The following is a 144,179-nucleotide window of genomic DNA, read 5'->3' on the forward strand; positions in this document are numbered from 1 at the left end:
AGCCATCTGAATGAGGGCCCCTACACCCTGGCTGGACCTGAGTGCTCTGGTTCTGTTTCTTTCTTTAGGCAGTCTCTTGACTCTCCAGGTTCCCCCACAATGTCTAGTATTGAACAGATGTCTTAGGGAGCTCTGGGTTTCAGACCTAAAAGTCATCCTAGGTCCCCCATGTGAGGTTCTGGTTAAGCAAAAGGTCTTGACAGGCAGATTGATTCTGCTGATCCACATGATATAATTGATAATTATTTGTTTTTAAGCCACTAAGTTTGGGGTGATTGCATGGCATTAGATAAATACTAAAAGACTCCTGCTCATTCTCCTATATTCTCAAAATTCTTTAAGATATTTTGAGTTTGGATTGAAAGCAGAATTTTCAAGTAGAATTTTTCCAAAGGAAGCTACAAAAAGATCGTGGAGAGCATTAGAAGAAGTAGGATTGGGGGTGGGGGGTTATGAACCGAACTAAAGAAAGCACAGAGAACCCAAAACTAAACCTTGGAGAACATCTATGGATAGAGTGCTGGATGATGAAGGAAAATTACAACAATGATGGAGGAAAATGTCCTGTCAAACTATATGAAGAAATAATTCACACAAACCAAAAAGGAGATCTTTAAGTCACAATGATTTAGGAAATCTCAAATGAATCACATATAATATGAAAATAATGACATATAAAATACAATTGAATATAACAAATTTTTTTTCTAAATACTTTGAAAATCATATCAAGAGTAACAGCTATGATACATGACGTTAAAGGAATGTGGTTATACTGGTAGAGAATGTGGGGCAAGGAATTGTAGGTTTCAGCTATAAAGGAATTTTCCAATCTAAGATAAATCAAATGTAAAACTGGAAGGATTTTTATGTGGGGTTCTGAACAGTGAATACAAATTCATGTTTAAAAGTACAGAGGGGAGACTCGTACTTTTGAGCAATGTTACATGTCAGAGCATCTGCAGAGGACTTTTTAACAAACTTAGAATGTAGTACATTTATAATTCCCCTTTCTACAGAACTCGGCAGAGAATATGGTTTTTCATATTTTTACAGCTAACAAAGCTGAAGTCCTTGGAAACCAAATAGCTTATCCAATTTAGCACAGCTCTTGAGTGGCAAATTGAAATCTCTACACTTTCAAAGCCATTTGTGTCTTCCTTCTGTTACACCACTATGAAGACTCCATTGAGAAAAATCAAAAGGAGCTGTCACTCTAAAACACAATTAGTGTCCAACAATTTTGTTGAGTGAATGAATGAAAAAAGCAACCTAGCAAGTTCAGTAGAAATCAGCAAGGGAGGAGATTGAGAACTACACTGCCCATAGAGTAGCCACTTCCCACAATGAGGCCAAGGAGAATTTAAAATGTAATTAGTTCCAACTTAAATGTGCGATCAGTGTAAAAATGCACACTGGATCTTGAGTTCTTAATACAAAAAAAGAACATAAAATATTTCATTATTTTTAATATTTATTATCTTTTAATTTATTTTATTACTTGTTTGTTTTTTTTTTTCAACATTTATTTATTTTTGGGACAGAGAGAGACAGAGCATGAACAGGGGAGGGGCAGAGAGAGAGGGAGACACAGAATCGGAAACAGGCTCCAGGTTCTGAGCCATCAGCCCAGAGCCCGACGCAGGGCTCGAACTCCCGGACCGTGAGATCGTGACCTGGCTGAAGTCGGACGCTTAACCGACTGCGCCACCCAGGCGCCCCAACTTGTTTGTTTATTTTACAGAGATGGATAGAGGGAACGCACAAGTGGGAGAGAGCGGCTGAGGGAGAGAGAGTCTTAAGTAGGCTCCATGCGTGGGGCTTGATTCCACTACCTCGGCATTATGACCTAAGCCGAAATCAAGAGTCAGACACTCAACTGTCTGAGCCACCCAGGAGCCCTATATTGATTATATCTTTAAAGATATTTTAGGGGCGCCTGGGTGGCTCAGTCGGTTAAGCCTCCGACTTCGGCTCAGGTCATGATCTTGCAGTTGATGAGTTTGAGCCCCCGCATTGGGCTCTGTGCTGACAGCTCAGACCCTGGAGCTGCTTTGGATTCTGTGTTTCCCTCTCTCTCTCTGCCCCTCCCCCAATCATGCTCTGTCTCTCTCTATCTCAAAAATAAATAAACGTTAAAAAAATTTAAAGATATTTTAGATATATTGAGATAAAAGTAATTTCACTAGTTTTTTTCCAATGTAATCACCGGAAAATTTAGTTACATATATGGCTTGTGTATGTGACTCATATCATATTTCTATTGTACAGCTTTTATATAGACTATACAGGTAAAACAGTGATATGGGACCATGGAAGAAACCTCCTTTTGCACATGGAAAAATTGACAAGACACCAAGAAGATAAAAGATGTGAAAGCATAGGGGTGCCTGAGTGTTTCAGTCGGTTAGACATCTGACTTCCGCCCAGGTCATGATCTTTCAGTTTGTAGATTCAAGCCCCAAGCAAGCTGGCAGCTTGGAGCCTGGAGCCTGTCTGTCTCCCTCTCTCTGCCCCTCCCCCGCTCACATTCTGTCTGTCTCTCTCTCAAAATAATAAGTAAACATCAAAAGAAAAATAAAAGGTGTGAAAGCATAGAACCGCCCATCTAGATATCTAGGCTTAATAGTAGCAGGAACATATTTAGCCAGTATTGCTTCCATCTCACATCAACTTGATATTTCTTTTCTCAGATTTACTGAGATATGTTTGAAAAATAATAGTGTACAAGCGAAGGTATAAAATGTGATGATTTGATACACGTATATATTGTGAAGTGATTAGGTTAGACCTCTATCCATCTATAGTTACTGTTCGTCTTTTTTTTTTTTTTGGTGGTGAGACCATTCAGTATCTACTACTGTTTTAGCAACTTGCAAGTATATAATACAGTATTGTTAACTGTAGTCATCAGTTAACTGTACACTGGAACCCAGAATTTATTCATCTTATAACTGGAAGTTTGTACATTTTGACAAACATCTCCCATTTCTCCCACCTCCTAGCCCCTGACAACCACGATTCTGTTTCTATTAGTTTGGATTTTTTAGATTCTACATACAAGTGAGATGATACAGTATTTGTCTTTCTCTGTCTGACTTATCTCACTTAGCACAATGCCCTCAAGATCCATCCATGTTGTTGCAAATGTCCAGATTTCCTTCTTTCTCATGGCTGAACAATATTGCATTGTATATATACATGTGTATATATACACATTGTACACATACATGTGTGTATATATATATATATATATACATTGTATATACACACACACATATATATATATATATATATATATGTATATATACAATGTGTATATATGGCATGATCAGCCCTCTGTGGTTTCCTATTGCTCTTTAGAGAACACCTAGCTTCTTTCTCGCGGTCCTCAAGTCCTCCCAGTCTAGCCTCAAGCCACTTCCAGTTGCTTTTCTTATTCCAGATTTGCTGTAATTTTCAGGTTCTTGTGTACTTCCTCAACTCTGGCATTGAATGTGCCTTTCCGCTCTCCTTGCCACTTTCTCTTGTGCAGCCACAACATTGGGCTCACTTCTTTTCATCTTTCAGGCCTCTTTTTGTCCCAGAGACTATCTTTGTCCCCATTCTATCTCCTACTCAGATAGGAACCCCATGATTCACCAACTTCCTTCTCCAGTTTCTCAGTCCCTAGCTTTCCTGCTTCTGCTACATGTTAGTGTTCAATGCCTTCACTCCCTGCTATGGTGTAAGAATCACACAGGATCCTCAGCCCCCAGCAAAGGTCTGACACACACACACACACACACACACACACACACACACACACAGTCTTTATCCATCTTCTTTATCCTTTTATTCATAGATAAATACATAAGTTGTTTCTATATCTTAGCTATTGTGAATAATGTTGCAATGAACATGGGAGTGCAGATACCTCTTTGAGATCCTATTTTTATTCACTTTGGATATAGACCCAGAAGTGGAATTGCTGGGTCATATGGTAGTTCTACTTTTAATTTCTTGGGGAACCTCTACATTGTTTTTCATGGTACCTATACCAATTTCCATATCCATTAGCAGTGCACAGGGCTCTCTTTTCCCCTTGCCAGGACTTGTTGTCACTTGCCTTTTTAATACTAGCCACTTCAAAGGGTGTAAGGTGGTAGATTTCTCATTGTGGTTTTTCTTTGAATTTCCCTGAAGATGAATGATGTTGAGCAAGTTTTCATGTATCTGTTGGCCATTCGCATGTCTTCTTTGAGAGACGATCTATTCAATGCTTCTGCCCATTTTTAAATCAAGTTGTTTTTTGAAATTGAGCTGCATAATTTCTTAAATATTTTGCATATTAACCCCTGATATAGATGGTTTGCAAACATTTTCTCTCATTCTATAAATTGTCTCTTCATTTTATTGATCTCCACTAGAGTCTTCTGTATTGTTGAAAAATTTTTTTCCAGTTATAAATATTGAGAAAAAAAAAAACAAAACTCCTGACCCCATTTTGGTCTCTAGCTACCAGTTCTTTTCCTTTGTTCAATTTATTTCCAAACTCTTTAAAATAATTTTCTATATTTTCTCTTAAATTTCCATCTTCTCATTCTCTCTTGAACCAGGTTTTTGCCTCTTCCACTCTCCTGTGATTGCTCTAGCAATGGTTTTCAAAGACTTCCACGTGCTCAATCATTTGGATATTACTTTGTCTTTATTTTAGTTGGCTTTTTAGAGATAGTTGATTCATGCTTTAAGAGGCATTTTAAGACACTATATTACCTAGTTGTCCCCTAAATATGTTTGGGAACTTGGTAGAATATTGATAAAGGGTTGACATGTTTTTATCCCCAACTTTTATCATTACAGAGACTATTTGTGCTGTCTAGTAATTACATTGTGGATGAAATAACAGATTTTATGCATTTTCCCACCCCATTCAGGACTAAGTACAAAAATGCCCAGTTAAGGTTTTATAAGTCTAGATTCTAGCCAAAGTTCACGTTGTATTGGAACGCAGTTAAATAGTATTAGTATTACATAGTATTCAATGAATATGCCTTTGTGAATGAGCAGAACTTGGAGAGAAGAAAGGAATGGCCAATGAGTATCACTGTAGTCTACTGTGGCTTAAGCACTCATTTTGTGCTTAGGTTTTCTGTTCCTCAATGTCAATAACATGATGGTGACGTTTAGACAATTGATAAGTCTATGGGTATTAATTTTCATGAATCAGATTTCTACTAAGGTCATGGTTAAGTTGGTAAATGTTCAATTGTATAAGTTTAGGTGACTCGTGACAGATCAAAAGTGGTTGTATAAAACTTGTATCCATATGTTAGAAAATTAACACCAGATATATCTCTATCATAAACCTCTAGCTTAGAGAAAATAAGAAAGGTCCTACCTCATTCCACGGAATATGTAATTAACATCTAGAGAGGAAGATATCAATATTGGCTTATGTGTTTATTTATTACAGAAATTCTAATTATATTCCTATACCTCTCTGCACTGGTGTATGAACTTCTTTGGTCACAGGTACATCTTCAAGATTAGTCTTCTTCAAACAACCTCTCAATGCAGCAAATTTTACTTGGTGAGAGACATATATCAATTTGCTTTTCATATTTAAAGCAGCGTCTGCTACAGTAACCAAAATTTTGTGAGCACCGATTAGGATCCACCAAGGTACATGTGGCTATAGTAAAAGAAGAGTAACTGAAATTACTGATCTCTTATTTAAGAACATATTATTCCTGATTACAAAGAGGTACTACGTGTACATTGCAACAAACTTAGAAAAATGTCAAAAAATAAGAAAACACTAAAATATTATACATTCCCATATATATATAATACTTAAATATGTTTTAAATTAATCTATATTACATTTTTATGTTATATATTATTCTCTTCCACAAGATTTAAAATTTTTAGAACAACATAATATTCCCTGGAAATATATGACAATTCATCCAATTTTTTTCAATTAGGTCATATTTAAATTTTTAATATTTTAGGATTATGATAAGAAGCAAAATTTTAGTACATATTTTAATATTCAAATGACACATATTTAAGATAATTGTGGAAGAGTTAGATCCACACAACAATATATGTAAATTTTCCCCCCAAATAAAATGGTATCCACTGCAATTTTAGTTTTTATGCTACTGGTATTTGTTTTGAACACTTTTAATTTTTAATTGTTCATATACTTTTCTTGTTATGTTGTTATATAATTTTTTAAAAAGAATTCATATGAGTTCTTTTTAAAAAAAAATTTAAAGACTTTATTTTTTAGAGCAGTTTTAGATTTATAACAAAATTGAGAGGAAGGTACAGAGATTTCCTATGTACTCCCTGCCCCCATATATGCATAATCTTCCCCATTATCAACATCGTTCACCAGAAGGGTACATGTTTTTAGCAAGGATGAACCTACACTGGAAAGTTGGAAACTTTCAAGTTGGAAAGAACTGATGTCTTGAAAATGTTGAGTCTTCCTATCCATAAACATGATTTTTTTCCTCTATTCGTCTAATTCTTTGATTCCATTTATTATCGTTTTATAATTTTCCTCATATAGATCATTACATATTTTTTTTAATTTTTTTTCAACGTTTTTATTTATTTTTGGGACAGAGAGAGACAGAGCATGAACGGGGGAGGGGCAGAGAGAGAGGGAGACACAGAATCGGAAACAGGCTCCAGGCTCTGAGCCATCAGCCCAGAGCCTGACGCGGGGCTCAAACTCCTGGACCGCGAGATCGTGACCTGGCTGAAGTCAGACGCTTAACCGACTGCGCCACCCAGGCACCCCAGATCATTACATATTTTATTAGACTTATACCTAAGTATTTCATTTTGGGGGGTGTTAATAAATGGTATTGTTTTTAACTTCAAATTCCACTTGCTCATTGTTGTGTATAGGAAAGCAATTGACTTTATATGTTAACCTTGTATCCTATGATCTTACTATAATCACTTATTAGTTCTATCAATTTTTGCTTCATAACTTTATTCTCTGTTATTAGTCACACACTCATTAAGAATTGTTTTGTCTTTTTGAAGAATTACCAAGAGCTCTTCATATTTTAAGGGTAATAATTTTTACCCATTATTTGCAAAACAATTTTTTTCTATAGTTGTTTTTATTTTGTTAATTGTGTTTTTAGATAACAACAGTTTTATTATAAGACAATGCATGCTCATTTTTTAAAATGTAAGACTCTTATAATTAAACATACAGAAATATACAGAGCAGTTAATGTAGTATTCCACCTTCACTATAAGATATTCTTGCATGAAATCTTTTCATTTTTCTATTTTATTTATTATAGTATTTTCTCTTTAAATCAATAATAATTATCAGAAATGTAGTTAACTTCATTTCTCCTAAATCATTAATAATTATCCCCTAATGTTTTTTGAAATATTCTCTTCATGCCTTGAGATGATTTCATGATATTCTTAGTGCTGCTGTACTCTAAATTCTCACAAACTCTAGGCCTATTTTGAACTATTTATTCTATTTGGTAAGCAGATGTGGATACTTGGAACAAAAACAAATAGCTAATCAAGATATATATAGAAAAAATGTGATTTATTATATTTTATTTCTTTATATATAAGTTAAGAAAAAAGTAAAATAAAACTTGCAGAACAGTGCCCAAACACAAATACTCAATGAAGAGTGTTATTGAAAATTAAGCCCTTATGTAAACATCATCCAGATCAGAAAGTAGAACATTGGTGTCATCACTTTGTGCTCCCTGTCAATCATATTCCATTCTACTCTTTCATTTTCAAAATAAACCATTATCTTGACATAATATGTTGTCTAAGTTTGATGATTTTAAAACTTTATGTGAATGCAATGGCACAGTATATACATCTTCATGTCTGATTTCCTTTGCTGAAGATTTGTTTTTGAGATTCATCTATGTTTTATGTAATTAGCTGTTTCAAATTTATTATAATGTAGTGGTTTTGTATATTATTTTGTATAATTATCTGTATTTATTGACCTGATCATATATTTTCTCCTGTAATCTGTTCATGTGGTGACATTGATTTTAGAATTCTGTACTAATCTTGCAATCCATGAATTTCAAGCAACTTTTCTGATATTGCTGGGTTTTGATTCTAGTTATTTTTTAAACGATTTCTGCATCCATATTCATGAGTGAAGTTGGCCTTTAATTTTCTTTCTCAGGATGTCCTTATCAGTTTTACACCAGGTAATGTGCATCTCACAAAATGAGTTAGAAGAATCCCTTCATTTTATATTCTCTGAAATAGTTCGTGTATAATCAGTTACATTTCTTTTTTAAAGTTTGGTAGAATTCAACAGTGAAGCCATCTGTATCAAATATTTTCTTTGTAGGAAGTTTAATTATTATGGGCTCTATTCCATTAATGAGTTTAGAAGTATGTATATTTTCTTTTTCTTTTTTTGGTCAGATTAATTTCGTTGTATTCTTCAGAAATTAGCCATTACAAATAAATTTTTGAATGCATTATCATAGAGTTGTCCATATATCATTACAATATAATTTTGCTACCTGTAGCAATGCATTAATATCTCTGATAAAGTTCATTTTTGCCTCCTCTCTTTTTTTCAGTTTTGGTAAAGCTTTAATGATTTCTTTTTAAGAGAATTTTTAAGTTCTACTCTCTTAGCAACTTTCTTTTTTTTCTTAGCAACTTTCAAATATACAATACTATAATTAACTATGGTCACCTTGCTGTAAAGTCCTATGACTTATTCATTTTTAAAGCTTTATTAATTTTACTAGTCTTTCCGAAAACAAAAGTTAGCTTTTATGATTTTGTCTAGTGTCTGCTGATGTCTTATTATATCCTTATAACTTTGGATTTAATTTGATTTTCTATTTCTAACTTCTTGAATTAAATTTCATTTACATTTTTAAAATTAATTCCTTTTAGATATATGAATATAATGGTATAAATTTCCTGTAAACACTACTGTTGCTTTATTCCATGAGCTTGTGTTATCTCATTTTTATTACCATTAGATAAAATATCTCTAGTACTCATTGATATTTATTATTTGAATTAGGTCAAGTTTTGTTAGTCTTCATGTTTATATCTTCTTTATTCTTACATTTATATTGTTGCTTTTCTCTTAAAAAATTTTTTTTAATGTCCATTCATTTTTTGAAGACATAGAGAGACAGAGCATGAGCAGGGGAGGGGGAGAGAGGGAGGGAGACACAGAGTCCCAAGCAGGCTCCAAGCTCTGAGCTGTCAGCACAGAGCCTGATGTGGGGCTGGAACCCACGAACCATGAGATCATGACCTGAGCTGAAGCTGGACACTTAACAGACTGAGCCACCCAGGCGACCCCGTTTTTCCCTTTGTTCCATGTAACTGAGGAAAGTGTGTTATTATCGCCCATTGTTCTAATGTTCTCTGTTTTTTTATATTTCTATCTTTTTTCTTACATATTTCAAGCCAAAGTCATTTGTTGCATTAAATTTATGGTTGCAATATTATCCTGTTGAATTGAATCTTTTATTACCATGAATGTCTCTAGGAATGCATTTTTTTCTTACTGTCTACTTCATATAATATTAATATAGCTACTTCACCATGCTTTTGTTGGGTTTTTGCATCTTTTCCTATCCTTTAGATTTTATAATTTTAAGTTTATTTATTTTTTTTTTGGAGACAGAGACAGTGTGAGCAGGGGAGGGTCAAAGAGAAAGGGAGAGAAAGAGAATCCCAAGCAGGTTCTGCACTGCCAGCACAGAGCTCGACACAGGGCTCGAGCTCACAAAACTGTGAAATCATGACCTGAACCAAAATGGAGAGTCGGACCTTAGTCACTGAGCCACCCAGGTGCCCCTAGATTTTTATAATTTCTATTTTTTCATATATTAGATATTTCTCATGTAAACTATTCACTATATTCAAAACTATATTCACTATATTCAAAAGATTCACTTTTGTTTTTTAACTGCACATTAATATTTATAATAGCAATATAATGGGTAAAATATATTCTGCTATGTTTTCTGTCTTCTTTTGTATTTATTGGTTACTTTTTATAATTCCATCTTCTCATTTACTATGTGTAGTTATATTATCTTTTATTATTATTTTACTGTTTGTGCTAGAAGTTTCAAATTATCAAAGTCTTATAAAAAAAAATGCTTTTCTGTGTTTCTAAGTTCCACATAGAAAATCATTCTTTCTGGCCAAATAGTGCTTTTAAGAATTCCCTTAATATAGGAGTTCTGATTTTGAAATCTGTTTTTATTGGACTGAAAATAACCTTATGTTACCTTCACTCCTGAACAGTATTTTCATTTGATACAGAATTCTAGATTGCAGTTATTTTCTTTCAGGACTCTGAAGATTTCACTGCATTGTCTTTTGACTTCTTTCCCTGTTGTCTTTTTTGAGAAGTCAGCTTCCAATTTAACATATGATTCTTTGAAAGTGATCTGTTGTTTTCTTCAAATTTTGCTTTACTTTATTGTTTTAGGGTTTTGTTTTTGTTTTTGCAGTTAACTATGCTTTTTCTTTCTTCCTTCCAACCTTCCTTCTTTATTTTCTCCCTGCCTTCTTTCCTACTTTCCTTCATCTTTCCCTCCCTCCCTCACTTTTTTCCCCCCTATTTTCTTTTTTTTCAACGTTTATTTATTTTTGGGACAGAGAAAGACAGAGCATGAACGGGGGAGGGGCAGAGAGAGAGGGAGACACAGAACCGGAAACAGGCTCCAGGCTCTGAGCCATCAGCCCAGAGCCTGACGCGGGGCTCGAACTCACGGACCGCGAGATCGTGACCTGGCTGAAGTCGGACGCTTAACCGACTGCGCCACCCAGGCGCCCCCCCCCCCCTATTTTCAACCTCTTGTTTCATTCAGGATATTTTCTTCTGGTTCATCTTTCATCATCATTAAATATCTCACCAATTATGCATAAACTACTATTCAACACATTCATTACATATTTCATTTTGCTTTATATATTTCTCAGTTCGGGAATTTTATTTTTATTCTTTGTTATAGTGTTCACTTCTATGCCAAGTTTTTACTTTGTTTTTATTTATTTAAACAAAAACACAGTTATTTTAAAGTCTGGGTCTGGTAACTTCATCATCTGGATCCCTTGTTCATCTGTTCTCTTGTGCTGATGAAGCATCAGAACTGATTTTTGATAGGATAGTCCTGTTTTCACTTGTTCCTGATTACTTTTGTCACATACATTGTTTTTAAGTTTATCTATTTTGAGAGAGAGAGAGAGAGAGCAAGCAGTGAGGTCAGAGAGAGAGGGAGAGAGAGAATCCCAAGCAGGCTCTGCCCTGTCAGCATAGAGTCGGACATGGAGATTGAACCCACGAACTGTGAAATCATGACCCGAGCCAAAATCAAGAGCTGGCTGTTTAACCAACTGAGCCACCCAGGCAACCCTGTCACATACATTTTTAATGAATAATCAAGAAAATAGCTTGAGGTCTAGAATGATATTATCTTTCTCCAGAAATGACTTATTATTGTTCCATTTAGTATTGTTCCAGGGCTACCAGCCAACCTTCCTGGATAATCTGAAACCATTTATGGAACTTAAGATAATGTAAAACTGGGCATTCGTTCCTGGGATGACTGGACAGTTGGACTAACGTCCTGTTAACTTAGACCTAGCTTGTAGTTTTTTGGGTTCCTCAGCCAAAACATACCAGTATTTCCATAGTTCTCCCTCCTTCACAGACTGAATTATAATTTTTGCCCCAAAGGTAGCACAAGGCTATCAGATTTCTGCTCTTCAACTTCTTTCTTGACTTTTTAAGAGTAGATAGATGCTTCTAGGGAGAAGAGCTGTTTCAGAGGTTGATCTCAACACAATCTCTTCACTGTAACTTTTAATTGACCAGTGTACTCTGTAATGCCTTTAACCAATTGTTTTATGGTATTTTTTCTTTTTGTCCATCTATCCCCCTCAGTACATAGGAGAGGTTATATGAAAAAATTGTTATAATTTTATAGTGTGCTTTAACATCAAGTTGCTATGTGAAACAGACTATGATTTTATAGTGTGTTGTAACAACAGGTAGAGCAAACAAACCACTATTCTTGTTTTTCAAAATCTTTGTATGGTGCATATGATAGTTCTTTCTAACTGCGGAGTGAAGATGAGTTGGTTGCCATGGACTTTAAGCTTGAATTTGAATGCTGGTATTTGTTAGTTGTGTAACTTTGGGTAAGCTCTAAGAGCCTTAGTTGCATCATCTCTAAAATGGAGACAATGGTACCTCATTCACAGAGTCTTTGTGAAACACGATGAGTTAACATGTAAACAAGTTTACAACAGTGCTTGGAACATAATAGTTTCTCACAGATTAAGAACTGTTATTAATTAATGGTGAACAAAAGACTATAGTTGAAGCTAAATCATTGTTAACTACAACTTTTAGACCAGGCAGTGTGCTCTTTCTGGAGGTAAAGCAAAACACTGAGGCAAAGAGATAAATACACAGGCATGAAAAAAAAAAAAAAAAAAAAGAGAGAGAGAGAGAGAGAGAGAGAGGGAGAGAGAGAGAGAGAGGTTAATTAAGTACCATAATAGAGACATATATTGGGTCCAATGTGTGAACAGGTTAAGTGTTTGCTTTTGTCATGGTTGTTGTATCATAAAAAAGTGATATGAAAATGTAGACCCTAAAAAGTTAGTAAGGGTTATTCAAATGAACAGAAGCAGTATAAAAAGGACATGAAACAGGCAGACAAAGTAGTATGATTCTCATCCTAGAGTTGAAAGAGGATATGATATGTTTAGGTTCAAAAACTAATAATAACACAAATAGTTTTCATTCATTGAAACCTACTATGTGTCAGGTACTTTTTTAAATATGTTTTACATGTGATCTCATTTAATTACTCTAAAACTTTGAGGTAGATGCTGTTCAGATACGAAACCTGAGGCTTTTGGGTCACCTGCATGTCTCAGTTGGTTGAGCGTCCAACTCTTGATTTAGGCTCAAGTCATGATGCCAGGGCCATGAGATCGAGACCCTGTCTGGCTCCAGAACATGCCCCTCTTACCCTGCTCTCTCTCTCTCAAATAAAAAACAAACAAACAAACAACCTCAGGCTTTCAGTAACCAAATAAATTGCCCACGTTTGCTGCAAAACTAATACATGCTTAACCCAGCTTTCAACATTTTAAATATTTAATCTATGGCCTCTACAAAAAAAGTTGGAAACTGGGGCTCCTGGGTGGCTCAGTCAGTTGAATGTCTGACTTTGGCTCAGGTCATGATCTTGCTATCTGTGAGTTCTAGCCCTGCATCGGGCTCTGTGCTGACAGCTCAGAGCCTGGAGCCTGCTTCTGATTCTGTGTCTCCCTCTCTCTGCCCCTCCCCAACTCATGCTCTGTCTCTCTCTCTCTGTCAAAAATAAATAAACATTAAAAAAAAAAGTTGGAAACTGACATACCGGATATTGTCTCAAACTAGATACTCATAGTAGACTTGGCTGCCTCTAAGACCCTTAATTATTTTATGATTATAGAGGAACCTGAAGATGTGAAAATTGGAGGTTGACTACAGAATGACAAAATGGAATCCTATTAAGATGAATATGTGTACACATACAAAGAATCATTAGTAATAAATACTTGTTAATATACTGTACATATGTTTAACAAATGGGTTTCCAGACTTCACCTGAATGCAGGAAAAATTTTACCTTAGACAAATTTAAATAAAATAATTTTAGCCTCTTTATGTTGAATTATTTGTCAATTCCCTGGACTTTGATGTCTTAACTCAAAGTTAGGTAAGTGGGTATTTTATATCACTTTCTGTTCCCCATCTCTTACCCACCTGTATTCAGGTCTTAGAATTAAATCCTTGTTTTCTTTTGTATTCCTCAAATATTGTTAGTTTGGCAAGAGTTACTTAAATCTTTTCTTATGGTTAGTGCCTGGATCTCTACTATTGAAGAGACTTCATATCAGTTAATAGTACTCTCATATGAAAGTCATAAATGTTCTAATGTATTAATATTTGTGTTTGATTTGTTCCTTGGTTTATTCAAGAAAGTATAATTCTTTAAGTCAGGTGGGTAAAAATATAGAAAGGAATTATGACTAATTTGCAAATTACCTTAACTAATGTAAATTAATTAATTAAACTAATCATTGCCACAAAGGAAGCATTAACATGGGATTTGTCATATGTCATCTTTCTGGATTAGTGGGGAAGATATTTAGTTATCTGTGAAATCCTAGCCAATTGAAGAAGGTTATTTATTTTAACGAGCTCCACTTTTCTTCCAACATTTTATCATAATTCTCAAGTAACCAAATCAACTTGATTTTAAATTTAATAAACTCTAGGGGCAACTGGGTGGCTCAGTTGGTTAAGCATCTGACTTCAGCTCAGGTCACAATCTTGCAGTTTCATGTGAGTTTGAGCCCCAAGTCAGGCTCTGTGCTGTCGGCTCAGAGCCTGGAGCCTGCTTCAGATTCTGTGTCTCCCCCTGTCTCTCCCCCTCCCTTGCTTACATTCTGTCTCTCTGTCTCTCTTTCAAAAATAAATAATCGTTAACATTTTAAAAATAAAAAAAATAATAATAATTGTAATAAACTCTAGAGCACTGGGACCGATACTGTCTTCTCATAAACATTTCAACACAGGTGAATGTCTCTCCTCCACTATTTTAGACTCAGCTTTCCATTCACCATGCAATATATCATAAAGTTTCCAAGGCCACCATGTTTCTGCCATTCAAGATCCATTTTGACACATCTTAACAACTGGCTCTACAGGGAAACCATCTTGTATTTCTTCTCCTCAACTATTTCCTCTCCCCCTTTTTTGTTTTTTACTTCTTTTTTTCCCATTTCTCGAAATACTGCAATATGATATTCAAAGTGGTAAATATTTTTCTTACATTATCTCTGAATCTTTGCAAAACCTTATAAAATTAATTATCTTACCATCCATTGTACAGTTAAAAGAATTAAAGCTTCTCCACAATCACAAAGGAGCCTCAGGTCCTTAATATAAACTCTGATCTATTTGATGGCAAACTCACTCTATAAATCACTGTAGTACGCTGTTTTCACTATCTCTGTGGATTATATTACTCTTGTACTAAAACACTGCTTAAAATACTGTTCATTCTGTTTTAACCATCGTCAGCATTGTTCTCTATCAATTTTCTGTAATTCACTTTCCAGCATGGTATCACTCTGCTTGGATCAAACATTCATCTTACATCTTCACAAAGTATCCACTTAGATTGAACAGTTTTTATAGCTTCTTTAGAGACTTGAAGGTTTTGCTAATAGCCAAACCACACCATTGTGCAATTGGAACTATTACTCTACGAACTCTTTCAAAGCCACTCGCTCTGATACCTTGTATTACTTTTCCTATTTTTTAGTCTAGCAAGGGCCAAATATATAGCATTCTGTCCATTTCAGTAGACGTTATAATTTAGTATCTGTTTGAATGATCAAAAAGTAAAGGAAAGTTTGTGGTCATATTCCTAGACCAAGAGTCTTCATTGCATTATTTAAAGCTTTCTGCAAAGCTCAGCAAATGTTGAGTTTGATGGTATAGATCCTGTACATCCGAACCCTTTACATCTGAAGTCCAGCTATCTTCCCATGTGACCTCACTGCTTTTCACCAAATAATCTATTCAGCTTTTACATTAACCTCAGTGCCTTCTATAGAAAACCTGATGAAATATAAGGAACAAATATGCTAGGATCTTGCACTCCAGTATTTATATTCTACTTATCACATATAGTATAATAAGTGTGACCTTGAAAACCTCTGATGTAATTTTCCTCTTCTTAAAAAGAGGCAATAAGAGGTATCTGATAATGTTATCTATCTGGAAGGTCAGATTAGATATCTACATGAGAAGTTATGAAATGGGGTTTGGCACATTCTAGACACTTGTATTTAATTATCTGCCCTTTCTTTCTCTCATCTTCCAGAGTCTAAATACAAGAGTCTTATCCCTAATTTTAAAGCTCTTCATCAGAGAATTCAGGACATTTTCCCAAACCTCTACAATTGCTGGGCCATAATCCCACCATTCTTGCTATTTAAAGCATACTTATATAAATCTTCTAAATCAAGCAATTTATTGACTTATCTGAGTTTAATCAACTATATTTTTAAGTATGCCTAGAGAATTACTGAGTCTTTCTTTTATTTCTGTTTCCTTAGTGTCCAGCATTGTGCTCAGATTACTAGCCACTCATTGTTACGTGGTTATTGCTTGACACGCTAGCCCCATGCACCTCAACATCCTCCCTAATCATATTTGAGGTCCTTACTTCCTCAGTCCCCTTTCATTACTAATAATAAGTATAATAGTAACAACCATAATAATTATAATAGTACCCCAACTGATAGACTAATTTTCAGTTTGTAGGACTAGTTACTGGTACATTATTGCACTAAATCCTAACTGCAGTCTTTTGAGGTACATACAATTAACAAGTACATTTTACAGCGGACATTTTATTCTTAAAAAATTGTGGTTGTTATTGATTCTGCTTACATTTTCTGTTTTATTGTTAAAAACTTTGGTAAATCACTTAAATTCTCTGAGTGGCAAGGTTCACAAGTTATTAAGTAGGAAGCTAGTAATAAAATCTAAATCTTCTAAGTTTGGGGTGCCGGGATGGCTCAGTCAGTTAAGCATCTGACTCTTGATTTGGGCTCAGGTCATGATCCCTTGGTTGGTGGGTTCAAGCCCCTCACTGGGCTCTGTGCTGACAGTGTGGAGCCTGCTTGGGATTCTTTCTCCCCCTCTCCTGTCTCTGCCCTTCCCAGCTCTCTCTCTCTCTCTCAAAATAAATAAATAAACTTTCAAATAAAATAAATCTAAATTTGAATTAAATTCTCTTTCTGTTACGTGTTGTACCTTTTGAAGTTCCAACTTTCTAGGTCCAAATACGAATACTTCTGCATATCAATTTACATCTTCGTTGTTAGAGAGCCTGGATTACCTCAGAGGATACACCTCTCAAGAAAATCATATAATCACCATGAAGCACTTTACTGCACTATGTATTTTGATTATTTTTAATTGATCCATAAAGTCAATGCTGGAGTGCCTGGGTAGCTCAGTCAGTTAAGCAGCTGACTCTTGTTTTCAGTTCAGGTCAGGATCTCATGGTTGGTGAGTTAAAGTCCTGCATCAGGCTCTGCACTGACAGTGCAAAGGTGCTTGGGATATTATCTATCTCCTTCTCTTTCGGTCCCTTTCCCACTCATGCTTGCTCTCTCTCTCTCTCTCTCTCTCTCCCTCAAAATAAATAAATAAACATTTAAAAAAATAAAGCCATTGCTTAATTTCTTTACTAATGCATTAACTTGAAACTCAACAAGGATTTTTTTGCAGTACTATGCCTTTATTTGACATTTTATTCCTGCTGTGCTTCATTGCCCAGAGTATTCTGAGACTGTAGCCTGGATCAATTTGTAGATTCTGTTATTAATATCACAGGAGATATATTCTGTTATTCTCAATCATTCATCTTCCCTGGGTCCAATTTATTATGAAGCCTTCACTTCTGAAGTTTGCAAATACATTTTTAAAATTATATTTAAAAAAATAATGTAAATATCTAAAAGAAATCAAGGCCAAAGGATCTACCTGAATCATTTCATTTTATCTACATATTAATTTTCAAATTGAGTTGAGTACATTAGTATAACACTATTCTATATGAGTAAACTGAAATTCAACATAATCAAGAGACTTCTTGAATTGACAAGATTGTTAAGAAACTGCATTTTCTACTTCATAATCTGGTGTTTCTATTTTTAGCTGTAAGCTCTATGTTACATATAAACAAACATCTATTTTACCTGGTAGAATGAAGGTCACATAACACAGAAAATGGAGGAAATAGTAAAAGATCTTCATTCTGCAGAAAGAAGTTGCTGAAAGATTTGGTAACAAAATCTAGAGACTAGCTTTCCAAAAAGCCAAAAGACATTTACTATTTATAGTTTTCTAACGGAAGAAAGACTCTTTATCCGGAAATTGTTTTAATTTGGTGTACTTGTCTTTGCACCATTGACTAGGGCTGTGGGTAGAATTACCCAAATTGAGAATACTTGAGATTATTGATCTTTAGAGAGGAATCTCTATGTGGAAGCAGCCTGTACACATGACATCCTTGTATTGATGGTGATCAGTTAAACATCAACATAAAGGGCATGCATGGAGTGGGTTTAAGAGAAATACCTACCATTTTAGATGTAAAACAACTGAACATTACCATGTTGGTTAAACTCCTGATTACTTTTCAAAATACTTTCTAGTCTCTAATTCAGTATACAATATCATCAATATGTCCATATATCCCAAATTCTGACTTATATTCAGTTATCCCATTGATTTCCCTAAACTATTAATTTACCAAATAACAGACAGGACTTTTGTCTTTATTATTGTCTTTATTATTTTATAATATTTATAAATATTTATAAATATTTATAAATATTTATATAAATATATATATATCATAATATATATATTTATATAAATATAAATAATATTTATAATGACTTTTGTCATTAATTTTCACTATATTCTTTTCAGATGCAACTTGAATATTTAGGGAGCTCTGCTTTTTCCTAGAAAAGCCCAATTAGTCTCCATTCATTTTAAGTTTTTTTATCATAGTAACATAGGTACACAATAAGGATTGAAAAAAAAGATCTTGTAATGAATAGAAATAATTTCCTATTCAATCTCCTTATTTTAGATCTTCTTATTAACATAAGAATTAGGACCCAGCTTAATACTTTGTCCTTGCCTACCAACTACAGAATGTATCTTTTGGTTTCCCCCAAGAAAAATGTGGATTCAGATCACTTACACTCCTGTGCTGTTCTGTTCCTCAAATATTTGAAAGTTATATTAATTTTTGAAAGTTCTTTAGTTTATCTTCAAATATTTAAACACTTTTTTCCCACCAACGTTAGCCACAACATTCAACTTTCTCTATTTAAAAAAAGGATATTAGTTCCCTTGCCATTTCCTCCAACCTTCCTCCCTACTTTGCACATCTCATTCACCTGTTGTTATACATTGCCTTTTACCTTTGTCTGGGATAATGTTTGCATTCTGAATGGAGACACTTAAGCTTTATATTGAAATACTGTGTTACAATAAGCAGTATAGATTTTATTGCCTTTTTAATGCACCTAATGTGGCAACACTGTGCTAACCAAAGACAAATGTTGTTGGTTTCAAAGTTAAGTGAATTATTACCATTATTTTACTATTTATCTTCTTGTTTTCTTTTATTATTATCTCTCTCATTTTTTTTCTCAAATGTTTTCAAGTATTATAGTTTTCATTGTTTAACTTTTGGTTCTGACACTTTGGAAATTTTTTTTCCTGTAGTTTTCTTTTAGATGTGAATAAAAAATATAAATAATGGTCAGTCCTCATCCTCAAGTTTATCCCAGTATGAAAGGCTCTTCCTGTGCCTTCTTTGTTCTAAGAGTTTCTGAACCTGTTTAACTGCACTGAATCTACTGTTATTTGTATCTCCTGTATTCTTCTTTTGTTTTTTCTCTCCATCCAGGAATGTTCTTTAAAAAAAAAAAAGATGAAACGCAGGAATTTCCATGCAAGGAAATATTTCTATTCTGCCCTCATATCTGATTATTTGGATGTAAAATCTATGTTCAAAATCATGTGAAGTCATTAGCCACTTCTATTATTCAGTCTTCCTGATGAGAAATCCAAAATTAGGTTAGCTCCTTTTAAATTGTTTGATTTTTTGTTCTTTCATGACACTTTTTAGGACATTCCTTTATAATTTGTAACCCAAATTTTATAGTCACACATTTCCTGGTGTGAACTTCTTTTTTTTATGAGTTAGATCTAGAACCAGTGAGCCTGTATCTTCAAATCTAGGAATTGTTCTCTTCTATTTTTATATTTTTTTTCCTCTGATGAACACTTTCTCTCCTTATTTGTATATTTATTTTCTCGCTTTAGGGGATTTCTTTTGGTCAAATGCTGAAATATCCCTCTCTAGTTTTGTCTTTACTGTCTTATTTTTATATCTACTTATGTTGCCATTTTATGATTTAAATATCTTTCACTTTTTGGTGTTACTATTTTTTTTTAGCAATCATATTTAAGATGTAAGTGCCCTTATCTGTTTCTCTGTTCTTTTGCCATAGAAGCTGTGTTTTTGTTTTGTTGATGTAAGGTCTTTTTGAATCCCTCTCCAAATATATTTAAAAGAGTTTTTTATTTGTGCTATTCTTTTTTCCTTGAACTATTTTCTCAGTATCTAGAGGTCTGTTTGGTGTTGTTATCTTAGTTACTCATGCCATAGCTTTTATATATTGTTGTAAAACCAGTTCTAGGATGAAGAAATGCGATACCTTGTGGATGTAGATTGGAAAGGTTCCTTTAAAGTGAGCAGAAGGGGTTAGAACTCTCAATGTCTTGGGGGGAAAAAAGTTCCTTTTTACTGGGACACAAATTCCTATACTAAAAATCTTAGATTTCTCCACATGATTTCTTATATTGGTCGTGGTTTTATTTAAACAAAACTAAAAACTCCATTAGGGAAGAACTGTATTTCTCTTGTTTGACACTGAATCTCCAATATGTAGGAATCTTTTTATTAGAGTAGATATAATCCAGATGAATTTCTTTGGCATCTTTGTAAAAAATCAGTTGATTACATATATTGAGTTTGTTTCAACATTTTACATTCTGATTCATTCTGATTCATTCTCTCCTCTATGTCAATACCAAATTCTCTTTTTGAATCTTTATAGTAAAACTTGAAATCAAGTAGTGTCATCTCTACAACTTAGTTCTCAATCTTCAATTCCTGGTTATTTTTGGTCTGGTAAATTTTCACACAAATTTTTAAGTAAGATTGTCAATACCTATTTTAAAAGCCAGCTGGTATTTTGGTTGGGATTTTATTGAATCTGTAGTCCCATATGATGAGCTTTGGCATTTTAACATTTCCAATGCTTGATCAATATATATCTCTTCATTATTTACTTCTCTCTTTTTTCTTAAGTTTTCATTTAAACATTTAACTAGTTAGTTAACTAGTATAATATCAGTTTCAGGAGTAGAATTTAGTGATTCATCACTTACATATAACACCCAGGGCTCATCATAACAAATTCCCTCATTAATACCCATCACCCATTTAGCCCATCCCCCCACCAACCTCCCTTCAGCAATCCTCAGTTTGTTCTCTATAGTCAAGAGTCACTTATGGTTTGCCTCCCTCTCTTCTTCTTTTCCCAAACCCTAAGGTTCATCTGTACTGTTTCTTAAATTCCACATATGAGTAAAATCATATGGTATTTGTCTACTCTGACTGACCTATTTCATTTAGCATAATACGCTCTAGCTCCATTCAAATCATTGCAAATGACAAGATTTCATTCTTTCTGATGACTGGGTAATATTCCGTTCCAATATTCCATTCCACACATATATACATATATACACACATATATACACACACATGCACATTCCACATCTTTATCCATTCAACAGTTGATGGACAGATTGGCTATTGTTGATAATGTGGTTATAAACATCAGGGTGCATGTATCCTTTAGAATCTATATTTTTGTATGCTTTGGTTAAATACCTAGTAGTATAATTGCTGGGTTGTAGGGTAGTTCTACTTGTAACTTTTTGAAGAAACTCCATACTGTTTTTCAGAGTGGCTGCACCAGTTTGCATTCCCACCTTTCATTGTTTACTTCTTCAATTCCTCTCAGCAATGTATTTGTCAGTGTATAGGGAAGTAATGCATGTATTCTCTTTGTTTTGAATACTTTCATATGTAGTATTTTTGAATCCTTTCTTTTTTTTTTCTTAAAATATTTGGGTTAGTTTTTTTTTATTATTCAAATCCAAGTTAGTTAATATATAGTGTAATAATGGTTTCAGGAGAAGAATTTTGTATTAATCACTTGCATATGATACCCAGTGTTCATCCCAACAAGTGCCCTCTTTAATGACCATCACTCATGTAGCCTATCTCCCACCCACATCCTTCCAGCAAACCTCAGTTTGTTCTCTATAGTTAATAGTCACTTATGGTTTGCTTTTCTCTATGTTTTTATCTTAATTTTCCTTCTCTTCCCCTATGTTCATCCATTATGTTTCTTAAATTCCACCTGAGTGAAATCATATAGTTGTCTTTCTCCAACAGACTTAGATCACTTAGCATAATACATTCTAGTTCCATCCACATTGTTGCAAATGGCAAGATTCCATTCTTTTTGATTGCCTAGTAATATTCCATTATATGTATCTCACATCTTCTTTATCCATTCATCAGTTAATGGACATTTGGCCTCTTTCCATATTTTGGCTACTGTTGATGGTGCTGCTGTAAACATTGGGGTGCAAGGTTCCCCTTCAAATCAGCATTTTTGTAATCTTTGGATAAATACCTAGTAGTATAATTGCTGGGTCATAGATTAGCTCTATTGTTTATTTTCTGAGTAACCTCCGTACTGTTTTCCAGAGTGGCCGTACCAGTTTGAATTCCCACCAAAAGTGCAAAAATGTTCATCTTTTTCTTCATCCTTGCCAATATCTGTTCTTTTCTGAGTTGTTATTTTTAGCCATTCTGACAAGTGTGAGGTGGTAGTTCATTAAGGTTTTGATTTGTATTTCCCTGATGATGAGTGATATTGAGCATCTTTTCATGTGTCTGTTAGCCATCTGGATGTCTTCTTTGTAAATGTGTCTATGCATGTCTTTTGCCCATTTCTTCACTAGATCATTTATTTCTTGGGTGTTGAGTTTGATAAGTTCTTTATAGATTTTTGATACTAACCCTTTATCTGATATGTAAGTTGGAAATATCTTCTCCCATTCCGTCAGTTGCCTTTTAGTTTTGTTGATTGTTTCCTTTACAGTGCAGAAGGTTTTTTATCTTGATAAGGTCCCAATAGTTCATTTTTGCTTTTATGTCCCTTGGCTCAAGAGACATGTCTAGTAGGAAGTTGCTGTGGCCAAGATCAAAGAGGTTGTTGCCTGTTTTCTCTTCTAGGATTTTGATGGTTTCTTTTCTTACATTTAGGTCTTTCATCCATTTTGAGTTTATTTTTGTATATGGTGTAAGAAAGTAGCCCAGGTTCGTTCTTCTGTGTGTTGCTGTCCAGTTTTCCTAACACCATTTGCTGAAAAAGACTGTCTTTTTCCATTGGATATTCTTTCCTGCTTTGTCAAAGATTAGTTGGCCATACATTTGTAAGTCCATTTCTGGGTTCTCTATTCTGTTCCATTGGTCTATGTGTCTGTTTTTGTGCCAATACCACACCGTCTTAATGATTATGGCTTTGTAATGCAGGTTAAAGTCTGAGATTGTGATGCCTCTAGCTGTGGTTTTCTTTTTCAACCTTCCTTTGGCTATTCAGGGTCTTTTGTGGTTCCATACAAATGTTGGAATTGTTTGTTTGGCTATGTGAAGAATGCTGGTGTTATTTTGATAGGAATTACACTGAATGTGCAGATTGCTTTGGGCAGTATCAACATTTTAACAATATTTATTCTTTCAATTTGTGAGCACGGAATGTTTTTCCATTTCTTTGTATCTTCTTCAATTTCATTCATAAGCTTTCTATAGTTTTCAGCATACAGATATTTTACCTCTATGGTTAGGAATTTAGGAGGCAAGCTGTCAGTTTTCCCCATTGAGGGTGATATTAGCTGTTGAGTCTTTTGTATATGACCTTTATGATGTTGAGGTATACTCCTTCTATCCTTACTTTCTTGAGTGTTTTTATCAAGAAAGGATGCTGTATTTTGTCAAATGCTTTTCCTGCTTCTATTGAGAGGGTCATGTGGTTCTTACCCTTTCTTTTATTAATGTGATGTATCACATTGATTGATTTGTGGATATTGAACCACCCCTGCAGCCCAGGAATACATCCCATTTGATAGTGGTGAATAATTCATTTAATGTATTTTTGGATTCAATTTGCTATTATCTTGTTGATGATTTTTGCATCCATGTTCATCAGGGAAACTGGTCTGTTATTCTCCTTTTTAGTGGGTTCTTTGTCTGGTAATGCTGGCCTCATAGAATGAGTATGGAAGTTTTCCTTCCATTTCTATTTTTTTGGAACAGCTTAAAAAGAATGGATATTAACTCTTCCATGTTTGGTAGAATTCCCCTGGGAAGCCAGCTAGCCCTAGACTCTTGTTGGCTGGGAGAATTTTGATTACTGATTCCATTTCTTTACTGGTTATGGATCTGTTCAAATTTTCTATTTCTTCTTGTTTCAGTTTTGGTAGTTTATGTGTTTCTAGGAATTTGTCCATTTCTTCCAGGTTGCCCAATTTTTTGGCATATAATTGTTCATAATATTCTCTTATTATTGTTTTGTATTTCTGTGGTGTTGGTTGTGATTTCTACTCTTTTCTTCATGATTTTATTCATTTGGGTCCTTTCCTTTCTCTTTTTGATTATTCTGGTTAGGGGCTATCAGTTTTGTTAATTCTTTCAAAGACCCTGCTCCTTGTCCTTGTTTCATTGATCCATTCTTTTTTTTCTCTTTTTTGCTATCATTGATTTCTGCTCTAATGTTTATTATTTCCCTTTTTTAGTTGTTTTGGGGCTTTATTTTTTGTTCAATTTCCAGCTCCTTTAGATGTAAGCCTAGCTTGTGTATTTGAGACCTTTCTTCCTTCTTTAGGAAGGCTTGGATTGCTATATACTTCCCTCTTATGATCACTTTGCTGCATCCCAAAGATTTTGGACTGTCGTGTTTTCATTTTCATTGGTTTCCATGTACTTTTTAATTTCCTTTTTAAAATCTTGGTTAACCCATTCATTCTTTTTTTTTTAATATGAAATTTATTGTCAAATTTGTTTCCATACAACACCCAGTGCTCATCCCAACAGATGCCCTCCTCAATACCCATCACCCACTCACCCCTCCTTCCCAGCCCCCCCCCCCCCATCAACCCTCAGTTTATTCTCAGTTTTCAAGAGTCTCTTATGGTTTGGCTCTCTCCCTCTCTAACTTTTTTTTTTCCTTCCCCTCCCCCATGGTCTTCTATTAAGTTTCTCAGGATCTACATAAGAGTGAAAACATGTGGTATCTGTCTTTCTCTGTAAGATTTATTTCACCTAGCATAACACGCTCCAGTACCATCCAGGTTACTACAAAAGGCCATATTTCATTCTTTCTCATTGCCAAGTAGTATTCCATTGTGTATATAAACCACAATTTCTTTATCCATTCATCAGTTGATGGACATTTGGCTCTTCCCAATTTGGCTATTGTTGAAAGTGCTGCTATAAATGTTGGGGTACAAGTGCCCCTATGCATAAGCACTCCTGTATCCCTTGGGTAAATTCCTAGCAGTGCTATTACTGGGTCATAGGGTAGATCTATTTTTCAGTTTTTGAGGAACTTCCACACTGTTTTCCAGAGTTCTGTGCCAGTTTGCATTCCCACCAACAGTGCAAGAGGGTTCCCATTTCTCCACATGCTCTCTAGCAACTATAGTCTCCTGATTTGTTCATTTTAGCCACTCTGACTGGTGTGAGGTGGTATTTCAGTGTGGTTTTGATTTGTATTTCCCTGATGAAGAGTGACGTTGAGAATCTTTTCATGTGACTGTTGGCTGGCCATCTATCTGGATGTCTTCTTTAGAGAAGTGTCTATTCATGTTTTCTGCCCATTTCTTCACTAGATTATTTGTTTTTCAGGTGTGGAGTTTGGTGAGTTCTTTATAGATTTTGGATACTAGCCCTTCGATATGTCATTTGCAAATATCTTTTCCCATTCCATCGGTTGCCTTTTAGTTTTGTTGATTGTTTCCTTTGCAGTGCAGAAGCTTTTTATCTTCATGAGGTCCCAGTAGTTCATTTTTGCTTTTAATTCCCTTGCCTTTGGAGATGTGTCAAGTAAGAAATTGTTGCGGGTGAGGTCAGAGAGGTTTTTTCCTGCTTTCTCCTCTAGGGTTTTAATGGTTTCCTGTCTCACATTCAGGTCCTTTATCCATTTTGATATTATTTTTGTGAGTGGTGTATGAAAGTGGTCTAGTTTCATTCTTCTGCATGTTGCTGCCCAGTTCTCCCAGCACCATTTGTTAAAGAGACTGTCTTGGGGCACCTGGGTGGCGCAGTCGGTTAAGCGTCCGACTTCGGCCAGGTCACGATCTCGCGGTCCGTGAGTTCGAGCCCTGCGTCAGGCTCTGGGCTGATGGCTCAGAGCCTGGAGCCTGTTTCCGATTCTGTGTCTCCCTCTCTCTCTGCCCCTCCCCTGTTCATGCTCTGTCTCTCTCTGTCCCAAAAATAAATAAACGTTGAAAAAAAATTTTTTTTTAAAAAAGAGACTGTCTTTTTTCCATTGGGTGTTCTTCCCTGCTTTGTCAAAGATTAGTTGGACATACTTTTGTGGATCCAATTCTAGAGTCTCTATTCTATTCTATTCTATTGGTCTCTGTGTCTGTTTTTGTGCCAATACCGTGTTGTCTTGATGATTACAGCTTTGTAGAAGAGGCTAAAGTCTGTATTGCCTTCCGCTTTGGTTTTCTTTTTCAACATTACTTTGGCTATTTGGGGTCTTTTGTGATTCCATACAAATTTTAGGATTGCTTGTTCTAGCTTCGAGAAAAATGCTAGTGCAATTTTGATTGGGATTGCATTGAATGTGTAGGTAGCTTTGGGTAGTATTGACATTTTGACAATATTTATTCTTCCAATCCATGAGCATGGAATGTTTTTCCATTTCTTTATATCTTCTTCAATTTCCTTCATAAGCTTTCTATAGTTTTCAGCATACAGATCTTTTACATCTTTGGTTAGGTTTATTCCTAGGTATTTTATGATTCTTGGTGCAGTTGTGAATGGGATCAGTTTCTTTATTTGTCTTTCTGTTGCTTCATTATTAGTATATAAAAATGCAACTAATTTCTGTACATTAATTTTGTATCCTGCGACTTTGCTGAATTCATGTATCAGTTCTAGCAGACTTTTGGTGGAGTCTATCAGGTTTTCTATGTATAATATGTCATTTGCAAAAAGTGAAAGCTTGACTTCATCTTTGCCAATTTTGATGCCTTTGATTTCCTTTTTTTGTCTGATTGCTGATGCTAGAACTTCCAACACTATGTTAAACAATAGCAGTGAGAGTGGACATCCCTGTGGTGTTCCTGATCTCAGGGGGAAAGCTCTCAGTTTTTCCCCATTGAGGATGATATTAGCTGTGAGCTTTTCATAAATGGCTTTTATGATGTTTAAGTGTATTCCTTCTATCCCGACTTTCTCGAGGGTTTTTATTAAGAAAGAATGCTGAATTTTGCCAATGCTTTTTCTGCATCAATTGACAGGATCATATGGTTCTTTTCTTTTCTTTTCTTAGTGTGATGTGTCACATTGATTGATTTGCAAATGTTGAACCAGCCCTGTAGCCCAGGAATGAATCCCACTTGATCATGGTGAATAATTCTTTTTATATGGTGTTGAATTCGACCTGCTAGTATCTTGTAGAGAATTTTTGCATCCATATTCATCAGGGACATTGGCCTGTAGTTCTCTTTTTTTTTTTTTTTTTTTTTTTTTTTTTTTTGCTGGATCTCTCTCAGATTTGGGAATCAAAGTAATGCTGGCTTCATAGAATGAGTCTGGAAGTTTTCCTTCCCTTCTATTTTTTGGAACAGCTTGAGATGGATAGGTATTATCTCTGATTTAAATGTCTGGTAGAATTTCCTAGGGAAGCCATCTGGTCCTGGACTCATTTGTTGGAAGATTTTTGATAACTGATTCAATTTCTTCGCTGGTTATGGGTCTGTTCAAGTTTTCTATTTCTTCCTGTTTGAGCTTTGGAACTGTGTGGGTGCTTAGGAATTTGTCCATTTCTTCCAGGTTGTCCAGTTTGTTGGCATATAATTTTTCATCGTATTCCCTGATAATTGCTTGTATTTCTGAGGGATTGGTTGTAATAACCCTGTTTTCATTCATGATTTTATCTATTTGGGCCCTCTCCCTTTTCTTTTTGAGAAGCCTGGCTAGAGGTTTATCAATTTTGTTTATTTGTTCAAAAAACTAACTCTTGGTTTCATTGATCTGCTCTACAGTTTTTTTTTGTTTGTTTGTTTTTTGTTTTTTTTTTAGATTCTATGTTGTTTATTTCTGCTCTGATCTTTATTATTTCTCTTCTTCTGCTGGGTTTGGGGTGTCTTTGCTGTTCTGCTTCTATTTCCTTTAGGTATGCTGTTAGATTTTGTATTTGGGATTTTTCTTGTTTCTTGTTTCTTGTTTAATTGATTGCAATGTATTTTCCTCTCAGGACTGCCTTTGCTGCATCTCAAAGCTTTTGGATTGTTGTATTTTCATTTTCATTTTTTTCCATATATTTTTTAATTTCTTCCCTAATTGCCTGGTTGACCCATTCATTCTTTAGTAGGGTGTTATTTAATCTCCATGCTTTTGGAGGGTTTTCCAGACTTTTTTCTGTGGTTGATTTCAAGTTTCATGGCATTGTGGTCTGAAAGTGTGTATGGTATGATCTAAATTCTTTTATACTTATGCAGGGCTGTTTTGTGACCCAGTATGTGATCTATCTTGGAGAATGTTCCATATGCATTTGAGAAGAAAGTATATTCTGTTGCTTTGGGATGCAGAGTTCTAAATATATCTGTCAAGTCCATCTGATCCAATGTATCATTCAGGACCCTTGTTTCTTTATTGATCCTGTGTGTAAATGATCTATCCATTGTTGTAAGTGGGGTATTAAAGTCCCCTGCAATTATCACATTCTTATCAATAAGGTTGTTTATGTTTGTGATTAATTGTTTTGTATATTTGGGAGCTTCCGTATTCGGTGCATAGACATTTATAATTGTTATCTCTTCCTGATGGATAGACCCTGTAATTATTATATAATGTCCTTCTTCATCTCTTGTTACAGCCTTTAATTTAAAGTCTAGTTTGTCTGATATAAGTATGGCTATTCCAACTCTCTTTTGACTTCCAGTAGCATGATAGATAGCTTTCCATCCCCTCACTTTCAATCTGAAAGTATCCTCAGGTCTAAAACGAGTCTCTCGTAGACAGCAAATAGATGGGTCTTGTTTTTGTATCCATTCTGATACCCTATGTCTGTTGGTTGGCGCATTTAGTCCATTTACATTCAGTGTTATTATTGAAAGATGTGATTTTAGAGTCATTGTGATGTCTGTAGGTTTCATGCTTATAGCGATGTCTCTGGTATTTTTTGTCCTTGCAACATTTCACTCACAGAATTCCCCTTAGGATCTCTTGTAGAGCTGGTTTAGTGGTGATGAATTCCTTCAGTTTTTGTTTGTTTGGGAAGATCTTTATCTCTCCTTCTATTCTGAATGACAGACTTGCTGGATAAAGGATTCTCGGCTGCATATTTTTTCTGTTCACCACATTGAGAATTTCCTGCCATTCCTTTCTGGCCTGCCAAGTTTCAGTAGACAGATCCGCCATGAGTCTTATCAGTCTCCCTTTATATGTTAGAGCGTGTTTATCCCTATCTGCTTTCAGAATTTTCTCTTTATCCTTTTATTTTGCCAGTTTCACTGTGTTACGTCGTGCAGAAGATAGATTTATGTTACGTCTGAAGGGAGTTCTCTGTGCCTCTTAGATTTCAATGCCTTTTTTCTTACACAGATCAGGGAAGTTCTCAGCTATGATTTGTTCAAGTACACCTTCAGCCCCTTTCTCTCTCTTCTTCTTCTTCTGGAATTCCTATGATATGGATATTGTTCCGTTTGATTGCGTCACTTAGTTCTCTAATTCTCCCCTCATACTCCTGGATTTTTTTTTATCTCTCTTTTTCTCAGCTTCCTCTTTTTCCATAATTTTATCTTCTAATTCACCTATTCTCTCCTCTGCCTCTTCAATCTGTGCTATGGCTGCCTCCATTTTATTTTGCACTTCATTTATAGCATTTTTTTTTAGCTCCTCATGACTATTTCTTGGTCCCTTGATCTCTGTAGCAATAGATTCTCTAAGGTCCTCTATGCTTTTTTCAAGCTCAGCGATTAATTTTATGACTATTATTCTAAATTCTTGTTCCATTATATTGCTTAAATCGTTTTTGATCAATTCGTTAGCTGTCACTACTTCCTGGAGTTTCTTTTGAGGAGAATTCTTCCATTTCATCATCTTGGGTAGTCCCTGTGGTGGCTCCAAACTGCAGGGCACTTCCCCTGTGCTGTCCGGAGTAACTTCTGTTGGTGGGCGAGGCTGCAGTCAGACCCGATGTCTGCCCCCAGCCCACCACTGGGGCCACAGTCAGACTGGTGTGTACCTTATCTTCCCCTCTCCCAGGAGCAGGACTCACTGTGGAGTGGTATGGCCCCTGCCTGAGCTGCTTGCACGCTGCCAGGCTTGTGGTGCTGCTTTGATGGGATCTGGCCATGTATGTATTAGACGAGGTGGATCCGCAAGGTGCACAGGGGCAGGAGGGGTAGGCTTAGCTCTCTTTGCTATCGGTGATCTCCTGTGGGAGGGGCCCTGCAGCACCGGGAGGGAGGCAGACCTGTCGGAGGGATCGATCCACAGAAGCAGAGCGTTGGGTGTTTGCACAGTGCAAGCAAGTTCAAAACCCATTCATTTTTTAGTAGGGTGTTCTTTAATCTACAAATACATATGGTCTTTCCAAACTTTTCTTGTAGTTTGTTTCAAATTTCATAGTGTTGTGGTCTGAAAATATGCATGGTATGGTATCAATCTTTTTGTACTTGTTTAGGGCTGACTTGTGACCCAGTATGTGATCTATTCTGGAGATTGTTTCATGTGCACTTGAGAAGAATGTGTATTCTTCTGCTTGAAGATGAAGTCTTCTGAATATATCTGTTAAGTTCATCCTGTCCAGTGTGTTATTTAAAGCCTTTGTTTCCTTGTTGATTTTCTGTTTAGATGATCTGTCCCATTGTTATAAGTGGGGTGTTAAAGTCCCCTACTATTATGGTATTATTATTAATGAGTTTCTTTATGTTTGTGAGTAATTGATTTATATATTTGGGTGCTCCAAATTGAAGGAATAAATATTTACAGTGATTAGATCTTCTTGGTGGATTGATTCCTTAATTATGATATAATGCCCTTCTTCCTCTTTTGTTACAGTCTTTGTTTTAAAATGTAGACATAAATATGGCTACTCCAGCTTTCTTTTGACATCCATAATATGATAAATGGTTCTCCATCTCCTTACTTTCAATCTGCAGGTGTCTTTAGGTCAAGTATGCATTTCTAGTGTACATCAATGTAATTTTTATATTTTTCTGTATCAAAGGTATTACTTATTAGTTTACCTTCATTTTTAGATTCCTTAGATTTACTGTATGACATTTACTGTATAGAATCATGTCAAGTGAAAATAAGTTTGTTTGTTTTTAATTTATAATCTACATGCCTTTGTTTATTTTTCCTGTTGTACTTTCTAAGATTCTCTTACAACTTGGAATTCAGGTGGTGAAAGTGATTATTCTTACCTTGTCCTTGATTTTAGAGGAAATGCATTCAATCCCATCTTTAACCATAAGAATGATGATAGCTGTAGGTGTTTCATAGATGTCTTTTTCAGGTTGGGAATGTTCCCTTCTATTTCTGGTTGCCAAGACTTTTTATCATAAATGGTTATGACATTTATTCCAAGTATTTGTTTGCATCTTTTGAAATAATGATTTTGTTTTTTACTCTTGCAATATACAGGATTATGCTAACTTATTTTTTAGCGTAAAACTAAATTTACATTTTATTTGATAATATTATGCTTAGAATATTTGTAGTTTCCTTGAAATTTCTTTCTTTTTTTTTCTTCAAGTTTTGATATGGGTGATGCTGGTTTCCTAACATCATTTGGGAAATGTTCTCCCTTATACTATCATACAAAATGATTTGTTTATAATGAGTATATAATGTATATACTTTCATTATTAAATGTTTAGAAGAATTCAGCAGTGAAGCCATATATGTATCTGATATTTTGTATGTGGAAAGTTTTGTAAATATACATTATTAAAAATGGATATAGAATTATTCGTTGCAAATTTTTTCTTAAGTGAATCTTGGTGGTTTATATCATTTGAGGAATTATTCCTTTCCATAACAGTTACCAAAATACTGGTATAGTGTTGTTTATTAGAGTCTCTTACTCTTATGTTAATATCTTTTACATCTGCTGTGATTTCTCCTCTTCATTCTTGACATTGGTCATTTGTGCATTTTCTCTGTCCCTTTTTTTTTTTTTTTATCGATGTGGCTAGAGATTTCTAAAAATCAATTTTCTCTTTTTAAAAAACTAGCTTTTGTTTTTATTCATATTCTCCTACTGGTTTTCCATTTTATATTTAAATAATTGCTGATCTTATTTTATTATTTCCTTCCTTTTGCTGAGTAAAAATAAGGGTTTCATTGAGGTATGTAGTTTATAAAATTGTTTTTAATTTGCCTTTCTTTTTTTAAAATTGTTTTTTTCTTTTCCTAAATCCTTAAAATGGAAGCTTAAATCATCAGTTTAAAACATTTCTTATTTTTTAATATAACCTTTAAAAATACTCTGGTTATAATCTTGGGCTCTCTTTTTGTCTATATCTCTTTGTGTATGTCAGTGTCTCTGTCTCTCGTTCCCTCCATCTCTCTCTCTCTCTCTCTCTCTCTCTCTCTCTCTCTCTCATCACTTGTACAGGGGAAGCAAGGTGCTATGTTGGGATAATCCTTATGGAATGGCCCAGATGATGAGGTTCGAATCCATGACTCTATTTAATAACTTGTGAAAAACTGAAGCTCTATGTTCAATAGCTCTCAAGAATGAAACCTGGGACACCTGGGTGACTCAGTTGGTTAAGCATCTGACTTCTGGCTCAGGTCATGATCTCATGGTTTGAGTTCCACATCAGGCTCTGGGCTAACATCATGGAGCCTGGAGCCTGCTTCAGATTCTGTCTCCCTGTCTCTGTGCCTTTCCCCACTCACACACTCTCTCTCTTTCTCTGTCTGTCTCTCTCTCTCAAAAATAAATAAACATTAAACAAAATTATTAAAAAAAAAGAATTAAGCCTGGCAACAGCCACATGAGTGAGCTTAGAAGCAGATCCTTTGACCCCAGTGAAGTATTGAGATGTCTATAGCTATGTTATCTGCTTCAGTGAAATCTCAACAAAGATCTTGGGACAGCAGCACCATGCTAAGCTGTTTCTGGAATCCTACTCATAGAGTCTATGAGATAATAAAGGTTTTAAGGTTTTACCTCTTGCAGTAATTTGTTATGCAGAAAAAAATCAATGTAATATCCTGTCTTATATTCTCTGTCTTTTAATTGTCACATTTACATTTAATGTGCACACTTATTGAAATTATAATATGGTTGTGTTTAAAATTGCCACATTGTTGGGGCACCTGGGTGGCTCAGTCACTTGAGTGTCCAGCTCTTGATTTCAGTTCAGGTCATGATCTCACATTTCATGAGTATGAACCCTGCTCAAACAACCCTACTGTAAGCACAGAGACTGCCAGGGATTCTATTTCTCCCCTTCTCTCTCTTCCCTTCTCTTCCTTCTCAAAAATAAACTTTAAGGCAAACAAAAAACTGTCACCTTGTTATTTGTTTTCTGTTTTTTCTCCCTGCCTTTGTTCCCTTTCCCTTTCTTTATCTGTATATTTTTTATGATTACATATTATCTACCCCATTGGTTACATATATTTTTGTTCTTCTTCAGGGTTTATAATATAGCTCTTAACTTTCATTATAATGTAAGTCTTACAATTCTATACTAATATTTCCTCTTTCCCATAATTCATAATGTGGGCTATTCTCACTCTTTGTGCAATGCAATCAACTGCACAATATATTATTACTTTTCTTTTAAGCAGTAAATTATCTTTAATAGAGATTAAATACTGAGGGAAAGAATATTTTACATTTACCCACAAATGTACAAATTCCATGGTCAGTTTATTCCTTTTTGTAGATCCAAATTTCTGTCTTGCATACTCTACTGTTACTGAAAAAATGTTGTATATTTCTCAATAAAGGTCTTCTGACCTTTACCATGTTGTAGCATGACTTCATACTTCATTCCATTTTTTGCCAAAATAATATTCCATTGTATGGGTTTTCTACACAAGTTTATCTATCTATCAGTTTATAAATATTTGGGTTGTTTTCACCTTTTGGCTGTTATGAATAATGCTGCCATGAACATTTGTGTGCAAGTTTTTGCATTACATTTTTAATTTCTCTTGCATATATGTCTGAGAGTAGGATTGTAGAATCAAATGTAAACTCCAGCCTTAACTGTTTCAGGAACTGACGGAATATTTTCCCAAGTGTTTGCACCAATTTACATCCGCACTAGCAGTGTATGAGAGTTCCAATTTCTTCATATCATACCCAACATTTGTTAATGTGTTTTATGTTCATTATACCTCTTTTAACGGGTGGGAAGTGGTAACTCATTGTGGTGCTGATTTCCACTTCCTTGGTGGCTATTAAGGTTAAACACCTTTCCATATGCCTGTTGAACATTTGTATATCCTCTTTGGATATACTTTGGAGAAATGTCTATTCAACTCCGCTGTCCATTTTATAATTGGATTAGAGTGTTTTTATTATTGAGTTGTAGATACTCTATTCACGGCTACGTTGATTAGAAGGCTGCAGATTGTCAAGGCTACTTGTGGAGCTGAGGAGAGTTGGAAAGTAATGAATGGGACAGTTTAACTGCCACAAAGTTAGCTGTTTTTATTGAGATTCAGAATGTTTTATTTTGTTTTGTTTTGTTTTGGTTTCTTTTTAAGTTTTTTAACGCTTATTGATGTTTAAGAGACAGAAAGTTACAGAGCATGAGCGGGGGAAGAGTAGAGAGAGAAGGAGACACAGAATCTGAAGCAGGCTCCAGGCTCTGAGCTGTCAGCACAGCTGACAAGCTGCAAGAACTGCAAGTTCATGACCTGAGCCGAAGTTGGCTGCTGAGCCAACTGAGCCACCCAGGTGCCCCTGTGGTGGTTTTTGTTTTGTTTTGTTTTGGTTTGGTTTTTGTTTTTTTAAATAAGCAAATGCTCCTTGGATTTTTGCAAATCTGTGGTTAATTTGGGTAGCTCTTGAAAAAATTGATTTCTTGCCACCGTTTTGCTGATTTATGAAGGGAAAGAATTCTGAATCTTTTTATCCCATCATTTCAGAAATCTTGCCTATGCTTCATTATGTATTTTTTCTTTTTTCTTTTTTAAAAACTTTTATAGTTTAGAAGTTATACACACTTCTAGTTAGTATTACTGTGCTACCCTGAAACTTTATGGTTTAAAACAGAAACCATTTTATTATGTTCATTGATTCTGTGGATCAAGTTAACACAGAGCATAGTAGGTATGTGTGACCTCTTTTCTTCTCTATCTGAGACCTCATCTGGGAAGATATGAAGGCTGGGAGTGAGTTCTCATTGGCTAGCTTCTCCTTCTTACCCTCTTATGGAATCCAACTCCATCCAATCCAATTTAATGTTTATTGGATTTTATGCAATTCCTTTAAATGCTATTCTTTAGGATTTTGGCTTTTTTTTCCTGCTTCTTCTTATCAATCTGTAATCATCTTTTGGGTGATTTTATCTCATTGCTTCAGTTAATGGCTCCTGAAATCTATATTTGAAGCACATTTTTCTTTCCCAAACTTCACACCTGTATATGGCCAAAAAGTCTAAGCTCAACATGTTATAAATGTTCCTTTCCAAATCTATGTCTTTAGCTCTGTTTCCTAATGAATGATCACATTGTTCAGCAGTTTCTCCAAGTAAGAAAACTCGGAATTATCCTCTCGTCTTAGTCCCCAAGTTCATTGGACTTCTTTCATTTTCTTTAAATCAGAATTCTCACCTAAATTTTTATGTTTTTCCAGGTATGTGCTGTAGCTATAGGTAAAAAATACACTCAGTGGAGACTTTAAATTCTACACATCAAGTATTTGTTGATGGAAATCTTTACAATTCATAAGAAAGTCATGTCAACATTAATTCAATATTATGGTAGAATTAATGTGGAAAGTGGTAAACCAGAAATACAATGAGTTCACTGAAGATGGGGACAGGATAGAAGTATTAAATACTGAATTATAAGATGAAGAAGTTAGAGAAAATTCTTAAGAACCAGAAGAGAAGACCTTGAAATGGCTGCCTATGTTCAGAATTAATTATGATACAAGGTTAGCTCTAGAATTAGAAATGGTTTTTCTTTGTTTTCTTCAGAGATTTTTTTATTTTTCCAAACTTTTTTTTAACACTTTATAATAAGAAAAAAAATGCTTTAACAATGTTTTTAACTTCCTTTTATTCTCATCACATTTTACTCCCTATTGAGTTTTGTTTGATTGTTCTTACTCATAATTATACTACTAATACTGTCTTTTTATGTGTTAACGTATTTATGACTTTGTGTCTAGATACTCAAGCACATTTTTGCTGAAATTATGAAAAAGTAGCATAAATCATGACTGATGACTGACACCTAAAAGATCATGGGAAATAACTAGGCTACTGCACAGGGTAAATAAACACGCCAGAGATAAATAGAAGTATGAAAGATGCAAGGCATTTGTCATGTGGGTAGAGAAGAACTTAAGCCAGTTTTAAAAAACAGGCTACCCCTCTTTATTCCTCTTGTACTAACCTAACATTGAACTTACCAGCTGCCATGATATAGTTGTGTAATCCAGAAGGCCAAAAGACATTCATGTGAAAATAGATTCAAAAAAGTAAGAAAGTTCATTTTTATTAATAGTGGTGTTACAATTTAATTTTGTGTGGTATAGTGGACTTATCATTTACTCTGTATGAACTAGTAGTGATGTGTTTAGTGACTGGCTTTTGGTAGTCCCGTACAACACAGCAGGGCTCAGTATTGCAGTAATTATATATGTATTCCCAACTGTTGCATGAAGTCTTGCAGGCACCACGGACAAGGTAACATTCTCTTTTTCTGTCTACATCTTCTTTTGTTTTTTTCTGTGAAACTAGGAAAAAGTATCTATGATCATAAATACAAATTTAATCCCCTTGCATAGATAGCTGGATAGATAAATAAAGCTCTTTCAAATATAGAATGAAACCATCTTGTTTCTAAAATCATGTCCAGGCAACTGTATTAAAAAGATAGATTTTATCCCCTACACATTTTTACAATATGAATATTTATCCAACAATATTTCTTTTGCCTAGCTTAAAAAAAAATAGAATATCATTAAATATCTAATCTGCGCATGCTTCCTCAAGAGTAAAGTGAAAAGGATGTGGAAAAAATAGTCTACCTGTTTTGTGTTCTAAATAGCCATCCACCTCCAACATCCCCTCTCCCCCACAAGTTACTGGACCAGTTGTAGAAAGCTTAATTTTGACAACAGCTATAGTATTAGTTCATTAAATTACATTTAAAAAGAGAAGGCAGTAGGAAGCGTGTAAGAAGTCATAGTCTCATCAAACAAAATAACAAACAGATAATTCTTAATTCTACATCTTGGGAATTTTTCTTTTTTCTTTTTTCTTTTTCTTTTCTTTTATTTCTTTTCTTTTTTTTTTTTTTTTTTTTTTTTGCCTTTATCCTCTCAACTGTCAGTTCCACTCATTTCTTCTTTCATGCAAAAGAGAGTCAATTGCATTTTAAGTTCATGTGGAATCTCCTAACAATTTACTTGTTTTTTTTCCTTTTCTTGCCAGAGTAAAGCATTTATAAAAAAGCATTTTGTTCTTCCCTCCTTTTCCCTATTAGCAAATATTACCTGATGGACCACAAGACACAGTGAAGACAAAGGTCAGGAAAATACAAAGTATCTTCATTGTTGATATTGTTACTTCGGTGAAGTTGAGGTAGAGGTCAAAATGTCTGAGGGTTGTGCTATTCTTTGATAAAAGATAGATGAACTCTTGTTTTTATAGCCTTCTCAGGGTGATTACCATTCTGATTAATGCTGCCTTTGAAGATTGAGCACATATTCATGTATTGTGTAATAGCAACAAACAGAATAGTGGACTTAGATCTGTTATGACCTCAACGAGCCAAATGTGAACTCATTTTCAGTTATACAAGAAATAGTAGGGTGAAAGTCATTTTAATTTTTTTAAATGTTTATTTATTTATTTTTTTATTTTGAGAGAGACAGAGAGAGCAGGGGAGGGGCAGAGAGACAAGAAGGGAGAAAATTCCAAGCAGGCTTTGTGCTGTCAGTGCAAAGCCTGACATTGGGCTCGATCTCACAACCGTGAGATCATGACCTGAGCTGAAATCAAGAGTTGGCTACTTAACTGACTGAGTCACCGAGGTGCCCCTAAATTTTTTATTTGAAAGCATATAATCAACCTTACCTATATTTTCAGTCACATGCTTTTTTGAGTGTCTATTATGTGCCAGGCATACAGTGTTCTAGCATTTTATATAGATTAAGTAAGTAGCTTAATCTTCATGACAAATTCTGTGACATAGGGACTTCTTGTTTTCCAGTTAAGGCACAAAGGGGTTATGTAAGTGCTTCAAATCAGACACGTAGTGGCTGGTAAAGCACAGGTGGACTCCAAGCTAATGTGATGCCAGCATCTATACTCACTTTTCCACTCTCATAACTGAGTAAGTAAAAGGGTGTTTATCATGTGAAGTTCTTCTCTGTATACATGGCCTACCCCAGACAGTTTCTGGGATGCCATTTTTCTATAAAAAGAAAATATTTCTATAACATAGTTTTAGCACTATTACATTAAAAATTACCATAGTGATTCTATAAGAATAATAATTCCTTACATGTAGTAACTTATTCATAGGGCTTCATCATTCACAGGGGAAAGCAGTGTGCTAAAAGTTCAGAGAGCCCTGGATTTAGAGACAGAAATAATCCTGGCTCCTGGCTCTTCTGTTTACTAGCTATAGATTTGAGACCAATATTCACTAACTGAACCTCAAGGTTCTCTCTTTGAAGCCTGGATTGGTAAAACCAGTTATATGTAGAGGTTTAAGGTAAGAATTAAATATGCGCTTTATAAGATAATTTACATATACATATAAATACTTTGGCTGGATGTGAAAATCCAAAAAGATATATCCTTACAATTTAATGATTTATGTTCTAACTCTCTCTGTCATTGGGGAAAAACAAATTATAAGGATAGTCTATAATCTGGGTTTTAAAAATAATCTAGTTTGTTAATTCTCTGCTTCATTTCTTATCAAAAGGTGCTTATATATTTACGGACACATTATGGAAAATGTATTTTCTTAATATCTTCTTACTAAATACACCAAAAAAGACACCTTATTTATTTATTTATTTATTTATTTTTCTTCAATTAGTGAGTGTTTTTCTATTTTTTAATAATTCATTTATTTTTTTAATTTACATCCAAGTTAGTACAACAATAGTGTAACAATGATTTCAGGAGTAGATTCCTTAATGCCCCTTACCCATAGCCCATCCCCCCTCCCATAACTCCTCCAGCAACACTGTTTGTTGTACATATTTAAGAGTCTCATATTTTGTCCCCCCTCCGTTTTTGTATTATTTTTGCTTCCCTTCCCTTATGTTCATCTGTTTTGCATATTAAAGTAATCATATGAGTGAAGTCATATGATATTTGTCTTTCTCTGACTAATTTCACTTAGCCTAAAACCCTCCAGTTCCATCCATGTAGTTGCAAATGGCAAGATTTCCTTCTCAAAAAAGGACACTTTAAACTGCTGGAGATTTACTAGGACCTATTGTATATAAGCAGAACTAACTAACAGATGTGAAAAATAGAATAAAAAAATAATGAAATATGAAAACACATTAGCATAGTGATGGCATGAATAAGAAGATGACCTAGCTCATACATTATAGCTGTGTCCATTCCATCCGTCTAAAGTAAGCCACTCCTATCAGGCTGGACATCAGCCAAACTCTTATAGATTGGATAGTCTTCTTTTCTCTCTTTGTTGAAATGTGCCATTGTACCTAATGACATGTGAATCACACAAAACAAAGACAAGAATCTGAATGATTCTTGTCTCAATTCTAGCAAGGAAGTAACAGAAGTAGAACCAAACTAGATGCATAGGAGAGAACATATTGATTTATTGCTTAAAATAAATGTTGTAGGTCTTTATTTGAGACAGATCCAGATTCTAGATTTCTACTAATAAAAAAAATTTGTTTTTAGGGAGAAAGACAGAAACAAAGTATGGAGAAAAAGACAAAAATGGGATTGCAAGTAGTGATTAAGAAAAAGAGAAGATAACAGACGGGTTATGATTTTTTTATTTTATTATTTTTATTTTATTTTATTTTTTTAAGGGGGAGAGAATTGACCTGAGGTACATGAACCAAATGGTAAGATGAGTAACTCCAACATACTTTCTCTTAAGTAAGAATTTTGGATTCTTAGATGAGAAAATGTCTTTACTTTTTTTTTTTACGAGGTTAGATGATTAAAGCTAATAACTATATGTTTCAAAGCCACAGATCAGGACCCTTGAAGTTGTAGGTTCTTGGTGAAAAGCATGTGGCTAGGCTTTAGGGATTTGATGTTGATATGCGCTCACCAAGGGAGCATTTCCAGGACAAGGCCTATGTGTTGAGAATGCTAGAAAAGTGTATGATGTTAAGAAGAGAGCAGGTCAAGAGAAAATAAAATTGAAATGCTATTTTCCTACAGGAGTTTGCAATAAAAACTTGGCACTTTCTACCACTCTGCATAAAGCCTTGATTTGTTGCTCTGGCACTGAGGCTTAGCTTTCACGTTCCAGGAAATAAGAGCCTACAACAGCACTAAGGTCTCTTTCATTGTAAAATTATGATGCCATTTCCATTCTTGGTTCTTCACTACCAGACACCATGAATTATTTTGCCACCAACCCCCAAAATTCTATATTTCATTTCACTCATGGCTTCAAAGCTTAATTTTATACACCAGTGGGCAGATTGATTGGCACTTTTGGAAATTTTCAAATTGGTAAGAATCATAAAACCTCTTTACAGATGAGGACAAGGAGAATTAAATTACTGAAAACCAAAAGATTGCTTAGATGTCAGTGGCTGGATCTTCTGCTACATTTTCTACATCTTTCCACTATAAAAAGCTCTTATGCCACCTGTATTAATTACTGATGGTTCATACATTGAGAAGCCATGAGTCCCAGAAACTTAGCCTCTCTGTCCTGTCTGATCCTGCTGCACTTTGAAAACATCTATTAAATGCTTATTATGTGCAAGGCACTTTTCTGTGTAATTTATAAGTAGAGTGTGTTTAAATCTCATGAAAGCCCTAGAAAGTAGGAATAATCTTTAGCCCCATTTTCAGATACAAGGAAACTGGCACATAGAGACTTAAGGAACTTATCCAAAGTCAACCACTAACTAGTAAAGTTGTCAGAATGAAATTGAAAATGGTCTACTTTTAGAGCCCACACTCTAAACCATTATTATTATGCAGGAACTTTGTAGAGAAAACACTCATGGGAGATTATTTTTAGGAGAATCTAGAGAAACGTTGGAGAATAGCAGAAACTGATCTTTCCTTTCATCCCAGCAACTATCTTTCCAACCAAATCCGAGTCTCCCTTGACATTTTAAGGAGTAGAGGAGACCATGGCCTATTATGAATTCTCACCGAGGATGAGTCAAAAACAAGTTCTCATGCAGAACTCTGGTGCAACTTGCAGCTGTTGTTCTATAGTAAGCCATAAATGGCTGTGAAAGGCAACGGTATAAATTTTATTTATTGATTCATTTTTATGTTTTTATTCAAATTCCAGTTAGTTAACATACAGTGTAATAATAGTTTCAGGTGTACAATGTAGTGATTCATTACTTGCATATATCACCTGGTGTTCATCACAACCAGTGCACTCCTTAAACCCCATTGCCTGTATAGCCATTTCCCCCCACTCTGGTAACCATCAGTTTGTTCTCTCTTGTTAAGAGTCTTAAACTTTAAATTTTAAGTCAACCTTAAAGATAACTATTAGAATATATGGTCTCATGAGATAATGTTATCCAGTATCTGTTGGCTTGTATGCTCTGTCTTGATCTGGAGAACAAATTTATAGTTCACCAAACATTTTTTGTACTACCCCATTACTCAAGAATCATCTTTCAAAAAAATGACCACATATATGATTTAGAAATATTAACCTGAAACTGTATCCAGTAACCATTGCTTAAACAATGCTTAAGATGTTTAAGCAATACTTGCTTAATGAAAATATATTTCTTGTTGTTAGTGATGCCTCCTCTTAATATGTGTTTATCAGACCATCACTGAATTTAATGGTTATAGACCAATGGCATTCTGTAACTGTCAGAATGTGCTTATTACTTTCTGGTATTATATATCAGTGAGCTATCTCACACTAAGGATGTTCCACCCCAGGGGAAAAAAAAAAGAAAGAAAAAAAGAAAAAAAAACCTCAAGATAACCTGGCTATGCACATACATGACAACATCCTCCATGAACTTATAACATGAGACCACTTAATCAGACTACATGTTTGTGTGTGTTACCATATGTGAGAGACAAAGAAGTAGAAAATACATATAAAAAACTACACCATGTGGCATTCAGCTCTGTTCTTTGGGTACAAATCCAACTGAGCAGTGCCAGCAGGAATAAAGTTGCTTCCTGGAAAGAAAAGCCTCAGTGTCATGACTCTCTGTGCGAGAATCCTGCTACAAGGAAATTAGTGTAGTGATCAAAGTTTTACATTTTAATTTTGAAAATAGAGTATTGATTATCTACTGTGATACATGTTATTATTTGCCTCATCTTCTTACATCTGAGTGAATTTTAAGTTATGGGTTATAAATTCAAGAGTCATTAATATTCATTTCACATGTTTTGCATATGATCCACTTCTCTGTGTCAATTCTAATTTTACTCAGATGAAGACTTATCTCCTCACTGAATACATGTTACTTTAAACTCACTCAACTGTAATATTCTTTCTTCAGAAGGATTTTTGGTGTGTGTGTGTGTGTGTGTGTGTGTGTGTGTGTGTTTGCTTGTGTATTTTATGTATTGATATGTGATATTCAGGACTCATTATCAAGCATTTCCATCACATCTTTCAAGTCCTTCACCCTTTTACCCAGAATCACAGTTGATTTGTCTTATTCTTGTCTCTGCTGCTCATGTCATCTTATCAGAGATTTTGAAAGCTTTTTTGGTGTCTAATCTAATAATAGCGACCTTTACTTCATTCCAACTTTTTTTGGTGTTCCTCATTTGCCTTTATTTGAAATTAGCTTGGTTCATTAATGGCTTTTTTTTTTATTATTTACTCCTATAGTATGGTATGAGTATTATTACTATTACTGCTCTTATTATTAACTGCTACTTCCCACTGGAATGTAAATTTCATGAGGGTAGGGATTTTGACAGCTATACAGTGAAGTTTAGGATAGAAGAGTCATTTAATACGTACTTGCTGAATGGAGACTGAGATACAATTATAGTAGCAATTGCAATGTCTATCATTTATCTAACTAAAAAAAATTAGAAAATGGCACTTCTGAGAAAGTGAATGTCAGAATACACAGTTCAGTTTCTTTTAAAAAATTGTTTTTAATGTTTATTTTTGAGAGACAGAGAGAGTGTATGAGCAGGGGAGGGGCAGAGAGAGAGACACACACACAGAATCCGAAGAAGGCTCCAGGCTCTGAGCTGTCAGCCCAGAGTCTGATGCGGGGCTCGAACCCACCAACTGTGAGATCATGACCTGAGCCGAAGTCGGATGTTTAGCTGACTGAGCCATCCAGGCACCCTCACAGTTCAGTTTCTAATCCTAAGAGATGAGAGACCAATTCACAGAGTTTTTATCCATTTCTTTCCCTTTTTGTGGGTATGGAAGATGATGAGGGGAAAATAAACTAATGTTCTGTCTTCCTAAGCTTTAAAAATTAATTGTGATTTACCCTTCCACATACAGCTTGTATAAAGGAGAGCCAAGGGAGAGTTTCTGGAAAAATTGGTAGACCATACACAAAGCGTATCCTTTACAATTCCACTTCCTATTTTATGATTTACATGTAACAAAAGGTTTCTTTCTCAATAGATGCCCAATAAGTAATAGTGAATATGTGTTGAACACTTGCTAAATATAATACCTGAACATTTTACATTTATTATCTCAGTTAAACACAACAACAACCTTATGAAGTAGTTGTGTTATCATCATTGCACAATGAGGCAAACGAGGCTTAGAGGCATTCATTTAGTATCCTGTTAAAGTCCCTGTAACAGGGACTTTACAGTGCTAGTAACTAACCATTGGTGACATTAGACTTTAAAGCAGTCTGATTCTTGAACCCAAAGTCTTCTTACCTGCTACACTAGAATCAATGAATTTGAGAATGAACAAATCTCTGAAAAGGCAATACTGAGTTTCTTTAATTTCTTTATGTCTCCGTTTATAGCATGGAACTAAAGCTATTAACCTTTAGTAAATGGTAATTGACTGACTGACTAAAAACAAATGGTGAATTCATGACCAGGAAAAGCAGAAGAATTAGCTGAATCAGTGGTTCTCTGAACATCATAATTTTTAGAATCATTGGAATAATAAAAGAAAAGAAAGAAAAGGGGCACCTGAGTGGCTCAGTTGGTTAAGCATCCAACTTTGGCTCAAGTCATGATCTCATAGTTCGTGAGACCCACATCAGTCTCGCTGCTGTCAGCACAGAGCCTGCTTCCAATCCTCTGTCCCCCTCTCTTTCTGTCCCTTACCCATCTCTCTGTCTCTGTCAAAATTAAATAATAAAACATTAAATAAATAAATTATATATATTTAGAAAGGCCTCCTTATTTATTTTCTTTTAAATTTTTAAGGTTTATTTATTTTTGAGACAGAGAGAGACATAGCATGAACAGGGGAGGGTCAGAGAGAGAGGGAGACACAGAATCCAAAGCAGGCTCCAGTCTCTGAGCTGTCCGCACAAAGCCGGTCGCGGGGCTCGAACTCACGGACCGTGAGATCATGACCTGAGCTGAAGTCGGACACTTAACCGACAGAGCCACCCAGGCGCCCCGAGGCCTCCTTATTTTAAACAAAACAAAACAAAACAAAACAAAAACCACACATTCTTAGGCACCACCCCTGAATAGTCTCATTCTGTTATTCAGGGGTGTGGTTCAGAAATTTGCAGTTTTAAATGAATCCCCTCAAACCTTTCCTATGCTTAGGCAGGTCTGATGCTACCGATTTATTATTTCTTAAATTTTTTTTTTAAGTTTAGTGCAACTGGGGGAAGGGCAGAGAACAAGGGAGAGAGAAAATATCAAGCAGTTCTGTGCTGCCAGTGCAGAGCCTAATGTGGGGCTTGAAAACGTGAAATCCTGACCTGAGCCAAAACTAAGAGTTGGACGCTTAACCGACTGAGCCACCTAGGTGCCCCATCAAACCCCTGATTTAGTCACACTCAACTCTTGTCACAGTAAACTCATCTATATCATCTCTTCCCTTTGTACAATCAGTCTCATCATGGCCTTTGCTCTACTTACGTCCTTTCTGGAATGCAGAATGAAGCATGGTTCTCTCCCCACCAAGCCCAGGAAAACATGAAGACCCTTCAGTGGGCATGTCCAAACCCTCTATTGAGGCTGCGTCATACTATGGACAGACTTCAGTGTGGATGACATTTTACTACTTTCTGGCCATGCGGCCCTTGTGCAAAGGGGTGTTTCCATTCTGAGTCTAACTTTATTAGGGGTATTGGAATAAAAATAGTCACCTGTATAGGTGATGTGAGGATAAATGACAAATATGAGTACTTGATCTGACCTAAATTAATGCCTCTTCCCTTTGCTCTCTGACCCTCTATGTTTTACTGTGCTCCAGCAAACTAATATGAGGTCACAAGTAAGAATGCATTTTAGGAGCTGAAACCAAACTGAAGAATATAGAAAGCTGTCATCCATATGCTCACATCCCTTGGAAAGTGGTCCACAGACTCTCAGAAATGAAGAAACAAGATTTATAAAGTATTTCTCTGGTATACAGTTCTCTACTTCTGGTCATCCATACCCCTGACAAATCACCTCCATCAGGACCCCTCGACTAGACTGACTGATCTTCAGAGTAGAACGATCCTATTCTCTGCCATTAGCAAAACCTGGAGTTGAACCTCAAGCATGCTTTTATTAAGTGATCTTTTTTGAGATCCAGTTTCCTTATCTATAAGATGGTGTTTTAATATCAAGTATAAGTCAAACTTATTGACTTCTACTGCATGTTAAATGACATAATGCACAAACCTGACAAAGAAGGTACTTATTAATAACTTTAAAAGTTACAAAGTTCTCATAATCAGGGAAATACAAATCAAAACCACTTCACACTGGTCAGAGTGGCTAAAATTAACAACTCAGGAAACTACAAATGCTGGCAAGGATGTGAGGAAATGGGAACCCTCTCGCACTGTTGGTGGGACTGCAAACTGGTGCAGCCACTCTGGAAAATAGTGTGAAGGCCCCTCAAAAAATTAAAAATAGAACTACCCTATGACCCAGCAATAGCACTACTAGGAATTTATCCAAGGGATACAAGAATGCTGACGCATAGGGGCACGTGTACCCCAATGTTTATAGCAATACTTTCAACAATAGCCAAATTATGGAAAGAGCCTAAATGACTATCAACTGATGAATGGATAAAGATGTGGTTTATATGTACAATGGAATACTACTTGGCAATGAGAAAGAATGAAATCATGCCATTTGCAGCAATGTGGATGGAACTGGAAGGTATTATGCTGAGTGAAATAAGTTAGTCAGAGAAGGACAGATATCATATGTTTTCACTCATATGTGGATCTGGAGAAACTTAACAGAAGACTGTGGGGAAAGGAAAGGGGAAAAATAGTTACAAACAGAGAGGGAGGGAGGCAAACTGTAAGAGACTCTTAAATACAGAGAATAAACTGAGGGTTGATGGGAGAAAGGGCAAGGGAGAGGGGAAAATGGGTGATGGGCATTGAGAAGGGCACTTGTTGGGATGAACATTGGGCACTGAGGAGGGCAACTGTTGGGATGGGTATTGTATGTAAGTGATGAATCTACTCCAAAAACCAAGAACACACTTTAAACCCTGTATGTTAGCCAATTTGACAATAAGGTATATTAAAAAAAAAAGTTACTGAGTTTTTACTATTCATTGGTACAACTCAAGACCCAAAGAAATCACTAGGCAAGATAAGCCTGGTCACAGCCATACCTGGGACTTAATTTTCAGATTGAATTGCTCTTCTCAAATTTAAGAGTGTCGGGGCGCCTGGGTGGCGCAGTCTGTTAAGCGTCCGACTTCAGCCAGGTCACGATCTCGCGGTCCGTGAGTTCGAGCCCCGCGTCAGGCTCTGGGCTGATGGCTCAGAGCCTGGAGCCTGTTTCCGATTCTGTGTCTCCCTCTCTCTCTGCCCCTCCCCCATTCATGCTCTGTCTCTCTCTGTCCCAAAAATGAATAAACGTTGAAAAAAAATTTAAATAAATTAAAAAAAAAAAATTTAAGAGTGTTAAGAGAGAGAGACTATCAAGAGAGACACTGTAATAAATGGTCAACGATGAATTCTACTGCCCTGAAAAGAGGGTGGCCTACAAAGGGGGGTCCCTTGCAGAGACACGAAGTTAGATATTCCTGACAGCATAAGGTGGGTGAGGAAAAAATGCAGGCCGATGACCTAGTGCTTGGTGAGGGATGGCATGACCAGTAGCAGGGGCGGTCAGGGAGTGGGAGGCGATCGGTCTCATCCGGCTTTTTTAGGCCACAGTGAAGTGGTGGATTTTATTATGTGTTTGATGGAAGCCATTTAAGAGTTTATGAGTTCACTTTGGCTCATAGAACTGTTTGGAAGGGAGCAGGAGCGAGGATAGGGAGGGAGGTAAGTTTGGAGACTACTTCAGTGGTCTGTGAGGGAAAAGATGGTGGCTCAGATGAAGTGTCTCATCAGCTGCCTCTCCATTGTTCTCCCTGCACTTTACTCCTCCCACGGTTTTACTCAGTTATCCTCTCTGGGAACCTGCCAAAACTCCTACCTCTAAGATCTGACCACAGATAAGGAGAGCCTGTGCCTGGCATTTTAACCTCTTGCCAGATCACTGATCATTGGTAAGTGTCTGTCCTCTCCTCCTCGCTTCTGGTTGCCTTGGGTTGAACTCCTTGTGCTTCCTTAAGGAACAATCTGACAACATGTTATACAGAGCCATGTGGGAGTTTAGAGCAGAAAGTGTTCCTTTTATCTCATGATACCTGTGCACTTGAGGGGACATGGATATCCTCCAACAATGTTGCCATCTAAAACGCTGGAAAAAAAAACAAACCAAAAAAACAAAGATTCCACCATGGAGAAATTGCAGGTTAGTTGAGAGATGAGAATAAATGCTTCAGGGGCAAGGGAGGGAGAAGAAAAAGGAGGAAGAGAGAGGGGCGGAATAACATAGAGTTTGACTGGTAGGTGGGTGCAATTCTAGCATGCTGTTAGGATTGTGTCTCTTGAACTCAAATGTGCATGTGAATACCCTGGGTTCTCATGGGAAAGCAGGTTCTATGTCAGCAGATATGGGACAGGGCAGAGATGTTCCATTACTTACAAGCTCTCTCATGCTATAAATGCCCTTGGTCTGTGGAGCACCCTGAGTAAGGAGGCCCTTGTGCACATGTCTAAGCAGGCCCTCATTCAGCAGGGTTGTGCTTCAGGTCCTCTCTCACACAGGTGTCCTGTGAAGAGAGCTCCGCAGGGTGCAGTGATAATGGGAGAGCAGAGGTACACTGGTGCAATGACAATTGTTGTTTCATCCATCATCAATGTATGTTTTATTGTAGTGGAAGTTGAAACAGGTGCAGAAATATAACATGGGCTTTGGTTACACAGTTTTTAGGAAAATGAAATTCTCCAGTTACTCTCTCCCCTCCAGTCAGTGAGGTGAGTAGCAGTTCAGAGCGGGGAAAAAAAATCAATTGGAGAAGGGTACAGATTTCTTCAGATTTTTTTCTTATAATATGCAAAGGAAAAACTTTAACAAGAGTTGGTAGTGGAGAAGAGATATTACTAGTGAAAATAAAATAGTAATTTAAATTTAAGTTTCTATATCAGGTGAAGGTTAAAGATATTAAAAGTTAAAGGATTACTGTTTGACAATAATCTTAGAGCTAGCTCCCAACTCTTTCAATCCTAAAGTTCTCAGTCACAAATTTAGCCCTGTCCTTCTGAATTAATCCTGGATTCTTTATCAGCCCTATTACTTGGTTCATATATAGTCACCTGGATAGAACTTCAAGAACGCCCTTTTTTTGGTTGTTATTTTTATATGCAGAAATGTGTGCCAAAAAGAAGAAAATGTTAGAAATAAATTCCCATGGTAGGTGTGGTTTCTTAAAGCAAGAAACAATGAGATTATATATATATAATATATGAAGCTCTCTAGAGTTTGGGAAAAGAGACATATCCATATTTATAGTTCATCCATGTGGCTCACAGTTCGGTTTACTGAATCTTAGAAGATTATCAAATCTGTGGCTTACCAAGGAGGACGACAGCTGGAAAACTCCCCCAACATACTTCAGAAAAACTAAAGAGAACCTTCATTGTGTCATCCAAAGCTTAGTGGTTTTCAAGGATGTTAAGTTTGTTATTGATTCCCTGGCAGTCTGCTGGGTAGTGGTTTTAAGTGTTTGATCTCTGAATCTCCGATTTTCATTGAAAAAACTTAATTACCCTTGTTTTTTAAACTATCTTCCCAGCTAGCATAGTTACCTGTGGAAATTGGAACGACGTGGGTGATATTTGTTGGATAACCTGTCTCTGAGTCATAGACATTCTACTTTGGGACATCAGCCCACAGGTCTCCTCTGTCCTCCACAGGGTCCTTCTGTGGCTTTTGCATTCTGTTTGAGGTCCAATTATGTTCTCCTTTGAAGTGGCTCGTCAATCTTCACCACGTTGTGAGTTGACTTACTACTCTGTTGTGTGTTCATGGCCCTGAGAGTCATTGCTATTTCAGTGATTTTGTACCTGTCATCTTCTCAGATCAGGGGATCACCTCTCCCCACTGCTTCTATTGCTACCACTGCTGCTCCGGCTAAAGTCTAGGCTCTTCTTCTCCTGACCAGCTTAATGACTCATTTTTCAAGTTCCCCAAATGGGGTATCTATACATTCTTCATTTCCTACACATCCTCAGTGTGACAACTATAACATTTCATGTCACTATCATAAACAGTGTTTTTTTTTTTTTCCAATTCTCTGCCTTGCATAGAACTGTGACCATGTCTCTCACAACCTAGTTGTAGAAGAGCAAGGCCTTTGCTGGGTTCCTTGGACTTTCCCTGCCTCCACCCTACATTGGGCTGCCTCACCTCTGGCCTTTGTCACTCTAGCTTTTGGTTTCCTCTTTTGTCTGGTATATCGAGTTAGCTCATTCTGATGAACACAAGTAGTAACAATTTTAAAATTGCACTTTGTCTAAAACTTCTGGCTATTCAGTAAGGGTTCCTAATTCCCTCTCTGCCCTATTACCAGAACCAGAAATCTCTGAGGGTTTTTTTTTTCTTTTTTAATATTCAAAGTATTGTTTTGCCCAGTGATGTGAAGTCTCAAGCATGAATGTGGAAAGGCGATCTATTTAAAAGCCAGGACCTTGGGGCGCTTGGGTGGCACAGTCGGTTAAGCGTCCGACTTCAGCCAGGTCACGATCTCGCGGTCCGGGAGTTCGAGCCCCGCGTCGGGCTCTGGGCTGATGGCTCAGAGCCTGGAGCCTGTTTCCGATTCTGTGTCTCCCTCTCTCTCTGCCCCTCCCCCGTTCATGCTCTGTCTTTCTCTGTCTTAAAAATAAATAAACGTTAAAAAAAAAAAAAAAAGCCAGGACCTTTACATGAAACATTCCAGAAAAAGATAAGAAAAGGAGTCTAACTTTGGACTTTTCTTATCAAAGGAACATTCCTTACAGCTTGGCTTCCCATGTAAATGGGAACTTGTCAGGCCAAGAAAAATGATTAATATGCCCAAGAATATAATTTCTTATTATATGTTACAACATTGGCCTCTCCTAATAAATAATTTAGGCTCAAATTGCCAGTGAGTATCCCAAGGCTGATATACATTACGTCAGTGAAGAAATACTTTGCGGTAAAGCAGAAGTTCAAAGAGAACCATGGTGAAACTGTGCAAGGTATAATGGTTGGTTTTGAAGATCTCTGTGAAAGCACCCTGCATGACACCAGCCCCAGCCTGGCAGCCAAAGGTAGAGAGTTACTAAAATGCTTTGCCTTCTGTGGCAGTGAAGGACTTTTGATCACCGTGCAGTCTCTCTAGGCCATTATTTGGAAAAATCAGCAGCTAGAGGAAATGAAAATGTAGAGTTTTTGAGAGTCATGCCCACTGAATTGCTATCAGGAAGAGAGGGATATTGGTTTTCTTTTACAACATTAAAAAAAATTCATAGTTGCCAAAATGTGACCTGAATCTAGGCAGGCTTGTGTATTTACATCTGTGTACGTGTGTGTGAGGGTAGAGGATCAAAGCATATGTTATTTATCACCCTATACCATTCTTATATGTGTGTGTATATATATGTGTATGTATACATGACACACAGTTGTTGGTGCTGCATCCTTTAGAGCACTGAATCCCTCCTTTTCGTTACATAGCTACTCTTTTTACATTAGCTTAGATTTAGATTAGACTCCCAAATCCCTGAACTATACAATTTATATTTATTTATTCATTTCAGTTTCAAGTTTTTACTTAAATTCTAGTTAGTTAACACATAGTGTCACATTAGTTTCTGGTGTAGAATTTGGTGATTCATCACTTACATATAACACCCAGTGTTTATCACAAGTGCCCTCCTTAATGCCCATCACCCAATTAACCCATCCCCCACCCACCTCCCTCCAGCAACCCTCAGTTTTTTTCCCTATAGTTAAGAGTCCGTTTGATGGTTTGCCTCTCTCTCTCTCTCTCTCTCTCTCTCTCTCTCTCTCTCTCTTTTTGCCCTCTGTTTATCTGTTTCATTTCTTAAATTCCACATATGGTATTTGTCTTTCTCTGACTGGCTTATTGCACTCAGCATAATACACTTTAGCTCCATTCATGTTGTTGCAAATGTCAAGATTTCATTCTTTTTGATGGCTAGGTAATATTCCATTGTGTATATGTACCACAGTTTATCCATTCACCAGTCAATAGACATTTGGGATCTTCCCATAATTTGACTATTGTTAACACTACTATAAATATCAGGGTGCATGTGTCACTTCAAATCAGTATTTTTGTATCCTTTGGATCAACACCTACTAGTGTAGTTGCTGGATCATAGGGTAGTTCTGGTTTTAACTTTTTGAGGAATCTCCATACTGTTTTCCAGAGTAGCTGCACCAGTTTGCATTTCCACCAAAAGTACAAGAGGGCTCCTCTTTGTCTGCATCCTCACCAATACCTGTTGTTTCCTCTGTTGTTAATTTTAGCCATTCTGACAAGTGTGACGTGATATCTCATCATGGTTTTGATTTGCATTTCCCTGAGGATGAGTGATGTTGAGCATCTTTACATGTGTCTGTGAGACATCTGGATGCCTTCTTTGGAAAAATGTTTATTCATGTCTTCTGCCCATTTCTTAACTAGATTATTTGTGTTTTTTTTTGGGGGGGGGTGCAGTGTTGAGTTTCATAAGTTCTTTATAGATTTTGGAACCTAACCCTTTATCAGACATGTCATTTGCAAATTTTTTCTCCCATTCTGTCAGTTGCCTTTTAGTTTTATTGGTTGTTTCCTTTGCTGTGCAGAAGCTTTCATCTTGATGAGGTCTCAATAATTCATGTTTGCTTTTGTTTCCCTTGCCTCTGATAAAGTTTCTAGTAAGAAGTCACTATGACCGAGGTCAAGAGGTTACTGCCACTGTTCCTCTAGGATTTTGATAGTTTCCTGTCTCACTTTTAGGTATTTCATCCATTTTGAATATATTTTTGTGTATAAAAATGTAAGAAAGTGGTCCAGTTTCATTCTTCTGCATGTCAGTGTCCAGCTTTCCCATCACTATTTGTTGAATATCCAACGGATATTCTTTCCTGCTTGGTCAGAGAGTAGTTAGCCATATAGTTGTGTGTCCATTTCTAGGTTTTCTATCCTGAACTACATAATTTAGAAAAGAAGTGTAGTTATTTCCTTAGAAGTGATTTTTTAAATGGAATCACAAATCTGAAAAAGACAAAACTATGGACACAATTAAGGATAACATTAAAAACAAATCAGAGTCATAAATAGGTGAACATAAGAGGATGCTTAGAGAGGAAACCCTCCCCACTACAGGTTAGGAAAAATGAGATTCAACGTGATGAGAAAACTTACCTAAGGAACCTGAATCAGTTACATATTGTTACTGGTAAAAAAAAAAAAAAAAAGACAGAATTCAGGATCATTTGACAGAAAAATCAATGCATCTCCGGAAATACTCATTTAACAGCTATTTATTGAACATATACCAGAGAATTTTCAAGGAAGTGGTGGTATATTAGGGCACATATTAAGAAGTATAAATCATGAATCACAATAAAACATTCAAGTAAAAAATTACTTAAACACTTTTATTTATGTACAGTACTTAAACAGTTCAGGAGAGGCATGTCTGGTAACACAACCAATTTGGAGGCATATCTCTTAGATTAAAAAATGTTACTAAGAAGTAGCTCTCCTACAAAGTATCACATACAGTACTCCCAAAATCAGTTTCACTTACATTTAGCAGGGTAGTACAAATAATACTCAGGTCACTAGTGGACATGATATTTCTGAAGTATGCTGAAGAAAATGTCCAATTAGTACAAATTAGTCTACCGATAATAAAGCAATAATAAAGAAAAAGAACAGGTAAATTGAATTTTTTCTATCTGTAAGCTATCACCATGGAGAAGTATATGGTGCTAAAAATTATATCTAAAATTTTCTCCAACTAGGTAGTGTCCAGCAAGAGTAGAATATAAATAAATGTTGCTGAGTGATAGTTATGGTATTAATCTAATGATCCTTTGATGTCTAGAGTATTATAATTCAAGATACAAAGTAATTATTTCTACAATTCAGCAGTATAAATATTCAGATAAACATTTCTACATTACCTCATGGAATTCTGACCTTATGGAACAATGTTATTTAAAAAAAAAGAGAAAAAAAAACATTGCATCATAGGAAATTTCTTAGTAGAAAAGAATTAAAATACTTTCCCTCTTAGGTTGCTTAGGAGGCTCAGTCAGTTGAGCATCCCACTCTTGATTGCCACACAAAGTCATGATCCCAGGGTCATGAGATCGAGTGCCATGTCAGGCTTCACGCTGAGTGGAGCCTGCTTAAGATTCTCTCTCTCTTCCTCTGCCACTCTCCCCCACTCATGTGCTCTCTCTCTCTCTAAAATAAAAAAAAAATAAGATAAAAAACATTCCTTTTCATATCACATGTTGTTAAAATGAAGGGACAGAAAGTTCTCACCTCTCAGGGCTTACTAAGTATGGGAAAAGTTCAATTCTTAGTGTTATCTTCAAAGAGCTAGTAGTCAGAAAGAATACTGTACTTTCACAAAAACAATAGTATTTTTCTAGAAATAACAGTCCAGACATCCATTGTGTCTTGATTAAATGAAGTCATAATATGTATCACTATGTATGAATATATGTATACATTATAACTTAAATATGTCAGGGTAGAGTAGCCTATACAGTTGTAAGCACAAAGGTGTATGTTACAATAATAACCTCCTGTTACACTAAATGCCACCTTCTCACTAAATGCCCCACAGCAGCACAATTTCTGGAAATACAAAAGCCACCCTCTCCTCAGTGAGGATCTCTAGGGCAAATAATATGATCTTCAGGGTGGCCAGGGGAGCCCTCATTTTTGCTACCACACAGTCGTTCCTTTCAATGTCTTTATCTTTCCTAGGCTCACCCTGATATTCCCCAAGTTATCCCATGTGTGTATCATCTGCAAAGTCATGGGCTCTGCTTTTGAAAAGTGAAATTTTCTGATACCTAAACTTCTCTAACATCGCCCTTTTAGATAAAACTAATCCTGCTAGATTTCATGGTGGACCTTGGAGATAGGTGTTCTGAGCAGTTGGTCAGGTTCATTCATCAACTCACTGAACTGCCCTGCAGCTCTGCATTGCTTGTGGCATTCCAGTTCCTTCTCCAACAAAATTAAAGATTCCTTCAATCTGACATATTCTTTAGGAGCTGCCGACTAAGCTGGCCAAACATAGTCCTAAATTGTTGGAACAAGAATTGTTATTACTGAGCTTCCTTGTGGGATTTCATTTGATTAAATGATTGCATGGATAAGAGGGAAGCTGTTCTCAAAAACCTTAATATTTATCCCTCTTCAGTGCCATGAATAGTATTTCATTGCCCTACTGAGGGAACTGTTTGGTTTTGTTTTTTTTGTTTTTTTTTTTTGTTTTCCTGAGGGAACTACTACTAAAGTGTGTCATCTCAAATTGTCACCTCATAGGAATTGGTTAAATGCATATGAAAAATCAGTAAGTAAGCCAAGATTGGAAGGGTTCACATTTGAAAGAGAGAAAACATGCATTTGCTTTTAAGAAAGATTTAAAACTACATACGGAGATTTTTGGTGTGGAAGAAAGCATCTATGAAGATAACCACGATTTTCATAGTAAAACTGGCAATAAAGTCCTATACATATATTTAGAAAGGAAACAGAGCAACTCAGATAAGTAGCATGAATATCTGGTTGGCAACATGTCCATAATGGGATTATAAGCACAATTAGAGTCTGATCCTCTGTTTAATTAATACATTCATCCATCTGAAATTCAAAGAAAGTGGGAAATAAATAGAATACAAACTAAATTATTTTTATTTATTTAAACAGGGGTACTGAGGATTTAAAAGGGAATACTTCTATTAAATGTTGCAAACGTTTTCTTTCTACCCACTCTTGCGTCGGTAAGATGAATCTCTGTTTCAGACTTCGATGCTCAATAGTACTTCTGTTTTCCAGAGTTCATATGCAGCACTGATTTCTCCATTTAATGCAGTATCCGTAATCATACTCATCATCATTACAAAATGTTTTACATATTCCTTTCAATTTTTTTGCATCTTTCAAATCTATACATTGACTCAAAGTTACTTCTGGATGCAATCAAGAAAGACATCTAAAGTCATCAACCTCCTTCTGCACAGCAAAGGAAACAACCAACAAAACTAAAAGGCAACCAACGGAATGGGAAAAGATATTCGCAAATGACATATCAGACAAAGGGCTAGTATCCAAAATCTATAAAGAGCTCACCAAACTCCACACCCGAAAAACAAATAACCCAGTGAAGAAATGGGCAGAAAACATGAATAGACACTTCTCTAAAGAAGACATCCGGATGGCCAACAGGCACATGAAAAGATGTTCAGCGTCGCTCCTTATCAGGGAAATACAAATCAAAACCACACTCAGGTATCACCTCACGCCAGTCAGAGTGGCCAAAATGAACCAATCAGGAGACTATAGATGCTGGAGAGGATGTGGAGAAACGGGAACCCTCTTGCACTGTTGGTGGGAATGCAAATTGGTGCAGCCGCTCTGGAAAGCAGTGTGGAGGTTCCTCAGAAAATTAAAAATAGACCTACCCTATGACCCAGCAATAGCACTGCTAGGAATTTATCCAAGGGATACAGGAGTACTGATGCATAGGGGCACTTGTACCCCAATGTTCATAGCAGCACTCTCAACAATAGCCAAATTATGGAAAGAGCCTAAATGTGCATCAACTGATGAATGGATAAAGAAATTGTGGTTTATATACACAATGGAATACTACGTGGCAATGAGAAAAAATGAAATATGGCCCTTTGTAGCAACATGGATGTAACTGGAGAGTGTGATGCTAAGTGAAATAAGCCATACAGAGAAAGACAGATACCATATGGTTTCACTCTTATGTGGATCCTGAGAAACGTAACAGGAACCCATGGGGGAGGGGGAGGAAAAAAGAAAAAAAAAAAAAAAAGAGGTTAGAGTGGGAGAGAGCCAAAGCATAAGAGACTGTTAAAAACTGAGAACAAACTGAGGGTTGATGGGGGTGGGAGGGAGGAGAGGGTGGGTGATGGGTATTGAGGAGGGCACCTTTTGGGATGAGCACTGGGTGTTGTATGGAAACCAATTGGACAATAAATTTCATATAATAAAAAAAAATAAATAAATAAAAAATAAAGTCATCAACCTCATTTTTCACTTGGGAGTCTTGTTACCTAGGGAAGACAAAAAATCTGTTTTGGTCATGAGATCATGCATGTGGGAGATGGAGAGTCTGGTATGCCAGGTAGTGTTATAGCACAATTTAGCAGTTGTTGCAGAAAGAGACTGAGCTACAAACATCTTACTGTCCTTATCTTTCAGCCCATATCAGTACTCACCTTCCTATCTTTTTTTCTTATTTTATTAACACCAGATTTGCTCTCCCATGCTTTCATTAAGATGAGGTTTGTAGTTCTTTAAAAACTTATCATTTTTATTTTCATGTTTTTTTTTTCAATTTTTTAAGCTTACTCTGACTGCCTCTTCACAGTATCGTTTGTTCAATGCTTTCTTCTCCATTCCAGATCTTACTCTTAATTGAAATCTTCTTTCGTTATATTAGAGCAAATGAATATATCCCTTTCACCAGTCTATAGTAATAATGAATGAATAACATAACTAAGTACTTAATTATATGTATTTTTCTTAAACATGTGTCATGATATTTTTATTCTTGTGGCCAATATGTCAACCACATGTGACAGTTATGACTTCTTCTGATTCTTTGTTATCTCCTACCCAGTATATCCTGATAATTGTAATACAGTAGACATGGAGATACTTACTGATAATTTATTGAGGAAACAACACCATATTAGATGTGCACACAGGAACACAGTTTTGATACACATTTAGTATTTAGTAAAAAGAGAATCCTCATGTTAATCTTCTAGTTTGCTGTGTCATCTAAGACAATGCAAAGAAGGATATCCTGAGATTCCAAACTCACAGCTTTGGGTTCACACATTAAACTATAGTAAATGGAAGCAAATATTTTAGTTACTTAAGATTTTATTTTTCTTAATGATTCTATTGTACTGCAACTAATGCCTTTAGAAAAAAGAGACTTGTGTGTCAGGCTTATTTCTGCCCCTCCCCCCCCAATTTTATCATAGTATTTACTTATCTTGGATAAGTCTTTCCACCTATCTGCATGATGGAATATAATAAACATGGCTATTGCAAATATATTTTGAATATTAAATTTTCCACGTGTGTGTCAGGAAAAACAAAGCAAAATAATTTTATTAAAATTAAAGAATAAACTGAATAGAATTTAGATTAACATTATATAATGTTAACTCATAGAACCTAATTGTCTGCATAAAACCAAAATGAAATTCAGAATGGTGTTTCATTTCTCTGGGGCAGGTGTTTGAGTACCTAGTATTCTCTAAGCATTTAGTTGGGAATTAGTCAGAAAGCTCAAATGTAGCAAATGTAGAAAATACTTCAAATGGACTAACTTTATTGTTGTCAATAAAGTTAGTAGAAAAGGAAAGGAAGTTACGTGTAAAATGCAAGAGATTGTCAGGAAGGTTTTGACATGTGAATATATGTATTTCCTTTGGGAATGGGAAGCTAATTTATGATGACAGAACCCCTGGTCACCAGTAAATTTTGGTGAAATCTAAAGTTCCTTCAGACCCATATTTGATATAACTAAAAGTAGAGAAGTACATATGCATGGTTGCATTTTACTTTTTTTTTAAACTTTTGCTGGGATAGGTACTTTTTAAGCTAATCAACATTCCTGACACCCTAATATCTTGTCAACCCACAACATCCATGTTGACTTTTAAGATATGTTAAATTCAGAAGAGAGAAATATGGATTTATAGTGATCATTAGTAACATGAAAATATACTACTGTTGTTTTTACTTTCTTATTATTTTAAAGAATATAAATGTTTTAAATCATGAAAACACCTATAGAAGTGCATGATCTGGAAATAAAAGGTTTGCATTACAAAATTGCTTCCATACTTCTTACTTATTTGCAAATAATATGTCATTTTAGAGTCACAGCTCTGTGAGGTGAACATTATAAAAGAAAATAACACAACCTCATCGTGTTGTTGTGAAAATTGGATATGTAATATGTTATAAACTGTACAGTGCCATACAAATATTATCCATGAGTGCATAGCTATGTGAGGTGACTTAAACTCACTGATAACCACATAAAAATAAAAATGAATGACTGTTCGGAGGAAGGATGCATAGCATCTTTTTTATCTATAAATATCTCTGCACATTTTAATATCACTGGAGAAATGAGTCTATGATGACTAATTTTCCTGATAAGAGACATATGTAAACACTAGTTGGAGGATGGATAAGGGCTATATATTTTGGACAGGTTTCTGATAATCTGGGCAAGAGTGGAGTGCTACAAATATGGTGTACGTCTATTGTGGACCCCAGCCCCATAACAAATCCTGCATACACATGGATAGAGAAATCTCTGTTGGGAACCAGTGGTTAAAAGCTCAATGGCCTCCCCACAGTTTGTTAAATGTTATTTTTCCCATGCTCTGGGGCGGGGTGGGTGTTCTTCCTCCTGGGTGAAATATCTGGCATATATCTCCCCATATCCTAGCAAATAACTTCTCTGCAGATGACTTCTCTGTTTACTTCATGATGCAAATAGCAAGGCTGAGTTGAAAGTAGGAAGGGGAGTGTCTTATGTTTTGGCTCCCTCCCTTTCTAACCATTTCTTTTCCTTCCCCTCCCCCATGGTCTTCTGCTAAGTTTCTCAGGATCCACATAGCAGTGAAAACATATGGAATCTGTCCTTCTCTGTATGACTTATTTCACCAATTTGACAATGAATTTCATATTAAAAAAAAAATGAGACACAGACCTCTGGACATTGGTGTTTGAGGATGTGATGCTGTAACTGTAAAAAAAAAAAAAAAAAAAAAAAAAAAAAAAAAAAAAAAAAAAGAAAGTAGGAAAGGGAAACATTAAAAAAAAAAAGAGAGAGAGAGAGAGAAAAAGAAATAAGGAGGCACCTGGGTGGCTCAGGTCATGATCTCACAGCTCAAAGGCTGGTGAGTTCAAACCCTGCATTGGGCTCTTTGCTGACAGCCAGAGCCTGGAGCCTGTTTCAAATTCTGTGTTTCAAATTCCCTCTCTCTGTGCCCCTTCCCTGCTCATGCTCTGTCTCCCTCTCTCCTCAAAAATAAATAAACAAAATTTAAAAAAAAGAAGTAGGAAGAGGTATTTTGGATGATGTCTACTCTTACTGGGTCCAAGTTAAAATCAAGGTAGGAGCAAGGCCATAGTCAGAAGTTTCTAAAATATGTTTGAAACAGTATGCTCTTTCAGAATCAGATAGTACATTTCAATCCTATATGCTGTATTTATTAGCTGTGATAGATTGGGCAAAGGATTTTGTCCACTGGATCTTGATTTCCTCATAAAATTGAGGTGTTTTTAAATAGAATTTTAAAAAAATATAATGAGATAAAATATGTAAACTTCTCTTATAATGTTAAAAGATGAATAAACTTTCAAAAATCAGCTTATTCTGATACTTGTTTTTATTTTCCATTTGGATTTACATTTTAAAGTGACCCCAGATGAAACAGTGTTATTAACATACATGCCCCTGGTATAGTGTAAACACAGTGCTTTTTTTTTAATTTTTAATTTTTTACTTTTTATTTATTTACTTTGAGAGAGAGAGAGAGGGAGGGAGGGGCAGAGTGAGAGGGAGAGAGAATCCCAATGAGGCTCCATGCTACCAGCAGGGAGCCCGATGAGGGGCTCCAGCTCATGAACTGTGAGATCATGACCTGAGCTGAAACCAAGAGTCAAGAAGCTTAGCCGACTGAGCCACTCAGGCTCCAAAACCTCTAGTCTTCAATCTATGTTAGGTCAGGTCCACTGTGTGCCTTGTTCACCGATTTATTACAGTATGTAGTAAAATGCTTGAAACATACATACTCAATAAGTGTGTAAATAACTGACAAAATGATTGAGTGAATAGTATGATATCAGATATAGATATTTAATTGGTGTTCTATACTGAAAGATTCTCTGGACTTTATCGCAATCTCTCCATCCGTTATTTCCTATGTCAACTGAGCAAATGACCTAACCCTTGTACTAATTTCTTCAACTGTAAAATGTATTTAATGTCTACTTCAGAAGGTTGTGTGGCATATGAGATAACAGATATAGGCATATTCTGTAGCCCTACAAGTAGTATAACTTTTATTGTCATTGGTATGAGTTGCTTATAAGTTTGTGTCAGCTTTCAGAGGAAACCTTTATTAATTCACTGATTTTCTTTACTTTTGCTATTAAATGAAGAAAATACCTTCTCTCGTGATTCATACCACACACCTTTAAGTAGGCAGCTATTCGCACTCGGCCCCGTGCTAGATGCAGATGCAAAAAATGAATAAAATAATTAAGCTCCTTGCCCCCAAAAGTAAACCAGTGTTCGTTGGGAAATGATGACATAAAAATGGTACAATATCACTTGTAAAGACAATCCTAAGGAATTAACAAAAATCTTCTCCAAGCATAAAATTAAAAGCTGTAAACTGCAAAAGTATATTTTACTATTACTACCACCACAGCCATTAGGAAAACCCATGCTTTGTTAAGCGTTCATTAAATTTTAGGCTCTTTACTAAATAAGTTGTGTGCATTATCTGATTTAATGCTCTACTCACTTTGGGATAGGTATGATCATTCTCATTTCACCCATAAGAACAATTGAAGTAAAGAACTTTGCACAGAGTTTCACAGGGAGTAAAAGGGGTGGGAGAGGCTTCAAAGTTAGTTATGTTGGACTCCAAACAAGCGTATGTTCAATCATTTCACGGAAGATGTGACTTTTAGTTGCACCTTGAGAAGCCAATAGCATATTTTTGAGGAATTAGGGGAAGCACTTAGAATATATGTATTCTAAACGTGGATGTTGTGAGATATATGTAGAATGGTGTGACTTTTAGCATGACTGGAGTGATATGGACATGGACTTCAGAAAACGCAGGGAAGGAAAAACTGGGCACAGGTGGCAAAAGACCTCCACAGCTGATGAGTTGAATATTCTGATGAGCAGAATTCTCATGAATTCCATATTCTCTATGGAAACGTTAAGCACCATCCTCCCTTTAAGGAAGGGATTGGAGAAAATTTTGTAGCAGAGAGGCTGGGTGAACATTGTTAGAATATTCTAAATAAGAAATAATGAGAAAGATAATTAAGTTCATGGGGTTTCAAATAAAGGGGGAGATATTTGTGAATCTGAAGCAGCCCAACGAAGTAACTTTTGGATTTGGGGCAAAATACCAGGAAGTAGAGCAGTAACAAGTGTGTTAGCCCTTAATCCTGTGCAGTTGATAATAACAATCAATGAAGCAGAAAATAAAAAGAGGAGGACAGACTTTAGCTTTTGTGAGTAAGATGAGCTCTGTTTTGGACATATTGGGATTAAACAAAAATTGGAGGCCAGTCAGATAAGTTCCATAACTATAAATAAAAAAACCTTTTGATTTGCGAAGGAGATTCGAGAAAAATATTTGTTGATAGCAGAAGTCATTGCACTGAACAAGATAATCTCAGGGAAACATATAAAATAAGAAGAAAAGGGATTCAGGGACACAGCAGTAGAGGCCCCTGAATTTAAGAGACCATCAAAAAGCACCTGGGTGGCTCAGTTGATTCAGCGTCCAACTCTTCATTTCGGCTCAGGTCATGATCTCACAGTTCGTGAATTCAAGCCCTGACTCAGGCTCTGGTGCCTGCCTGGGATTCTCTCTCTTTCTTTCTCCTGCTCTCTCTCTCTCTCTCTCTCTCTCTCTCTCTCTCTCTCTCTCCAAATAAATAACTAAACTTTTTTAAAAAAGGGATTTATATAAAAAAATGAGACTGCCAAATAATTGTCAAACATTGTCAGAACAGTGAACAACTCTAGCAGTAGGCAGAAGTCCACAAGACAAAGAATTAAAATACCACTTTGGGTTTGCTTTTAGGAAAACATCGATAACATTAGCAAGAAGATTTTCATTTAATTGACATGGGTGAATGTATTGGGGAAAAAGAGTATATAAAAGGTGATAAAAGGAGATTATGAGTTGAGGCTGGTTTTCAAAAAGTTTGGTGAAGATAGGAATAAAGCAGATTAGAAAGTAGCTGTCTGCGTAGCCCAGTCAGTTGAGTGACTTGATTTCAGCTCCATGGTTTGTGAGATCAAGCCCACATGAGGCTTGGCACTGATATCAAGGATCTTGCTTGAGATTCTCTCTCTCTCTCTCTCTCTCTCTCTCTCTCTCTCTCTCTGCTTCTTCCCCACTCCCACTCTCTCTCTCTCTCAAAATAAATAAGTAAACATTTTTTTTAAAAGCAAATAAAAGAAAGTAGCTTAAAGGCAAAAATCTCTCATAAAATGTGACTTTAACTGCCCAGAACCCTACCATTACTCATTGTTTTTATTGTTAGCACCCTGAAGTGAGCTACCATAGTGTATTACTTATATTATGTTAATATCTCCTAACTCACGAAAGTGCTTCAGAGAGGTTTTTTTTTAAATAAAATTTAAATCATGTTTTTCCTCAGGTGAAAGCCCACTGGATTTCTCTCATAATTTAGAAGACAGTATCCTTTCTAGTTCCTAAAAAACTCTGGGTAATCGTCCAACACACTTCCTCCCTGACGAGCTCATCCAGGACTCTCCTCCCAACCCACTTTTCTCCAGCTACCTTCATTAGCATTCCCCACAAACTCGTGGGTGACCCCATGATGCTTCTTGGCCTCTGTCATTTTTTTTTTTTACTTAAATGTCGCCTTCTCAATAAGAGCCTCCTGAAAAATCCTATTTCAAATTTCATTTTTTGGGGTCCCTGAACTCTGATTTATCATCTTCTAGCATAAAATGCTTATTTATTATGTTTACTGCTTGTATTTGTCTCCACTTCTGGAATATGAGCTCCACAAAGATAGGAAATAGTGCCTGTTTTGTTTGTTGATGTGTCCTAATCATATTACATTATGGCTATACATAGTAGGTTCTCAAAGAATATTCATTGAATTGGTAAATAAATGAGAGAGGGGGGCATGGAATGCAGTGTCTAATGTATTGTCAGTGTTATGAATTGACATTGCTTTTCTTGGGGGCACATCCCATGTCTTACTCATTTTGAACTCTATCAGTTTGAATAATTACTTAAAACTCAGTTTGTTATTGGTAACTATTAGTTTCTTAAAACAGGAGCTGTAGGGGTGCCTTGGTGGCCTAGTCAGTTAAGCATTTGGCTCTTGATTTCCACTCAAATCATGATCTTACAGTTCCTGGGATTAAGCCCCATGTCAGGCTCTGTGCTGACAGCACAAAGCCTGCTGGGGATCCTCTCTCTCCCTCACTCTCTGCCCTTTCTCCACCCATTCTCTCTCTCTCTCTCTCTCTCTCTCTCTCTCTCTCTCAAAATAAATGAATAAACTTTTTTTTAAAAAAGGCAAGAGCTGTGATTTTATTTTATCTTCAAATCCAAAGCCCATAATATCATACCTGGGAAGAAGCAAGCCATTATTAGTCAAGTGTCTGAATAAATAAATTACTATTTGGAATTGCATTTCATTCTTGCCCAAGGATATGAAGGTGAAATAAATCCTGAAATGGGGTGGGTATGAATGCATGGTATCTTCCTCTCTAATCCCGTGCTGGGATTTCAGAGTGATAGACCTCATTTCAACAGAATGCTTTTAACTGATTCAGGTGTGTATTGAGCTATGACTACAACAAAAATACCCAACACCTGATGGTGCCTCCTTCATCAGGGCCACTGCTAATCCAGACTCAAAGAAAACTAAAAGTGAAGGGAAATACACTCTGGACCAAAGGACAGAAAAATGTAAAACTTCCAGCTCTAGATCTAACCACAGTTGAGCCACAAACAACTCAATACTTAGAAACATTGACCTTCTGTCGCCCGCATAGTTGGAAATCCACACATAACTTCTGACTCCCCCAAAATTTAACTATGTATAGCCTACGGTTGACGAGAAGCCTTATGGAGAATATAGTCAATTAACATATATTATGTAGGTTATATGTTTTATACGGTGCATTCTTACAATAAAGTAAGCTAGAGAAAATGCTATTGAAAAAATTATGAAAAAGAGAAAATACTTTTGTAATACTATATTGTATTTATCTAAAAAAATCCACATAGAAGTGGATCCATGTACTCCAAACCCCTGTTGTTCAAAGGTCAACTGCAGTTTAATTTAAGATTATCTATCTGTATTGTCAATTAACCCAATGAAAATTAAAATGCATGAGCAAGAAAGTTTCCAGAAATCTTCCCATGTGTATTTACCTTTTATTCTTTATTTGTTGTTGTTGTTAACAAACTCTGAGGTCAGTATGAATAATTAGTGACATATCTTTCTTTTTAAGGGAGTTGGATGCAGAACTTTGTCAAAAGGGTTTCTACAATGTTTAGTCAAAATCATGCACAACAAACAGTTAAAAGATTTCTGTAGGTAAAAATATTAATTTCCTAATTGATGCCCATAGGTTTACATTTCTCCTTCATGTTTGTCACATTCGTTCCTTGGGCTGAAAAGAGGCTGGTGGCTTGAATGTACACTGGACCGCAGGAAAGACCAGCTCAGAAATATAGATGGTTTTGTTTTTCTTCGTCAAGCACTGAAGGATAGAGGGTCTACCAGTATAGACTAGTTCATATGCGGAGATGTCTTGGGTGTCTTCCAGGAAACCTCTTATCGCCTGCCGCTTCTTGATGGCCAATAAAAACTCAATTCTTATTTGTTCCATATTAATAGTATACTAAGCTTCTCGATTCTACATTACAGATCTTAATATAATGATTGTGTCTGGTTAGGTAAGATGTAACTTGAGCTTTCATTTTAAGAATTTAATTTTACTAATCTTCTCAACATATATTCATTATTCAAAAGTTGGGCTATGTTTTTTCTGGGCCACTAATATATCATCTCTAGTGCATATGTAATAACATGAAAATTTCAAATAGTTTTCATAAGACACAGAAAATGTGCTACCTGGAAACAGTACTGATTTTGGTTGTTGTTTCCACTTTTAATTTTGAAATTTCTGTGAGAATGAGTATGTAATGATAAGATGGTTGTTCTAGTCTGGAGTGATTTTGCCTCCAGAAGGGATACTGACAATGTAGGTAGACATTTTTGTCACAATTAGGGGAAAGGGAGCTATTGGTATCTGGTGGGTAAAGGCTAGGGATACTAAGAAACATCCTATTGCTAAAGATACAATGAAGAGGAGATCTGGACAACACAGAATTGTCTGGATCAAAATAACAATAATTCTCAGGTTGAAAACCCTGTTCAAATAAATACTGTAAAAATACCTTTGAAGATATTTATACTACAAAGGAACACACTTGAGAAGTCAAAGTGTATTTCAGGTTATTAAAATATGTGAAAGATAATGCATGTGAGACTCCAACATATGCTTAGTAATTGCTTCATAATAGGAAGTCGTATTTTTATTAAAATAAAACATGAAAAAGTAAACAGTCCCTTATGATGGAAGTAAATCCAAAAACTTTATCTAAATAGATAAAAATTATTTCTCTGTTTATGTTACCATAATAGATAATGCATCTCAAATCTACATTTAGAAGATGTAATGCGATGCCATAATAAAAACATCAATAGGGGCTCCTGGGTGGCTCGGTCGGTTAAGCATTCCGCTCAGGTCAAGATCTCCCAGTTCATGAGACTGAGCCTGACATTGGCCTCAGTGCTGGCAGTGTGGAGCCTGCTTAGGATTCTCCCTCTCCTTCCCTTCTGCCCCTCTCCACTTGTGCTCTCTCTCTCTCTCTAAAAATACATAAATAAGCATTAATAAAAAAAATCAGTAGAGGTGACAGATGGTGACTATACTCGTGGCAAGCATTTTGTAATATATAGAATTATCGAATCACTATATTGTACACCTGAAACTAATATAATACTGTATGTCAACTATACTTCAACAAGAAAGAAAGAAAGAAAGAAAGAAAGAAAGAAAGAGAAAGAAAGAAGAAAGAAAGGAGGGAGGGAGGGAGGGAGGAAGGAAGGAAGGAGGAAAATATCCAGATAGAATGAGCCTGTAATTCTTTAACTTCTCATCTCCTTCTGCGTCCAAGTCTGACTTACATATATCCACTCAATAAATTTCATTTTACTTAGTTAAATTACAAAAATATATTCAGCTTTATTTTTGGTGAAGGGAAGCTTCTGTTTTATTACTGTGTTATGCTATCGATGGTGTTTTTAAAAACAGTTCTGAATTAATACCAATAACTAAGTTGCAGCCCTAAACTCATAAAAGAAGTGGAATGTGCATTTTCTAATAGCAACCGTCTGATACAGACGTACTGGTGCGAGTGTTGTGGGAGAGATAATGTGGCCCTTGAGAGGAAGTAGCAAGAGGAACTCTGACAGAGTAAAGCTCACGACTGCAGATCACTCTTCTTTCTTTTGCTTTGTGTCTCCTCAGACACAATTATCTGAGGACTGCGGAGCCCAAATGAGTAGCCATAGTTTCTGCCTTTCTTTGTCAAAATACTTAATTACATATAGGCTCTTCTCCTTCAAGGAATTCTTCCCTTCCATTTTTACTCCCTCTTTTATTTCCTGATACACATTTTTCTCCACTAAATACATAAGAAGGACAGAAATTGGAGCTGATTATGATTTCCTCTGCTTTTCTGTTCTTATACTGATCCTTCTCTTACTTCAGCTCTTTCTCTCATGAGCAGGATCTGCATTCTCAATTCCTAGTCTCACAAGCCCTGTGGATTTGTATCCGTTCATGGGATAATCTATAGAGCAGTGTTTAATGATGAAAATGCAGCACATTTCCATTGGAGGCTTCCATTTCAGGAATATGTTTCTCCCATTTCTCTGACCTAGGGTTTCTCACAACATTACTTATGTCAACCCACACAAAGCACTTAGAATTTTTTATAGTTCTTGGGGAATTCCCATAAAATAAATTCTGCTTACTTCTGGTACCAAGAGATCAAGAGAAAATGTGGTGTAAATGCACCAGGTACATGTGTGACATAGAACCACTTGGGAGTGGCTCAATGTTAAATTTTATTTAATTCTTTGAGATACACAAGCCTTGAAGTATACTCTGGGAAGACTTAGTAACACTGGTCCTCTCTTCTTGGGGCGTGTATCTCTTTCTTGTCTTCTGTCAGCTTTACTTCTGCAAGCAGCAATGGGTTGCAGGTTGCATGCAGTAAGCAATCCTAATTTCATTTTCCTGGCACTCAAGTTTACATCGGCCATTACCCTTTCTGCACTTTCTCCTCAAATCCAAGCTACCATAGTGGGGATATTTCTTTCTGGCTGTAAGAAGGAAAGAATGACTGAAATTAGTAATTTAGCTATGACACACCCATATTTTAAAAGGAGAAGGTCCAAGAAGTAGAAGATTATTGTGTAGGTCAAAAGAAAATGTCACCCTTCTAATTTATGACAGGGAAAATCTTACTGAAGAAAGTTTAAGCTCATGTAGTGTCCCTTGATGCAAGTAAATCCTGAAAATTAGAAAGTGCCTTGGACCTAAGTTAGGTGTGCCAGCTTGCTTCCTTACAAGTGACTGGACAGTAAGTAACTCAAGGATAGTTCCCCAAATCAACAGCCCAAGAAGTGCTCATTATTTATCTTCTCTCAGGTTTGGGCTCTACAGTTATCCAATTGCCTTTGAATTCCCTCTTTTCTGCTTTCAAAAATATTATTTCGACACAACGTTGTGTTTTTTGAGTTCTGCAAGAGACTTCTATTGTAGATTTATTTTACTTTTCTAAAATCTTGAGAAACAGGTAATCGTAAGCAATTCGTCCGAATTCCTACAATTCCCCCGGGTCTCTTGGGATTTACATCCCCAAAGAAATTATTTAACTTAGACACGTGTCTGATGACAGCACTGATTTAAAAAATGGGAATGACTAGAGGTAAGGCCATTGTTAGCCATGACATGATTTTTAATATTACCAGTGCTCTGAACTACATGTTTTATCGTATCATTTAGAAATTGATTTTCACTTAAAGTTTATATTTAAAATAGTTGGGGTACTTGGGGAATTGGGAGATATTGGTCTGATAGGTTGTAAGATTCTTTCCAAGCCAAATATATTTTAAGTTTATATTTCACTGTATGTGCTGGCCCATTCGTTTTCATAAACCGTACGTTTTGGTGCATTTTTCGTAGAAACGTCATTTTACTCATGTGGTAAGATTAAAGGGAACTGGTGTGGGAGAATTCTGAATATTGCAGATGGCTGACTGAAGGCCAGATTCAAATATTTTTGTAAACTCGTGGTATGAAAACAAACTTTGCCACTAGTTTCAAACGTAATTAGGTCTAGTGTTCCAATCAGTCCCCTTAAAGGCCAGGCCTTTCTACCTAGACATGCTGTCTGCATTTCCAACAGTTGGTGGTAAGTAGTAATACTTCTCAGTGAATATATGGACTTAGAGCTACATATTCTATATTGTTGGTATACAGAGCTGATATAAAACCTAGCTATTCTATTAAAATTAGCTCTCTCCTCACTATAACTGATGCAATGCAGAATATGACACCATTTACAGTAGAATAGTTACATTGCACAGATTGAATGCTAACTTCTAAATGTCGTTACTTATTCTATAGTTTCTGAGAAGTTACTATTATCAAACCCATGTATGATTTGCCAGTGACAGAAACCTGAATTGTGTTCGACAAGAGGACTGTCACACTTGATGGTGTTGATCAATATTCCACCTTAAACTGACCTCACCCCTTCTCTTATTCATTCTTTGTCTTATTTCACCTTTCTAAAAATCTTGTCTCCTTTCTTGTCATTTTCAGCTCAAAATATAAGTATTCCCCAGGCCTGTGTGTTTGGGTCACTGACATTCGCCTTTGCAAGCCTCCAGTCACTCATTCAACTATTAGGTACACCCCTTGTTAAACGCTAAGCCAATCCCTAGTGCAGGCTTTCTCCCCCTAAACACTATTGACCTTTTGAGTTGGACAATTCTCTGCTGTGGGATGCTATACTGTTCACTGAAGAATGTTTAGCAGCATCCTTGGCCTCTGCCCACTAGATGCCAATAATACCTGTTGTGACAACCGAAAACGTCTCCAGACATTGCCTAATATCTCCTTGGGGACAAAGGAGCCTCTAATTGAAAACGCTGTTTTCAGTGATTAAAATTACTGTCTTGTGATGCTGTGATAAGCCAAACATAACTGTCTCCACCCTCAGATACATTGTTTTCATACTGTCTTCTCTCTGATATGTCTGTGGATCACTTTCAGGAAAGTAAGCTCTTTTTTCAGGACTCTCACAAAGCATTTCGTATGTATCATTCATACTGCATCTATTAACATGTTAACATGCTAGGGAGTTTCATTAAATAGTATATAAAGTTTTATTTAATATATAAGCTAGAAATGGACAAGGCATTTCCTAAATATTTTTCAACCCATAATTTCTTTTTATTTTCCCTCACCTGCTGTTTTATCCTTTAGGCTACCATTAACTTCCTTGCAAATGGGGGGAGGGAAAGCATGACAATTCTTGCCGCACAAAGCTATACTATCCCATTCAAAGTATATGTCAGATTTAAAGAAAAGGGATTATTGGCAATAACATATTTTTTTTTCAGTTTGTCAGGTAAAGTCAAACAATACCTGGGAGTGAAACAATACTTTATTTCTAGACATTTGGTGCATTTATAACCTCTATAAATGAAGAGGAAAGCTAAATGACTTCAACAGACATTTGCCTGCATAGACAATGTCTTTTATCTGGACATCTCTTCATCTATAACAGTCAGAGTGAGAAAAGAATGAAAATTTTCTGTCTCAATTTTGAGTAAGGATTTTTACACTTTGCAGGTGAGATATAAGAACAACTGAAGAACTCTAAAAGAGTCACACATATGACAATTCAGTTCGTGTAGTTTAATTCAACCCCCACATGTTGGTGAGCTATAAGTTGAAAGACAGCATTGTTATTGTTTTATTATTTTCTACATGTCTAGATTTTCTATCACACTTCCTTAAATTTGTACGGAAAAATATGTATCCTGACATATTTCTTTTACTTTGAATTTTTTGTTGTTGTTGCTGGTAAGGGTAGTTTTCTAAAAGTTTGGTACATGTGTGATTAACAAGGTCAATGACTTTACTTTGAAAATATAAGAAAAATATGCAAAAAGTTAATAACAGTGATGCACTGATGGTGTAATCTATGCTACTGTTTCCCCACTGTATCCCCAACTGGTGTTTTTTTTTCTCTTTTTTTTTCTTTGAGAAAGAGAGAGAGAGGGAGAGAGAAAGAATGAGAATGTGCACGTGCACGTGTGCGTACACACAAGTAGGGGAGAGGCAGGGGGAGAGGAAGAGAGAATCTTAAGCAGGCTCCATGCCCAGCACAGAGCTGGATGTGGGGCTTGAGCTCAAGACCATGAGATCATGACCTGAGCCAAAATAAGGAGATGAAGACAACTAACTGAGCCACCCAGGCGCCCCTCCCCAACTGGTTTTGAATCTTTAAGTCTACAGGACACATGACTTTTCAGTTTGTTGATAAATGCACAAATGACTTTAATTATTGGTAGGAGCACCTGATATAGCTGTTAGGAAGAAAAAATAAGTTCCTAAGACATAAAAATGCTTGACATCGCAGTCTAATCATGCTAGCTATTTTGAAATTAAAAGAAGAAAAAGATTTATCACATGTTAAAAGCTATACGAGTCTGCATAGAATTTCTTTTTCGCCCTTTCTAGTGCTGGCAAAGAAAATCCAGAGATCATTTTCTAATAAGTTTTGAATGGAAAGAAAGGAAGTTATTCTCTTAGTTAAATGAACAATTAACTGTATTTCTTTGTTACTTCATTGATGCTTGGCCCCTATTTAGAATTTTATCTACATGCAACCTCTAAATGATAATGTATCAGTTTATTAAGTATATACATTTTTAGATTGTCATGATGGACTTTACAGTATTCACAATGGAAGAATAAGTTAATTTATTCTCTTAGGCCTCTGTTATGATTTCTGTTGGGCCATAAGAAATCAGCCAGGTACCAAGAAAGGGTTATTTTTCCTAAGAGTGAGTGACGTTGAGTCTAATTTTAATGCCAGTTAGGTAGACTTGAGCTACGTCTTAAGGTCTTTAAATAGAAAGTTTGAGACTCAATGATCTCTTCTTTCCCAAAATGTATTATTCTATTTCTGTAAAATTCATACTTACACATTAACTCAGGAGGAGAGAATCTTGTTACATACCTGATGTGAGGAAGTAGCCTTTGAGGGTGGAAAAAAAAATCTCATGAAAAATATAGCTCGTGTATTTGTATTACATTCAACATTCATGTGATCTGTAGCACTCAAAGACAGAGAGCAGCGACCAGAAATATATAAAGAAAAGCTAACAACAGACATGATTTGCCTGTATGACAAGAACAGAATAGTAAGAAAGGCTTCTGATAATCGGAAGTAGTATACTGGCATAGATTAAAAAGAAGGAAAAGGTAAATCGATCTTTGTCTAGCACTGAATCATCTATCCCATACCAGTTGATTATGCTAATGAACAATTTTTCCAGTAAGAATTGTTTCAGTAACAAATTGTTTCAGAATGAAGCTGATAAGACTAAGGTATTGATTTAATCTTTTAAAACTTTTTATTTTGAAATCAATTTAGATTTACAGAAGAGTTGCAAGGATAATAGAGGTGAAATTCCCATTATGGTAAACATCTCACTCAACCATGCTACATTATCAAAACTAAGAAATGAGCATTGGTATAATACTACCAACTAAACTGCAAGTTTTATTCACATATTACTAATTTCCCCATGATTGTCTTTTTTTTTTTTTTTTTTCCTATTCTCGGGTTCAGTCCAGAGTACCACATTGCATTTAGGATAAAAATTTTTAAACCCTATGTTGTTACCATATTTTTAATAAGCAACAACTTATGCTTCTGCAAATTAATTAGTATAAATAAGCCCATAAATATTTACATGTTACCTGGTAAAATTGTGACCCAAAAGAGCAGAATAAAGAAAAAGAGATGAATCTTCATGGTGGAGTTTCTTAGGAAAAAAAAAATATGTCAACAGATCCTTTTCAAGTCAAGTGTTTCCAAATAAGAAAACAGAGAATGCTTTTATTTATAGATTCTCCAGGGAAGTGGTTTTAACTACTGAGGCTTATCAATAGCAAGAACATTTGTATGCTTGGTTGAATTGTGCCATGTTCAAAGAACATGGTCACAAGAATTATTACTAAATTTTTCTCATAAAAGTAAAACCTGCTTGTGTTACCTTAAACAGACTCTCATGAAAACATAACTTTTAAGAGACTTGTAAAGGAAATGTGTTTGGATTGCTAAAAACATCAGAGTGGAAATGTTATAGTAATACATTCCTCTATTATATGTTATATATGATGATAAATATTCTAATATTTTTAGTATTAAATTACTGAATGTCAAAACTATAGGATTTTATAGCTATAAGCTTCTGTTGAAATCACTTTTGTTTGCAGATGAGAACCAGGGAGATTAAATGATTTATTTTTATTCATATAATGTGTAATTATTTTTTTATTTTGAGTTTTTAGTTAAATTCTAGTTAGTTAACATATATGGTAAAATTGGTTTCAGATGTAGAATTTAGTGATTCATCACTTATATATAATGTGTAATTTTTTAAATGTGACATGATCAAGAAATTCTGGGTTCACTAAGTATGGGAAATACTCTATATAACGGGTTTTAAAGTATGATTTATGAATGTTTTATAATAAATCATTTGATTATACAATTCTAATGTCTAATGTCCTTAATTCTGTGATGGAACTAGAAGTATATTCTGATCCAATCTGCATATTGCCCTCATCTGTTATTTCATATACAGGAGGAAAAGCTGGAAGTTTTACACAATACCCAGAATCTGATGCTGTAAACACAGAACACTAATTGATCCTCTCCTACCAGAGTCAAGGGATTTTCTAGGACAATGGTTCTTAAACATTAGCTACATCACAATCCCCTAGAGGGCTTGTTAAAAACAAATTGCTAGGCCCCACCTCCAGCATTTCTGATTTAGTAGGTCCAGAATGGAGCCTAACAATTGCATTTCTAACAAGATCACGGAACGCTAAGACTGCTGGAAGGGGCCACGTGTTACTCAGGGAAACCAGATTCATTCATTCTATTAAACATCAGAAAAATGAATCCCAGGGTCATAGGATCTATGTCACAGATGAGTAAAGAATGTGGGGACTGCTTAGGGATAATCAAATCCTCTTATTTACAGGTGACAAAGGTGAAATCAAAAGAGATTAACTTACTTGCCTGACATTCGTTATCCTTTACCCAAAAATATTTCAAATGATAAAGTACAAATCAAATGTAAGGAACTTGACTTAGCTATGCTTTCTTTTTGGAAAAGAAAAAAAAAAAAAAGAAAAGAAAAGCCCTGAAAATTCAGCCTCAGCTGATAGGAGAAAGACCACTTCAATGTATCACCATGCAACATTTAGTCAACAAATGGTTATGGAATACTACCATTTGCCAAGATGGAATTTGCTATAAGCTGATGGCATCTAAGAAGAAAAACCAGAGTTTAAATATTAATGTGGAGGATGACATCAACCGAAGTGGTGGGATGAGAACCTCTGAGAACCTGCCCCTCAGGAAAAGCAATGAAAAAGCTCCCGAAAACTGTCAGAGTTAACTTTTTCAGAACTGTGAAAATTAACAAAAGGCTAGGAACAACTCAGAGTGCTAATTCAAGAAAAATGGCTTGATATGTTTATTTATTCTTTTTAAATTAAAATTTTAATCACCTTCTTAAAATGTTTTAAGTTTATGTTGAAATATTGGTTATAATTTTCATGTGTTGTGACAATACTTTTCTTATTGTGTATAAGGATAATAAACTCATGTTTATGTATTTTTCTTGGTTGGATTTGGATCATATGTGATTATGTGATTATACATTTTGATCCAAAAGTAGGTAGTTTGGCTTAGTTTTTTCAGTTCCACAAAGCCTTTGTACTGAAATGCTAAGTATTGCCATAGCCACTCTGAGTAAGATACATTAATATATGTGATTAATTTGCATTTACTGTTATGAGGACACAATGAAGTGTGGCTTGTCAGAAATCATTGCTGTTTATACATGCCTCTCATTTGTATGTATGTGATAATATGTATTATAAATATTTCTTAAATATTTTACAATACAGCATATGACAAGAGGATAAAACTTTTAAAGTACTTACCTACTAGTGGAGAGCTAGTCCATGTGTGCAAGAAATATGTGCCTCTACAGAATTAAATGTGCTAAGATTTTAGTAGACAAAATACCAGTATGAGGAAAAGAAGGGAGTCAGGAAAGGTTAGATCATTAGACTGGGATGCAAGGCTGATCCTGAGTGATGTAGATAAAAAACAAAAAAAAAAAAAAATTTGGTTGGATGCATCCTTAGGCTCCAGTGCAAGCTACAAAAGGAGTGGCAAAACCATAGAGGACTATACCCACAGAATCAGCAATCTGAGGAATCTTGTGTCTCTTAGGAAAGTGTCTAGTAACCTTGCTACAACCAATCATTGGCTGGGAGCAGTCTCTGAAGAGTATTGCCTCAGCACAAATGGAGAGGTTTATCTCAAAGCCTAGCAGCTGGGGCCCTTGATAAATCACAGTCACATTTCATGGCTATTTATGTCATGTAAACTTATTTCTCTACCTAGGTTTGAGGAGCACCTCCTCCATGATCCCTTTGGATCCTTCCTCTTAAAGGCAAACGTAGAAGATATTTATGGATTTATACTATTATTGATCTCTGGGTCTCAACTGGTGCTTATTCATTCCCTCCTCTACTGTCCGTTCTGATACCCTTCACCCTTAGCTATCACATCAGCAGGTTTTGTGGCTTTTCCGGAGATGTGATCTCACCCTTGTTTCTTATGAGTTTGAGCCCTTGATGATAATGGCTTTTTCAATAGATTGTTGCTGCACATATCTATTCACAATTACAAAGGAGCAAGGCAATACCACAAGCGTTCTGCACATTCCATACTCTTCAATTTCCTTGCATTTGTTCTGGATCAGTAATGGGGGCATCTGCTTTTGCAATGTAAAGGATCTGAAATCACTTGAATCTAGAATCTTTCATTTGTTAACTTCAAAGGTTTCTGAAGAGACCATGAGACGGTAGGTCTACTGAAAGACTGTTTTTAAGTAATACTTCCTCCAAATTTTTGGCCTGCCTGGGGTTCACCATGATCTACTTATAGCCACTAACTCCATGGAAGATGAAATTGGTTCTTGGAACTACACTACCATAGCATCAACTCTTTGCGTGTATGACATCATCGAAGGAGGACTGCAATGAAAATTCACCATGTCCCTTCTGACAAACAGTTCTTTCGGCATTGCTCAAGCTTTAGTATTAAATTTTATGACTTTATTCATTACAAAGATACAAGAGCAGATGTTCTCACCTTTGAATGATGCTAGGAATGATCCTGTTCTAACTTCATACACCTCTTTGTTTCATTCTGTCAGCCATTGTTTGTTATAGTATACTTACACAATAGCCTAGAAAATGTCACAGATCCAGTGTGGTAAGAAATATTTTCCTGTTCATTAAAGATAATTTTACCCTGATCATTAAGTCTTTTGCAACTCACATCCATAGCCATATTGCTACAGTTTTTTTTTTTTTCTAGTTCTGGCAACTAGAAAATAGGAATAGGTGAAATTTGTAATCCAGCCATGGCATGTGACGTATCCTGAGCCATGAGGATTTAGATCAGGGGTCAGGAAATGGCTTTCAGGCCAAATTTGCCTATTGACTGTTTTCATAAATAAAGTGTTTTTGGAGCACAGCCACACCCATTTGTTTTTATGTTGTCTATGCTGCATCTGTCTTTTGCATAGTAGATTGCAGCAGACATAGCTGATGTCTTCCTTGAATACTTTTTAAAAAGTGATTATTAAAAAAAGTGATTATTCCCTCCTTTGACAGCAATAGTATGTGTTTGTTTATTGTTTATAAGCAACAAAAATTTATTTCTCACAGTTCTGGAGGTTGGGAAGTACAAAATCAAGATGCTGGCAGACTTGGTGTGTGGAAAAGGTTTGCCTCCAATGTCATAGATGGCCATCATCTGGCTGTGTGCTCACATGGCAGAAGCACAGAGGGACCTCTGCTGGGCCCCTTTCATAAGGACACATTTCCCATCATAAGTGGTTCCCTTGTTTGACCTAATCACCACCCAAAGACCCTACCTCCAAATATATCGCATTGGGGATTAGATTTCAACATGTGGATTTTGGGGGGACACAGACATTCAGCCCACAGCAAGCTAGTACAGTAGATGGTATCAGTGTCCACAGGGAATATGCCTTCATTCAGCCATTCTTAATTTGCATGTAGGGTCACCTCCACGTGACATTAGTCCCAGCATGTCAAACTAGATTTGGTTCAGATACTCACCCTTTTTTTTTTTTCTTCTTTTTGGAGTTTTTATTTATTGAGAGAGAGAGAGAGAGAGAGAGAGAGAGAGAGAGAGAATGGGAGAAGGGGAGTAGTAGAAAGAGAGAGAGAAAGAGAGAATCCCAAGCAGGCTCCTTGCTGTCAGCATGGAGTCTGAAGCAGGGCTCGATTCCGTGAACAGTGAGATCATGACCTGAGATGAAATCAAGAGTTGGTCGCTTAACCGACTGAGCCACCGAGACGACCCATTCAGAGATTCACTCTTGCTGAGCTAAAGCAAACATTTCTCCTTCTTCCTTCCATGGGAGTACTGTAAGTATTGGAAAGCCTTTCCAATAACGTCCTCATAATACAAACCATCTTTAATATATATTATCCCCTTTCCTGGAAGACTCCCCACCTTGTCTTCTCAGGATAGTTATAGTGGATCCAGATGTCCTTCTGCCTCTTACCCTCTTGTTGTTGTTGTTGTGAAGGTATAATGACACATAATATGATACTAGTTTAAGGTGTACAGCATAATTATTTGATATCTATGTATATTGCGAAATGATCACTAAAATAAGTCTAGTTACCATGCATAGTTAACAAAAATTTTTCCTTGTGATGACAACTTTTAAGATCTACTCTCTCAGCACTTGACAAATATGTAATACAGTATTATTAATTATAATCATAGTGTTGTACATTACATTCTCAGGACATTTATTTTATAATTGGAACTTTGTATCTTTTGGCCCTCTTCACCCATCATAGTATTTTATTTAAATCACTCCTATGTCACATATACATTTTACCTTCATATGGAATTCCCCTCATACACAACCATATAAACCTCAGAACAGGAAGAAAGACCGAGAAAATGCCTGCTAGGAAATTTGCTTACAAAGAAAATTTAAAGGCATCTGTCTAGTCAGAAATACATCATAAAATTTTTCCTAGGTAATTTCCTACCTCCAAAACGCTACAAAAAAAAAATGTAGCCATTAAGATACTGTAAAAAAAAGAAAAATAATGTCATTAATGTCAAGCTAACCATCATGTATTGGTTAACTATAAGCCATACATTATTTTCATTGCTGTATTTTCAGTTTTTCCTTTCTCTCCTCTATCGTGACTCTCCACATTTATTGTGGAAATGAATGACTATAGTTATTACATAGAATAAAACACACAGAGAAAGAGAGAGAAAGAGAGGTATTGATGAAATAAGGAAACAACCTTTTCATTTATAGGCATTCCCAAGCAAGTAGATCTGACTACTAAGGCTTATCCGTTTTGAGACCATTTGCATTCTTTGTCGAACAGAGTCACATGATATGCTAACAGCTTATAGTGAGGAAAAGTCTATTTTATTTTCATACAAAATATCATCTATCTGTACTAATCTTAAAATGCTCCTTTTTAGGGAAGACTCTAAAGGGTATTATCATTCCACTAGTAGTGGATTTAACTTACTAAAACATCAAGGTAAAAGTGATACCTTAGTGATCCCATCAATATTTTACACACGCTTCAAAGACATTTCTCATTCTAAAATCAAAATATTCAAAATTCTTAATATTATGACACCTAGTACCTTAGAGCTAGAATTTACCACAGAGATTTTTTATTGCAGAGATGGACACAGTAAGTGAATTGTCACAGTTCATTGTATGTATATCGATTTTAAATGTATATGATAATAAGACTGGAGATTTGCTAACATTTCAAAAGTCATCCATGGGGCGCCTGGGTGGCTCAGTCGGTTGGGCGGCCGACTTCGGCTCAGGTCATGATCTCGCGGTCCGTGAGTTCAAGCCCCGCGTCGGGCTCTGTGCTGACAGCTCAGAGCCTGGAGCCTGTTTCGGATTCTGTGTCTCCCTCTCTCTGACCCTCCCCCATTCATGCTGTGTCTCTCTCTGTCTCAAAAACAAATAAACGTTAAAAAAAAAAATTAAAAAAAAAAAGTCATCCAACCCACTTATGTATACCTCCTAAGCAGAATTATTAATATCGTGGCACAAAAAATCTTATTCATTAAGTCCAGTACTAGGCTCTAATTTTTTTGCTGTGTTTTCTCGGAGGTATTTCTGATCCAGTCCACATTTTCCATATTTGGCGCACACACAAAAAAAACAATGAATGAACAGCATGACTAACAGCAGAATATGTAGGCCACCATCAACTGTTAGATTAACCTGGAGTTCTACCTGCCTCCCAACTACCTGTCCATGTCTTACTACTTTGACTATAATAATGTGACTCAACCAATATTATGAAGAAAGAGAACACACTAAGAAAGGGCTAATGATCCAGAGCCGTGATATGGCTGAATCTTACTTCAGGATTTCAAGAAACCTTCAGAAAATGAAGAAAGAACAAATGAGCTGAATGTGATGGAGTATGCATGACCCTTGGAAAAATATGTGAATTAGTTGCTAATGAAACTGTAAAAACAGGCCAGTGAAAAAACTGATCCCACTTCCTTGAGATTTATTAGATGAAAGGACAGGTGAAACCCATCATGTAATTAGGTAGCCATGTAACCAACTTGCACAAGATGGGGCCCCAGAATCTGACATGACAAGCTCTTTGGCAGGCGTACACGGGAGGTAGTGAAAACAAGAGTTCAGTCTTAGCTGCCTTGCTCACAGCCACTGTGTTATCTTGCCAAGGCAGCACATACTTGTTTGCCTGAACTTTTCTTTTTTGTAAGTTTTCCCAAATCATCCTCTTGTATTTCCTTGTACCATTCCTTTCAATAAATGAATTTGGCATCCCCACCCCCATCCCAAATTTCATGTGTAGAACAAAAATTCTTCTTTTTTAAGATTTTATTTTTAGGTAATCTCTATACCCAACATGGGGCTCGAACTCACAACCCCAAGATCAAGAGTTGCAGGCTTTACCAACTGAGCTAGTCAGGTGCCCCAGAACAAAAAGTCTTAAATAATCAGAAGCTGATCCTCATTAGTTATTATTTCTCATTAATTTCTTCTTATAACACCCTAAACAGAATCCAGAAGTTGGGATTAAAGATCAACCTTAGCTAAATGTCTCTCAGTGAATGTTACTCTTCTTGCTAAGTGTAATGGGAAAATCACAGAGTCAAAGAATATTGGATAATATTTAGGCATATTTTTTCTCTTGATTAGGATTATTAGGAGCTTATACATTTTATTAATGTGGTTTATGAAAAAAATATTATTTGCCTTTCTTGATCCTCTCTCCACTGCATTTGTCTATTTATTTAATTGGTTTCTGTTCATATCTTCATTATTTCTCTCATTTTATTTTCCTTGATTTATCCTATGATCCTTTCTAACTTACTAAGTTGGATACTTAGGTCATGAGTTTGAAATACTGTTTTTCAAAACATAATCGTTTATGGGAATAAAATATTTCACATCACAAATCTTGATATGTTATGCTTCCAAAATGAAAAAAAAAAAAAAGATTTCAGAATCTGTGTTAGGTCATTTCACATTTGAATTGTGCCACTTAAGAAATGAATGACTTTGAGGGAAGCCTGGGTGGCTCAGTCGGTTAAGTGCCCAACTTCAGCTCAGGTCATCATCTCACAGCTTGTGAGTTTGAGCCCCGCATAGGGCTCTGTGCTGACAGCTCAGAGCCTGGAGCCTGCTTCAGATTCTGTGTCTCCCTCTCTCTCTCTGACCCCTCTCCCACTCATGCTTTGTCTCTCTCTGTCTCTCAAAAATAAATAAATGTTAAAAAAAATTTTTAAAGAAATGAATGACTGAAAGACACCTCTTAACTGTACTTCTCTTTTAGGTGTGACTATGATGAAATTAAATACCTAAGTGTTTGAGTGCACATATGTAGTAGGTCTGCACCTGTTGAGGTTCCAGCCAATGATATTTAGAAGCAAACTATCTACAGTTTTAAGAAGTGTTAAAAGTCTATCAGGCAATAATAATAATAATAATAAGTTTTGATATTATTTCAATTAATCCTCATAATTCATGGAGAATTTTTTAGAAATTATGAAAATAAAAGTCTCAAAGTTTAAGTGACCTGTAAAGATACCAGCATTTGGATATATCAGTCCTTGGGTGTCTAACACAAGAACCAGAACTCTTAACTGAAATGCGACTCTTGATCAAATCCTATGGAATCTACATTTTAAGAAAAAGCAATGCAAAAATGTCTCATTCAAATTTAAGCAGCATAAAGTTAATTAAGTAAACTATAATAGATTTAAAAATATTTTATCATGTCAAATATAAATAGTGTGAAGAGTGTTTTTTCTCACCTTTTTTATCCTCATTCTACTGGGGTTTTTTGTTGTTGTTGTTTGTTTGTTTCCTTTCTGTGTTTGGAACCACATAGACTCAATTCTCTTTACCACTTACAGAAGAAAACAAAGGGTCTATTCATTAGCAATATGGCTTCCAGTCCTTTTGGACCTATCAAAAATTTTTTTTCACCATCTTGGATAATAAAAATCGTAAAAACAAAAGTACGGTCTATTAGCTGGTTAAATGGGAAACAAAAACTTTAGATCAATAAATGAATTCTATTTATTTGTATTCCAAATTATTTTTGCACTTTCCCTATTAAAAGTCTTTACTTCTTATGGGACACCTAGATGGCTCAGTCAGTTGGTCATCTGACAAGCTCAGGCATGATCTCATGGTTCTTGAGTTCGATCATTGACTCGGGCTTTGTGCTGATAGCCCAGAGCCTGGAGCCTGATTCAGATTCTGTGTCTCCCTCTCTCTGCTCCTCCCCACCTTGCACTCTATCTCTCTTTCTCAATATTAAATAAACATTAAAAATATTTTAAAAAGAGTCTTTATTTCTTCTTACCTCAATAAAATTGTTGTGCAGACTTTCAGAAGAAAATAGCAAGATAAATCTAGCAAGTTCATAGAAGTAAAATCACCTGAAAAAAAAAGTATAGATATAAAAAAAGATATAAAACTTCAGAGATAACTTTTATTTTCTTTTAAAGGACCCAGCTGGCTTGTGACAGAAAAGAAATCTAATTTATCATCTGTTACCTCTAGCGAAATCAAGCAGAGCCAGAGGACGTGATTCTGTCCTCCCCCATGGATTTAACTGAGTTCAGGCATAAGGAGAACAACAGGACTTCCCCAAAGTTCTCTATCACTTCCTTTGCCTTGAAGCTAGCAGCCGTGAGCTTTCTCTCCACAGTTCCAAAGTCTAGTACTCACTACCAATCTTAGATTTGTGTTTCAGAAGTTCAGAAAACTGTGCTTAGTTTGGGGAAATGTTTACAGACGACAACTATTATATTCTCTTTGTATTTTCTCCCATTTTTCAAAGAGCAGTAGCCTTATAGATATAAAAGACATTATTAAAAATTAGTATACTTTGATTATAGACTATTTTAGATAATGTGCTGTTTATTAATGTTACTTTCCTGTGTATAGTAATGACGCTGTGGCATAAAGGAAAATATCATTCATTGTATGTAGGGGATACATGCCAAAATATTTCATAAATTGTAATGATAGCTGAAATTTACCTTCAAATAATTGTAAGACAGAGGAAGAGAATACCACACACACACATACACCCACACACACCCCAAAATAGCAACATATTAACAATTGGTTAGATGAATCTAGATGAAAGGGATACAGATATTCATTAGTAAACCAGTCTACAACTTTTGCTTAAGTTCTATATTTTTTAAAATAAATTTGACACAAATAGGTAAAATCTTCAAACCACTGGGTTAGTCTAATTTTTTTATCACCATATACAATAGTACTCTACATGGGGGCACCTGGGTGGCTTGGTCAGTTAAGCATCTGACTCTTGATTTTGGCTCAGTTCACGAGCTCATGATTTGTGACATGGAGCAGCACCTTGTGGGGCCCGGATCAGGCTCATAGGATAGAGACTGCTTGGGATTCTCTCTCTCCCACTCTCTCTGCTCCTCTCACACTCATGTTCACGTGTGTGAAACATACATACATACATACACACATAATACCTACATAAGTAATAAATGTTTAAAAAACGTAATAGCAATCTATATCATATTCATAATTTTCATGTTTGCTTCCTACACTGAAATACGAGTTTCCCAAAGTTAGAGACTGACGTTTTCCTCTCTGCTCTAGAAAAGCAACAGCATACTGCACTGAAATAAACTCATTTTTTTCCTCATTGTCAAATAAGTAAAAAAATGTGACAACCATAAGAGGGTCATGTATACCCTGATTATCTACACACTCAGAGCTGATAGTTCTCCACTCTGTGCAGGGTGTGTGTGTTCATATTCATGCTTCCTTTTCACTGTAGGGTAACACCAAAATAAGTCAACTCGTTTCTTTCTCCTGTGCTTTGCATTTAATAAACGGGGCCTTCCTTAGCTCCCTTTCTAAACCGTCCGTCTGTCCTGTCCAGTGCCAGGCACTTCCCATGTGTGTTATTGGGAATTATCCCATGTGTGTTATAATTTTGTCTTATTATATCTTCATTACTTAGAATTGTAAAAGGTAACAACTTTGCAATGGAGGGAAGAATTATAGAGGTGGCCAAATATCTTTTTCCATACTTATCCCAACTTGACTCGTACAATTAGAAATATCAGCTCCAAGGGACACCTGGGTGGCTCAGTAAGTTAAGTGTCTGACTTCAATTCAGATCATTATATCCCAGTCCTGTGTTCAAGCCCCAAGTTGGGGGTCTGTGCTGACAGCTCAGAGCCTGGAGCCTGTTTTAGATTCTATGTCTCCCTCTCTCTCTGCCCCTCCCCCGCTCACGCTCTGTCTCTGTCTGTCTCTCTCTCAGAAATAAACATTTAAAAAAATTTTTAAAAATATATCAGCTCTATGGGGCGCCTGGGTGGCGCAGTCGGTTAAGCATCCGACTTCAGCCAGGTCACGATCTCGCGGTCCGTGAGTTCGAGCCCCGCGTCAGGCTCTGGGCTGATGGCTCAGAGCCTGGAGCCTGTTTCCGATTCTGTGTCTCCCTCTCTCTCTGCCCCTCCCCCGTTCATGCTCTGTCTCTCTCTGTCCCAAAAATAAATAAACGTTGAAAAAAAAAAATATCAGCTCTAAGAATTATAAATTTGATTATTATTTTATTAGTTTAACTCAAGTAGTTAATCATTATTCTGCCATTCAACTACATGGAAGGCATCATATGTATTAATGACTTCAAGTCTAGACCATCTTATACTAGTAGTACCTCTACCACCACCACCAAAAAATATTAATATTAATTTATTAGTACTAATTAAGTATTGATATGATTTTATTATTTAATTTTAATGTCAATGTTTACTATTTATTAATTTTTGTCATTTTGTTATGTTAACTTAATGTTTACTAGTTAATGCCAATTGATTAACATTAATTAATATTTAATGTTATTCATTATTATTTATAAAGACAATGAATGCTGGGCTCTTGTCAGATTTAATTCTCACACAAAGTATAGAGTGTAACTGTTTTGCTTAATAAGTAGCTAGTAAGTAGCTGGAAATCTGGAAATCTGAGGCACAGTCATCTACCTTGCCAATATACAATACTGCCCAACAATGAAAGCTGGACAGTGTGACCATAGTGTCTTGGTTTTATCTGAGCAACTAAGGTCTAAATTAATGGGAAAACTTATAAGGAGAATATGGTAGTGTTATTGTAATATCTGTGGCGGGGGGAGATTATGAATAGAGGAAGCATTCCTAGAGGCATCATGGAATTATTAGACCAAGTTTAGTATTTACCCCTGGTTCCTCAACTGACAATCCACAATGAAATAAAATATAAAAGCTACATGTGCTCACACTTAGAGGATTATTAATAGAAGAGGAAACATCCCATATTAAGAATTCTTTATTAGGGAATTGCATATTTCCCTGAAGTTATGGTCATTGTGATCATTGTAATGCAAAGATCTTTCCAGATTCATTTGTCTGACTTCTAGGACTAAGTAACTTGTAATAAACTGAGGCTGCATTACCCATGCTTTAAAAAAATGTGTCACTATAGACAGCTTTGTCTCTGACAACTATGGTTCTTAGGAGTTGATGTTTCCTTTCAGCTCTTATATTCCACGAAACAGCAGGTAGTAAAGAAAGTGTATTAGGTTATGATCTTAATATCCTTGACTTATCGTTGGATATGGGTTCTTTAACCTTTCTGTTCCTAAGATTCCTTATTTGTAGAGGGAGGATATTGTGCCAAAATACTTCTAAGACTCTTTTCCTTATTATCCCACATTCTCTGAGGCTTTTCTCTTAGGAAAGTGTATGATATGTATTTATATTTCATTAGAGAAAGCATAACTAATCTGATGGAAGAATTTTCCACATGTAAATTTTCATGAAATATAAAGTCTAACAAAAATATCTTGTGTATGCATTAACATATGTATGCGTGTGGATATTAAAAGCAAGAAAGCTTTAAATTTTTTCATTTCATGTATTTAGTGTTACTTAATTTACTTTAAAATTTTTATTTAAAGTTATTTTTAGTTTAATTTATCTATTTCCAATCAGGAAAACAAAACTACTCCAAATATTCCATCTGGGAATTTAAAATACATAATTTGTTATACTGGTGATAGAGAATTGAGAAGCCAAACAGAGTAGTGACATAATCCAAAGACTAGCACCACAAGTGACCGGTACTGTTCCTGGAGCTGGGGAACACAGACAGAAGTTGTATTCACAAAATCTAAAAGCTATGGTTATTCAGTAGGATCTATAACTAAGTTGGGTGTTTCCTGAAGGGAAGTGGGACCATGTCCAGTGAGGACCTATACCAAAAGGAGAATTAGCCAATACAAGGAAATAATGCCTTGAAACAGAGGAGAAGGCAAAAATTGTCAGGCTTTTCCCATCCACCAGGTGTTCTTCCTCAGGTGACTCCAATTGTCTAAACTCACCCACAGGAGAGGTAGTAGGGGTTCTGGAAAAATATGGTTTATCCAAAGAAGGAAGAAAATCAATTAGAAAGAAAACAGGCAATCAGTGCACAGTAGTTTTATTATGTCTAAACCCTTTATTAAAGTACAATATACATACAGAACAGTGCATGTGTAAGTGGCAAGCTCATTAAATACTCACAACTTAACCCCAGTATGTAACTACCTCCCAGATCAAAAAGCAGAACATTACCAAGTACCTTAGAATCTTCCTCAGTATCTTCCAATCGCTATCTCATCACTCCATGGGTAACCAAAATCCTGATGTCTAGCAGCATAGTTTGCTGTTGCTGTTGCCTTTCGTGGTGGTGGTAATGATGATGACGATAATTTTACTTTTGAATGGAGTTATGTTCTTGCGTGTACTTTTTCTGATTTCACTTTTGCTCAAGATGATGTTTGTGAAATTCCTCCATACAGTGTGTATAGAAGTTTACCATTCATTCTCATTTTTATATAGTCTTCCATTATGTGAATAGCACATAGTAGTTTTTGATCCCATTGGCAATTTGCATAGTTCTAATAAGGAAATTTTATGAAAAATGTCATTATGAGAATTCTAGCTCATGACTTTTCATGAACTTTATATATATATATACACACACACATATGTATATATATATATATATGTATATATATGTATAAAATATAAAGTAATAACCTTAGAAGTAGAGGAGAAACAATTTATACTTATCCAGCAATGTTTAAGGATTTCCAAGAGCTTCATATCCTCCCCACTATATGGGATATATTTGATTATATCTCATCTTTTCCAATTTAGTCTTCGGAGTGCAGAGTGAAAATATTGTGTTGTGGAGTTAATTTGCACTTCACTAATGAAGTTGAGCACATTTTCATAAATTTAATGAACAACAGAATATCCTCTTTCTGAGGTATGCGTGCAAGTCTTTATCCATTGAAAATTGGGTTTTATGTATTATAAAAATTTATGTATATGAGCTTTTCTATATATTTCAGATGATTCCTTTTGGGTAAATGGATGTTAAAATCCTTTCTCACTGTATGGGTTGCATTTTCCCTTCCTAAATATATTTCAATGAATAGAAGTTCCTAAACTGAAAGGGGGCAATTTATTAATTTTTTATTAGTAATTTTTGAGAGTTATTTATAATATATTTGCTACCCCACCCAGGTCATGAAGATATTATGTGATTATTATTTTATCATTAACTTTATATAAGTAATTCACCTGAAACTACATTCACGAATTTGTGTTGTGAATTAGGGATCAAGATAGTTTTTCCCATGTGATATTCAAATATTATTTATTGAAAAAAAAAATTTTCCTTACTTTTCTGCAGTCTTACCTATGTTAAAAATAGTGACTCTAAATATGTGGACCTACTTCTACACTTCTATTTTGCTCTAATAGTAAGTCCTTGCACCAAAATCATATACTTTTAATTATTGTTATATTTTGAGTCTTATTAGCATTTGATAGAATAAGTCTCCAACTTAGTTCTTTCCAAGATTACCTCGTCTTTTCTTGGTTCTTTGCATTTCCATACACATTGTAAAATTGTCAATTTATGGGGTAGGCAAAAGTTTTTTTAGAATTTTAACAGTAATTTTTTTGAGTCTGTAGATTAATTTGAAGAAAACAAAAAATATTTACAATACAATTCTCCCAATAGATGAACAGGTTATATAATTATTTCAATTATCCTTTAAATTTCTGTCAATATATGTGTTAGATTTCTACATATACTATTTCTACAATAAGCTTTTATTATTTATGAGATGCATTTTTCATTAGAGTTATTTCTATATATTTAATGGCACTCTAAATGTTATATATATATATATTTTTAATTTTATTTTTAGAGTGTTTCTGGTATATAGAAATATAATTTACTTTTTTTTTTACTGACTTTGTTTAGTGATCCTGATAAACTGACCCACCAATTCTAGTAGTCTGCAGATATTTCTGAATTTTCTAGATATATGATCATGTTGTGTGTGGATAATAACAGGCTTATTTCCTTGTCTTCACTCCTAACGTATTTGTCCTTCTTCTTAGCTTATAGTACTGGTGAAGTGATCCAGTATAATGTACAAAAGTGTTGTTATGGGCAACCTGGGTGGCTCAGTTGGTTGAGCATCTGACTTCAGCTCAGGTCATGATCTCTCGGCCTGTGAGTTTGAGCCCCATATCGGGCTCTGTGATGAAAGCTCAGACCCTGAAGCCTGCTTCAGTTTCTCTCTTATGGATTCTGTTTCTTCCTGTCTCTCTGCCCCTCCCCCCCACTTGTAAGTGCTCTGTCTTTCAAAAATAAATAAATAAACAATTTAAAAAACTCTAAAAATAAGAGGGAGGGGTCAAATGGTGAAGTAGGGGAGCCCAAAATTCCCTCATCCCTCAAACACCAGTATTGAGGTCAGAGAACTTGGAATTCCAGGAATCTGGGCTACAGAGTGACAGAAACATTTGCAGGGGCCCACAGAGACAGTTTGGTGGGCCACGGGGTTATTTCAATGAACAAATCAAAGCATACCTGGTGGAAAGTCCTAACCACTACTACAAGTATTGAGATAAAGCAACCAGTGACACATCAACAGAGAGCACACGCTCCAAAAACACTGCATGACATGTCAGGCTCTGGATAGTGTATGACCTCTTTTTAATATAGTAGTACTTGTAGGTATAGGACACATAACAAGCTAGTAAAACATATAAAAGGCAGAAAATTAGACAATATGATGAAACAGAAGAATTGTCAAAAGAAATTCCAGGAAGAAATAGCCATAGAAATGCTTAAAATAGATATAAACAACATATCAGAATAAGATTTTAGAAAAATAGTCATAAGACTAATAACTGGGCTTGAAAAAAGCATAGAAGACAGCAGAGAATCTATTGCTGCAGAAATCAAGCACCTAAAAAATAGTCATAATGAATTAAGAAATGTAAATGAGATGCAAAATGAATTAGATGCAATGACAAGGATGGAAGAAGCAGAGGGAAGAGTAAGTGAAATGGAAGATAAAACTATGGAAAATGATGAAGCCAAGAAAAAGAGAGATAAGAAAATACTAGACCATGAGGAGAGAATTATAGAACTAAGGGATTCAATGAAACATAATAATATCTGTGTCATAGAAATTCCAGAAGAAGAAGAGAGAGAAAGGGGCAAAAGTTTTATTTGAACAAATTGTAGCTGAGAACTTTCCTAATCTAGGGAAGGAAGCAAACATCCAAGTCCAGGAGGCACAGGAAACTCCCTTCAGAATCAATAGAACAGGTTGTCATCATGATATATCATAGTGAAACTGGAAAAATACAAAGATAAAGAGAAAATTCTGAAAGAAGCTAGGGACAAATGGGCCTTAACCTACAAGGCTAGACACATAGGACTAATAGCAGACCTGTCCACTGACACTTGGCAGGCCAGAAGTGAGTGGCAGGATATATTGAATATGTGGAATAAGAAAAATAATGCAGCCAAGAATCCTTTATCCAGCAAGGCTGTCATTCAGAACAGAAGGAGAGAGAAAGGCTTTCCCAAACAAAAACTAAAGGAATTCCCAACCACTAAACCAGCCTTGCAGGAGATCCTAAGGGAGATTCTGTGAGTGGAATGTTGCAAAAACTACAAAGGACCAGAGATGCCATCACAAATGTGAAACCTACAGATAACACAATGACACTAAATCCATATCTTTCAATGATGACTCTGAATGTAAATGGACTAAATGTCCCAATCAAGAGACATAGGGTATCAGAATGGGAAAAAAAAAAAACAAGATCCATCTATATGCTGTCTACAAGAGACACATTTTAGACCTGAAGACACCTGCATATTGAAGGTGAAGGGACAGAGAACCATCTATCATGCTACTGAAAGTCAAAAGAAACTGGAGTACTTATGTCAGACTTATGTCAGACACACTTATGTCAGACACACTAGACTTTACATACTGTAACAAGAGATGCAGAGGGGCATTATATCATAACTAAGGGGTCTATCCATCAAGAAGAGCTAACAGTTGTAAATGTTTATGCCCCAACGTGATACACTTAAATATATAAATCAATTAATCACAAACATACGCAAACTTATTGATAATACTGTAACTGTAGGTGACTTTAATACTCCACTTACAACAATGGACAGATTATCTAGGCAGAAAACCAATAAAGAAACAATGGCCTTGAATGATACACTGGACCAGAGGGACTTGAAGGATGTATTCAGAACTTTTCATCAAAAGCAACAGAATACACATTCTTCATGAGTTCGCATGGAACATTCTCCAAAATAGATCACATACTGGGACACAAAACAGCTGTCAACAAATATAAAAGGATTGAGATCATACCATGCATGTTTTCTGATCACAACACTGTGAAACTTGAAATAAACCACAAGAAAAAATTTGGAAGGGTTCCAAATGCATGGAGGTTAAAGAACACCCTACTAAACAAAGAATGGGTCAATCAGGAAATTAAAGAAGAAATTTAAAAATTATATGGAAGCAAATGAAAATGAAAACACGACAGTCCAAACCCTGTGGAATTCAGTAAAGGTAGTTCTAAGAGGAAAATACATTGCAATCCAGGCCTATCTGAAGAAGCCAGAAAAATCCCAAATATAGAACCTAACCTCACACCTAAAGAAACTAGAAGCAGAGCAGCAAAGAAACCCAAAGCCAGCAGAAGAAAAGAAATAATAAAGATTACAGCAGAATAAACAATATAGAAAAAGTAGTGGACCAGATCAATGAATCTAAGAGCTGACTTTGAAAGAATAAACAAAATTGATAAACCCTTCGCCAGACTTCTCAAAAAGAAAAGAGAATCCAAATAGATAAAATCACAAATGAAAAAGAGATCACAACCAACATTACAGAAATATAAACAATTATTAGAGAATACTATGAAAAATATATGTGCCGACAAACTGGAAAATCTGGAAGAAATGGAAAAATTCCTAGATACCCACACACTAGCAAAACTCAAACAGGAAGAAATAGAAAATTTGAAGAGACCCATAACCAGTGAAAAAATTGAATCAGTTATCAAAAATGTCCCAACAAATAACAGTCCTGGGCCAGATAGCTCCCCAGGGGAATTCTACCAGACATTTAAAGCAGAGTTAATACCCATTTTTCTCAAGCTGTTCCAAAAAATACAAATGGAAAGGAAGCTTCTGGACTCATTTTTATGAAGTTAGAATTACCTTGATTCCCAAACCAGACAAAGACCCCACTATAAAGGAGAACTACAGGCCAATATCCCTGATGAACATGGATGCAAAACTTCTCAACAAGATGCTAGCAAATAGAATTCAACAGTATATTAAAAGAATTATTCACCACGGTCAAGTGGGATTCATTCCTGGGCTGCAGGGCTGTTCAATATTCACAAATCAATCAATTTGATACATCACATTAATAGAAGAAAGGATAAGAACCATATGATGCTTTTAATAGAGGCAGAAAAAAACATTTGACAAAATATAACATTCCTTCTTAATAAAAACCCTCAAGAAAGTTGGGATAGAAGGAACATAACTTAACATCATAAAAACCATATATGAAAGGCCCACAGCTAGTATCATCCTCAATAGGGAAAAACAGAGCTTTCTCCCTGAGATCAGGAACACAACAGGGATGTCCACTCTCACCACTTTTGTTTAACATTGTGTTGGAAATCCTAGCCTCATCAGACAACAAAATGAAAAAAAAGGCATTCAAATTGGCAAAGAAGAAGTCAAATTCTCACTTTTTGCAGATGACCTGATACTCTACACGGAAACCACAAAAGACTTCACCAAAAACCTGCTAGAACTGATACATGAATTCAGCAAATTGCGGGATATAAAATCAAAGTACAGAAATCATTTGCATTTCTATACACCAATAATGAAGCAACAGAAAGAGGTATCAAGGGATCAATCCCATTTACAATTGCACCAAAAACCATAAAATACGTAGGAATAAACCTGATCAAAGAGGTAAAGGATCTGCATGCTGAAAACTATAGAAAACTGATGAAAGTAATTGAAGAAGACACAAAAAAATGGAAGAAATATTCCATGCTCATGGATTGGAAGAACAAATATTGTTAAAATGTTGATACATCAATGTGCCATGTGCACATTCAATGCAATCCCAATCAAAATAGCAGCGACATTCTTCTCTGATATAGAATAAACAATCCTGAAATTTGTATGGAACCATAAAAACCCTGAATAGCCAAACTAATGTTGCAAAAGAAAACCAAAGCTGGAAGCATCACAATCCCAGACTTTACCCTTTGCTACAAAGCCAGAATCATCAAGAGGATATGGTATTGGCACAAAAATAGACACATAGACCAATAGAACAGAATAGAGAACCCAGAAATGGACCCACAGATGTATGGAAACTAATCTTTGACAAAGCAGGGAAGAGTATCCATTGGAAAAAAGAGTCTCTTCAGCAAATGGTGCTAGGAGAACTGGACAGCAACATGCAGGAGAATGAAACTGGACCACCTTCTTATAACATACACAAAAAATAAACTCAAAATGGATGAAAAACCTAAAGGTGAGACATGAAACCATCAAAATCCTAGAGGAGAAAAAGCGCAACAACCTCTTTGACCTCGGCTGCAGCAACTTCTTACTTGACACATCTCCAAAGGTAAGGGAAATAAAAGGAAAAATGGACTATTGGGACCTCATCAAGATAAAAACCTTCTGCACAGCAAAGGAAACAATCAACAAAACTAAAAGGTAACCAACAGAATGGGAGAAGATTTTTGCAAATGACATACCGGATAAAGGGCTAGTATCCAAAATCCATAAAGAACTTAGCAAACCCAACACCTGATAAAACAAATAATCCAGTGAAGAAATGGGCAGAATACATGAATAGACACTTGCCCAAAGAAGACATCCATATGGTTAACAGACACATGAAAAGGTGCTCAACATCACTCATCGTCAGGGAAATACAAGTCAAAACCACATTCAGATACCAACTCACACTGGTCAGAGTGGCTAAAATTAACAACTCAGGAAACAACAGATGTTGGCAAAGATGTGGAGAAAGGGGAACCCTCTTGAACTGTTGGTGGGAATGCAAACTGGTGCAACCACTCTGGAAAACAGTGTGGATGTTCCTCAAAAAATTAAAAAAAGAATTACCTTACAACCCAGGAATAGCAATACTAGGAATTTATCCAAAGCATACAGGAGTGCTGATTCATAGGGTCACATGTACCTCAATGTTTATAGCAGTACTATCAACAATAGCCAAATTATGGGAAAAGCCCAAATGTCCATCAACTGACGAATGGATGAAGATGATGTGGTTTATATATATAATGGAATACTATTTGGCAATGAGAAAGAATGAAATCTTGCCATTTGCAAAAGCGTGGATGGAACTGGAGGGTGTATTATGCTAAGTGAAATAAGTCAGTCAGAGAAAGACAGATATCATAAGTTCTCACTCATATGTGGAATTTGAGAAATTTAACAGAAGACCATGCGGCAAGGGAAGGACAAAAAAGAATAGTTACAAACTGAGAGGGAGCCAAACCATAAAAGGTTCTTAAATACAGGGAATAAACTGAAGGATGATGGGAGGTGGCAGGGTAGAGGGGAAAATGGGTGATGAGCATTGAGGAAGGGCACTTGTTGGGATGAGCACTGGGTGTTGTATGTAAGTGATGAATCATGGGAATCTACTCCTGAAGCCAAGAGCACACTGTATACTCTGTATGTCAGCTAACTTGACAATTAATTATATTAAAACGCATAAATAAAAAATGATAAAAAATCTAAAATAAATAAAGTGTTGTTAAAGTGACATTCTTAAAATTTTTCTAGCTTGGATGAAAGTATTCAGTATTCTACTGAAAATATGATGATTGATGTAGGTTTTAACATAGCAAAATATTATCAGCTTAAAAAATATTCCCTGAACACCCAAACCAGACAAAGATATTACAAGAAAGGAAAACTACATGTCAATATTTCTCATGAACATATATGTAAAAATCCTCAAGAACATATCTGTGAATCAAATCCAACACTATATAAAATATTACACACCATTACCAAGTGGGATTTATCCCATGTGTGCAAGCCTGGCTCATCATTCAAAACTCAATTAATATGACACATCACATCAACAAACCAAAAAGAAAAAATCATTTGATCACATCAGCATAGGCGAAAACAAACAAACAAAAAAAAGCATTTGACAAAATCCAACATCCATTTATGGTAAAAACTCTCAGTAAACTACAAATAGAGGGAAGATTTCTCAACCTGATAAAAAGTATCTACAAAATCCTGTAGCTACCATAATACTTAATGGTAACAGACTCAAAGCTTTCCTACTAAGATCAACCAGAAGGCAAGGATATCTCTTTACCACTCCCTTTCAACACCATACTGGAAATTGTAGCTGATGCAAATGACAAATGCCTTTATTTCAAAAGGCAGATTGGGAAGGAAGAAATAAACTTTGTTTGCAAATGACACAGTAGTCTATGTAGAAAATCTTAAAGAAAAAAACATACCTTTCTGGGGGTGCTGTGTGACTCACTTGGTTAAACATCCGACTTTGGCCCAGGTCATGACCTCATGGTTCGTGACTTCAAGCCCTGCATCAGGCACTCTGCTGTCAGCACAGAGCCCACTTTGGATCCTCTGTCCCCCTCCCCAACTCATTTTCTCTCTCTCTCTGTCTCTCTCTCTCTCTCTCAAAAATAAATAAACATTAAAAACTTTTAAAAAACCTTCCTGAGCTAATAATCAAGTACAGCAAGTAGCAAAATATAAGATTAACATAGAAAAGTCACTTTCCTATATATCAACAATTAATAAGTGGAATTTGAAATTAAAAACAGAATATCATTTACATTAGCACTCCAAACATGAAATACTTATGTACAATTCTAACAAAATATGTGAAAGATCTGTATTAGGAAACTACAAAATTCTGATGAATAAATCAAAGAACTAAATAAATAGTAATTCCATGTTCATAGGAAAGCAATATCTTCCCAACTTGTTCTATAGATTTAATTTCACCTCCATCAAAATCCCAGGAAGTTATTTTGTGGAGATCCACAAACTGATTCTAAAGTTTATATGTAAAGGCAAAAAATCCAGAATAGCCAGCACAATATTGAAGAACAAAGTTGGAGGAATGACATAATGTGAATTATGTCTTACTCTAAAATTATAGTAAATAAGACAGTGGGGTATTAGTGAAAAAGTGGACGAATAAATCAGTGGCACAGAATAGAGAACCCATTAATAGATGCACATAAATATAGTCAATCCATCTTCGACACAAGAACAAAGGCAATACCATAAAGCAAAGACAGTCTTTTCAACAAATGGTGCTGGAACAAGTGGACATCCATGTGCAAAACAAAAACAAAAACAATGAAAAAATAGACACCTTTACAAAATTAACTCAAAATGGACAACAGAACTAAATGCAAAGCACAGAACTATAAAACATCCTAGAAGATAACATAAGAAAAAACCTAGATGATCTTGAGCATAGTGATGACTAGTTAGATATAACACCAAAGGCATGGTCCACAAAGTAAATAATTAATAAGCTAGACTTCATTAAAATTAAAAAAAAATCTACACTGTGAAGGATAACATCAAGTGAGTAAAAGACAAACTATAGACTGGGAGAATATATTTGCAAAAGACACACTTAATAAAGGACTATTATTCCAAATATACAAAGAACTCCTGAAACTCAAAAATAAGCAAACAACCTGATTAAATAATGGGCCAAAGACCTTAACAAACACTTCATCAAAGACATACATATGGCAAATGAGCATACAAAAAGATGTTCTACACTTCATGTCTTCAGGGAAATGTCCAGTAAAGTGAGATATCATTCCACACTTATTAGAATGGCCCACATCTGAAAACTGACAACACCAAATATTGATGAGGATGTGGATCAGTAGGAACTCTCATTCATTGGTGGTGGTAATGCAAAATAGTACAGCCACTTTTTTGGTAAGTGTTTATTTAAATTCCGGTTAGTTAACGTATAGTGTAATATTAGTTTCACATGTACAATATAGTGATTCAACACTTCCATACAATACCCAGTGCTCATCACAAGTGCATTCCTTAATCCCCATCACCTATTTAACCCATCCTCCCACCCCCTCCTCTCTAGTAACCACCAGTTTGTTCTTTATGGTTAAGAGTCTGTTTCTTGGTTTCTTTCTCTCTCTCTCTCTCTTCCCTCCCCCATATGAGTGAAATAATATAGTATTTGCCTTTCTCTGACTGACTTATTTCACTTAACATAATACTCTCTAGTTTCATCTATGTTGTTGCAAATGGCAAGATTTCATTCTATTTTACTGCTGAGTAATATCTTCTTTACCCATTCATCAATTGATGGACACTTGGACTGCTTCCATAATTTGGCTATTTCAGCCACTTTCAAGACAGTTTGGCAGTTTCTTACAAAAGTTAACACACTCTTATAATATAATCCAGCAATTGTGCCCCTTGGTATTTACACAAAGGAGTTGAAAACTTATGTCCACAGCAAAACCTGCTTATGTAGGCTTATTCATAACTGCAAAAACTTGGAAGCAACCAAAATGTCCTTCAGGAAATGAATGAATACACAAACTGTGGTTCATTCAGACAAATTAAATATTATTCAGAGATAAAAAGAAACTGTCAAGTGATGAAAAGACAAGAAGGAATCTTAAATTCATACTACTAAATGAAAGAAGCCAATTTGAAAAGCCTACATACTATATGATTCCAACTATATGACATTTTATCATGAACTAGTGTTGAATAACTCTTACCAATTAGTAGGAAAGGAGATATAGTCAATAAAAACATGGGTCCAAGATCCAAACAAAGATCCACAAAATAGCATATCTAATGGCTAATGAGTATGTGAAAAAGTTTATCATCATCTGAGAGAAATAAGTAAAGGAAAACCAACCAAGTGCTATGCACTTACACATACGGAAGAATGGCTAAAATTGGAAAAATGGGGACCAACTAGAATTTTCATACAATACTTATGGAATATAAGTTTAGTATAAATACTTTGTAAAAGTATTGTGTCAATCATCAGTAAAAGATAAATATATGAATAACTTCAGTTAAAACAATCCTACCTCTTAGGATACCCCTGAATAATGATTGCATATGTAAATAGAAATTTTAGCAGCTTTATTCATAATGTCCATGTATGTTAGAATAGAAACATAAATTGTATTTTGATATACTGTGGGGCCACTGAAGTGGGATTCAAGATTTGAATCATACATCAAACTCATAAGATCCAAGAAGGCTTATTTAACTCCAGTTTGAAACAGATCAGAGAGCACAGGAGTATACATACAAGCAATGTCATGCATTACTGATTCACACCCAGATTCATTTTTCAATGTCCCCAGCCACTGTACACATGATATGTTTTGCTGTAAGTTTAGCCCAAAGCTGATGATATGCATATGTATCATAGCAGCATAAAAGAGACACCACGTATATGGTGCTATAGCTTAAATACCCTGTAAGGTTAAGAGACTAGTTCATTTTCCTTAATGTGGTGTTAGTCTACATGTTGCAAGTTACATAATAAAATAAGCCTTTCAGCCAAGGTCACAGCCTAAAGAACATTCTTTGAATAGTAGTCAGCACATGGCAGGCTCTGCAGAGCATGACCTATTTTTAGAGTAGATGTCGCAAGATGTTTGAATAAGAGCAAAACTTCAGGCTAGATAATGCAATATGATCAACTGTTAACCCATTCCTTGCCAGGCCATCGTTTAGCCCCCATTCACATATACTTGTCATATAACCCCTGGGTGTGATAGAAATTATATATATGTGTGTACACACATATATATAATTATATACATAATTGTGTGCGTATATATGATTAATCATATATGATATATATAGAATTATATATATATATATGTCATATATATATATATAATTCTATTAAAGCATTTTTCCCATTATTTTGTAGATACAAGCAAGCACACAAAGACTCCAATAACTGTCATGATAAGAATAGGATAAAAATCATCTGATGATATAAGGAATATATTAAAAACACAAGACAAAACAAATAGAAGTTAATGGTAACCATAACACTACAACATAGTAACTATAGCTATGATTATGATTATGTTTATGATTATTACTGCTGCAGGGTACAAGGACTTATCTTACACTTTCTCCTTAAAGTCATTCCCCTCTATCCTACCCTTTGGGGTATTCTTCTCAAAGGACTGGTTAAGCACTTGAGGTATTTTTATTATAAGAAATCTGTCAATAAACAGAAAAGTACAATTGATATAAGAAGTTACAAGGACTCCATAATAACTCAAATCCCTTACAACCATTTTCACTAATTCAGGGATAACACATACCTTCCATCTTTTCAACTCTTTCCCCACTCTTGACTCTCCTCAAAGAATGCTTCATATACATCACCAGTCATTTACAACATGCTTGCCACACTCAATATAGAATTGCCCCCCGAAATCTCATTTAACATAGTAGTCCCACCATGGACTTTTCTTCTCTACTATTTCTATTCCTGAATTAAAAGTCCCACTCTGTATTCTTCTCTTTTTTCCAAGCAGACACAAGGTTCATGAATGATCCAGACTGAAATATATTTTATTTAGTGTTTTTATTCATTATAGACATGTGTGGACAGAAATACTAGGCCATGAATGAAGTAATAGAGATAATGAAGTAATAAGAAGACTTAGTTAGTGTTTATCTTTTTTTTTAATGTTTTATTCATTTTTTGAGAGACAGAGGGAGACAGGGTGTGAGTGGGGGAAGAGTGTGCTCAGCTGTCAGCACAGAGCCCAACAAGGGGCTTGAACCCACGAACCAACCGTGAAATCATGACCTGAGCTGAAGTCAGATGCTCAATGACTGAGCCACCCAGGAGCCCTTTGTTGGTGTTTTTTGTGAATGGGTCTCTTCAATTACTCGACAGGGTCACATTCTTTCAAGCAGCAAAGAGTTTCAGGTCTTGCACAGTACGACATCTTAAATTCATTTTCACCACATTGATTTTTACATTGACCATTAAGCTTTACACAGGCTTTCCACGGATCAAAAACATCATAGTGCTCTTTAATTCTAGCTGAAAGAAGGCAAAAATGGATGGAGTTAAAAATTTACGTAAGAAATGTCAACATTTAATAGAAGATACACAAAGAAGCACTGACCACAGAGGGAAGAAAAAGGAGAGGGATTCACCTGTTTTTTCATTGGAATCTTTCTGTCCCTATATATAACAGAGAAAACCAAGGACATCAGCCAGTGTCCAAAGCCTAAACTAGATGTCCCACCCCTACACATTTCAATTGATCAAGTAGTGACTCAATAGGGGATATCTGGAGAGCCTGAAATGTATTAATACCTTCTATCTCTCTTGCTTATCCTCACTGAATATGAGTGGGCCAATCTCCATCTTCTGTCTCATTTATTATTCATGCTTAATTCTGTTCTGTGAATTTTTCTCCTCAAGACTTCATTGTTCATTGAAACTTGACTTCAATGGTTCTAAAGTACTAAAATATACTGTTTTTTTTTTTAATTTTATTAAATATCCCAACTATTCTTTGATCTACACCCCACCTTCACTCCCAGGAGATGTTCGCCTAAAAACAGACAATTTGGAAGATTAACATAATGAACAGACAATAAATAAACAAAAGAGATGAAGATAGTTAAGATTTCAGCAAGTCTCTTAACTTTTCAGTACTACTTTTCATTTTCTCCCCTACTATAGTTTCTGAAGCTATAGAAAGTTTAAAATTTTTCACTCTTTCACTTTGCACTGTATTTGCTTTGATTTTGTAACTTCAAAAATCAAGAGGAATGAGATAAGGATCCAATGTCTCTGTTAATTATAGAAGTTCTGGAATGCAGGTGAAGGTTTACATTTATTCCCTGTATCTCTCAAAACAAACCTATAAGTAAATGGTGTAGATTAACAAGGAATCAGGTTTTAGCTCATTATAATAAATTCCTTCTTAACATTTAAAGCTTTCATAGTGATCATGAAATACCTTACCAAAGAAATACATATCTATCATCCTGGATAAATATAATTAGGCCCTACTGGACATATTTTAGAAGATCAGCCAGAATCGGTGAGTCATTGTCACTGATGTTTATAGACATGCTTTCATCCCAGAGACCTTTGAATTATAAAATTAAGCAAACCCTCGTCCATTTTCTTTCCAGTAAAATATTTAATAGGGGTTTTATATATTATATATATTTTAAATAAAGTAGAAATACTACCCATATGGTATTCTCTTTATTCATCTATTATAATTTTGATGACCATATAGGTTATTTGCCATTAATTATCAATTATTTGCTATTAATATTCCTGTATTCTTTCTTGGAGCACACGTAACAGTCTTCTGTTGGGTAGATATATTCACAATGGAAATCCTAGATCATAGAATACACATGTCTTCATCTATAATAGCTTATTAAAAATCATTTTCCAAAAGGGTCCTATCAGTTTCATTCTGCTCAGTAGTGTATGAAAATTCTTGCTGTTCCATTTGCATTACCATACTTTGCATTATCTAAGTATAAAAATTTTAAACATTATTTTGAATGTGTGGTGGTGTCATATCATGGTTTAAATTTGCATTTTCCTGATTGTTAATGAGGATAATAAGCACTTTAAGTAGGTTTGTATATCCACTTTTACAAATTACCTAAGTCTTTTTTTCCCATATTTCTACTGGATTTTCTTTTTCTTTTGATTTATTAGAATTCTTTATAAATTTCAGATACAAGCACTTTGCCAGTTTTAAATGTTGTAATTTTAATATTCCATTCTATGCCTTGGCCCAGCTGATATATTTAAGAACTGAGGGAACTTTTACATGAGGTGTTAATCAAGTGGTGCTACAGCTAAGAGAGAAGAACCTTAGAAGGTTGTGAGTCTTAAAGTCTAAGTTTGAGATGAAGATGATCAGAGATAATGTACATTATCTCTGTATATTAGTGTAACTCTGTAATGAATCTAAATTAAATTATTTTCATGTTAAAAAATAATGTAATTGTCTAAGTTCATATAAATGCAGGTATAGGTAGAGAAATATTGATATATAGAGAAGTAAAAATAGACACTTAGAGATAGAGATACGTAGGTAAATCAGTTTATACGACAACCAAGGTAATTTTGACTTTGAGAAGTAAGCACTCCAGAACTGCAGATTATAAACCAAGGGAAAATTTAAACCTATGCATGTCCAGTCATAGTGAATAAGTGTGATTTTTTTATTGTTTTACATTTAAATAAATGTAGACTTTTCCCCTTATACACATTGTTAACAATATCTGATAGCCAAAGGCGTGCTATTTATTTATTTTTTTAGTGTCTCAAAACAGCAGCTGTTACTGAATACACATAACTGCAATGAAGGATACGTCTCCTTTCTTTATACGATAATTGAAGTGAAGTGGGATACAACCAAGTGTAACAACAAATAGAATAACAAAAGAACAAGTTATTTTCTATACAGTTTAAATATTATATCACAAATCTGAGTACAGTCTGACTTAGCTAATGTCACCTCATCTTCGGAGAATAATCCTCAAATTTGGTCAGGCAAATCAGCAATTTCTTACATACTTCTGTCCTTTTTGCTTGTTTTCCAAATATCCTTGTCTTCCTTTTTTTCTCTTTCTGCTCCCTAAATATTTCTTGGTTTTCTTCTCTCCCTCTATCCATTTATTAATTAAATAATTGTTAACTGAGCACCTACTCCAAATATATATGTATACATATATGTGGTATAGGCCTACCGTGACAGGCTTCAGCAATGACATAGTGTCCAAAAACAAAATGAAACATAACAAGAAGACAAAACACGTGGCCCATGTATAAAATAATTTGACCAATGACTTCATCACTAGGTCTTTGTCTGAACACCATTACAAAGATAACTCTCTTTCTTTGCCTTCCCATAGAAATTTATTTGTATCACTCTCATGGTGTGATAACATTCTACAACATTCTACAATGTTTATAACATTCTAACTTGAGAAGACACTTTGCCAAGTGATATTCTAAATCCTAATTGAGATAAAGACTAAAATAGAGAAGAATTCCTTTTTTAAATAAATCCCTAACACTTAGTCTGGACTTTTCATGTTCAATTGCCTTTTCAAGTTATCTTAATTACACCATCCTTGAAATTAATAAGAATATCTTAATTACTCTTTCTATCTAACAATATATTTTGTGTATCCAAAGATTCCAGGCTTATGGGCAATGAACAGTGGTGACTGATAAAAAGAAATTTTGCCAGCTGTCACATAGAGGGAAATTAAGACAACAATCTGACTCAAGCATAGTGGCATCGACAACATGTTTTAAAATATTTAGGATGCTGGAAGCAATGATTGGAGAATGTTTCCTCTTGGAAATATAAGAACATCTGTCTAGATAGAGTTTCATAAAAAATAAGACCCTGTGACTTTAAAATGAGACTTCTTTCGCATTCTGACCATAAAATTCAACTTTCATAAAACTAGAAGTTTAAAGACAAGAAGAGCTAGGAAAATGGGGAGTAGGACAGAGAACATACTTAGGATATTTCCTCCATTTCTTTTGATAGATAGTGATTAAATTGTGCAAGTTATAATTCTACTTGTTTTATTTTACCTGCTTTGTTTTCCTTTGTACTGTATTCTGCCTTTTCAGACATTGTGGAAGAATTATGTATCTCTGAGTATAGTTTTTCAAACCTTTCAGTACATATGATCATCGATAATGGCATAGAAGGGGTAACAGGTTGGTCACAGCCCACTGCAAAAGAAAAAAAAATACGTTAAAAGCATACAAAAAGAGTATTTTCCAAAATAAGAACAATAATGTATTTCTCTTTATTTCATGGTTCTGCATACTATAAGAGGTTTTTAAAGATGATAAGCTTGTAGAATATACTTCTTTAAAATTTGATTGAATAAGTCAATGAATGACTTAATCATTATCTCACATGATTATTGCAAGGAGCAATAAATTAATAAGGGCAAAAGGCAGAACAGATGCTAGCTATTAAAATCATTACTATTAAGAAAAAAGCATCAGTGCAAATTTAAATTGATGTAATTCTAAAGAATATCTCAGAAAATTTCTAGGAATAGAGAGAATTTTAATGACCATGTTCTAATAAATTTTTACAAAGATGATGAAGGAAAAAATTATTCCTATTTAAATTAACTCCAATTCCTTGAGTTACGCTATCAATTGAAGTTTAGCTCTCTTTTGGTGAGAAATTGTCAGTTAAAAAATTATTTCTGTTTGAGTGTCAGAGCAGAGTAGCAGTAAGAGAAGGGAATACTATAGGTTTACTTTATGGTGATCTCCACTTAATAATGACAGATATCTTGGTGACCCAGGAAATTAGCAAAATAAAGAAGAATTTAAATGGAAGAGGGCAGATGCACAGCTAGTCTTTGGACTTTCAGCAAGCTATGTAACCTCACTTACCTTCTGCTATCAATACTATCAATGTGAAAGGAATAATTTCCAACCATACATTCATTCTATTCTCAAATTTTTTCAAATCTACTCATATATTAAATTTAGTAGAATTTGAATATTAAAAAACAACACATTTTGAGGATTGATTAAATCATGGTAGTGCTATTTTTTTCCAATGGCTTATATAGACACACACACACACACATATATATATATATATATATATATGATATATATAGTACATATATGTATAAATATATATAATGTATGTTATATATATAATTTCATGTAATCAGAGTGAATCATAACCTTTACTAGGCAATTGTTTTTGAAAAATTATTCAAATATTTTCTCCATCTGGGGCTGTAAATAAATATAATATGATTTTGCTGATAGTATTAATATAATTATTATATGATGTTAATGATATTTACTTTAAAAATCCTGACACCAACCCCCCACTCCACTTAATGCCGACCCCTGTGGCAATAACATTTATGTTACCTGGTATACTGAAGACACCAAAGGACAAAATAGAGAAAGAAAGAAGGATCTCCATTGTAAATGATTTCTTAGGAGAACACAGTTCACAGATCTTCTGTCTTAACTCAGGTATTGCTGAAATAAGGAAGAAAGAATCCTTCTGCACAGTCTTGATTACTGAGGCTTATTAAGAGTAAGAACATTTCTCTGCTTGGTTGAATGTTCAAAGGGATAGTGGATAGAAAAAGCTGGTGCATTACCACACACACACAAAATGATATCTACTGATTTCTCCTGAGGCCAGTGTCTCTAAGAAACTTTAACAGTTTCTAGATTATGGGTATAAGTTGCTAAGTGACCAAGTTTGAAAATAACCTTCTGTTATTCATGAGATATTGCAAGAATATGTGTTTCGTATAACCACATTTATCATTTTAGTGTTCCCAATACAAGAATCTCAGTGCAAAGAAAAGTCCAAAACAGAATTTTGGACTGATATTACCATTGAGAATATTTAATTTTATACCTAAAAGTACTGAGATCCAGAGTTGTCAGGTGATTTCATAATACATAACATTTTTATTTAAAATAAATTTTAACATAAATAATGACAGTTAACGGACTTGTTTGAAAATTACCTTATCTAGCTTAGTTGTACCTTTAAGAAAGGTGTGTACTCTCAAGTAAGTTTCAAATAAAAAATGCATAAATATCCTATGTTAAAAAGTCAAAGTGCATTTCTATTTTTTTCCGTGTAGCTTGGAGTTATTTCTGAGGTCATCCATATGTTTTCCATAGTTTATTACAGCAGATATTGGAGAAGAGCAGCTGAAAGTTTTTCCTCAGATCCCATAAGCAAACATTAGGAGCAACAGTCCATTGATTCTCTCTTATTACACCCAAATAAGGCACTCAGAATATGGGTATAAAAGAGTCCCAGTGAACATTAGCCATACTTATTCTATAGCGGTAAAGGTGTTTACTATCAAAACATGCATAGATATTTAGAATCTTAGCAAAGCTTCCTGAACAAAGTAATAGACATTATTCAAGAAGTGTTTCCTTCCATAACCAATTTCTTCACTCTCAAAATATGAATTTAAAATTAAGGACTTAGAAAGTTAAATACTTGTTGGTAAGCACATAATTGAGAATTTTGCCATCATCTGACATAGAGGAAGACCATTTAAAACTGTCTCAACATAAGATGAATTCAACAGAAATTAATCAAATACTTATCAATGTGTCCATTAATGTTCTAGTTACTGTAATATAACTGTGAAAAAGATAGATTTGATTATTGTGGATTAGAATTAGAATTAGTTGAGATACTGCAACTAAATTTCAAGTTTTATTAAAAATAAATTATTGGGTACCTTCTCTGTTATCAAAATACCTATGAATAAACCCCAGGAAAAGAGCAGAGAAGAAAGGTTTCTCATTGATTTTCTCTATTCTATTCCTTTCCAAAGTTAGGACAAAAGTGTAATATTTTTACCTCCAAAGACTGAAGCCAATTAGAAATTTATTTTGGATATCTCATTTGTTAAATATGAAGAAAAAAACAGAAAAATGAAAATATTGCTGACTCACTCAGGATAATTTTTGACTCACTTCTAATCTCATGGAGAATATGGAAACCACTCCCTTTTTTGAGCACTGTCTCAGTCTTTCACTCTGGATGCCCAACACGTTAAACACATTCTACAGAATCTACCTCATGAAGTAGAACTAAACTATTCTTTTCAACACTTATTATCTGAAAATGAGAGTACATATCATTTAAATTGTTTTTGTTTTACAGATATAAAGAATTTTAAATCATAGACAACTGGATAACTTAGGAATGCTTGGCTTCATTGATAATCATTCTGTGATCACCTTGTCGTCATTCCACATATTTAGGAAACATATAATAAGACCTGGTCACTGTCTTGAGAAACTCAAATTATTTTTTAAAAGATATTCATAGAAATATATGACAAATCAATAGGGAAAATGTCATAAAAGTTGTATGAAAACAATTTTTGTGTATGTTCTAAGTGTAGTTTTTCCTTCCAGTACCACAAAGTTCAACATAGAAGGTCACATATTATAATGTTTCTGGATTAGGGGTTTTGTGGATCTAATAAGGAAAACCTAAGTCGTGTGTGAGTCACCTGAAGAAAGTGTTTTACCTTGTTTCAATTTCTCTTCATTTCCTAATTTCACTCTTTAAATTTTGGAGAAGAAATTATTATTGCTACTCTACAACCTGTATGTTTATCAAAAACCACACTGGGGCACCTAGGTGGCTCCGTCTGTTAAGTGTCCAACTCTCGACTTCAGCTCAGGTTATGATATCACAATTCGTGAGTTCAAGTCCTGCCTCAGGCTCTGAGCTGACATTGCATAGCCTGCTTAGGATTCTGCCTCTATCACTCTCTCATCCCTTGCCCCTCTCTCTCCCTCTCTCTCTCTCGCCCTCTCTCTCTCTCGCCCGCGCTCTTTCTCAAAATAAATAAATAAATTAAAAAAGAAACCCACCATCTTGGATAGTAAAAGTGTACAAAAGGTGTATATTTTGTCAATTCAATTGGCAGGGGTCATCTACACTGCTGAGCTAAAAAGATTTCCAAGGCCAATTCTATGTTCAGTGGGAAAAGAGTGTTATAACTGAATGGTGATGTATATCAAACATTCCAGGCAAAGACAGTTGCTAAGGAAATATCAGATATTTACTGTCTCTAATGATATGAAATGCACAGTATTGTAAAATATTGGTAACTTTCACATATGTTATTATTTTCTCTGATTATCTACTGTGATAATTGGTAAAACTTCTAAAAGGAAAGCAATGTTAAGTTCTAGTATTTAAAGCAAGCTGCTTTACCAGTATTTTAAGGAGGGTAATCCTAAGGGGTAAGTAGTGAGAAACTCCTTTTTGGAGAAAATGAGTAGATTAGAAGGAAAGAAATGAAAGAATGGAAAGCTTACCTGTACAGAAGAAGTGACCTTATAACTTAGTTTATTAAAATATCCTAACAATCCCAAACATTTAATTACTTTAATAGATTGTTAGAAATGTACTCTTTGTCCCATACCAAAAATTTTGCTACACTCTCATTGGTTATCTCTTAAAATTGAAATATATTTTTCTCATGTAGGCATATACAAACTTAGATGTATACTGTATATGCAATCTATTTGCCAGGCCAACACTACTATTTTCTCTCAATTCTCTCTAAAATGGGAATCAGCAAATCTTTTCTTCTCTGCTTCTCTGTTTGATTTCAGATCCACTCCCTTTCTTCTGATTCCTTCCTTCTGAGATCTTTTTTTCTAGTTCTTAGCCTTGACAAGGTAACCCCCTAAGCTTAATAGTTACTTGAATCCATAAAGTGCTTAATTAGCCAGTCAGCTGCAAGTGGATTATTCTCCCATCTCTATTAATCTAACTGTAAATGTCCTATTGGAGAGATCACCAAAAAATGGTCATTACAGTTAAAATATCTCATCTGAAGGTTTACTTCTGTTTCAGATGTCTATTCATGGGTTATTCAAGTTTTTCCATATAGTTTCTTCAGCATGAATGCCCTTCCAACCCTTATTCCATTGGCTAATTTCAATTATTTCCTTCTTCACAGCACAGGTATCATGTTTTTTATCAGTGATCACCATTTCTTCTAGAAATTACATTCATCTTCTTATCTAGGTGGGACTAGTTTAATCCTACTATTTCATAGATGTTCAGCCAACGTATTCTAATTGACTTCTAAGAGTTGCACTTTTGGGACTCCTGGATGGCTCACTCAGTACAACATGAGACTCTGGAACATTGGGTTGTAGGTTCAAGCCCCATTGTGGGTGTAGAGATTACTTTAAAATAAACTGTAAAAAAATTTAAAATGAAAACAATAACAATAAAATGAGAGTTCCACTTTTGCTTTTTATTTGCAAGACTTGAATTTTGAAAAAATACATTATAAGTTGTCTAAAATAAATACTGTTCAATTGCTCAGCATTGTCTACCACATAAATGTTTCTAAGTGTCATTTGAAAAAATAGCTAGGAGCTTCTGATGACGAACTTTCCTGTGGGAATCATGTATTCTGTTAATATGGCAAATCAGAGAATATTTCAACTCTCTTTCGGTGGTTAACTAATATGTACATTCTTCAACCCCCTCATCCCTTACTCAAGAATACTGGGGAATTCACATGCTTTGCCTTAATTGTATTATTTTACCATTATTTCTAAGCATTTTGAATAAAACATGTTTCAAATTAACTTCTAAACATTATCAAACTGGAATTTTTGGCTGGGAACTCTAAGGAACTGATACTTTAGTAAGAGAGTTTGGGGAAGAATACTACGGATGCTCAGAGTGGTGGTGAGGATAGACTGGGGAAGTGTGAGCTACAGGGCAAAGGTCATTCCTCCCTCTTTTAACTCATCTCCTCAAATAGAAATATCCTAAGAATTAAAGTACTGTGAAGAAGTTGCTCAAAGTTCCTGACTCTTAGGGAAAAACTAATTATATCAAGTGTCCTTCTTTCCCACTTTGTTTCACTTCTTACTCCCATTTTATGCTCCCTGTCTCACATTTGGGTTTAACAAATTATAAATAAAATAAAACTCCAAACAGGTAGTGTTTTTTCTTTTCTATTCAATCTCCATATACTAGTCAATTCTCCTACTTCAGCACTGTCCCAGTCTTAAGAATATGTGAACATCTCTGTCTAGAGACCCAGGTCAAGTAGATCTAAACTGTTTTATGAATTAATTTAGCAGAGAGACTCTAAGTGAGACTTGCCTTTCAGAATTAGACTTTTTTCCATATTTTGATTCACCTATGTGGCAATATGACTTCCTATAGCTGATTCCATATCAAACAGAAAATTTTTTCTGCAATACCTTCCATGTAATTAATTCTGCCAGTCTTCTGTATTATGTCTTGAAAGGAGAACTAAACTGCAGACATTTGATGTTTATGTATGAATGACTGCTACTCCTGAATGGCTCAAGCATGTATATTCCATTTTGTCTTCCTTTGTTAATTATAGAAATTCATGAACAGAGTAGTAGTCTTTAGTGGAAGTTTTAAGAAAGCTTTAAGAAAGATACTGAATTCTGGGTGCATAAGTCTATATATTTATATCTATATCTATATCTATATCTATATCTATCTGTCTATCTATCTAATCACTCATAGCTCTGCATCATCTTAATTTCTTAAATTCACCTCAGCTAATATACAGCCTGAGTTTTGGTTTTACAGTAAACAATTCTAATTTATTATTTGCCCCAGTGATTATTAAATTGTCCATAGTTTTTTCTTGCATACCTTCCACAAGTCTAAGCCACAATAATGGTACTCTTTGCTTTTGGCTAAAATAAGAAAAGAAAGGCTGGGATTAAAATCCAGCTATGACTGGAGCACCTGGGTGGCTCAGTAGGTTAAGCCCCCAACTCTTGATATTGGCTCAGATCATGATCTCATGGTTGCTGAGACTGAGTCCCACATTGTGGGGCTCCACACTGAGAGCATGGAGTCTTCTTGGGATTCTCTCTCTCTGCCCCTCCCCCACTAGCACACACATTTTATCTCTCTCTCAAAATAAACAAATAAACTTAAAAAAAATCCAGCTATGGCAAGCACACTTCCAAAATAAAATAGGCCAAGAACCACCAGAAAGCAACATGCCAATGGAAAAAAAAACGCTATACTACCATCTTGGAAATTTTTATTTCTTGCTGTATGTATTCTACTATATGCCAAACACTGATCAGGCTTTGTGAAACTATAGTGGCCAGAACCTAGGTCCTGCCATTATGGAACTTGCTCAATCAAATGTTTTGACAACCTTGTTTGAGAGCTGTCATGAAAATTATTGTCACCTCCTTTGTTCTCCCATGTTATTTACTCTGAACAATTCATATGTAATTTACAGCAATGCAATCTGAGAGAGGATTCCTCCAAATGACATCCTAACCCTAATTCAGATAAGGGGGCCAAAACACGGAAAAATTCTTCACAAACTAAGTCTTCCAGAAATTTAGGTTTTTCTCACTCCCTTTTATTTTATTCTTTCAAGCTATCATCTTTACCCCATCCTCAGAGTTAGCAAAAATATCCTGACAATGCTTTCAAAACATGTGTATTCTTAGACTACACAAGAGATATATCAGGGCCATAAAAATGTTGACTGGTAGCAAAGTATCTTGCCATCCAAAATGTGAAGGGATAGGAGTAAAACAGTACTTCATTCCTAGTCATATTAGCACTGAATGTACTGAGATAAACAACCATAAAAATAATAACGAAGAAACTGTTCTTCTAGAAAAAATATTATGGTTAGAAAACAAAACATGACTTCATCATAAACTGATATTTGACTTAGGAAAGAGATTCAAAATTACACATTGCACAGGACATTCCTTACTATATAACCAGAGAAGTGAGGAGACAGAAAGGTAAGCATAAAATACGTGCTTAATACAGGAGTACTGATGTATAGGGGCACTTGTACCCCAATGTTTATAACAGCACTCTCAACAATAGCCAAATTATGGAAAGAGCCTAAATGTTCATCAATTGATGAATGGATAAAGAAATTGTGATGGGCAGTGGGAGGGAGGGGAAGGTGGGTGATGGATATTGAGGAGGGCACATTTTGGGATGAGCACCGGGTGTTGTATGGAAACCAATTTGACAATAAACTTCATATATTGAAAAAAAAAAGAAATTGTGGTTTATATACACAATGGAGTACTACGTGGCAATGAGAAAGAATGAAATATGGCCTTTTGTAGCAACGTGGATGGAACTGGAGAGTGTGATGCTAAGTGAAATAAGCCATACAGAGAAAAACAGATACCATATGTTTTCACTCTTATGTGGATCCTGAGAAACTTAACAGAAACCCATGGGGGAGGGGAAGGAAAAAAAAAAAAAAAAAGAGGTTAGAGTGGGAGAGAGCCAAAGCATAAAAGACTCTTAAAAACTGAGAACAAACTGAGGGTTGGTGGGGGGTGGCAGGGAGGGGAGGGTCGGTGATGGGTATTGAAGAGGGCATCTTTTGGGATGAGGACTGGGTGTTGTATGGAAACCAATTTGACAATAAATTTCATATATTAAAAAAATAAAATAAAATAAAATAAAATAAAATAAAATACATGCTTAATATATTTACCTTTGATCCAACTGAACAAAAACGAACTACTAATATATTACAATGCACAAGACATCTTAATAATTTCAGTCTTTGTGTATTTTTGCTATATTACACATGAGGAAACATTTTAGAAGAAATATATATCTCTTAATTTTACTTTTTATACTTCAATCTATATTTTGTGGTCAAGAATTTGCTTGTCAACAGAATGGCAACAGTTTTCTAAAAGTTTAGTGTGAGTCCACTGTGAAGGAAATTCTTTTATTTGAAAGTATAGGAAAAGGTGCTTGTAAAAATAATAACACTTTGTCTTCATCTTTCATTAATATTTCTTTGTCCTTCGCTTAAAAATAAAAAGTCTAGGGGCGCCTGGGTGGCTCAGTCAGTAAAGGTCTGACTTCAGTCAGATGAGGTCATGATCTTCTGGTTCGTGGGTTTGAGCCCCGTGTCAAGCTCTGTGCTTGGAGCCTGGAACCTCCTTTGGATTCTGTTTGTCTCTCTCTCTCTGCCCCTCACTCACTCACACTCTCTTGTCTCTCAAAACAAATAAATGTAAAAAATAATAAATAAATAAATAAATAAATAGCCTACAGTACCCATTTCTTTGAGAGTATGTTGAATGAATAAATAAAAGCATGAATGATTTGTTTACAAATAGACAAATGTCTAGTGAAGAAATAGTGAGCTAATATACAGAAAATGTTTAAAAGAGTATTCAATACATGTTAGTTAATTTATCATTATTATAGATATGATGGTCAATAATATCTTTTTTGGATATTTTTATAGCTAGAAAGAAACTTAATGACTAAACATTGAGTACTGAGATTTCTAAAAAAAAAATAAACAGAAAATTCTCCTGTTACACAGTCAGAAGTAAGTTAGTAATAAATTATCAGCGAAAATCGAATGGTGTTTGAATAGAATGCAGGATATATAATTCACCTACCAGTCAGAGTAGGAATAGTTAACTTTTGATTTACTTTATTCTGAAGTTTTACGATTTCAATAGGCTTTTGTGTATGTGTGTGTATGTGTATTTGTCCCAGACAAAGCAGTAAAGAAAAGGTCAGATGAGGATCTAGTTTCAGTTCTAACATAGTAAATTATGTGGTTTTAAGGACATCACTTTACTTAACTTGTCTTTTCTATTTCATGTACAAGATGAAGAGCCTGACATAGAAGATTTATAAGATTCTATCCAGCCTCAAACACGTTTTTCTACATACACACTATTAATTCTTGCCTACATATTAAATACATTTTTCTATATCCAGACCATTAATTCTTAAATACAGATTGTATATAAATTGATTGTATGTAGACTTATATATCATTGAGTGACTGGAACTGTGTCACCCCATTTTCTAATTTGATATTATAGTAATGAATTTATGCAGCCCTTGTCATTGCAAAGACATTTACTTATAAATACTGTCCTTAAGGAATAACATATCTAATTTTAGCACATTTGAGACATAGGATTTGATATTTCCTTAGGAAAGAAAATATACTTTGGGATAATATATTTGCATTCAAAAACAATCTCATGTTTTGAAAACAGTAATGACAAGTAAAATTTACAGACTCTTAGTAGAAATGCTCTGTCTCCAATTCCCAAATAGTAGAGTTGGCTCAAGTATCCTACAAATCTGAAATAGTTTATTGGCAATAATGTGAAGGAGAAGGAGGAGATTAATACTAAGTCAAAAATATGGTTAATGCAGAATGTTAAAGAATATAACCAAATGTTTTCTCAGTCAAGGTACAGAGATCTTCATTAGTGAATTCTGAATAAATGTTGCCTGATGATAATGATTATACTAACAAACCAATCCTATAATATTAGTGCTTATATTACATTTTATATATAATTCATGATCCCTACTCCATTTCAGTATTGTAAATGAGTCCACTAAAAAATTCCATACTGCCTGGTGTAATTATTGAGAGATAAAGAAAAAAGGGAGTTTTACAAATTTTACAGTTACAAAGGATGTACATTTAAATTCTTAAGACCTCAAATTTTAAAATTATACTACAACAATTTAATTGGTCCTTGAATATGTACTTTATAATCTTAATATCAGAATGTTGAATCTTAATGTTCAGAGACATCCGAATCATAATTTAGAGTTTGAAGCATTGTAAAAAAACACTTAATATTATAGATGAAGACTCTAAAAACCAAAGAGGTTAGGTGATGTATTGTAACATATATTCTTTATAACTTATTAAAAGTAGAGACTCACCAATGATTTTGTAAGTCTATCTAGCCAACTTTGGATTATTTTTATAACCATTCCTAAAATAGATCTTATGACAAATAATAGGCATTTCATTTTTTAAACCAAATTCTATGACTCTAACTTTTTCTAATCAAAATAACTTCTAATCTACTCTGTAAAATTTCTACAGGCTATTATATAAAGATTTATCTCCAGTCCTCAGATACTGGTACTGGAAGCAGAGATCAATTACTTCTTTCACACTTCAAGAGTGCCTGGAATGTGGGAACCAGCCATAAGTGTCTCAATAATCTTTACTCATGTTTGCTATTCAGAAGCAAGACAATTATTACACTGGTGGCATAGTGGTGAGCATAAGCTACCTTCCAGAAGCAACACAATTATTAATCACAGTGTCATAGAACTGTAATACAGGATAATTCAGTAAATAACTTCAGGATGTCTAAATATTCTAGACAGATTCACTGATAACCACTGAGGTGAAGATGTTTACTCAAGGATTGATTCCCTCTTCAATCAATTTTTTCCCATATAATATAGGAATAAACACTTCAAGAACTTAAATTTAGTACTTGAAATTTCATCAGGACACATTTTCTTGCTGAGAAATAAACGATGTAGAATGTTCACATCAATTCCCATGAAGATGACATTTCAGCCTGTTTCTAAGTAAAATTTGTGTATCTGGGTCTGCTTAAAGCCTACAGTAAACAACATAGAGAATTTAATTTTGTTATGAATAAGAATTATTGTTAATGTGAGTCACCAAACCCATGAGCAAATCAATGACAACATCCTTTTGGTATCAGAACTCCTAAACTATGGATAAGATGAATAGAGAAGATCATTTCATTGATTTTTTTTTCTCCTATTCCTTTCCAAAGAGATATCAAATATGATTATTCCTTTACTCAAAGGCTGCAGCCAATTAGAATATCTGTTTTTGAACCTACATTTACCAAGTTGGAAAGGGGAAAAATGGCAAAAAAAAATGTTAATGCTGATTCACTAGGTTTTATAAACTACTCTTAAATCCATGAAAAACATGGAAATTGTTTTGTAATCTTATTGTGCTTATGAGCCTAGCCCTGGAAATATATTTGAGCTTATGATTTTTAACTCTGCAATACTTAGACTTTGTGCCCATCAAGATGGCAAGCATAATCTCTAATTTAGGTTGTGTCACATAAATGGTGATTATTGCCAAAACCTTCATAATCATTACCATTTCTTGAAAGTTTATGAGTCAGAGTTGTGCTTTAGAGATGTTATCTCCTCCAGTATACACAAAAACCTTATAAGATAGATACTATTTTCTACATTTTACAGATTAAGAGAAGGTAAATAACTTGCCCAAAATCAAATAGTAAGCCAAAGATCTAGAATTCTTACCTTGGTATGTTTTATCCAAAATATGTAACCATAACTACCAGACTTTGGTCAATCATTATTTCTTTTCATCTCTTTCCTCATCTGTAAGATACAAAATTGAAACTTTTGGGCAATTGTCAAACTTTGCAAATTATAGATTTTTTAAAAAATGAAATCATGTATATGATCTTGATTTTGCAACAATCTTGGCTCCCATAGAAAACCCATTTCAAAAACTTTGAGAATACAGGCCCATCCAAATCTTTTTCACAAATCTACTCTATTTCCTTTTTTAAATCTGTTTTTACCAAAGAAATTTATGAATTTAGCATAATTGCAAAATGTTCATAGTGAACATTTCATAAATGAGCATTACTGGGCTGCTGAGAAGAAACTATCTTTCAAGCGTCCTTTCTATTCCAGTAATTCACCAGACACTTCTCTGAGGACATTATTTAGATTACCCAAGAGACAAAAAAGAATATATCAGATTTATCTTTGGCCTACCAAACTGAGAGACCAATTCCATCATCACAGATTCTTGACCAATATGGCTAAATTTTAGACAGGTTTCTTCCTGACATTTTCTCCTAACCCCTGTTTTCCTAAATCACTTGCTTTGGAAAATTTGCAATTAGAAATTCTTTCTCTGCTTCTTTGATATGTAAATAATCTCCCAGTCTGTTTTTAGATTTATAACCCAAGAATGTCTTTTTCAATTATCTTCTTAAGGAATAGATGGTAGCCAAGTTTTGGTAGCTTCTTATGTCAATGGTAGAAAAAAGTGGAAAAAATAAATATGATCCAGATTCTGAGATTTTGATGCAGATAATGTTTTCAAGGAAGAAGATTATAAAGAGTATGATGTGTATATTAAGCATTTGCAAGAAAAAAATTTCAAGAAGATAGTCATGACTTTTATATAATGTTACAGAATCTGCACATGGAGCAGAAAGAACTCTCCTTGGATAAAGGCTAGAACAGATATTGCATTATTTGAAGAAAAGAAAAGGAAGTTTTGCAACAGTGAGGTAAGTGACAGGAAAAGTAATCAAGTGAGAAATAAGTTCAAGGTGAAGGAAACGTTGCCCAGAATTGATGTAGCAGAACAAGGTATAATTTAGGTGATCTTGGAAGTGAAAATGCTTTCCTGTGATCTCTGAACTGGAAATATGCTCATGCTGAGTATAAGGTGAAATCTTTAAGACTAAATACCTGAGAACACTCTGTAACATCAAGTACAGATAACAAAATCAATTAAAGATGGAAAGTTCTTACTGAACAGCCTGTAACATTTCAACCCAACCACATGGCCATTTCTGAGTAAATTGTCCATTAAAACTGCTGTCGCTTTGATCTAAATCTATGCTCCAGTGATATTCTAAGCAGTGGTAGTCACTATATTAGTGATAGAATTTATCACATTGTAGAAATAATGAAAGTTATCATTGTGTGAGACAAAAAAGTGAAGAAATCAAAGCAATCATGAAACAAAGGCAAAAAGGAACCTAAAATTTGAGAACTGAACTGAAATTTTTGGTCATTAAACATTTCCTGACTTAAGGATTCCATTATATTTATGCTAGGAGTGAAAAGTATTTGGCTGCAAATAAGATATGGAGCAGGGCTAAAATTTTTCTTGTAAGTAGCTAATGTTTATCTGAATCCCCTGTTCCTTCAGCCATTGCTGCAACTCCTCTCCTCTCATGGCCACAAAGCAAAGCACTTATTTACACTATACACCAGTGTAAAGTTCCCAGAACATTCAAGGGGAAGTAGAAAAAGTCATAGCATGATCACTTTCTTTTCTCTTTTTCTTAACTATGTTCAAGGTTAGGAAGTGGCCACTCCATACTTGTAAGAAAGATGTTTATCAAACAATGCCTCTTCTTTGCTTACTTAATAGACTGCTTTCGGGAGGATGATGAAAGTCTTGGTGAAAATTCTATTTTCCTTTTAGTTACACGACAATTTTATGTTCAGAATCCTACTGGAAACTCTGAACCTCAGAACACAAAAATGTTTAAGAAAATACGTAATAATCCTTTATACATCTCAATGTTCTCCTTGAAAGTGGAGGAATTAGCTAGGGAGAAGTCTAATGCCTCTTCTGTGTTCAAAAACTTCTTAAAATAAAAAGGACAAGCATTTATCAAGCATCACTATGCTGAATATTATACTAGACACTTTTAACTTGGTACGTTTCTCAAAACAGCCTTGCAGGATGGTTTTTGCTATGTACGTTTTAAAGAGTGGGAATCTTATTTCTCAAAAAGTTAAAAACAGAACTATCCTATGATCCGGCAATTGTACTACTTGACATTTACCCAAAGAATACAAAAATACTAATTCAAGGAGATACATGCACCCCTCTGTTTATTGTAGCATTATTTAAAAAAAATAGCCAACATATGGAAGCAGCCCAAGTGTCCATCAATTGATGAATGGATGAAGAACAGATGTCATCAATTGATGAATGGATAAAGAATGGATAAAGAGCAATGGAATATTATTCAGCGATAAAAAAAGAATGAAATCTTGCCATTGGCAATGACATGGATGGCATGGAGGGACTATAATGCTAAGCAAAATAAGTCAGTCAGAGAAAGGCAAATGCCATATGATTTTACTCATGTGTGGAATTTATGAAACAAACAAATGAGTGAAAAGAAGAAGAGATAAAGAAATGAAGAGACAAACTCTTAACTACAGAGAGCAAACTGATGGTTACCCAGGGGTGGGGGGTAAGATAGGTGATGGGGATTAAGGAGTGCCCTTGTAATGAGCACTGGGTGATGTATGGAATTGTTGAACCACTATATACCTAAAAGTAATATAACAATGTATATTAACTAAATGGAATTTAAAAAAAAAAACGTATAAAAATAAGAGTGGGAACCTTAGAGTGAGAGAAGGTATATTATTTAGAAAATGTGAAATGCAAAAGCAAAACAAGCCAAAAATATAAAATCCTTAAACACAACAGAAGTTTATTTCTTGCCCATGTAATGTCAAAATGGGTAGCAATGATCTGTAGGAGTCTCTCTTTCAAGCACTCATTCAGGGATTCAGGTCCTCTTCCATTTCAGGATTCTGGTACCTTTAATACGTGGGTTTTAAGGTGACTGAGGAAAGAAGAAGAGAAAGTGAATCTAGGTGCCTGGGTGGTTCAGTCAGTTAAGCATCCAACTGTTGAGTTTGGCTCAGGTCATGATCTCATGCTTCATGGGATCAAGCCCTCATAGGGCTCTACTCTGACAGGGTAAAGCCTGCTTGGAATTCACTCTGTCCCTCTCTCTCTGCCCTTCTCTTGTTCTCTCTCTCTCTCAAAATAAATAAACATTTTTAAAAAAAGAGAAAAAGTGAACTTCATATGGGAGTATTTTATGGACCAGTTCTAACAATGGTACATATTACTTCCTTTTACCAGACCTCAGTCAAGTACCCACTAAACTCTAAGATAGGCTGGAAAATGGAGTGAAGTTATGGTCTCAGAAGGAAGAGAAAATGAGTTTTTGGTTTTTTTTTTAATTTTTTTTAATGTTTATCCATTCTTGGGAGAGAGAGAGAGAGAGACAAAGTGTGAGCAGGGGAGGGACAGAGAGAGAGAGGGAGACACAGAATCTGAAGCAGAATCTGCACTGTCAGCACAGAGCCCGATGCAGGGCTCTAATTCACAAACAGTGAGATCATGACCTGAGCCAAAGTCAGATGCTCAACCCACTGAGTCACACAGGCACCCTGAAAAAGTGAGTTTTAAAATAGCTAGCCAGTCTGAAGCACAAATTGATTTTCCTAGTCACCAAATAATCATGTAAATCTTTGTCCCACATGCAGAACATATTCCCTTCCCTTCCAAAAGGAGACAGCTGAAAATCTCATTCCAACAAAGCCTCCATCTAAAGCAGGATTTTCTAGTCTTGTGCAGCCTTTTCTCTAAACTTCTGGATATGGTATATGAAAATAGAAGTTAACTTTCAGGAGACAGGTATAAGAATAATTAAAATAATATCATTTATAGTAGCGTATCATTGGAGGAGAATGAAGAAATTGTGGAGTATTCAAAATGATTTATTAATAATTAAAATAAATTAATTCAGCTACATCCAAAAATATAGTAAATTATAGAAACCTATTATACATGACTTGTATACAATTCTAACACATTTGTATAATAATATGTATAAATTATATAACAGTCAGTGTAAGAACTCGCTAGAATAAACACCCTGCTTAATTGAGTATGTTCTTTGAAATGTATATTTGGGTAGAAAGTGATTCCTTTTTAAAATTTTTTTTTTAACATTTATTCATTTTTGAGAGACAGAGAGAGACACAGTACAAGTGGGGGTGGGGCACAGAGCGAGGGAGACACAGAATCTGAAGCAGGCTCCAGGCTCGGGGCTGTCATCACAGCCCGATGCAGGGCTCAAACTCAGGAACAGTGAGATCATGACCTGAGCCAAAGTCAGACGTTTAACTGACTGAGCCACCCAGGTGTCCCTAGAAAGTGATTCGTTAAGCACAAATATGAATAGAGGTGTCTATGAAAGCAGAAAGAATTTGTTGTTCCGGGGAGCTGAGGTATAAAGAGCCAGAATACTGGGTAGCAGGCTGTGCATGCCACAGTGTGAATCTTCCCTATGACTCCAAATCTTTACTAAATTTGCAATACCTAAACAATATTTAAATGCAAGTGGATTTTGGAGTATCTAGAGAAGGGAGTTCATTTTAAAGCTCCGTGAAATGCAGACATGCAGAAGAGGGAGTACCAAGGCAAGGAGAAGCATGAGATGCCAATCGTAGAAACCTCACATATCATGAGAAGGGTTCTCACTCTCACCAGACCATGGAAGCAGTGTTCATACTGAATTTAACCAGATCATTGTGGGACAAGTGGATTCTAGTGAGCTTGTAGGTTGTATTGATTGTTTGGCACTTACACTCATAGTACGTCGTAAGCAGTGGAATAACTGCACATAAGAACACGCAAGGGTGATATTCACCTTGTATGTATGGCATGAACAGCAAAGGCAGTGATTAGTCAGAAATAATGTCAGCCATGATGTTGGAGCAGAGTTCTGAAGTTCCCCTGATATTCTAGGCATTACTCCTTTATTACGAAGTCCTGGGAAAGTCTAGATGTCCCAGGATAGTAGCCTGGGTAACAGTGAAGAACTAGAACAGTGCCCATTTACCAATGGGTATAAAAGAATTTCAATAGGTAACAAGTACTATGATCATATCTGTATGTGCCGGTGAAATTACAGCACTAGGCACTTAGATCCTGCAAGAAGTTACAGGTGACAGCCTGACAATAAAGAAGGAAAGGAAGTACCTTTTATTCTTTTCCTTTAACAGGAAGTCCTAGTCTCCTTCTTTGCAGTCATTTGTCATTACAACACCTGGGAATGGGTATACTCATCTTTCACCTAAGGAAGAAGGAGAATATAATATAAAGAAGTATCTCATCCAGGGAAGAAAAAAAGAGACAAGCAAATTCTAGTTTCAGAAAAATGTGGAAAGAAGTTGAACAAAAGAAGAGCACTTAGGAGAGAGCTGCTTGTAGCACAAACTTCCCTTCAGAGCTTCCAACATGGGCAGAGAGAACATGGGCAAGATGGGTCAATGGGATGGTTTTATCCCCACTTCAATGTTTAAGGAAGATATTCCACTAAGGCTATTTTTGTACCAACTTGGGGGCAACCATTAACAGAGCAAAAGAAAACAAAACAAAAAACTGTCCAAATTTGCTACTTAGGCCAAGAAGAAACTGATACAGCTTTCCCCAAGCATCTCAGCTGCCATGCCAATCTCAGCTGGAATGAGACTGGATTTTCCATATGCACTTGGGAATGTGGAGAAGAACCCACAAATGTGAGCCAAGATATGACTGTGATGTTGCCAGAAAAGGTTCACTTGGAGCAAACTGATCTTGGATTAAAGGACTGCCAGAGCTTGAAATTAGGTGGGAATTACAGTTGTATATCAGAGGGTCTACAACGGCAGTGAGAACCAAGGTTGGTCCTATTAAGTGGGGAGGACCGCTGGGTCCCAAATGAGTTGGAAAAGAATAAACCACCAGTTCAACAGTAGTAAAATTAAGATGCAAAATCCAGGAGGGCAAATAGAGCAGGTGGGCACGGGACATAACTAAGGAGACCAGAAGATAGAACTGTGAATCCTAACAACATCCTTTTGCTATCGTTATGGTCACATGAACCTCCTTTCTCCTCCATATACTCAGATGCAGTCTTGGAGTTGGGCAGCAGAAATGAGTGCTACTTTGAAAGACTAAACATCTCCGTAGAGGTGCATTCTAAATTATTGTCAGGGGCTGAGTTACCAAAATGGATTGGTAGGGAATGGAGTGCCCAGTCATCCAGGAGAATGGTACTCATAAGGTTTATTATGCAAAATATAAAGAAAATATATTCTTTTGGTACATATCAGTTTAATGTGAGTAAATGTGTGACCTCATAAGACAATAAAGAAGCAAGCCAATGAACTGTCAAAACTCAGCAGTTTGGAAACTTTCTAAAAAATGTTTTGTAATTATATGTAGTCCAAAAGTCTATAAGGTTCCACATGTTAGAACCAACTATGATTATTGTATTTATTTTTTTTTTTTGTTTTGTTTTGTTTTGTTTTTTTAAATTTTTTTTTCAACGTTTATTTATTTTCGGGACAGAGAGAGACACAGCATGAACGGGGGAGGGTCAGAGAGAGAGGGAAGCACAGAATCGGAAACAGGCTCCAGGCTCTGAGCCATCAGCCCAGAGCCTGACGCGGGGCTCGAACTCACGGACAGCGAGATCGTGACCTGGCTGAAGTTGGAGGCTTAACCGACTGCGCCACCCAGGCGCCCCTGATTATTGTATTTAAAGAACTGACAACAGATTAAAAAAATAAAAATATGCTTTCCTGTCCAAGAATATAGGCACTATGTAATTTATGATATTTTTATATTAAAATATTAAATGATTAATATATATAATAGTTTGTATTTGCAGTGAAAAATCTTAGCTAAGTAGAACATCATTTTCAACTGAGGTTTCTGCAAAACTATTTCACACTGTAGTTATTGTTTCATGGGAATCCATAGGGCTTAAATCATTTCTTTTGATTTCATATTCAGTATTATTGTTCATTTAGTGTTTTAACCTATGTTCTTTATTAGTTTCAATCACTGCCATCAGATTTTGACTTCAGTAATCACCTCCTCTCTCTCTTTTATCCTTAATGCCACTTTTTCCTTTAAGTGTACACCATTTACTTCAAAGTAGGGAAAAGATAAAAGGATTTATTAAGTGACTATTCTGTGTAAGGTTCTGTTCCAGCTAAAGAAGTATTAAAAAAGAAGAAGAAAGAAACAAAACAGTAGATCTTTGAGCTTCAGATTATACAAAGCCAGGACAAACTCTGTCACCCAAATTGCTACTAACAGAGATTTCTTAATAAATTGTATAATAACTCAGAACAATGCTTCATCAATATTAAGAAAGAAAGAAAGAAGGAAAGAAAGAAAAATAAAGAAAGAAAGAAAAGATTCTAAAACCAGGAGGACTGAATCCCATCAATGATTGCATGGAACTATGTCTTATTTCCCATGTTCATGAACTAGGAAAGGAAGTTTCCAGATGTCTACCTCATCATTTAAAAGTGGACATTTTAAGTTGTTATACCTGAACATATATTTTAAATGAAGTATGTGATGTTTAAATGAAGAAGTTAGGAATAAGGGACCAAGATGTCTTGATGCTTCTCCAGAGTGAAACATGGATGGATTAAATAAAGTCCTTTTTTTTTTCAGCTTTATTGACTTAAAGAAATCCATTCAATGACAAAGAAGTTATTTTTCCTTTTTAATAGGGAAATAATGGCTTATGAACCAAAAACAATCTGCTCAAGACAATTTTAAATATCTAGAGACTTATAATTGTGACATGAAATGAGAGTAAAGCAGTGTTTGCCCTTCATTTGCCAGAAAGGTCAAGTGTCTCAGAGCATTTAATTTAAAACAAAAAAAAATGCACAAAACACAACACTATTTCACCAGTTGAAATGGCTCTGGAGTCTTCCATCAACTTCAGGAATTAGTTTCAAAATGTTGTCTGCTTTCATTCAGTCTGCAACCAGCATGGAGCAGACCACCTGCTGTGAAATAAGGGTGTAGCGACCAACAGTTATTATAGCAGTAGCCATAAGTTTATTGCTTATTGGTACTAAACTTAAATCTTAGTAATTTTGAATTACTGAGTTAGCTTAGATTTATGGAGATGCACAATCATTTAGAATGGCATTCATTCCAGAAGGGTATATTATCTAAACCAATTTTCTTATAGTGATGCAATTGCAATACTATAGTTACGGTTGTATCAGCATTTCCATTATAAAGTCCTATTTTCAGGGTTTTATAATTTGACCATAAAAATTCTCTCCTTGTTGAAACTTGGCAAACAAGGTCTGAGGCATAGAACTGAGGTTTTTTTAATGAAATTTAAAAACACATACACACATGTTGATCTAGTCAGCCATCTTAGACTTTAACTCTGCAAACAACAATAAAAATACACCAAGTATATCTCGACAGATGGAAAGAGTGAAGAAAAGAACAATTACCTAAAACACCAAGGTGATGAAAATGGTCAATTTATACCAGTTGTACATTAAGTTTCTGTGAGGGTAAGAAGAACAATGGTTTGAAAGGAGGTTTGAAGAAGCAAGTGAAGAACCAACGCTAAAGAGCACCAATGACTGGGAAAGTCACTTCTCCAAGTATCAGGTCTCTCACCTGTGAGGTAGAAATAATTACACTTCCCAAAGAAGAGTGTGAGAATCAAGTAAGTAGACACAAAGATTGAAATTTTAAAAACACTCTATAATCATGCAATAGTATTTCTTCGGCTCGTAATACCTTCTTCTTAGAAATCTTAACTGTCCACACTCCTCATTTAGATTTATTATACCTACATAGATCTCTTCAAATGTGTTGTAAACTCCTAGAGTAAGAGTGCCTCTGTCTTTGTCACCAAGGTGGCACATAAAAATATTTGTTGAACTCATGGATTATTAAATTGGTTTTACGTTTGCCTTTCAAAACTAAAAGTGGTTGCCTATTTTGCAGAGTCAGCATTTCTAGTTGGAATCAATTCACCCTAAACACATGATGGTTGCCCTCTAGTGATCAACAGAGAATATGCACATGAAGTACCAAAGCCATAATCCTGTCTCTAAGAGACAGAGACAGGAAAGCATATTTTGTACAGTTTATGTAGTATATACCATGGATATGAGGACTTTATAAATCCAAATTATTCAATATAAAAGAGAGAGACCATTTCTCAGTGTTGTATTATGGCAATTAATGAAAACAAAACAAAACAAAACAAAACAAAACACAAGCTATGACAACAGACTGCCTACATTCCAGCCTGGCTCTACTACTTGCCAGCTTTGTAAACTAGCAAGATACCTAGTAACTCAGAGCTCCTGCTTCCCACCTACAAAATTAGGGATAATTGTAGCAACTGCAATTTGAAGGTTATTATAATAATTACATAAAATAATCCATGACAATCTTGGCTCATACTAATAGAAAAATGTTAGCTATCATTAGGTTGCTCTTTCTGCTGTCCCATTTTGAACACAATATTCTTTCCAAAATTGTCATTACTGAAGAGTATCTTCTGTAAATACTTTGTTTCAATAAGCTTAAATAAATCTAAAGTTTAAAAAACAAAGTTGAGTGCTACTCGCACCATGTAACATATAGCATATGTGGCCGCTTGTAATTAATTCTCACACTCAAGATATGAAAATGTAACTAAGAATCATAATATCCTGGCCTGATCACTGCATGAAGATACAGAAGCAAAGATATGGTCTTTCTTATTTAGAAATTTACATCCAACTGGTGGAAATGTTGGGCACTTTAGCAGTAGAGGCATAGAAGGTAAGTGCTGGAGTACAGTTATATGGGTTTCAATCTGATTTCTGTCATTCACTTGCTAATGAACTTCGAAAAGTTCTGTGCCTCAACTTCCCTATTTACATCATGGGAGGAATGTTCCTAAAGTATGTACAATAGGGTAGTAATTGGAACACGCAATAGATGTTAAGCATTATGGTTATAACTGTTTTTCACACCATCTTGGATTCTCATGCTTAACTAAAATGATAAATGTTGTCTATCTGAGCTTTCTTAGAGTTTGCATATTGGATAATGAAATGTCTAAGAAGCCCACCCCATTAGGATGTGTCCTTAGCAGACATAGAAAGCTATCCATGACAGCCAATCAGTGAGAAACTATGTATTTTCTTTGCTGGGGGATGGACAATGTAAACCCAGATAACTTATAACCTCCCAAATGTACAGAAAACCAACCATTTGTCTATTTCTCAATGGGATTTCAACTCTCTGGGCCTTCTCACACTCAGAGAGTAGAAAAAATCTCATATGAAATTTAACTCCAAGGTATGCTAAATTTTCTAAAAGGAGTATTTTATGGCTTGCGAGGAAGGAGAATAATTTTCCATAAATTTCTGAAGAAATGTGAACTTTTTCTAGTGATCTATTTATCCAAGGAGTAAATTCTGAGGTCAAAACTTCAAAGTGAACTCTATATGAGACTGTTGTGTTAGAAAGAAAAATAAGAGAGACTATAATTTAGGGAGGCTGTCATTCTATAGGATATGCTAGAGAACTGGAAACATACTGTCTTCCGTGAGTCAAGAACATGGGTCATACAGGCAGGGAGGGGGCACAATATATAGAGATATTATCTAGAAAATGGTAAATGCCTTTTGAGAAGTTGCTTGTCTCTCACCTGGCAAGGATCATCTCCCTAGTACTCATGCTCTCATATATCAAGTTCTACCTAGTTACCTGTATGAAATAGGGATGCATGGAAGAAGAAGATTATGCAAACAAAGTATAATTATTGAGAGAGGTGTTGCCTTGAGAAAACTATTCCAAGGGCGTGCCTCGATGAGAGAGAGAGAAGTCTGATGGTGATGAAGGACCACTCACAAGGGGTCACCTTTGTGGTTCACTTCAATTAACATTATAGGTGGATGGTCCTCAATTCTACTATTTGAAATTAAACAGGCATATATTCAATATACATAATGGATAGTTGCTAAATTTGAAGACTAGAATTCAAACATAAAAATACATACATGTTGTTAAACGGATTATGGTTTAATGGAAGACACCGAAAAAAAAAATCTAAAGTTTCAATAGGATGCCTGGTTGGCTCAGTCAGTTAAGTGTCTGACTCTTGATTTCAGCTCAGGTCATGATCTCATTGTTTGTGAGTTCGAGCCCCACATTGGGCTCTGTGCTGACAGTGGGGAGCCTCCTTGGGATTCTCTTTCCCTCTCTCTGCCCGTCCTCCACTCATGCTTTTTTTTTTTTTCTCTCTCAAAATAAATAAATGAACTTTAAAAAAACCCTAAATATTCTAATAAAATATGATAAGAACTTTTAAAAAAAGTGGGCAAATCATACTTTGAGGGTACTCAAGAGGGAAAATAAGTGTTGAGAGGAAGTCCAGAGATATTTTCTGAAGGAAAAGGGATTTAATTGAAGCTTTTAGGGACAAAAAATTTTCAACAGTTGATGAAACATGTTACTGATCAGTAAACATGTTACTGATTGAATAGGAAACATGTTACTGATTGAATAGGAAACACAATCAAAAGGTTTTTGTTAGCAGGGACCCCCTCCTTCCAACCCCATTTTCATTCTGCAGTATACTTGGCTGAGCCTCAGGCACAGACACATGATGTTGATTAGTATTTACTCATGATGATCCAACCTCACGTTGGATGACCCAGTCACAAAAGGTGGGCATAACATGACTTTGGTAGCCTTTTTTGAAACACAGAATTTAAAAGGTAAATCCTGATGTTATGTTGGAGTAAAACTAGCAAATCAGTACACACTTGTTAGGATTTGGGCTACTTTTTTGACAGAAGAGTAGAAAAGAAATTCATTTACTTAAGAACTATTTAAGAACGGACTATTCCTGAAACAGTGTGTAGTCCCTGCCTTCACATATCTTATAGTGCAATGAAAAATTTACACCAGCAAGTTGTCCAATAAAAAGGAACAAGATGGGGGTATGCCTGGCCGGCTCAGTCAGTAGAGCATGGGACTCTTAATATCAGGGCAGTGAGTTCAAGCCTGACATTGGGGATAGAGTTTACTTTAAAAAGAGGAGCAAGATGATCTGTAACATAAATATAGCATATGCTGGACATTGGTAGTTTATAATATCAGGCATTTAATTCAGGTATAATTCAAGGAATCTAGCCTACGGAAAAATATCATAAGTGGTAGTGATATAAAGGATGAATAGGTGTTACTTGTAGTAGAAATAAGCTAAAAGTTAGTTAGGCAAAGATATCAAGCAGGAAGAGAGATAGATATTAGATGGGGATAGAAATAGAGTGTCAAGTACATGGCAGTGGGAATGGTTTATAATAGGTACAGACAATAAAGGGTTGCATCAAAATAATGAACAAAAGTCAATCTTTTTGTTATCATCACCATGCATTAATAATTCTAAACACTGTCAGTGATAAAATACCATTACCCCCAAACTCTTTGTTGGTCTTCCTTCTAAACAATTACTACAGATATCAGTCAGTTAAAAAATCTAATAGACACTTTATTTCTACATGAAAATTAATTTGGAGAAATCCCAGTTATACAACCAGCCCTCAACACATATCAATTCAGCTGCATGTTTTCATTTCTTTTTTTTTTTTTTAATTTTTTTTTCAACGTTTATTTATTTTTGGGACAGAGAGAGACAGAGCATGAACGGGGGAGGGGCAGAGAGAGAGGGAGACACAGAATCGGAAACAGGCTCCAGGCTCTGAGCTATCAGCACAGAGCCCGACGCGGGGCTCGAACTCACGGACCGCGAGATCGTGACCTGGCTGAAGTCGGACGCTTGACCGACTGCGCCACCCAGGCGCCCCTCATTTCAAGAGTAATTTAATAACACTTGAGTATCATCTGTGTTCATTTCAAACATAGTCACTGTCTCCAACCTGAGTGGCACAAAATATTCCTCTGTACAAACAACAGATTTGAAATAAACAACATTAGCACAGTAATTATAGAGATGAAGGAACAGAACTTGACTTACTATAATTCTGTGATTCTATATGGTTGTTGAAGTTTTAATTTGAATTTAATATTGAAAATAGTCAAAGAGTGTGAACTGTCAGGTGTAACGTATATGAATACATACGTACATATGATCAAATTCTACATAAAAGGTGGAATATCTTCCCAAATTACCTGATGTAGGCCTCAAATGTAGAGGAACACCACCTGATGGAAGAAGTATCCCAGGCAGAATGAACAGCATATGTGAATTCACGGAGCTGAGCGATTGCAGTATGTTCTTGGGACAGCTTCAGGTACCTCAGTGTGGCTGCATCAGGAAATGCAAGTGAGCGGATGCCAGGAGTTAGGTTACACAAAATCATGCAGAAACCTGGGAGCGATGTTTTGAAATTTGAACTTGAACTCATGGGCAACTGGGAGACGTGGAAGAATTTCGAGTGTAATTAGCATGATCGTTCGCACTTTCCAGAGATAATAATGACCACATTGTAAGAATGGGTCATGGGGATGATATTGAGCACATTAGTTATGTGAATGCTGTCATTTCAGTGAGAGAAAATAGTCCTCTGAATTAAGGTAGTAAATCTGGGGTGAAAGAAAAATACAGGTGGAGAGAGAAGAATTCTAGTGTTGCCAATATTTTGACTTGGAAAACTGAGTGGGTGCCAGGGTAGGACATTCAAGACAGAGGATCATTTTGGTCAGAGGTTATGTGACTTTTCACTGGGATCCAGAAACAGAGGTGTCTTGGAGGCACGTGAATATATTACCCAGAGGCTGAAGACAGATCTAGAAAGACATGTAGATTTGAGAATCTGAGCATAGAGATGTTTGGCTAGTTGAAGCTCTTTGGGCTGTGCCCTCTAATTAGAAGCTCTGTGTTCCAGATCCCCATGCTGCATCTTGAGTCTCTACCACCATAACTTCTATCACCACCTTTTACTAACTCTGTGTCCTTAGGTAATTTAATCTCTCTGGGCCTCAGTTCCCTGTAACCCAACATTTGTCATACAGTAGGGGGAGGTCATATTTTGAACGTTCTTAAAATATTTCTCCACATTTTTTTTCTATGCGCTTCATAAGCTGCCTGGTTTTTTTCCAATTAGAAAGACTTTCTTTGATTTAGATTGTTGGTATCTCCAAGATTTCCCATGTAAAAGCAAATTCCCTTGGGATGTTAATGAATAAGAATCAGGGGGTGCCTGAGTGGCTCAGTCGGTTAAGCATCCGAATGTCGTTTGTCTCAGCTCATGATCTCACATTTTGTGAGTTCGAGCCCCACATCAGGCTCTGTGCTGACAACTCACAACTGTGCTTAGGATTTTCTCTCTCCTTCTCTTTCTATCCCTCCCCCACTCGTCCTCTCTCTCTCTCCCTATAAATAAATAAATAAATAAATAAATAAATAAAACATATAATGTAACAATAATCAGTTAATAATCAAATAGTGCTTACGATGTGCCAGACACCATGACAAATAATTTGCATATTTTAATTCACTCAGCCCCTTAAAAGTCCTTTAGATGGGTGTTTTCTCACTCATATTACAAATGAGAAAACTGAGGAAAGAGAGGTCAAGAAATTTGCTCAAGTTCTCACAGTTAGTGGCTGTATTTGAACACTAGCTCCAGAGTCCACGTTCATTACCATTAATCTACATGATTACTAATTACGTTAGTGGGATGAGTTGTTAATGAGGAATTACTTTAGTCAGGTCATATTGTCTGATAAGTGCAATAGTTTATAGAGTGAGATTTTTCTAGAATGGGATACAGGGAAGATGAACTTTTGTAGGAAGAAGTAAAACTATAGTTCTGTTTAATGCTTGGGTCAGGTACTGAGTCAGACACTGCACTTGACATCTAGGTACACGCGCCTGATGGAAGAAATGTAAATGGACTCAAGATAGTCACAAAAGAAATAGGAGTCCATTAAAGACACTTTTCTGATGCTTAATATTGACAGCACCTGTCTGCCCCTAAGTTTTCCAAACCACTACATGTTTACCCATTTGTATTTCAGCAGGGAACTTACCTACATGATATGGTACCAAGTTCTCCATTAATTTGATGAAAAGTGAGAGAGTCTTTAGGGACAAAGAATCTGTAGAACATTTCAAATATTTTCTAGCACTTTCCCCTCCCTGTCTCCATTTGTTTTCATTTAGCTCGCTTTATCTTGATTCTGTTGTAACAGATGCCGATAGAGTTTTTGACACTGAGAATGCCAGATCTATCATTAATGTGTTGCCAAACTGGGGAAGATTTACTAACAATATGTTTTGCCTGCATCAGTTTGCTTTTTTTAATAGAGAAGCTCATTTGAATAACATCTGAATAAAGGAGTTAATAATAGTAGCCTAGAAGGGAGAGCCAGATTGGATTACTGAGTAACTGACCCGAATCTTCACCCTGAATTAAAATTGAATGGAATTAGAATAATTTTGGAAGCACAGAAGGTTCTGTCAATTCTAAACCCGCCTTCATCCTTCCCCTGCTTCCCCTCCTCCTACCATATTTTTAACATAGTGCTCACCTTTGCCCCTCCAGGCTTTACCTGAGAGTTAAGGAAGGATATCTTGTCCTGACATTAAAATTATTTTGTTGTATCTGCAAAAATATTATTCTAAAATTGGTTACAAATTTTAATTCCTCAGAAATGATGCATCAAGTATTTCATGATATGTATTTAATGACTAAAATTAATAAGGGCCATTAAGGAAATCATTTTATTTTCCTTTTTTAAAATTTGAATATTAATAATGTTGCAATGTTGTAATCAGTTTGTTGTTTGTCAGGGGGTGGGGGACAGGGTAGAAAGAGAGAAAGAGAGGGAGAGAAAGAAGTGAGGGAGAATTTCTGGAAGGAAGGCATTCAGACCTATCTATTTATAACAGCATTAACACAAATTTGCTGTAAGACAATTGTCTCTTGAGAAATATAAGATGAGCTTGTCTTTAAATACAATAAAATACAAAAGGTACAAAGCTCAAAAGAAGATATCCATGTGGGAAGTATTTGAAAGAGCTATCTTATTTCACAACCAATTTACTCGAATTGAATATGTAAGCTTTGTTGTTGTGTTAACTTTTTTGAAGCATTAAATACAGACAAGTTCAAAAATCCCAAATGTACCCCATGATGAGTGCACCCATTGAACTAGCACCCTTTAGAAAAGGGGCTCCTGTGTGGCTCAGTCAGTTAAGCATCTGACTTCTGCTCAGATCATGATCTCACAGTTCATGGGTTTGAGCCCTGCATCAGGCTCTGGGCTGACAGCTCAGAGCCTGGAGCTTGCTTCAGTTTCTCACCCTCCCTCTCTCTCTCTCTCTCTCTCTCTCTCTGCTCCTCCCCCACTTTCTCTCTCTCTCTGTCTCTCTCTCTCAAAAAATGAATAAACAGTAAAAAAATTTTAAATAAAAGGTAACCATTATTTGACTACAATTCCCATAGATTCATTTTGTGGATTTTGAATTTTATACCAGAAATATCTGACAATTTATAATCTTGGAAGTCCAGCATCTTTCAGCCAACATCATGTTTGTGAGATTCAGCCATATATATATGTTTAGCAATAGATTGTTCATGTCCATGCTCAGATGTATGAATACGCCATCATTTATTTGCCCATTTTACTGTTGAAAAAAATTGAGTTGTTTCCAATGTATGCCTATTATAGTGTTGCCGTAGATATTCTGTATGCCACTTTCAGTCAACATATATAGGTTTGTTAGGTATTTGAAATTAAGTCAACATATATAGATTTTGTTAGGTATTTAAAATTAAAAACTTTTTTAAAAAGTTATCACAAACTTAAGAAAACACTGATTGTTCCTAGACTTTTGTTTGGCTGGCAAGTTCAAGGTGCTGCTCATAAGCACATACTCTGTGCCTAATAGTCTCTCATTTTTCATTTGTCATGAATTTATGTCAAACTCTCAAACTCTTCCTGGAAACACTTCCACTTCTTACATAAAGCTGCACTGTTTTCTAAACTATTGCACTTTCCTTGAAAAACAGCAAAAAAAAAAAAAGAAAAAAAAAAAAAAAGCTTTGATTTAGTATAAAAATGGCCATTAAGTGAAATTTCTGACATGCCCAAATCAATAAATAAGCATGTTTGAGAGCAGTTTGAGAAAAATTAAGAGACAAAACAACAAAGTTAATTTCTTTAATAGCTATGTTAAGAAATCAAAACAAAATGTAACTCTGTGAGGTAGTCTCTCTAAAAGATTTTGTAATCATAAAATCTACCCTACTTGTATTTCTCTTTCCATTCAGCTTTCTACCTGATCTTCTAAATGAACTACTGTTTTTTCAGTATTTTCTCAAAAAAGTTACATTGTAAAACAATTAGAAAAAAAGTCAAACTTATAAAAATTAAATTAAAATACTTGTTTAGACACAAGTAAGGGCTGTGATTAAAGTGCCAAACTTTAGGAAGATAAACCAAAAAATGCTATAGTATTTGGGATTTTGTGAAATACTTATTATCCTGGAATATAGATCTGTACCAAATAGCTCAATTAATCATTAGCCTGTTGATGGGGGGAAATATTTAAAAGCAATAGAGTAAAAAAGAGAAATTTTAAATAGCACAGCTGTGAAAAATAATAATAGAAAATAGAAAGTAGACTACATAAGGCAATTTCGAAAGCCTTTCTTTAAGATTAAATACAGTTTCAAAGTGTAACGTACATTAATATGAAACATATACTACATGAAAAATTCAGATAGGGTTCTGAGGTAGACTCAACAGCTGAAAGAAGGAGAATGTCATGCTTTATTTTTGTAAATGTGTTCAAGCTCATTTAACTAGAAAAAAAATTTAAATGTGAAATTGCCAATTTAGCAAATATTCAATGTGTGGTTAGACATTTCCAAATAGCCTTAGAACATAAATTGGCCAAAAATTGAGACAATTGATGGCCCTTTAAATAAAGCAACCAAAAGGGCATCTGATCTCTACAGTTTAGGAGTCCAGAGATAAGAAAATGTATAGATATTGTAAGTAAAAGGACCATTAAGAGAACTAATATCCCACATTGGCAAAATTAAAAAGGATAACGATGACAAATCTATCCAATGATTTTACTCCAAGAGAGGCATTAGCACCCACGAATTTGCTATCCTTCCTCCCATCTCCCTAGAAAGATGTAATTGTGGATGGACAATAATACAACTTTATTATGTTTGTAGATATCTATATCTGTATCTATCCCACTACAGTAGAACACTAGATACCTCAGAGAAAAAAAAAATTAACTGCTTGAAAAGCAAAAAGGAAGGAAAATTGAGTTTTAATATTAAAAAAGAGATAAAGGAATTTTGTATTAAAGTAGGAATGACTGGTTAGGCCAGAATGTGAAGGAAAGATAATGAAAGACAAATGTGAGGGTATACAATAAGTTATAAAAGCCTTGAGGGGAAATAAACTTTACCTTAGTTTAATCAAACCACTCGAGAACTGAAAATACCTCTCCCCCATATTTTGAGGTCAGTATCAGAAGAAAATTTTGTATTGTCTGTGGTACAACTCCTACCAACATAACGGTTGAAATTTGCTCCAAGGTAAAATGTACTGTATCGCCTACACACGGTCAGTTTACAGCAGGTATAGACACTAGAATGCATACACAATGAATGGCTCCAGAAATTACCAAAGAGCTTTTGCTTCACAACAGCAGATTAATGATACCATCTGACCTAGGAAACACTATGAGTTAGTAACTTTTATATTTAGGATCCTTTCCATCACTCTTCGTCCATCCACCACGTTTCTACTTCCTGTCACTCTTTTCCATCCCTAACAAATACCATAAATGTCATTATCTCAGTTTCAAACCCTCAGAACTACAAAGTAATTATTAGCTCACATATGGGGGATCAATTTGTGGTGGACATGCACCACCCATCGGTTCATTCCACACCTATCTAGAGTCTGCAAATGAAATCGTGAAAAGTTAAATAACAATAAGCCGGGGTAACCTTCTGTGAAGGTTGCTATTAGACTAGTCTATCCACTTTGGCAATGAAAATACAAACTAAAATAATGGTTACATCCCCTCGTCTAAGACACTCCCTACTAACACCTAAAGGGTAATCTTTTAATTTAGGGCTTTAATACATTTGTGGACTTTTCAATTGCATATGATTATAAAATCCAATTTTAACACAGCTTTATATGCAAGGTACCTGATATTAAGCATTAACATATACAAATACGTTTTTAAAACTATGTTTGAAGCTATGCATGACAGTTAAAAACCATAGTGAAGTACTAGGTTACACAGCAGCCCATTGGAGTCTCACGTTTCTTAGGGTTTCAATAATAGTCTCATGGAAAAGGACTATATGTTAACCTCTGAACACCTTTGTGGTATGGAGTCATGCCTGCACCAGCTCTGTTGATTCTTTTATATATATATATATATATATATATATATATATATATATGGAATTTATTGTCAAATTGGTTTCCATACAACACCCAGTGCTCATCCCAAAAATGCCTTCTTCAATGCCCATCACCTACCCTCCCCTCCCTCTCACCCCCATCAACCCTCAGTTTGTTCTCAGGTTTTAAGAGTCTCTTATGCTTTGGCTCTCTCCCACTCTAACCTCTTTTTTTGTTGTTGAGCCCTGGACAACAGACCGCGGCTCTGTTGATTCTTAAGGGGTCTGCACACATCAGCTGAGGAAATGAAATGGTGGAATTGTGGTATTCTATACTTTCCTTTTAAATGTGAAAGCCCCTTCAAAAGTACTCAGTAAGAGAGGCACCTGGGTGGCTCAGTCGGTTAAGCGTCCGACTCGGTTTCAGCTTGGGTCATGATCTCACGGTTTGTGGGTTCAAGCCCCACATCAGGCTCTGTGCTGATAGTGTGGAACCTGCTTGGGATTCTCTCTCTCTCTCTCTCTCTCTTTCTCTGACACTCCCATGTGCTATCTGTCTCTCTCAAAACAAAGAAATAAACTTAAAAAAATACTCAGTAAGATACATGCATACTGTCTTTTGACTCTTTTTAAAATGTAACAAAAGGAGGATTTAAATTCCCCTAGATTTAAAAGGAAAGATTATATTTATTAAAATGAATATTTTCCATATATAGGAGCAAGAGGTTTTAGACCATCTCTATATTTCTATGTGAAACAAGCAACAACAAAAACAAGAAAAAGATAACTTCTGGATAAGCAATATCTGTAAGAATTCCTATCATTCAGAAACTTTAATTTCTCATTTGTATTTTATACATGTATCTATCATGCATTTATTTAGTTGTCAAAACTTGGTTGCACAGGAGCTTCTGGGTGGCTCAGTTAGTTAAGCATCTGACTTCAACTCAGGTCATGATTGGAGGTCTGTGAGTTTGAGCCCCGGATTGGGCTCTGTGCTCACAGCTCAGAGCCTGGAGTCTGTTTCAGATTCTGTGTCTTCCTCCTTCTCTGACCTTCCCCCACCCCCATGTTCTGTTTCTCTCTGTCTCTCAAAAATGAATAAACATTTAAAAATTTAAAAAAAAACACCCTTGGTTGTACAGACACCATATTTTAGGGGCTAGAGAGGTAGAGATGAATACAGGTCTTCTTTTTGTAATCAAAGGATTCCTTACTTTCAACAACAAACTTCCTGAAATAATTGGAATTCAACATGGTTGATCAATCCCATTAGGTGTCACTGTTCACAACCTTTTGCCTAGTCTAAACCCCAAGGTTTCTTTGGTGTACGTTGTGTAAAAAAACAAAACAAATAATAAAACAAAAGATTCTAAACCCTAAAATGGTCAAAATATCTTTAATTTATGGGTGAAAGTCTCAAAGAAAAACTTTACTAAAAAGTCAATTAAGGTGTTTCTTGGGGTTCCTGGGTAGTTCAGTCGGTTAAGCGACCGACTTCAGCTCAGGTCATGATCTCACAGTTCTTGAGTTCAAGCCCTGCATTGGGCTCTGTGCTGACATCTCAAAGCCTGGAGCCTCCTTCAGATTCTGTGACTCCCTCTCTCTCTGCCCCTGCCCTACTCATGCTCTGTGTCTCTTTCTCTCTCAAAAATAAATAAACATTAAAAATTTTTCAAAAAAAATTAAGGCGTTACTACAACTGTATGTTAAGTGCACCAGGAAAAACACACCTTTTATTCCACTTTGATTTGGTCATTCATTCATTCAGCAATGGTAAGCTCAATATGGTAAGCTCAAACTGTGGTCTCAGAATGTGCTGTTTTGGGGAATACAGCAATATATAAGAATCGTTTTCCTTTGTGTTTAACAGGGAATGTAGTTAAATAATGAAATAATAATTCTGTAATGTCACAAACATGTGGAAGCAATGAATGAGATTAATCGATCTTGAAGTGTTTGTGATTTATTTGAACACATGATGGACCTTTAAAAAGGACCTTTAATAAGGTCTTCTGAATTGAATGGTTTCCTTACTACTTTGAGAAACCTAGAAGAAATGAGAGGGGACAGAGAAGGAAGGGACATATTGGAAAGGAGCACAGAAAAGGCATGAAACACTTACTGTGCAACATTGCTAGTCTGTCATGCATGAAACAGATATAACACATGCAAATAGATAAATTTTACAAACCATACATGCACAGGGCACAAGGGGGATAGACTACAGAAAAGTGGAAAATGTTGAAGTTTTCTTTCAAGGAAGGAAATTCTAGATCTATTTTGGATTTTTTAAAAATCTTCTCCTGCTTTTTTGAGGCATGTTTGATAAAATGTGTATAAATTTAAGTTGTAGAATTTGTAGAAACCATTTGTGGAAACTATAGATGAAGAATTTGTAGAAGTCATAGATGTACAGAGCACAAGGGGGATATATAATAAGACTACAAAGAGGTGAAAAATGTTGAAGCTTTCTTTTAAGAAAGGAATTTCTAATCTATTTTGGATTTTTTAAAAATCTCCTGTTTTTTTTTGAGGAATGTTTGGTAAAATGTGTATATATTTAGGTTGTACGATGTGATTTTTTAAAAGGTGTATATATGATGATTTAATATATGTATACCTTGTGGAAAGATTGCCACAGTCAAGTTAATTAATACATGCATCACCTTACAGAGTTACCTTTGTGTTGTGTATGTGTGCTGAGAACACTTAACAGTTACTCTCTTAGCTAACTTCAAATATAAATACAGTATTATTAATAATAATTGTCATGCTGTATTTTAGATCCCCAAAACTTATTCATCTTATAACTAAAAGTTTCTACCCTTTGACCAACATCTCCCCTTTTTCTCGCCCCTCGGCCCCTGGCAACTACTATTCTATTCTCTGGTTCTACGAAGTCATGCACAGAAAAACAAATATTGTATGATCTTACTTATATGTGGAATCTAAAATAGTCTGTATATATTTTGAAGGCAAAAATTACCTATGAGGGTACAGGTTGATTGGAAGCATATATTATAGGAATAATGGAAAGTGATAGAAAGGATAAGCGATCTGATGCATATATAAAACTTGCCAAAAAACAGAGTAATAGTAAAAGGCATGAAGGTTACCAAAAGCGGTGTGTATATGCTGTTCTGTACCATCTCAAGAGCACAATGATAGTTTTTCTACTTGATATACCTGATATTATATATGTATATTTAAATTGCTTGTGCATCCAGATATGATTACACCTGTATTCAATTTTTAGATTATCATTGGTTATTCCATAAAGCTCACCATTAAACTTCAAGATCAACAATGAATTAATTTTGGATGTAGGGAATCTCTGGACTTGGGGAGATAGCTTTAAGAAAGTAGGGGCCTTACAGCCTAAAATCTGCAGTATCACCACTTTACTGCCTACTGATGAACTCCAAGAGAATGTAGACTTCTCATCTAACAACCTAGAGTCTAGACACAATGTTGATATTAGAGTGGATCACTCATCTCAACTAACCTATTGTGTGGCCTTCACTAAGTCTGTCAGTGACTGATATGCTCTTCCTTAAAATAGAAATAATACCTACAATAAACTTCAGAGCAAAGTCAAAGACACTAATGAATACCATAGTTATCACCAAGTCCCATTAAGTGCATCTCCATTCCCAGGAGTTTGGAATAAAAAAGTTGTCATCAAGTATAGCATCAAAAACACAATCTGCAGACATAGCAGGATACCTGTTTCTTTTTCCAGGTTCATCATTATTTTTAGTCACAGACTTGACTGAGAAACCAGTAAATACGAACCACCAAAATGAGAGAGGCAAAACAACAAAGTACAAGATGCCTAGAGCAATAAAGAGATTTTAATTCTTTTTTAAAAAGGATCCATCTCTCTAGTGTCTGTTTATGATGGACAGTTTGAGAGAAGACCATTCTTAGAAGAATCCAGCAACATAAAAATGTAACATTCAGTAAACGAACACATCCCCCATCATGCTGGCAGGGCCTCCTTCACTGAGAGCACAGAATACTACTCAGGAATGTGGCAATGGATCACTTGGACAGACTTGTCGCTGTGGGGGTGTCTCACTGCATTATTTGTTTCTTTCCCCCTCATTTATGTGGATGCTATCTGCCCTGGCTCTTGATTTTTTAGGGTCAGAGTCCCTGTATACACACTTACTTTTGCCATGATTATTGCAAAATTCCTTTAGCAGTTTATATTTTCCATATTCAATTATATTTATTACCTTATGCCACGACAGCCTTATGATATAAAGGAATTATCCACTATGATGATTGCAAACAAACACGTGCAAATTGAGAGGAAAAATAAATAAATATTGTATATCATTAGCAGTAAGTGAAACACATTCAGGTTCTAAACACAGCTCTGGCCAAATCATATTCAGCCAACAATTATTCACTTCTCTGTATGTTGCTGATCACCCATGATCTCATTTTCTCTGGGCTCCATCCATCTCCTTCTCCCTACTGCCCTAATGACATTCTTCTCTTAAGACTTACAAATAAAATCTGTTTATTTATTTTCATTTATTACTTCTTCAGTCAACTTCTCAAAAATGTCTGTGCTAGTCTTTCCTATCCAACCTTTTCAGTTCTTCTTTCAAACTCTTTCTTCAGTTCTGACCAAATCATTCTGATTGAGTCTATTCTTGGACAAAATTTCTTCCTTTAGAAATCTCTTCCTGACCTACTGTGTTCCCTTATGAATTCTGTATCCAGATATTAATAGAGCTCCTGTCACTTTCTTGAGTTTATCAGGCACTCTAATGTCAACCTAAGTATCTGTCAGAGAATCTGAAAAGCTAGGAGCCTGCTGAGACCTGCATTTAAAATGTTATGTAATGCAGATTGCATTACTGGTACATCTTAGCACGAATGCCCACTGTAGAAGTGTCAGGCACTGGAGAAGACATCAGAATTAATATGAACTAACCTGAACAACTATTAATTAATTAATTCATTCATTCATTTATTCATTCATTTTTTCATTCATTTTCATTTATTTTGGTTATTGTTTCTCTAAGCCTGTTCATCTCCCTCTTTTATCTCCTAGTGTCTTAAAGTTAATGCTTTGTAAAGTATTCTTTGTAAGCTAGAAGAAAACCAGTCAGTAAGGCTTTTTGTCCAAAGGGTGAACAACATTAAGTTTGTGCTATACTTTTATCCATGGAAGGTTGAAGTGAAATGATATAAACGGAAACAGTCTGACAAAATCTGGGTGCAGAGAATCTGATGCCAAATAAAGTAATAATTCAGTTACCTAGATGTCATTTTTCATGTCCCCTCAAGTATACTAAATAGAAACAAGAGCCTGGAAGAAAGAAAATACAAGCAAACAAACAATTGCAATCATATAAAAAGGATTCCACAAAACCAATCCGCTTAAAAATCAAACTTAATTATAAAGGATTTTTTCAAAAACTATTAAAAAATATTTTTATTTTATAAGATATATAATTATAAAAAGCTGGATTATGTTACATATTAAAAATGTAATTTGAAAGTGTGGGAAGGCTTTGGGTTCTGGAGACAGCCTACTAACCTCACATCAACTCTGATATTGACAAAGAAAAGAAAATCTACAGAACATAGTTCCAAGCATTAAAGATCGTGTAGGGTCTTGCCCCTTTTTGATTGTGATAAATGACCAGAATATGATAGCAAACTTTCAGAATAGCATTGTACTAGAATTTCTCTGTGAGTTTTTGCTGCATAACAAACCACTCCAAAACACAGCGACTGAAAATAACCATTCCTCATTTAGCTCACAATTCTGCTGGGCAGTCCTACAGGTCTGGACAAATTTATCTGATCTTGACTGGGTTAGTTCTTGATGAAAACATAGAGGCATAGAAAACATAGAGGCAGCTGGTACATTTTCTAGGGCTGGCTAGTCCCAGAAGGCCTCGCTCACATATGTAGTGGTTGGCTGGCCATGAGCTGGGCAATGAGCATGACTGGGCCACATGTCTTTCATCATCCAGTAGGCTAGCATAGTTACTCACATGGTGGCATTTTTTTCAACCCAAGAAAGGAAGTCACAAAGCCTCTTATAATTTAGGTTTAGAACTAGCGCAATCTCACTACTGCTAATTTCTGTTGATTAAAACAAATATTAAAGCCTCCTTAAATTCAAGGAGTGAAGAAACAGGTTTTGTCTTTTGGAAGAGCTTAAAGTATTGTGAAGGTAATTTTTTTTTTTTTTTGCAATATACCATACAGAGAACAGTAAAGTCATAGAAGTCGAAAATGGTATCAAAGAGTGAAAAAAAAAAAAAAACAAAAAGAAGAAAAATTTGTGTATGAAGCTATTCACACATATTTCAAAAATATAACAGCAGAAAATTTTGAGGTTTAAAGAATAGCTTAGCTTTTGCTATAGCTATTATGAAGCTAGTAAGTGTAGCAATTCTTTATAAGTGATATGGTTTTCAATAACAACGACTGGTAATGTTATCATCTAAAAAGAAAAAAAACAAAAACAAAAAACCCAGTAGGGGCCCCTGGATAGTTCAGTTGGTTAAGCGTCTGACTTGATTTCAGCTCAAGTCATGATTTCACAGTTCCTGGGATTGAGCCCCACACTGGGCTCTCCACTGTCAGAGTGGAACCTGCTTGGGATTTTCTCTCTCCCTCTCTCCTTCTCTGTCTCTAAAAATAAATAAATAAACTTTAAAAAATAAAAAATTTAAAATAAAAAAAGCAGTAAGATAGCACAATTCCTTCCATGGCATAACTAAATAAATGAGGTAAACAATTTGTCATGTCAAGCATATGCAAAGTTCTGCATTCGATATTAAGTCTAAATTGGTAAATAAAACAGTCCAAGTCTTCACCTTCTTGGACCATGCAATCTGCTGGGTGAGATGATAAAACAAAGAAATAATCACCTATCTGCCATCAGCAAAGACCAGTATGATGAAAACAAGAGGGTTCTGATGTAGAAATTGAAAGGAAGGGGATGATACCTTTACATAAAGTGTTCCAGATGGCATCTCTGAGGAAATCGCATAGTAGCCATGGCTTAGATAATGATTAAGAATATTATAATGAACACTGCTTTAAAATACTATGTTTATATGAATATTAGAGTTATTGATGACCACAGAAATGATCTACTCAATTCCTTTACTTTATAGCTGAAAAACAACTGGAGTTTAGACAAGAGAAATGATTTGTTGATGTGGTCACAGTAGCAGGGGATGATTTGGGAGCAGGCCTAGTTTAGCATGTGCCTTTACACCATTGTGCACGTTCTCCCTTTATTCCCCAACACAACTCTGCACGTGTTGTTACTCATTTGTGAGTTCAATAAATCCTGGCACAACACTAAAGAATATTGATTTCAGGGATTCTGCTGTGCAAGTGCAGGCTGATAAAATATAGTGAAGGAGTTGCAGGAAAACATAGCAATCAAAAGACTTCAGTCTAGGACACATTCTGACTTGGTTAAACCCAGCTCTGCAGTTTAATGAAATTAAATCCAGTTGAATCCAGCAGCTACCTGGTCGCAGGCCACTTTGTGCCTTGGTTTCCTTATCTGTAAAATGGGAATAAATAAATTGGTACTTAATTCATAGGCTTAGTGTGAAGATCAACTGAATCAGCAACTGCAAAGCACTTAGGCCAGTGCTTGACCCTTAGTACATCTCCAATAAACGTCGGCGATTATTATTCTAATGTTTATGCATTAGGCCTGAGTTTGGACCCTAGCCACCTTTTCATAGCAATCTAACTATGAGATTGAGAGGAGAAAAGAAATGAATGAACTAATGGAGGGATTAGAACTGAGAAAGTTCTGACATTTCAAATAATAGCATGGGAGCATATTGCCAAAACTTTTCATTTCCTAGTGTCTTACCCTGTTTCTTCTTCCAAATGCTGCAGGACATTCATTGTAGGAATAATAATTACATACAAAAACCACCAACAGACCATTGTTGTCAAAGCCCTGCAAGAATTGAGTGATTGATGCCTGTCATTAATTCACATCCTGATCACAATGAGGACATTTTGGTAGCCAGATGGAGTGTGGGTACAGTTCATGCATTCTCCTTCCCACTGCACACGCACACACACTCAGAAGCTGCAAATGCCCTTCCTGTATGTGAATACTTGGGAGCTGTCATGAGTATACACTCAGATGTTACGATATTTTAGATTTATGTTAATATGTCACAGGGTTAACATGAGAAGTCAGGAAGTGCCATTCATATATGGCTTTGGTGACAACTTCTATCACCCCACCACACGTCCCGTCACATTCCATGCGTTGTTCTGGAACTGGCTTATGCTGCCACCTGATCTTAACACTCCAGATTACCATCAGATTCTTCTTCAAGAGCCCCTGGCATTCCTTAATTTCTGAGTTGTGTGGCCTATGTCTGCTTAATCATAACATATATCTTCAAAAGCTTCCAGTCAATTTGGATTACCATCTGCTACACATTTGAAAGTCATTCCTGTAATACAGTGGCCAGACTGACATGAGTTATACCAAAACCTTCATGTCAGAGTGGAGAAGCTAGTTTTGATAAACTTAATTGAAAAGCATTCTTTTAAAGGGACATTACCCTTAGCTACCTATATGCATCGTTTTAATTGTCTTTTCTCTTTGTTCTTTTTATTAGCTTTCATTTCTTCTTGGAACTCGTAAGTCAACCATGTTTTTTTTGTAAAATTTCTAGATTGGGAGGACTCTATAGTGATGAAATAAATGGTTCTTTGCTATCACTGGGAAGTTATTGAGACATGGCAATATAGAGAGCTTGAAAGGGAGGGATTCTGAATGTTTGAAGAAAACAGTGAAGATTTCTGATTTACCTCTCTTTTCCTAAGAAGGGAAAAAAAATCCCACTATAATTTAGTTAGTAGTTAATTGACATTGTACTAGATGGGGTGGCGGGCATCCATTTTCCATCCAAATTGTTCTCTTCTTAGAGATCATGCTTCTAACAGCTTGAATGGCTAGCACATCTATGGTATATAATGAATTATCTCAGTTATTTATGCAATCTTCAATCTGTCCCAGCCTCTGTCATCCTTGTCATTACCATCCTCATCAGCATCATCCTGACAAAGAGAAAGCACTCAAACATTGGCACTTGTGGTCATTGCCTTAGTCCATTCAGGATGTTCTGACAAAGTACCACAGACTGGGTAGCTTATAAATAACAGAAATCTATTTCTCAGTTTTGGAGGCAAGATGTCCAAGATGAGAACTTGGCCAGAATGGTCAGGTGAAGAGGACTCTCTTTAGATTCACAAATTTCCCATTGTATCCTAGGGAACTCCCTGGGTC

At 35.5% G+C, this 144,179-nt stretch overlaps 4 protein-coding genes and 1 pseudogene across 4 annotated transcripts; all 5 read right to left on the reverse strand.

Moving 5' to 3' along the window:
* Positions 1–5,528: 5,528 nt before the first annotated feature.
* Positions 5,529–36,685, reverse strand: DEFB114 (defensin beta 114). Its single transcript, XM_045500912.1, has 2 exons — positions 36,676–36,685; positions 5,529–5,710 (listed from the first exon to the last, which is right to left on the reverse strand). Exons 1-2 carry the CDS (start codon positions 36,683–36,685, stop codon positions 5,529–5,531), a joined length of 192 nt encoding a protein of 63 aa, XP_045356868.1.
* A 90-nt stretch (positions 36,686–36,775) lies between these two features.
* DEFB113 (defensin beta 113) lies at positions 36,776–37,822 on the reverse strand. Its single transcript, XM_045500913.1, has 2 exons — positions 37,765–37,822; positions 36,776–37,002 (listed from the first exon to the last, which is right to left on the reverse strand). The coding sequence occupies exons 1-2, from the start codon at positions 37,820–37,822 to the stop codon at positions 36,776–36,778; spliced, it is 285 nt and encodes a 94-aa protein (XP_045356869.1).
* An 18,062-nt stretch (positions 37,823–55,884) lies between these two features.
* On the reverse strand, positions 55,885–56,160 carry LOC123609734 (annotated as a pseudogene).
* Positions 56,161–67,891: 11,731 nt separating this feature from the next.
* Positions 67,892–73,183, reverse strand: LOC123609735 (beta-defensin 110-like). Its single transcript, XM_045500859.1, has 2 exons — positions 73,129–73,183; positions 67,892–68,444 (listed from the first exon to the last, which is right to left on the reverse strand). Exons 1-2 carry the CDS (start codon positions 73,181–73,183, stop codon positions 68,296–68,298), a joined length of 204 nt encoding a protein of 67 aa, XP_045356815.1. The 3' UTR covers positions 67,892–68,295.
* Positions 73,184–99,499: 26,316 nt separating this feature from the next.
* Positions 99,500–104,742, reverse strand: LOC123609736 (beta-defensin 112-like). Its single transcript, XM_045500860.1, has 3 exons — positions 104,560–104,742; positions 103,234–103,377; positions 99,500–99,675 (listed from the first exon to the last, which is right to left on the reverse strand). The coding sequence occupies exons 1-3, from the start codon at positions 104,612–104,614 to the stop codon at positions 99,515–99,517; spliced, it is 360 nt and encodes a 119-aa protein (XP_045356816.1). The 5' UTR covers positions 104,615–104,742; the 3' UTR covers positions 99,500–99,514.
* Positions 104,743–144,179: the final 39,437 nt, after the last annotated feature.

This window comes from Leopardus geoffroyi, chromosome B2 (genome assembly GCF_018350155.1).
Source record: "Leopardus geoffroyi isolate Oge1 chromosome B2, O.geoffroyi_Oge1_pat1.0, whole genome shotgun sequence".
Classification (NCBI taxonomy): Eukaryota; Metazoa; Chordata; class Mammalia; order Carnivora; family Felidae; genus Leopardus; species Leopardus geoffroyi.

Bases quoted from the DNA above. Each gene is read 5' to 3' on its own strand.
- DEFB113 (XM_045500913.1), bottom strand. From the start codon at position 37,822: ATGAAGATACTTTGTATTTTCCTGACCTTTGTCTTCACTGTGTCTTGT. The intron at 37,003-37,764 runs GTAATATTTGCT...ACTTTTTCCTAG, and splicing joins TGTGTCTTGTGGTCCATCAG to TTTCACAGAAAAAAACAAAA.
- LOC123609735 (XM_045500859.1), bottom strand. From the start codon at position 73,183: ATGAAGATTCATCTCTTTTTCTTTATTCTGCTCTTTTGGGTCACAATT. The intron at 68,445-73,128 runs GTAACATGTAAA...TCCTTCTTACAG, and splicing joins TTGGGTCACAATTTTACCAG to CCAGAAAGAAATATCCCCAC.
- LOC123609736 (XM_045500860.1), bottom strand. From the start codon at position 104,614: ATGGAGATCCTTCTTTCTTTCTCTATTTTGTCCTTTGGTGTCTTCAGT. The intron at 103,378-104,559 runs GTAACATAAATG...TTTCTTTTGCAG, and splicing joins TGGTGTCTTCAGTATACCAG to TGGGCTGTGACCAACCTGTT. The intron at 99,676-103,233 runs GTAAAATAAAAC...GCCTTCTTTCAG, and splicing joins TACAAAGGAAAACAAAGCAG to CTAGAATTAAAGAGCACTAT.